The 120,059-nt window shown below is 47.1% G+C and overlaps 2 protein-coding genes across 5 annotated transcripts; both read left to right on the plus strand.

Moving 5' to 3' along the window:
• The first annotated feature begins 4,070 nt into the window (after nucleotides 1–4,070).
• Nucleotides 4,071–89,411, plus strand: SLC25A22 (solute carrier family 25 member 22). Of its 4 annotated transcripts, XR_012646040.1 has the most exons (11): nucleotides 4,071–4,173; nucleotides 44,556–44,685; nucleotides 51,427–51,552; nucleotides 53,045–53,100; nucleotides 59,646–59,736; nucleotides 70,125–70,243; nucleotides 75,020–75,191; nucleotides 76,323–76,477; nucleotides 79,900–79,975; nucleotides 80,534–81,086; nucleotides 82,623–89,411. XR_012646040.1 is itself a non-coding variant. In XM_074997866.1 (10 exons), exons 2-10 carry the CDS (start codon nucleotides 44,666–44,668, stop codon nucleotides 80,685–80,687), a joined length of 969 nt encoding a protein of 322 aa, XP_074853967.1. In that variant the 5' UTR covers nucleotides 4,071–4,173; nucleotides 44,556–44,665; the 3' UTR covers nucleotides 80,688–89,411. The 4 variants fall into 4 exon arrangements, 3 of the variants coding, with proteins under 3 accessions (XP_074853967.1, XP_074853968.1, XP_074853969.1); XM_074997866.1 differs by having other exon boundaries at nucleotides 80,534–89,411; XM_074997867.1 differs by lacking the exons at nucleotides 4,071–4,173; nucleotides 44,556–44,685; nucleotides 51,427–51,552; nucleotides 53,045–53,100; nucleotides 59,646–59,736 and adding an exon at nucleotides 66,629–66,694 and having other exon boundaries at nucleotides 80,534–89,411.
• A 19,522-nt stretch (nucleotides 89,412–108,933) lies between these two features.
• Nucleotides 108,934–109,329, plus strand: CEND1 (cell cycle exit and neuronal differentiation 1). Its single transcript, XM_074998551.1, has one exon. It carries the CDS (start codon nucleotides 108,934–108,936, stop codon nucleotides 109,327–109,329), a length of 396 nt encoding a protein of 131 aa, XP_074854652.1.
• Nucleotides 109,330–120,059: the final 10,730 nt, after the last annotated feature.

A 120,059-nucleotide genomic window follows, 5' to 3' on the forward strand; every position in this document is an offset into this window, starting at 1 on the left:
TTCAGGCATCTGACCCTCAATTTCTTCTAGTCTCTGTACTTGAACAGTGCACAGAACTAGACCCTGACTCCTCCTGTTTCCATTTCACGCCAACAGTAGCAGGATCAGCTAGGACATCATGGCTAGCCAGGGTGAAGTTTCCAGCAGCTGGCTGGCCATAAAGCATGCCAACCCGTGGAACTCCCTGCTGCAGGATACCAGGACAACTTCATGTCTGGCCAGCTTTAGGGTGGGATCCTAGTCCCATGCAGAGCTCTGTGGCACTTAGATTGGGCCCTTTGTTGCAAAAAGCATCTCTTGTCAAAGTTTTTCCTCAGCAAAGTCTGTGGCACGTTGCCTGGCAAGTTTTCCTTCTGCCTTAGAGATTTCCCTCCAGGGGAGGTCTGAGAAATAAGACCTCAACAAAGAAGCTGCAGAGAAGGTGGCCACAGCATTAGTCATATTACAGGAGCAGTGAGAGGTCTCAACTCCAGCCAGAGCCCTATAATGCCTGATGTTGTCCGTATATATAATGAAAGACAGTGCTGTACCCACAGAGCTCCTCATCTAAATAGAAGGGAAAGATGGAGGCTGGAAGAAAGCACCATCCATCCCATTTTGCAGAGAGGAAAGAGAGAGGCTCAAAGCCAGATTGCTGAGAGTAGTTCGACCATCTGGATTGGACTGATTTCTACAGGAGATAGGCACCTTTTGGAATTTGCTTGAGGTCACACCAGAAGCAGGTAGGAAAGCCAGGAATTTACCCTACCCCCATATCCCCTCATTGCTCTAGTCCATGGTTTCCCAAACTGAGGGGTGTGCCCCCAGGGTGCGTGTGAAGAAATTCTAGCAGGGGCCTGAGGCGACCCAGCCCCCCACATCATTCCCCCACCTGAAGAAAGATCCGACCTTTGCTTCTGGCTCTTAGCCCCTGCCATTTTATGTGGGTGACCCAGCACAGATGCTATGAAATGCAGGCAGCCGGCAAAGACCCATGTGGAGCTGGCTGCCTTCTGCATATGAGAGTGTGTGTGTGTTGAGAAGGAGGATGATGGGGTTAGCTGGGGGACTGGGGGCACACGGCTTTGTTGGAGGGCAGGGAAGGGGCTCAGGTGGGTGGCTCACAGGGCTTGTGGGGCTTTGATAGCTGGCCAGCTTGTGGGACTCATGGGACTCAGGCAGATGGCCTCGGCAAAGCAGGGCTTGGCCAGCTTGGGCTGGTGGGAAGGTGGCTGGCCTGGGCAGCATAGGGCTTGAGCAGCTTGGGATGACAGGTGAGCAGCTGGCTCTGACAGGGTGGGGCTTGGGTGGGCAGCTCAGGAGCCTAGCCCATGGCTACAGTGGGCTCCTGGTGGGCGGGCAGCTGGTCCTGGTAGCGCAGGGCTCAGGCAGGCAGCTCTAGCAGTGCAGGTCCCAGGCGGGCGGGCAGCAGTCCCAGGCAGCGCTGGAGGCTGGCATGGGGCTCAGGCAGCTGGCCAGCTGGGGCTGCACCAGGCACCCACAAGGGACCAAGAAAAACTTATTGTGCTTATTTTTAATTTTAAGTAACATTTTTGTATCAAGTTTTTTGTGTTTATTTTAAATTACAAATTGATTTTTTTGTTAAGGGGGGTTGGATGATGGTAAAGAAGAGGTGGGGGGCACGAGGGTTTCTCAAAAATCAAAAGGGGGATATGATGTCAAAAGTTTGGGAGCCACTGCTCTAGTCTGAGCCCACTTTTCCCTTCAGGCTGGCCCAGCTCCTACCTGGCTGGTGCTAAGAAACCATACTGGTTGGTACCCTAGAAATGGGTTGATTAAATTAGACATAGTACCCGGGAAATCTGGAAGAGAGGCGCTGAAAGCAGTGAGTTGATGCGCTGCAAAGCTGCTCATTTCACCCTTCCCCCCTCCCTCCCCTAATACTATCCAGGTGTCACCAGAACACAGCTGAAATCTGACCCTCGCATGGGACAGCGTTAAGTGCCTGGAGTCAGAGGCTACTTCCCCCAGCGGCTTCCGCTAACCACCTCTTCTGCGGAGGTGCCCCGGCCTCGGCAGCTGGAGCACTGGCTCGGCCGGGGCTGACGGCGTTCAGCCGCCAGGTGAATCACGCTCTCCCGGCCCATGCTCAGCGAGGCACCACCCTCTTTTGCAGCCAGCCAGGGCACCTTCTGGCAGGCGGGCAGGAGAGCGGCTCCCGGAGGGGAACAGCAGGTAAGTCCCACTCCGGCCACGTGCTCCCGGGGTGAGTGCGGCCCGCTCGGAAGCGGAACCCCCCCGGCCTGTGTCGGGGACAGCAAAGGCGGAGCTGGCAGGAGCCCCGCCCGACCGCCCTTCCTCCTCGTCTTCCCCCCGGCGGGATGCGGCCGCCGGCGTCCCCTCCTGGTGACGGGGAGAGGAGTTGAGTGGCTAGCGCGGTGCGGGTGTGTGCCCACGTGCTGCCGTGTGCGCCTGTCCCTTTAAGAGGATGCGCCCGCCCTGCGGCTGCTAGACGCTGCCTAGGGCTTGTGCGTGCGTGTGTGTGGCCCCCTGGGCTGGGCGGTGCCTCTGACCCACCCGGCGTTTAAAGGGCCAGCGCTTTGCCGGAGAACGCCTTTCAGTGCCTTTCCCCAGCCGTACTACGCTAACAGCCATCTGGTTCCGTCCCGCCCGGCTGCGCTGCTGCTGGGACAGGCGAGGGATCAGGGAGTCCCGGCCAGGGGCGTCCCGCAGGCAGAGCCCGACGTTGCCCGCCCGGCTCAGCCGAAGGACCCCACCAGATTGGCCTGGGAGGGGGATGATTGCGGGGGACGGGATGGGGAGGCATTGACAGCCTCCCCACTCCCCTCCCGGCCTGCTGAACCCCGCTTCTCCGTGGGCACCTGGGAGGCTTCCAGCCACCCTGGGGGGCTCAGCTGGGCTGGAGCACATGATGGAGCACCCTGGTGAGGGCCAGGGGAGCCCAGGCTACCATCAGCTGCCCACCCTCTGCCCGGTCATCCCCAGGCAGGCCAGTTGGGGAGGGGTCGTGGTCGGGGTGGAGTGGCCCATGTCGGGGGGTGCATTCACACCCCTCACATCCCCCCTTCTTATGGGCCTGTTCATCGGTTTGGGCATTGGGAGCAGTTTGGGGCAACATCAATCACCGCAGGGGTAGGCAGGGCTGAGCATGTGTGTGAGCTCTTGTTCCTCTAGCTCACTATCCTAGTGCATCTGGCCCCCAGGGGAAGGGTGATGCCAGGGCAGGCTCCTTTGTGCTGCCAGGGTTGAAGCCTGCTGAGTGATCCCCTGCCTCCCTGGGCCCAGCGGCCTGTGCTGCGCACTGTGCACTCCTTTCCCCCGTTGGTGCACTTGCCCTGCAGGGGCTGTGGTTATCGTGCCCAGTCAGAGAGATATGTAGCTCCAAAGACATCCAGCAATCCTGCGCTGGAAGGGTCACTGGAGCTACCCCAAATCCATTCCGGGGTGAACCTGATGACCCCCGTGGCCCCAAATGCAATTGCACCTAGAGCTGAGTGACAGAATTGGGTTGTTGCAAAAATGCCAAAATGATCCCAAAATGGTTTGTATGGAGGGCGCCGCGTTGCTTCCCATTGATTTCTGAGGCCAAAGGTGGTGTGTGGTTTGTTTGGTTTTTTTTGATAACCAAACAACTTGTGTTGAAACCTCACTTTTATTTTAAATAAACTACAAACACTGAAAACGGCCCAAACTGATAGGGAATGTTTTGTTGGCCCCAACGCACAATTCCTCTCCCTGAAATGAAAGAAACGCTCCCGTGCTCGGCCCCTATGAAATTCAGGCTCCCTGGCTTAGAACCAGTCTGCTGGGCCACGCCGTAGGCTGGCTTCTTTGCGTAGAAACACCCCGTCCTTTGCAATGAGGGGCAGGTCGATTTCTTCCCCTTCTCCGCACCCCAATCTTAGCAAGGACTTGAGCCTGGGAGGTGGAACCCAGCCGCTCTCAGCAGCAGCGGTGCGGGTGTGTGTATGTTAGTCATGGAGACGCTGGATTGACTTGGAGGCTTTCACGTGAAGCCTCTGGCTGGAGCGCGGGAGGGAGGCTGCAGTGCTGCCTTCGGTCGCAGGGGGCGGAAGCGAGCCGCCTGCGGGGCTGGGAAGGGAGCCGGGCAGACATCCTGCTTTGCGCCAGTCAAAAGGAGAGCCCGCGAGAGGCAGGCAGGCTGCGTCCCGCTTCCCCAGCCCAGGCAGAGGCAGAGCAGCAGCGAGCCAGGTGAGTGCTGTGGGATGTCCTTCCTCTGCAGCCGGCCCCGGGATGGCGCGGCCACTGCGGCGGGGGAGGCTCATCCCGATCCATTTCTAGCCTCCCAGCCGCCGGCGCTGGGACCCGCCTCCCGCTTTGCCTGGGGATCGCCGCTCTCCAGGCGGGGGAGACGCGGTGGGCCGGCGAGTCCCCTGGGGCTGTGGATTGGCCTGCAGCCGGGTGGGGATCAGACCGCCCCGGGGGTGTGGTCGGGGCTTCCTCCCACTGTAATGCAGAGGGAAACGGGGGGCTCAGCGCCGGTTGGCGGCAATCAACTCAGCCACGGCGAGGGGAGACACAATTTCCCCCAGCTCCACTCCAGATGCGCCCCCACCCCTCCGTGTGTTGCATCACGCCCTCCTTTTATAAACTGTTCACACTGAACTGCATCGCTACCTGATCGGAAATGCTGCTTCCCCAGAGCAGGGAGGAGGAGGCGTGCCTGGAGATCCCCCGCCCCACCCACTCCGGGGCTATGTGGGTCACTAGTGCTGTGCTGGAGAGAGGAGTGTAAATTCATGTTGCTGTTTCTTCCTCAACGCCCTCCCCTCTCCCAGGAGATGAGGCAGCCAGGGAGTTGAGCGTTTCATATTCCCAGACCTGATTTGTTGGAGATGTAGTACCAGGGGAGTGCAGGGTGGGGGCAGGAGGGCTGAAAAGCACCTTGTGGTTCTGGCAGGGACTGGGAGGTAAGACACTGGTTTTCTGTTCCTGGGTGTGACACCAACTTGCTTTGTGACTTTGGATGAATCTCTCAACTTTACTGGGCCTCAGGTTCCTGTCCAAGAGCAGAGAATGAGGAACTTGTGAGCTGATCTATCTCAGTGATCCATGGTGCTTGTAGCTTAATTCATGAATGTGTGTAAAGCTCTGATGGAAATATGATTATATGTAGGAGGGGGACATTGGTTTGTTTTTAAAGCCATGCATCTGTGATGCTTCCTGCCCATCTATCTCATCAGGTTCTCTTCTTTGCTGCGAGAAACCTTGACAGGTGCCCCTTGGACCACCTCATAAGACCCTTTGATTGTGGTGACCATTGTCCCTGCTTCAGTGTGTCCCTGCTCTCCTGGCCTTGCTCTCAAGCATGCTACTTTTCCTGTGGCACTCCACTCTTACAGCCCCATGAGGCACAGAAGTCTGCCCCTCTGCCTTCACACCAAGCTCTCATGCCAGCTTGGCTCTATGGCTGCCACTTTGCATAGGTTTTCAGGGAAAATAGGGCAAAAAAGGTGCCTTGTGGCTCATGCCAAGGTCCCCAGACACCCTTAGTATGACATTGTTTGTGACATGAAATCAGCTATAATAAAATTAGTTGGTAACCTGTGGGCATGATTCTCCTCTCAGTTGTGCTCCAGTTCGCCTGATGAATGGGTTTTGCCCTAACAGATGAGGTTTACCAGTTACGGTTAACCAACGGGCTGGAGCAGCCCCAAAGGACCACTGCAAGAGTGGGTGCCCCAGCCAGGCTACGGTAGCCCCTGTTTGTAGTGGCACTGGGAGGTGAGGAGCACAGCTGGAAAGCAGGGAGGGGTGGCTGGAAAGGCTGCTGTAGCTTAGCTGGGCTGGGGCCACCTCCCTGCCATGGACAGGGGCTGCTTCCGCCTGGCTGGAGCTCCCTTGCCTGCATCACTTCCATTGGGCCGGAGCAGCTCTAATCCCCAGCATGCCACAAGCAAGGGTGCTCCAGCCAGGGTGAAGCAGCCTCAGTCTGTGGCCGAGGGGCTGCTGTAGCCCAGCTGAGCTGCAGTGACCTCCACAGCTCTCCCCCACCCACTTAATCGATTACCCTGTAAACTCTTTAAAAGGGATTTTACATCTCTACTGGACTCCTTGTTGTTTTTTAATGGAGTTATTTCTCAAGTGCCCCAGTGTAAGAGAACAGAGATGGGGGATGTGTCTGCATATTTCACGAGTGAGCCCCGTGTATATCTGTAAACCTGTTCTGTACTTCTCTAGGTCTTTTAATCTGGGGATCTCAAAGCTCTTCATAAACTTTAGTTAAACCTGACCAACACCCCTTTGAGATAGGGTATAAGTAAACTGAACTGTTTCAGTTTGTAAAGCAGAAACACAGATGGGCTGTGCAACTTACTCAAGGTCATACTGGAAGTCATTGACGCAGATAGGAAAAGAATCCAGGTGTGCTTGTGTCATTGCTGTCCTCCAACTCCTGCAAAGTGCTGCCTTCTACTAGATGAAGACTAGTATCAGAGAGGTAGCCGTGTTAGTCTGTATCTTCAGAAACAGCAAGAAGTCCTGTGGCACCTTACAGACTAACAGATATTTTGGAGCATAAGCTTTCATGGGCCCATGAAAATATCTGTTAGTCTATAAGGTGCCACGTCTTGTTTTTGTAGATTAAGACTGTAGTTCTGTGTGCAGTTATATGAAACTGAACTTTCCAAAGCACCAGACCTTTCTCAATCATACACTTTTTAATTCACACACCTTGACAGTCTGCTGGAGTTTAGCAAACTTCTGGGCATGATGCAAGATACATTGATTGGGTTTGACTTTTATATTTGTTTAAATTTCCCAATGGATAGAAGCTTGGGACACTTGGGTTCTGTTTTCTGCTACTGACCTGCTGTGTGTCCTTGGGTGAGTGGCTTCACCTGCTTGTTTCCCATACTGTCCTTTTTCTACCTTGCCAATTTAGAGTGCATACTCTTTGGGGCAGGGGCTCTTTGGGACACAGTGTGTGTATATGTGCAGCACCTTGCACAAAGGTATATCAATCTCTGCGCCACTTTTGCATCAATCTAGCCCTATAGTAATACACATAACAGCATGCTGGGGGCTGCTATTTCAGGCTGCAACTGCAGTGATTCTGGTCAGTACTGAAGATAAAGCTATCAGCAAATAGATACTCAGTGGCTCATCAAAATTAAGTGAAAACAAAAAGCAGTCAAGTAGCACTTTAAAGACTAGCAAAATAATTTATTAGGTGAGCTTTCGTGGGACAGACCCACTTCTTCAGACAAAAGAGGGTCTGTCCCACGAAAGCTCACCTAATAAATTATTTTGCTAGTCTTTAAAGTGCTACTTGGCTGCTTTTTGTTTTGATAGTATATAGACTAGCACGGCTCCCTCTCTGTTACTATTCAAAATTAAGTGATACTGAAGAGAGACCTCAGAATCCCAAGTGAAAGGATTCTGAGATCAGCTAGCTGGTTTCTCTAGACTTGCTGCCTACCCAGTTATCTCAGTTGGGTCGCCTTGAAAGCAATACGCCAGCAGGCTCTTAAAAAAAGTTATTCTAACCTATGCCCCAGAGGGTAAGTATAAGTCTACAGCTGGGATTTATCTCCCTTGCCATTTGGCCCATGCTGAAGGTCTTTCCTGCAGAATTTCAGCTGCGCATTATTTTATTTACATTCCAATCCAACCCCGTAAGTGATGCCTGATTGTTGATTAGAATTTCAAGTTCAGAGAGTTCATTTTTAATCATCTTTTGTTTATTGTAAAGGATTTTGATCAAGTGGCTCTTCACTTTCTTAGAGAGCATGTGGCATAGATGCTCGCTGTAGTCAGTGTAGTATGTTCTAACATACTACACCGAATCCAGTAAGTGATGTTATCTTCTATCGCATATGTGTGGGCCAATTTGTTTTCCAATGGGACTTGGAGTAAGGTTTACTATGTGGAGAATCACAAAGATTCTATTATTTTCTGGGGGTGGTAAAATATGGATCAAATCCAGACTTTAAGAAGTACACCATCGGATCATTGTCAAGAAACATCAATGGTCAATATTCAGCTCTAACAACCTTAGTAATAGTTTACCAAGACGCCAGAAACCTACTCAGATTTCCCATTGCTGTTGTGTGAGGGAAATGTGCAGTCTTTGTTTAACTAAAGAACGCAGAGGACTGAGAATCTGTTAGGACATTTGCTTTCCTCACTGCTCTCCCATTCATTTAGGTCTTGGCAACAGGTAACATTTATAGGATTCCCTGGTCAGCCCAAAGAATTGGGAGCTTGTCCATGCAGAAACAGGCCCTCATACTTATATTGTGTATTATCCCATGTTTGGGACAAGGACATATCTCATAGAGGGGGAAGGGACCTCAAGAGGTCATCAAGTTCAGTGCCCTGCACTCACAGCAGTACCTATCACCATCCCTAACTGATTTTTTTTTAAATCTAGCTCACCACAGACCCTTGAAAGTCTTCCTCAAGGGCTGAGCTCTCAACCCTGGGTTTACAAGGCCAGTGCGCTAACCACTGCACTATCCCTCCCCCATGTTCTAGATTTCTACCTATGCAATGATCCCCTGGCATGTGTCGCAGCTAGAGAGGGGCTTGAATTAAATATTTGACATTCATATGTCCTCCAAGTTTGGGGGCTGCTTGGCTATGGGATTTTGCTTGCGGACCGTCTCTAAGGAACTGCACTAGTGTACAAGCCTTCTGTGTTCACAAGCATATACAGTCATGCTTGCATAATATCTGTCATGCTGAGTATTGTGGAATACTTCAAAGGGAGGCCAAGCAGAGGGAGAAGTTTCTGGGCTTGGGGCTGCAGAAGAGAAAGTAGAGAGGAAAACATTGGGCAGAGCTGAAGTGGAGTGAAAGATGAGCTGGCATCTGAGCGTAAGGCCTTATCTATGCTTGCTGGCACTGTCAGCCCACTTCAACTATGCACATACTGTGGCTGAAGTCGACATACTGCAGCAGCTTCTATGTAATAAGGTTGGTGGCGGCTGCTCTCCCTTCAAAGCTGGCGGTGCATTACCTTGACGGCGTATGGCTCTTCAGGGGCGTGTGCTCAGAGATTGTTTTATTATGTCTGCAGCAGATGTGATAAATCAACAGCCAGTGGATCAATTACTTTGGCATGGATCCAGTGGGTCGTGCATACAGGACCTGCATCACTGAGGTCTTGTTGATACTCCCAGTAGAGGTGCTTATGATGGGGCACACTGCTGATGACAGGGTGTGGTCTTGCTGGAGTGTGTTTGTGCTGGCTGCACGATGAAGTTAAAATTGATAATTAAAATAAACCCCAGAAGTAGCATGAGATCATCTATTCAGAGCACCCGGCTAACCCCAGTGAATGAGAGAGGTTGCACAGAGAGAAAGTAACAAATTACCCCCTCTTGGGAGGGTGCATCCAGGTGTTACACAACACTGCTCTGTGTATTTCCTTGCCCAGCCACAGGAGATAATACCATGCAAGTCTGGCTCTTCAGCTCAAGCGGTAAAGCCCAAAGCCTTTAGAACTCCGATTCAGTGCCTGTGTTGTCCCAGAGGGTGGCCATCTTGCAGGCTCAGGTGAATCTTCACTGAGCCAAGATCCCTGCCCAGACTTGATCCCCTTCAAGCTAGCTGAGAACTCCAGATCTCTCTCCTCTGGGGTTATTACCAAGCCCGTGGCAGCTGCAGAGAAGCGGCACATTTTGCTAAGGCAGCTATGACGAGGTCCATGGGTCTAAAGCCTTTGGCAAAGGGAAGATTGGGCCACGTCCATGCCACCTGAGAGTGGACTGTGCTCTCCTGGGCAGACAGGTGGGGAGGACTTCTGAGGAGGCCTGCCTGGCTGGTTCTCAATTTTGCTAACAGTACTTCCTTTTCTGGGCCTGCAAGTGGGCCTCACTCGGTGGCTCACCTTGGGAAAGACCAGAGTCAGGAGGTTCCACTTCAGCACCACTCCATCTTGTGCCTTCTGACAGGTCTCCACATCACATTACCCAACTCCCACATTTGGGCGTCACTCCGTTCATCTCTCTTCAGAGTGCCTTGGGCCCTGCTTAACCAGAAGGAAAGGAAGTTAGCTGTAATTGTTCCTTACTCCCTTTTATCACAAACTTTGAGTGTGTTCCCTTGCTTTCTCCACTTTCTTACAACAGCCGCATGGGAAGGGGATACAGTGGTTCCCACAGACGTTCCTTGAGCTCTGTATCTGCAGCAGGGACTATGATTTATAAGCTTCAAGACCTGCTAAGGTGCAATAATTGGGTAAATATTAAGGCCTCCTTTGTTGGTCAAAATTCAATTTTGGAGCCATTCAGGGACCTGCCTGACCACTGGTGTAAATGAGAGCAGCCCTCATGCTACTCCAGCATACAATCTGTTTCGCATGGCAGCTGAGAAATAGACTGTCCAGAGCACCATGTGCCCTGGCCATACCTCTGGCGTATTTCTGATTTTTGGTCCGTGTTAAAGGGGCCTAGGAACAGGTCTAGCCTAGAACCCTTCCACTAACTCCTCAGGGCCCTCTGCATGTGGGGCATTTTCAGTGGGCTTGTCTGCACCCACTCTATAGTTGCTCATGTATGCTGCCAGAGTGGCCTAAAAGCTCATTTGCAAAGCTGTGAGTCAGGCCCTTTGGGTGGGTAAAGCCAGGGGCCTATTACGTCTGTGAAGAGAGAGAGTCAAAATATTTTGCGAGGTTGTCGCAAGCTACGGAGATAACATGTAACAAGCTCTGGTTTGGAGTGTTCAGAGCTGGCCAAACTCTCTTGGGAGCAGACTAAATATGTTGTGTACATTTACAATAGAACATAGCAGTCTGTTCAGGATCACCTCCCTTTCTTCTCGTTCTCTGGACCATTTCATTACAGGCAGATGCCCTTGTCCCTTGAAATGGCTCTGCCCATGACTGGCGTTCCATGGCTGGGGGAAGGCTCCTTAGTTAGTATAAATATACATGATTCTGTGGAATTCAGTGGAGCAATTCCAAATTTGTACCACTGAGGTTCTGGTCTGTAATGTGAGAACTGTTAATCTACATTCAAGGACAAATAGAAATCCTAATAATATGCAGAATATATAACTTTAGCGAATGGGCACATCTGGATTTTGAGTGCCTGATGTTACAGTTGCTTTTATAATGTTTGTTCTACCCCCTTGAACATATCAATTCTGGCAGCCTTTAATTATTATTATTTGAGGAATTGCACATTGTATGTCAGATGACTTTCCTTCTGACTATAGATAAGATGCTATATATGTATGTGTAACTATTTTCATTTCTCTTGTAGTTGCATTAATATTGATTAATGCTCCATATCTATTAATTTAAGACATTTAACATATGTTCTATTTCCCCACCCCCAATATTAATTTTAATAACTCTGTTAGTGCCCATGCATTATACTAAGTAGTGGCAGGCCAGTTTTGTTAGGTGCAGTTCAGAGAATGGGGGCAACTAACTGCCAAACTAACTTAGCTGGCCACATATGAATAATGTATGTTTTCTTAGTATGTGAGCATCTGCATTTTACCTAAGATGTTTTGGACCATATGCAATAAACCCTTGAAATACGTGGCTCAAGTTGCAAGTAATTCACTTTAACGTGAGCTAAACGCAACTTGAAGCTGCTCTACAGCTGTCAGCCTGCCTAGCTGTGCTATGAGCTTCTTCTCCCTGCCTTCCCCCAGCAGTGCTGTTGTCAGACTGACAACCTCCTGGTGGGGGGAAGGCAGGGAGAAGCAGCCAGGAAACTGACCAGCCTTGAGCCGTGTCTACACGTGCACGCTACTTCGAAGTAGCGGCACTAACTTCGAAATAGCGCCCAACACGTGTAGCCGTGACGGGCGCTATTTCGATGTTAACATCGACGTTAGGCGGCGAGACGTCGAAGCCGCTAACCTCATGAGGGGATGGGAATAGCACCCTACTTCGACGTTGAACGTCGAAGTAGGGACCGTGTAGTCGTTGCGCGTCCCGCAACTTCGAAATAGCGGGGTCTGCCATGGCAGCCATCAGCTGAGGGGTTGAGAGACGCTCTCTCTTCAGCCCCTGCGGGGCTCTATGGTCACTGTGTGCAGCAGCCCTTAGCCCAGGGCTTCTGGCTGCTGCTGCTGCAGCTGGGGATCCATACTGCATGCACAGGGTCTGCAACCAGTTGTCGGCTCTGTGGATCTTGTGTTTAGTGCAACTGTGTCTGGGAGGGGCCCTTTAAGGGAGCGGCTTGCTGTTGAGTCCGCCCTGTGACCCTGTCTGCAGCTGTGCCTGGCACCCTTATTTCGATGTGTGCTACTTTGGCGTGTAGACGTTCCCTCGCAGCGCCTATTTCGATGTGGTGCTGCGCAACGTCGATGTTGAACGTCGACGTTGCCAGGCCTGGAGGACGTGTAGACATTATTCATCGAAATAGCCTATTTTGATGTCGCCACATCAAAATAGGCTACTTCGATGTAGGCTTCACGTGTAGACATAGCCTTGGTGAGCTGGTCAGTTTCCCCGGTCCTGCAAGCAGCAGGGAGCTGGGAACCAAGCTGCGGCCTGGTTCCTGGTTCCCCACCCTGACTTGTGCAAAAATTTGAGTTACATGGGGGTTGCAGAAATGCAACCCCCACGTAACCCAGGGTTTTACTGTACAAATCTAGATAGAGGTAGCTGGTACCAAGGTAGTTACCTGGCAAGCGAAATGAGGTGCAAATGGCAGCATATTTGTCACTATTACTTTGGGTTTTGTGCTTAATATATAGCATATTGGGTGTGAGTATGGTTTACTGTGTATTTTTCATGTCAACAGCTTTCAAGGCCTGTCTGGCCTTTCTGGTGTAAGACTGGTTGGAGCAAATAGCTAAAGACTGTCATCTCTGCAGTATAAGTTCAAATGTGATGTGGTACAGCTACAGTGATGGTTACAGTGAGGGTAAATACCCAGTGTAGACAAGGCCTAAACTTGTCTGCTCCCAAACTCTACTTTCTGCAGGATGGGATTTTCTTGTGATTGGGTCTGCCTGCATGGCTGTACCCAACAGAAGCCCTGAGGGAGGGAATTGGAGTGAGTAGGAGCAAAATCCACTGCTGCTGTCCTTGTCCAATCTGGTTGTGAGTTTTTGCAGGTACCAGACGGTAAAACTGTCATACCAAACCACGTGGTTAAGGGAAGGAAGAAGGCAGGCAGGGTTATGAGAGAGCCACACTTAGCCAATTCCACATCACTCTCTGTAAGGCTTTAAAGAGGCCATCAATAATTAGTAATCCCGTCTGGTTTCCTGGGGAACGTTAAGTAACAGAATAACTGGAGCTTCTCTTGTTTCGGTGGTGCCTGTAGCTCTGAAAACTCATTTACTGTACTCCCTGTGCATCTGAGATGAATGGTCTTTGTGTGGGGTGGGTTTTCTTCCCCTCACTCCTCCATCTGCTGGGTCATGTGCAGTACCACTCTCTGTGCCCTCAGCCTGTCCCAGTTCATTGTGGAGATACCCTTAAGTTTAGATTCTCAGTTGCTGCCAGGACAGCAGGGTGGGAGGGGTGTTTCATGGCTGGGGTGGAAGGAGGTAAGGGTTGCAGGCACAGTTCCTAGTTTTTGCTAATGGTAGTCAGTAGCTATCGTTTCTAGTCTGGGGAAAAAAACACATCTGAATGGTGGAGTTGATGCCTCAGGCATCTGGTAACAAGCTACTGACTTTTATCTCTGCGGTACGAGTTCAAATGCAGGCCAAGTCATTTGTGATCAAGAGTTGCTGTGGGTGTCTGATGTTGAAATGAGTTTGCTAGTCTCACTCCGCTTCACCTTACTGAAAGCATCATGGCCTTAGCTGGCTCTTAGTGGCCGCCTTCTCAAAGCGGAGGACTAAATGGACCAGGAGACAGACAGATCCCCTGTCTTTGTCGCAGGAAGGATACCTCCCGGTCGAGGCTGAGGCACTTTGGCAGGTGGTGTGCATTTCTTTGCAGTGCTGCTCCTGCTGCTGCATGTTCTGCTGCTGCTGTGTGGGTGAACAGGGTGGGGGGAGGAGGGGATCCACAACTGGATTCGGTGCAGCCCCTCTGTCATGCGAGGGGGTGGCCTTCCATGGTTTAGGTGGGCCCTTTCCACTACTCCAGTCATCAGATAGGCTGGGATCTTTTACCGGCACTGCACCCTAATAACAGTAACATGGAGAACATCAGAAATAACACAGCCTTGTGCAAACCCAGGGAGCCTAACTGCAAATAAGCAGCTTTGCTCTGCCCAGATCTCCTTTCACTCACCAGCATAGGCAGAGATAAAATTGAATTGCTTGGCTTGCCAGGTAGGAAAACTGTGTGGTACTTTGCTACATTGCTCAAAATCAGACAACACGGCCTCGGAAATATTTTTTTGGTAAAGCTCTCAAATCAGTGGCTCCGTTTTGCCTTTGGGCCACTTCCTTTTTATTTATCTGCAAATGTAAACTCTTGAAAGGCTTTCCTGTGACAGCTGGTTCTGCTGGGATTATTGCTTGGGAACGGTTGGGCACGCTGGAGTTCACATTTTATTCTTTTACTTTGTGTCTGCGGAGATTTGAATGATATTTTTAAGTGAGGTTACTGAGGTCTGAGATTAGAGCCACCCACTGAGGTGCTTGTGTTGGGGAGCAGCAGTGCAATTTGTTTTCAAATGCTTTGATATTATACTTCACTTCTGCCCCTGTTTTTCAGCACTTGGTGCTGTTTGTCTCTGAAATGCACTAGTGTGACCACATGCTTTCAGGCCTCCCTGTGCCACTGCACTGTCTGTCAGCCTGGGGGATATCATGATTTCCCTGACCCAACTTCTCTTTCCTAAGCCTGATCAATTTATCACATGCTTTCTAGACAGAGGCCTATGGGAAATAAGAGGGGTTGGTACCAAGCAGGTCTGAGGGGAATGCCTTCAGGGAAGCCCTTCTTCCTTTCCTCTAGCTGATGAGATTCTTGTTAGTGGTCTACATTAAACCAAACACTAAAGCATGTGCTTAAGTCCCATCAGAGTCTGCGCTTTGCTGGACAGATTCTAGAGTACTGGTCTCTTTGGATGTGATCTGGTCATTATTACATTTCGCGCCTGGCAGCTTCAGCTAAGAGCTGACCTCCATCGTGGGAGGGGCTGTACATGCTTAGTCCAGGACAGTTTCTCTGCCCCAAAGAGCTTATTGTGCGTCATCTATTTAGACAGAGGATGGGAGAAGGGAAGGGTTAGCCACTTTGTTTTGTAGTTGAAGAAACCACAGCACAGAGAAACTGGCCCAAGATCACATGGAAAGTTTGTATCAGAGCCAGGAATCGCGTTCAGGGCAGGTCTACACTAGACCTGAAAGTTGATCTGAACTACGCAGTTCCAGCTAGGACAACTGCGTAGATGGAATTGACATATCTGACTGTCCTCACTAAGGGAGGTCGAAGAGAGAAACTCACCTGTTGAGCTCCCTTACTCCTTGTGAGAATGAGGAGTACAGGGGTTGACTGTCAAGTCCTGATAGTTCAGTTTCTCACATCCCTACTAGGTGTGTGAAATCAAACTCCAGAAGATTGACTGTGACTGGTTTGATCTCCTGGCAGGTAGGTGTACCCTCAGATTTTCAATATCCTAGGCCACTGGCTTAATAGCAAGACTATCCCCTGCCTGAAAAAGAGGTGTCCAGTTAATTTAAGTCCTTGCTCCATGTCATCTGGCTGCTCTTGGAGGGGAGCAGCTTCCCATCACTCTCTGCACTGCATGAGCAAGAAGATACAATAGGGTCTCAATATTCACAAACCTAAGGTTCACAAATCCAATTATCCGCGAGCAGTCCCACCAGCCTCTTCCCCGGGACTCCAGGGCACAGAGCGCTGGCAGCTGCTGCTTCACCCAGGCAGGAACCCCAGCAGCCGGGGGCTGCCATATTCACGAAATTCAGCATTCACAAGGGTTCCCCCCATGGAACCCTCATGAATGTTGAGCCCCTACTGTACTTGCTGTTGAATGAAAGCTGTAATCTTGTACCCATTGACAAGGTAGGATCACCTGAGGGAGTTTCCTCCGTGTGACTAGTAGTGGGTGGATTTTTCAAGCCCTGGCTATGCGCTCTCTGGGAGATAGAGGCTGCCTCTCCCTCTCTCGTTTCATAAAAGGTGCCATGCTTGCTGCATGCAGCAGCAGTACAGTCTCTGCTTTTCCATCTGGGTGAGGCCACTTTTGCTTCAACTCCTTCCAGGCAGATTTATTAGCTGACTCTGAGGTACAGTCACCATGTAACTGTTACTGCTAGATCCAGCTCCCAGACAAGTTAAACTTTACCTGCATCCTAACGTGGAAAGGGGAGGTTCAAAAGCCTGAGGTTGGCAGAAGAAGATGGGATCCTGGGACTAACTCAGTCTGTTTCACCAGATGATGTTTCTACCATTGTAATGAAGGGAAGGGGAAAGTGAATTGAACAATGAGCTCTCCAAAAAAGTGTACATCTTTCATTTGCATAAGGGAGGGAAAAATGGAAGCACAAATGTATTAAGTGACTTGCCCAAGGTCACACAGGACGTATGTTCTAGAGAACTAGGAATTGTGCTTCCAGCTCCTGTGCATTGTTCCTCTTTGTGTTCAAAAAGGGGCTGCTGGTCAGCCATGCTCTATAGCAAGTGTTTCTTAAACTGTGTTCTGTCGAAGAACTCACAGGTGTGCCACAAGCATCTGACACTTTTTTGATATCCTGCGCTGATGGTGTATATTTGTGTTATTACAACCAGATACAATGTTACTACAGTAAAACCCCTCACTGCCCCTGTGTAACTCGAATTTGACTTAAGTTGGGGGAGGAGGACCCCTTCCTCCTCCTGAGCCCCTAGGAGCCTGGAGCCAGGCCTGGCAGTGCTTGGTCAGTTTCGTAGCTCCCTGCTGCTTTTGGGGCTGACGAAACTGCTCCCAGGGGCTGAGGGGCCTCCCCTGCTGCCTTCCTCCTCCCCCACCATTGTCCTCTGAGCCCCCAGGTGCAAGACAGAGGGAGGCCGGGAGAGGAAGCCCATCATCCCTAGGGAGGTAGGAACAGCATTGCCCGTTCAGTTTCCTGTCTACCTGCTGTTTGCAGGAGCTGGGAAATTGACAAGGCACTGCTGCACCTCCCAGCTCCATGGGGCTTAGGGGCTTTGCCCCTTTCCCACCTCCTCCCAGCAGCAGTGTCCCCCTGGTTTCCCCTATCTGGGGAGGGCTGGGGGAAGCTGTTTCTTCCCCTCCCCCAGGCTCCAGCCGCCCACTTCCTGCAGCTGGGGGAAGTGGGCAGCTGGAGACTGGGATTTTGTCATTCGCGTTGATACGATTAACGTGCATGTTGAACTTGCGTAAAGTGGGGGTTTACTGTACTTCATTGCTATGATACTTGACTAAATTACTTCAGTGTGTTTTTGTAGTATATGCTGCTGTTTGGTTTTTTGACTGAGAACACTTTTTTTTTTTTTTTTTTTTGCAGAAAATTTTCATAGGCGTTTCGCATTTAAAAAAAAAAATTGTTTGGTGTTCTGTGGCCTCAAAAAGTTTAAGTGCTATCTGTAGTAGTACCTGAAAAGCTAGTGGCCTGGTAGGACCCATGGTTTAGTTCAGCTTGTGTGACCTGCCCCAAGCCAGGTTAGAAATTGTTTTGGAGACAGTTTTTTTTCAGCATAGTTCTAGATTTTTGGGATTGGTCTGTATATGCTGGCCAAACAGTATCTAAAAGGTGGTTCAGTAAAGGTTGTGTTTGACCAGTGCTTTCACACATGACTTCTGTGTCAAGGGAGCTGGTGCCTTGGTGTGGTTTCTTTACCAAGGCTGCTGGGAGTGGGAGACAGAGCCTGCTCAAAGGCCACTGATGTCAGCGGAAAGATGTACATTGGTGGTCACATAGTTGCTCGGGTTCTCCTTTCATTTTGAGGTGTCTGGTTTCAATCCAGCTCAGGGCACTAATGACAGGAGTTGTCTACTGTGCCGCAGGGGCCTGGTGGCCTGCATGAAGTGAGCTGGCGTTCTACTGGGCTGGTGTGCACATCACAGCTCACACTTGTGTACACAGAATGCAATGCTTGAGAGGTGGGGACTAGAGCCCGAGCAACCCTCCTTCCCCAAGAGCTGGTGGTGTGTCCAGGTCCTGGCCAAGCCATTGCTGCTCTCCAGTGTTCCTGCTAATCTTTTCTATTCTTTGGGGGGTTTACTCCATCCAGGTGTGGAATAAATTTTATGTGCATCAGGCATGTGCAGAGACACACCACCGGTGGAAATAAAAAAAAAAAAATCTAGCTGTGGGCTCTTCTAATCATGTGGGCAGCACATGAATCTCTCCTGAGCGGCTGCACAAGTGTCCCGCTTACAGGGAACACTGCTGCAGTCTGGTGCCTACTTGTTCTGTGGGAAAAGCGATTTCAGACACCATTTTTGTTAATCCAACTCCTTTTGCTTACCTGATGGCCACTGCAACAGGTCTAATGCTGAGGGGGTCGTAACGTGCCAGATATGGAGACATCTGGAGAAATGCACTCTAAGAAGCGTGCTCCAGGGTTATTTGGTGTGTCACTACATGTGCCAAACCTGGTAGAATTTCTGGCAGTGTGTAAAATCAAGGTTCAAACCCTACTGAGCTGTGAAAGACACAGGCAAGGTGGTTGGCACCCTTGTGCCAGAGCAAGGAAAAAGTTAATCTTTCAGCCTTATGAAAGCACCTTTTTTTCAGAATATAAAACAGCAGCTAATCTGAAAAATGCCTTGTGTATGTCATTACCAAAGTCCCTGTGTCTTTCAGGTGCATGCTTTGCACTAGCTACAGTGGAAAACTAGTGTGCGCAGAGCTGTGGGAGCAGTGCTTTTCCAGAAGAGGAAGCAAGCCAGAAACGGAGGGAGGTCTGGCATGCTGCACAGGCAGGCCATTGAAGCACACTAGGACTAGGGTAGATGGCGTAGTCCCAACATGTGATGTAATGCTACCACTTTCCATCCTAGGCTTGGTCTACACTTGGCAGGTAAGTTGATTCTAGCTATGCAATTGCCTTAGCTACAATTGCATGTCTGCAATCGACTTACTTAGCTGTCTTCACAGAGGGAAGTTGACGGGAGAAAATCTCCCATCAACCTCCCTTACTCTTTGTCATATTGATGACTACAGGGGCTAACTGCCGATCCCATGTGGTTCGATGTCTCACATCTCTACCAGGTGTACAAAAATCGAACCCCAGAAGATTGACGCTGATGGGGTTGATAGTCCATGTAGTCTAGACGAACCCAGATGTACTGTACTTATGTGGCCTCCATCACTGTAATGGCTGAGCCCCTTGCAATGTATTTCTCCACCCAGCACGCTTGTAAGGTGGAGAACTGCTTTAGCCGCGTTGCATGGAAGGGTGGTGAAGACTCAGAGGTTTAGTGACTTGCCCAGGGTCATGCAGGAAATCATTCTCCAGGTCTTTAAAGTGCTACATTTCCGCTGCTTTGTTTTGTTGGAGTATAGCCTAACACGGCTACTTCTGTGTCACTGAGACAGAGCTTGTTCTGAGATCTCCAAAGTCCCAGGCTTGTGCTCTAATCACTGGCCTTTCTACCCTCCATGGTAGGTAGCCCGTTGGATTGACTCGATGTCAGCTGTGATGGGGGGGAGCTGGACTCCCAGCACATGCAGTTTCAGTGGTGTTGGTGCTTGTGCATTATTGCATGCACTCCCACCTGTGGCTGTGATAAGCTGTTTCTTACATTTTCCCACGGTTGCAGCTCCATTTGTGGTGGCTATTGCAGTTTCAGGGTAACTGCATCTCTACCCCTGCCCTGCTGTAGTCTGCTCCAGGAATACCCTGTCAGGGCTCCAGTCAGCCTCTCTGGGATCCCATCCCACTCCCTTCTGAGCGGAGGTTTAAAGCTGCTCAACCTGCTTTACACTGCGATAGCCCAAGCAAGCCAGTCTGCCTAGCTGCCAGCTCCGGTGTGTGCTTTGGTTCTCTCTGAGAGCTATGGATGGGGTATTGGCAATGGTTCCAATTACCACACCACTCTTTCTGTGCAAGCCCCTTTTATTCTTAAGGTAAAAGCATCACAGAGAAGGTGTAATAAATACAACAAGCTGATTTAAACTGACTGGGAGGAGGCTCCCTGTGCTGATGGCTGGCCCCACCTCAGGTAGGAGGTGTGCTGGATCAGAAAGAAGGCTCTGAGGTAGTTTCAAGGCAGATATCTTGTGCCCAAAGCCCTGTCTATATCTGTTGGTCTCTGGCAGCCCAGTCTGAAGTAATAGTGGTCTGTCACTGAAAGTATTTACAGTGTGACTTGTTTACCTTAATCACTTCCCCCCGTTTTTGACCACTGGAGGAGTTCTGGTGCCCCACCCCTCTGGAGTGTCATTCAATCCCCAGCCCATAGTGTTACATAAAATTAATGCAATATGGCCCGCAAAGACAAGGCCATAAGGACACCTGCAGCTCTGAGCGGTGTCCTCTGACCTTCCTCAGAGCAGAGCGAAATGCTACATTGGTGGGAATGGCAGTCCCTGCAGTCAGTGACTGTTCTCAGCAGTGCTGTTGCAGTTTATCCAGGTGCTCTCTGCTAGAGCATGTGGGCCCCTCACAATTATTATTAGATTTTCTCCTCACAGTGCCCCGTGCTGACAAATAGGGAGCTAAGACAAGGTGGATGAAACAACTGGGCCAGAGGCACACCGGGAGTCTTCGACTGGGAAGTGAATCCAGGCCTCCTGAGTGCTCGTCTTATGCACTACCAGTAACACCATCCTCCCTACCCCAGAGGTGGGAAAGCTTAAGAAAACTCTTTGTTTCAGTGTCTGAAGAGGAAGGACAGTGCTGTGCGAGGAAGGACAGCCAGCCGGTTGAGCTCAGGGTGAGGGTGGGACTTGGGACACCCAGGTTCAAGTATTTGCTCTACCACAGGGTCCTTGGGAGACTTGCACAAATCACTTTAGGTGCCTAACTCCCATCGGTGTCAGTGGGAGGTAGGTGCCTAAATACCTTTTGGAATCTTGGTGTCTCAGTATCTCAAGTCCCTATCTGTAAAACAGGGATAACACCATGGCCCTGCCTCACCGGGGTATTGTAATGCTGATGTATTAATAAGGGTGACGTGCTCTGATATACAGAAATGGGGGTAGGTAAGTACCTTAGACTTGTTTGCATTCAAGTCATGTGGTCTCCCTTTTTGGTTTTGTTTTGCTCCTCCAGAACAAATCTTCCGTCCGGCATGTCGAAGACACGGCAGGCGAAGTACAGGTTGCACCTCCTAAAACCACTGCACAAACTCGTCTGGTAACATCCTTTATTTGGCAGGCCCTGGGATGTTCCTAGACCACAGAACTAGGGCAGTGAGGCCAGGGCTGGAGGCAATATTCCCTGGCAGCCACGTGGGGGACTGGGACACCAGGGCTGGGGCCAGTTGAAGTAATGAGCCAGCCAGAAAGTCAGGGGGCCATGACGAGAGGGCCAACACAGAGCAGCCAGGGACTAGGGGCATTAACTTCTCTTGGTCTGGCAAAATCCCTCGTTCTCAACCACTGAGCTCTCGAGGGTGCCAGACCAGGGAGGTGCAACCTGTGATGACTTTTATTGGACCATCCATTGGTGGAAGGGACAATCTTTCAGGCAACACTGAGCTCTTCCTCAGATGCTTTGTGAAGCTCAAGATCTGGTTTCTTCCTCCAAGAGGAGTTGGCCTAACAAAAGGTATCAGCACACCTACTGCAACACTGCAGCTCTCTCTTATGTCAGCCATCTCAGCCCATTGGTGCAGAAGCTCTCAGGCTGTGTGTGTATGCAGTGACCATTGTTGTTAGCCTGTCTCATTCACTGGGCCTGATGGTTGTTTATGGGAGCATTTTACAGCAGTTAACCTGTGTTCATAGGAAATTACACTGCGCTGGCCTGACCTTTGCTGGCTGGATAAGCTATAGGAATAGTCATCTAATCACTCAGTTTGCAGGTGAAAGTTTGCTTGATCCAAGCAGGTTTTGCCTTTCTGCAGAAGTTTTTTGCAGACATCTTGGGAAGAGGGTCCACCAGCTCTCCCCTCTTGTTCTGCGAGTATAATTAGGACTGCAAAGGAAATGGCTGGGATCCTACAGTAACAAGCGCAGTAGATAAATAACCACATCCAGCCTCCAGCTCTTCCTGAAGGAAGAAGTGATTTGCAGAAATATTTCAACAGATGGTCTGAGTTTGGCTCTGGAAGAGAAGGTAGCATGGTGAATGCTGTGCCTCGCGTGTGGGCGTCTGCATGAGCCAAGCTCTGCTCACTGCTGGAGCTCCCTGTGCTGTATGAAGAATATGGCATTGGATGTGTGCCCAGGTTCACTGAGCATTGAGATGTGTGTGCTTATTCAATATTGGCAGCTGTGCAAATGCATCCTTGAGCTGCTCTTCCCAGGCAGATTGTGGTGACCCGTAATCCAGGATGACATTTCGCAAGTATGGACACATTGCTCAGATGGGCATAGTCAGGCACGTGCTCCGTGGTGTCATGAAACAGTCATCCTTCAACTCAGTACAGCTGTGACCCATCCTACGTGTGGATTTGCTGATCCCAAAGAATCATTAACCTAGACATGAGTGTTGTTACATTCTGATCTATTGGGAAAGCGTAACAATTTTATTAAGTATGTCTGTCTGTCTGTATCTGTGCAAGTTTTTTTTTTTTTTTTTCATGAGGTTGATGGATTTCCACTCATTGCAGCTAAATGTAGTGCCTTGCATGGTGACAAGTATCAGAGAGGTAGCCACGTTGGTCTGTAGCTTTGAGAACAAGAAGTCTTGTGGCACCTTGTAGACTAACAGATATTTTGGAGCATAAGCTTTGGTGGGCGAAGACCCACTCCGTCAGATGCATGACTCTTGTGTCTTCGCCCACCAAAGCTTATGCTCCAAAATATCTGTTAGTCTATAAGGTGCCACAAGACTTCTTGTTCTCAAAGCTACAGACTAACATGGCTACCTCTCTGATAATTTTATTAAAGTTTAACAACTTGTGTTTAATGTTATGTGCCAGTAGCGCCTGGAAGTCCCAGCTGAAGTCAGGGCCCCGTTGTGCCAGGTGCTGTACAAACACAGAGCAAGGCACAAAGCTCTGAAGAGTTTGCCATGTAAGTAGACAGGGAGTATCATTGTGTTAGTTTTCCAGATGGGAACTGAAGTACAGAGGCTAAGTGATTTGACTGAGGTCAGGAAGCCTGTGGCAGAGCACCTAGTTTATTTCCTTAATTGAGAGACCATCCTTATTCTATTGTTAACACAATCATTTTCTTAGAGTGTGTAATGGGGTGTGTCAAACAACCCACTTCTCCCTGCTGGATTTGAAGGGGTACACCTGGCTGAGGAAGCCACGCCCTCACAGCCGTGCTGGGCATGCTCCAGCTGGAGACGGGGTGTAAAGGCTTGTGGAGCTGCTCATTCAGGGCTGACTGCCTCAGGGGAAGGAGGTCCAGGGGAGGAAGCACTAATGAATCAAGCCATGGTGGCCTGTCGGCGAATGATGGCAGAAGCACCAGACCAAAGTGAAGGGATGGGGAGGACTACCTCTAGAGACTGGTAGAAAGTAGCCTACGTCAGGGAATTATAACCCCTGGGAGCTAGTAGTGGACCGTTCCTTTTCTGACAGGGCTCTGGGCTAGGACCCACTGAAGAGGGAGGGCCCAGGTCCTCTCCTCACCAACTCCATATGGGGATCTATGCGTGTTTGGTTGCTGGCCACTAGGCCATACTACCCTGACTGCAAGGAGGAATTGTGACTCTCTGGCCACTGGGCCATATTCCCTCACCACTGGGGAAATATGTTGACTCTTTAGCTGCTAGGCTGTACTACCCCGATCACAGGGGGAGTTACATTGGCTTTGACTGTTGGGCCACACTTTCCTGAGAGAGAGTCATGTAGCGTTGTACTTGGATTGTTGGGCCATACTGCCCTGCGAGAGAGAGGTGTAGATATGGCGTTCGGCTGTTAGGCCCCACTGCCTGAGAGAAAAGGATTGAATATGGTTCAAGGGTCCTCAGAGGGCTCACAAGGGGCGGGCGAGGTGCCCCTCGACAGAGCTATCATCAGATTTGATAAGGTTATGGTATGCTGCCTGAAGACTAGACCAGGTGGTTTAGAGCAATGTTTCTTGAAGAGTGGCCCAGAGATGGCCCATGCAAACTCCCTGACACAGCTGGCAACAAGCCGATCGCTGATATCAAGGTGATTGAGGCTGGGTTAGAGGCTAAAGCACAGAGTGGGGAAATGAGGAAGAGAGGCCCTTGCGCAAGCTTTGAATAATGGGATAGTTCAGTAAAAAGCTTTGAAGATGCTCAGTGATGTGTAAATGTGTTACTGTGTGTTGTTAGTGTTATGGTTGTTTATTATTTATGCAGAACCTATTTATTGAGGATTAGCAACCATGTCAGAGACAAATTACACTAGATGTTTCTGGGGGACAGGGGCATTGCCCAGTATGTATGCAACTTCACATACAATAAATGTCTTGTCACGTTTTTTTTTGGTTGGTGTGTACAATGTGAACAAACAGCTTGTCTGCTTTTTGCTTTGCTATTGCACAGCGCTGCATGTGACCGAGTGTTCGGACTATCATTTTATCCCAGAGAATCCAGAGTCAATTGGATTTGCTCTGGTGTAGTCTCCTTGGAAATACCGAAGGTTGGCATAGAGATGGTACCATAGGCTTCCCCAGAGTAAGTGCTAACCTCTTTAGGGAGCCAGTAACCAGCACATCACCAGGAGCCATTTTGTTGAGTTCCCAGGTGGTTGGAAGCAAGGAGTGGCAAGGGGAGAAGAGCACTGAGGTGTGATGCTGCAGAAGAGCAGGTGTGCTGTGGTAGCCATGAAACAGGACTGTTGGAGGTAGCTGTCATGCTCTGCTACCCCTGCAGCAGGAGATGCAGGGCAATGGGCTCGGTCCCTGGATTTCCATTTTATAAGGCCTTTTCGTTCATGGCCTAGAGTCCGAGCTCTGCTGCACAATACGGGAATTAGTGTTATGTCTTCAGCTGGCGTTACTCATAGCCTGTGGGAGCCAGCAGCATTGCTTTCTGTCTGGATGTTCTCATGCGTCTTCAAAGTACTTCCACTAAACGAGGGGTTCCCAAACTTTTTGGCATCACGTCCCCCTTTGTATTTTTGAAAGAAACCCTCATGCCCCCCCCACCTCTTCTTTACCATCATCCAACCCCCTTCTAACAAAAAGTTCAATTTGTAATTTAAAATAAACGCAAAAAAGTGATACAAAAATGTTATTTAAAATTAAAAATAAGCACAAAGAGTTCTTCTTGGCCCCTAGCAGGTGCCTGGTGCAGCCCCGGCTGGCCAGCTGCCTGAGCCCAGTGCCAGCTGCCAGAACTGCCCGCGTCAGCTGCCTGCTCACCTGAGACCTGTGATGCCACCCACCTGAGACCTGTGATGCCACCCACCTGAGCCCTGTGCCGCAGGGGCCAGCCACCTGCCCAAGCCCCACGCTGCTGGGACCAGTTGTCCATCCCAGCCGCGGGCCAGCCACCCGAGCCCCTGGCCCAAGCCCCCTGTTGCCAGGGCCAGCTGCCCACCCACCATCCCAAGCTGCCTGAGCCCCACACTGCTGGGGACAGCTGCCTGAACCCCATATTGCTGGGGCAAGCCGCCTACTTGTCAGCCCAAGCTGCCCAATCCCCACGCCGCTGAGGCCAGTCGCCTATCTGCCAGCCTGAGCCACCCGAATGATGGGGGGGGGGGGTCACCTCATGCCCCCCTGGAATTTCTTCACACCCCCCAGTTTGGGAAACCCTACCCTAAAACAAAAAATGTGCACTTTGTGGTTTTTATTTACATTAAAACAGTCCTTGATTGCATCAAATTTTTTTCCTTCTGTTTTCTTTGTTTCTCTCATCATGAGCCTCCTCGCCCCTAGAAGAAAAAGTCTCTCTCCTTCTGGGGGTGGAAAGCAGGTGCCTGGCCTGAAAGGCCTTCCTGCTTCATGGCTGCTCTGCACTTAAGATGCTGCTGTGATGCTATTCGAGTGAGTGAAGATGCTACCTCTGATGGGAAAAGATCGCTCATTCCAGTTTCCAAAGCTACGGAACCAGGGCCCAGGCATAATTTTTTTTTTCAGGCTCAGTACAAACTTGTAACCCCAACCCTCCGCCCTAAACCCGTACCACAATTTACAGCTGGGCCCGGTTTCCCCTCTCCGGACCTGGGTGTTTGTGTCCCCATTTCTCCCACTCCCCATGTAGGAGCCCTGAGCAGTACTCTAGGTCAGCGGGAGAATTCGCCTAGCACTATCTACACTAGGGTTTAGTCAGCTTAACCGCAGTGCCCAGGGTCTCTCGGAGCACTGGTCCACAAAAGGCTGTGCTGTTTTGTTTGGATGTGATGGGTTTCAGTGCAGTGGCTGTTGTGGATGTAAGTCAGGTTACATGCAACTCAAAAGGGCTGTTAGTTTTACCAATGGTCTCTTTCCAAAAGCCCCTCTCTACTGAAGACACTCTGTAGAATGAGGAGAGAGGACCACTATCTGCTTCCAAGTCTACGGCAGGGTCACGGGCTGGTGACTTGTGATGCAAAATGTCATAGGCCCTATATAAACAATGGCTACCTTCCTTTCACAACTCTTGGTAAAGATGACTTTTCAACTGCTACCAGATCTCAGCCGTGTTCAGACTGGTCAAAACCATGGGCTAATGTGCCCTTGAAATGATAAAGCAGGGCTTCAGTGTAGGCATTGCAATGGGAGAAGTTCTCCCATCTGCACAGGTGATCTACCTCCTCGAGAAAAATTCTTCTCTCCGCCCAACACTGCCTACACCAGAGATCATCAGCTTGTTGTGTAGCTCAGGGGTGTACATCCTGGCATGCAGCTGTGACCTGGCACGATGATATTAGGATTGTGCAAGGCCGGCCCTAGACATAAAGGTGGTTGCCCTCTATGGGTCTGGTCCCCTTTCTGGCTTTCCAGGAAAGATCAGTACTGACGCCACATGACATCACCTTTGTTCATGAATGAACTCTGCCATATGGATGCCCATGCACAGCCTTGGTGCTGTCATTATGTTAGTAAATGCCTGCTGGTGGCAGAGGAACAAAGTGTGGGGCTGTCTCACTCCATTCAGTCCCCCACGCCCTGCCCACAGGCACATGGGCCTGCATTAGGTTGTGCTCGGTGTATGCACACCCTTGGAGATGTGAAGAAACATGACCAACCTCCTCTGCTTTTCCTTCTTCCGCACCATTGCCTGCTCGTGCGTGTGTGTGTGTGTGTGTGAGAAACTGTGCGTAACGAATATAGCCATGGTGTGAACGGAGCTGACCGCACTCCTCCCTCATGGTGGTAGAGCTCAGGATCTGGTTACCTCTGTCTAAGAGAGATGAGAGGCTGCTGGGGCTTTTCCTTCCAGGGGAGGGGGCGCCAGGTCTGTGCTCAGGAAATCCTGGTAGGTAATTCCCCCCCAAGTCTAGGAGGCTAATGTAACAACTAACATCCTCCTGCCCACATACTCACACCCCCACGAACCAAGGTGAGAGATCCCTGTTTAAATAGTAGGGTTTTGTGTAAGGCGTTGGGAGTGTTGACCAAAGTCCACTACATGTTTCATCAGTGCCCTGCCCGTTGCAAGGTTTTGAGCCCCTGAGGCTCAGACAGGTGATGGTTAGCTGGCATCTCTGCAGGACTCCCAGGCCCGCCCAGAAGCAGTACTGGAGTGGGGGCAGGGTGATCACTTCCAATGGGTTCTTTTAAAAGTCTCTCTCTCCTTGTGCAGTTGCCATTTCTGTACTTGTCCTGGGGCCTCCTCCTTCCTCAGCTGATTGCATTACCCACTCCCTTGTCGCGTCCCTTCCCCACTCCTTTGTACAGCTTAAAGGTGAAAGCTGACATGCTTGTGGCACTTTGGGACTGTGTGCGCCCATCTAGCGTTGGGTCTGATGGCACCATGGCTGGGGAGTTGAGGGCCAAATATCTGGATTAACTCATTTAGTGAGTTGGAATTTTTGACTCCCCTCCCCCCACCCCCAGACCCTGCGCCCCACACAGTTTTGATGCTGAAAAGGGAGAACCACCAAACATCCATTAAGTGCACAAGGGAGTTGGCCCGCCCTGCTGACAGGAGGGGCAACAGGGGAGTTGTCCCCAGGCTGGGTATTTCAAAGGGGCCCAGAGCTCTGGCCACCATCGCCAAAGTAACAGTGGCCGGAGTTCTGGGCCCCTTGGAAACGCCATGAAGTGCTGTGCTGCCACTCTGCATTTGGCTCCAAGGGAGAGTGGCAGGGGCCCAGGGCTGACTGCCCTAGGACCTGCCCCTTCCAGGGACCAGGATCCAGGCCCCCCTCCCACCTTGCTTGTTGGGGCTGCTGGACTTGGCTGTTGCCATTGATTAGATACTGCAGCAGTATAAAACCCTAAGGTGGGTAGAAAACTGCTCTGAGCTCTGTAGTCAGAGCACGCTAGAGAAGTGGAAGCAGTTAGTGTTATTCTGAACATAGGCTTGGTTCTGTTGATTTGAAGACTAGGACCTGTCCCCAGATTTGTGGTGGTGATTAAAAAACCTAAATGCACCCTGGTGGCTGCTTCTAACCTGGGGATGGGATTTCCAATAGTGCCCAAATATTGAGGAGTGTGTGTCCCATTGTCTTTCAAATTGCTCGTGGGTAGACATCCAGGGTGGGGTTTCTGGGTTGGGTCCTGTTAGACTTTCCACATCTCTAGTTTGTCTAGGCATTGTGTAGGATTAAAAGATGGAAACGAAGAAGTTTAGCCAGTGCTGATGGTAGAATTGCTTTGTCTTGCCATGAGTTTTGGAAGGCCTTGTCTAAAGCGACTTAGGGAACTTGTTCTAATATCCTTTCGATCCTGATCTAGACAAGGCCATTTTGCTTTTGGGCAGTTCCTTATGGAAGAGCCTGGATACTGCTCACAAACTGGGTTTGTTCTGCCCTCTCCACTAGGGCAGACTGGGCTCATTTGAATTGGTATAATTATTACGTGTCTTATTAGGTCAGTGAAGCCCACAAGTTGTGTGTATTAGCAGTCAGGTTAGATGGACCCTATTAAGTAATAACAATATCCTCTTCTCTGCTTGGCAGCAGTGCACACCGGTAGTTCCTGCCAGACCTCTAGGTGGTGACTCAGGATCATCGAGTTTTGACATGACCTGGGCTGTGTGGATGTGTAAACAGAGCTCGTGATTCTGGTGAAAGTACAGAATAACAATTCACGAGGTATTTCTGAGATCACTTTTGGATATAGTAATAGACCTTCAAGCAAAGAAAAATATTGCTTTTAAAAACATTGAAATAAATAACTGAATCTTGTACTGGTTGGTAATGGGCTAGCGCTAGACTAGCTAATATGTTGCTTTTCTGTCTCTAATATATCTGAGTTTGTGTAAAGGATTATGGGGTTATTGGGCCCATAATGAGGCTGTTTCTATACTAAAATGTTACACCAACACAGATGCTGCACTGCAGCTGTGGTGCTGGAGCACAGGCGCTTGCTACAGTGCTAAGAGATTCTTCCATCCCCCTGTAGAAAATCAGCCTTTGAGTTCTCCTTCCAACTTACGCTGTGAACACTGGGGCTTAGGTTGGCTTTTTCACACCCCTGAGCAGTTGGTGGGTCTGTCTGGATTGCCCAACTTTTTAGTGTGGCCCAGGACTGAGCTGTAAAAGAGCCAAGCAGGTGAGCAGACTAGCAAAGGAATTGGCTCACCAGCATTTGATGGTGCAAGGTGAGGTGGGGTGGGGCAGAAGAAATGAAGACCCATCCCTTTGCCCCCCAAAGGGAGTGGATGTGTGCTCACTCGGGTCACATAAAGGAACATGGTTCACTTCCACAGCAGTGAAATTTCATCAGACTGTGTGTGTGTGTGTGTGTGTGTGTGTGTGAGAGAGAGAGAATGTCTGTCTGCTTTTAGGGATGGAGGGAAGTGCTGGGTTGGGAATAAGGCAGGGAAGGATGGATCCCAGAGGTGGCTGAAGTGTCCCATCTTTCCTTCCTGCTGGTGCAGTGCTGCAGCAGTAGCAGAGCACCAGAGCTCCTGCTGGCTGATTTGTAGCCCTGCAATATTTGTAGTGGTAGCAGAGGCTATTTCTGGCTTTGGATGCTGTGCTTCAGCATCTGCCAGAAGGGACAATGGAGGATGCAGAGGATTTTTTTTTTTTTTTTTTTTAAGCCTCATACCAGATGGTAGATATCACTGTGGGCAAATTTTAGTGTTTGTGTGGCCTGGCTCCGGCTAATGCAGGAGCTTCCTTTATCCAACTCTGCAGTGCTCCTAGTCCCCCACCAGCCCAGTCCTGGGCCCATCACACAGTTCTGTAGAAACACCCCAGTGCTGATCTAAGGCACCTGCAGCCTGCCCTGCCCTGCCCTGCCCTGCCCAGCCCCTCCCTCAGCAGTTCCAGTGCCCCCACAATCCTCACCATCAGGCACATACCCCCTGCTAGTCTAGTCTTAATCCTCTTGTGTCTGGGCTGCCAGCTGGGCCACAGTAGGGGTCTGACACTCCACGAAACCCCAGGCTAGCGAGATGAAAGGCTGGTGCATCTCTGCGGAAGCCTGTTTGAGACCATTTAGCCCCAAGAAGCCATTTTAAGGGCATTGGGCATTCTTCCTGAGGAGAGGATGCAGGAATCTCTGCCAGAAGAGAACCTCTGAATCCTTCTTTCGTAGGTTCCACAGCTGGCTCTGTACCAAGATCCTTGTTTTCTCAGTCCTGGGGAATGAATGGGGTCTTTCACTCCTAGAGCTCTCAGCTGGGTGGCAGGGCTCAATTCAGTATGTTCCCACTAAGTAATGAACTGATGTGAGACCCTCTTTTTACACCAGGCCTCTTGGGCTTTTAATGATTTGCTTTCACGTCCTGATTGTATTAGACCATTGAGGAAACGTTTTCTGGCGCTCATTCCCCTGCTCTTTGTATACCTCTTCCAGCAGCACCGTGTCTAGCTTTTGGCACCCACAAGCACCTGAATAAATGGCCTGAGCCATTCTCTTTGCATCTATTCCAAGGGCCCCCGTTAGCTGGTTTGTCTGTCCAATTTTGGGTTTTACTCTCCGGGGTCTGTCAGGCCTTCACAGAATATTGAAAAAGAAATGCCTTTTCCTGCCAGCTCTGTTTTTTTCTATTTAGCAAACTTCAGTTTCTCCATTCACCAGCCCCCATTTCTTCAAAGCTTGTCCTAAATCTCATACCACAATGGTTCTCTTTGGTCTAACTCCTGGCTTGCAAATTGGGACACCATTGGAAATGGGGAGGGTTGATTAATTTAACTTCTCCCTCTGCTGAATTATCTAGCGCAAAATATGTAGAACCGATATAAATTTTGGCTACCTTTTTAATTTATTGGTAAGAATAAATATTTATATTTTAAATCACCATCATTGCCAAGAAATATATTAGAATATGTTATTCAAAGGCCTTTCCTTACCTAATTGCTTTAAGGTTGGTTTAAAACAAAATGCAGGACTTCAGCTTCTGGTGTTACAGCTCTGATCTTGCATCACGGTGTAACTGAGGATTTTGCAAGAAGAGTCACATGTGAAATGTCCTGTTGGCCCTGTAACCCTGTAGTCACGTGTATAATTTCTAGCTTTCATGTAATCACATGGAGTCAATATTGGCACTGCCCTTTTAAAAAATTAATGGCACAACCCTGGTGTCTATAGTCATAATTTTTAACCTCAGAGACACCAAGCAATATCAGGGTCCCATTGTATTAGGTGCTTCACGTACATATACTAAGGGATCATCTGTGTTCTCAAGCACTCACAGCCTTAAATAGATGAGACGTTTTGTGAGGGGAGTACCAGAGAATTAGTCCGTATCTTCCAAAACAAGAAGACCTGTGGCAGATTATAGACTAACAGATAATTTGGAGCATAAGCTTTTGTGGACAAAGACCCACTTCATCAGATGCATGAGTTGGTGGGGGGTTTTCAAAGAAGGATATAAAGAAGTCTCAGTCAAGGGGAGGGCCAGAGTTGACAAGGTCATAGAGGAGGTGGCCCATTATCAGCAGTTCATGTGGAGTTGTGAACATCAAGAGAGGAGAAATCAAGTCAGTTCAGTCAGGGAGGATGTGGCCCCTTATCAGTAGCTAATGTGGAAGTGTGAACATCAAGAGTAAAGAAACTGCTTTTGCAATGGGCCAGCCACTCCCAGTCTCTGTTCAATGCTTGGTTGATGGAGTCAAATTTGCAAATGAATTGCAACTCTGAAGTCTCTCTTTGGAGTTTACTTTTGAAGTTTTTTTGTTGCAGGGCTGCTACTTTTAAATCTGTTAGTGAGTGTCCGGGGAGATTGAAGTGTTCTCCGACAGGCTGTTGGATCAAAACAAAAAGCAGTCAAGTAGCACTTCAAAGACTAGCAAAATGGTTTATTAGGTGAGCTTTCGTGGGACAGACCCACTTCTTCAGACCATAGCCAGACCGGAACAGACTCAATATTTAAGGCACAGAGAACCAAAAACAGTAAGCAAGGAGGACAAATCAGAAAAAGATAATCAAGGTGAGCAAATCAGAGGATGGAGGGGTGGGGGCGAAGGTTAAGAATTAGATTGAGCCAAGTATGCAGACAAGCCCCTATAGTGACTCAAAGTTCCCATCACGATTTAAACTGTGTTAATGTGCCGAATTTGAATATAAAAGCCAGCTCAGATGTTTCTCTTTCCAAAACGGTGCGATAATTCCTTTTCAGTAACACACATACCTTTAGGTCATTGACAGAATGCCCCATTCCATTAAAATGCTGACTGACTGGTTTGTGGATCTGGAGTGTTTTGATGTCTGTTTTGTGCCCATTGACCCTTTGTCTAAGGGAGTTAGACGTCTGTCCAATACACAAAGCATCTGGGCATTGTTGGCACATGATGGCATATATGATGTTAGTAGAGGAGCATGAGAAAGCGCCCGTGATTCTGTGAGTCACCTGGTTATCGCACCGTTTTGGAAAGAGAAACATCTGATCTGGCTTTTATATTCAAATTCGGCATCATTCTTATTCCCATTTTACAGATAGGGAAATGGAGGCGTAGAGACTAGGATTTTTAAAAGTGACTAATTTCTGGGGCACGTCAGTTTTTGAGGTCCCAACTTGAAATACCTTAAAGGGGACAAACTTTGTGTGTGTGTGTCTGTTGTGGATGGGAGATTTATTCAGCAAATCACAACTAGGTCTTTAAAATCTGGAGCAGGGAGAAAACGGGACTTGCTCAGGCCACATAATGAGTCAGTGGCAGAGCTGGGATTAGAATTCATGTGTTCCAGCTGCCAATCAGCTGCTCTAGCCACTCCAGCTTTACACATTTGGACATCCTGGCATGTTTGCAAAGCACAAACTCTGAGTGTGCACAACTGAATACATTTGTAACACCCAGGTTCTCAGCCTTGTAATTGACTTTCTCCCTCACCCCTGGGAGAACACGACCACACTTTTTTTTTTTCTTACCTTTATGGCTAGGTAGGATTGGTGCTACCTGAAAATTTTGGGTTGTGCTATGGGGTCAAGGCCTAGGAAAGGTTGAGGACCACTTAGATAAAAAGCCTGTGTGGAGAGCTCATGCAGAAAGCGATTGAAGGAGGCCTGGGCAAAGTGTGAGCTGATCTTTTGCAAGTATCCAGCAAATCTGCCCTGAGGACAGTTCTGGCTCGGGACTAAAGTGCAGCCGCCTCCCCCCCCACCCCAGGGTCAGCCAGCCTAAAGGGATGACCCATTTGCAAAACAGGAGAAAGGCCTTGAAAAGGGGGCAAGGGAGGGAGGGAGGGAGGGAGAGAGGCCTGGGTGCAGGCTTGGCCTGTGGGCAGATGCAGTAGGAATGCTGGCACCTGGGCCTGGCTAGGGAGCCTGTGGGCAGGTTGCTACTAAGCAGCAGGGGCCGTCTAGTGTCTTTGCTGCCCTTTCTTGCCCAGCAGCCAATCAGAACACTGCTTGGCCTGATGCCCTCCCCCTTCTGCCTTCAGGTGCTTGGGTCTGTCTCTGCCCAAGAGCAAAGTGGAGGAAAAGATTCGTTCCCTGGTCTCTGCACAGAGATGTCCAGACCAGAGCCTTTCTGCTCCTGATGGTAGGCAATGAGTTCAGATGCGCAACCGCCACACTGTGTCAGAAAACCAGCACTCTGTGTTTGCGATGTGGAACGGTGCAGCTCTGCAGCGCAAGGGGACGATGTTGACAAGTGGTTCGGGGAGCTATGATACTTTATTATTTAAGCAGCTGTGAGATGCCCAGTGCTGTGTGTGGCTCCGACGTTCCCTGCTCCACAGAGCCTCCAGTCTGAAAGGCAGAGGGAGGGCAGGAAGGAGATTCCAATGAGGCCACTTCCATTTTTTTTCTTTTTTGAGTATCCTAAGAGGGCAGAGCCTGATTCACCAGAGCCCTACGGGGAGATTTCTCAGGACCAATACATAGCAGTCTGTTTTATGGCAGGAGGCTGGAAGGTTTCTCCTTGAAAACATCTTCAGTTCATGACATCTTGTGAATATAAATGGCAGCAACTCTGCTGTTGCCTTACTTGTGAGTGAAGCTCGGCAGGGTGGAAACAAGTGTTTCAATGAGTAAAACAAATGAACGAATACAATGTGCTTGCAGCCATGTGGTTAGGATATGTAACCGCAGGCTTGGAGTGGATTGAGGGGCATCAAGTGGAGGGTAAAATGCCTCCTGCCCCCAGGCTTTATGTGGATTAACTCAGTACCTTGGACCTCATTGTTTGTTTGGCTAATGGTCTTAGAGGGGTGTGTGTGTTTGCTTGTGGGAGGGTGGGTGTGTCTAAATTAGTGTTGGTTAGAGGTGCTGGTCTGGTGGCCCTGGAGACTGAAGGCCTGTGTCTGACCATAGCAGGAGCATTAGCAAAATGAGAATCCCCATTCTCCCATGTGGTAATCCCCATGTGTGCTTGCAGGGATGAAGAATGCTATGGTAGTGCTGACCTTGAGTGGGGTTTGCCAGTAGTCAGAGCAGAGTTGGCCTCTCTGTGGCAGCTCATCAAAGTGCTGCAAACTGTGCTGAGCAGACCTGGCCTAGGAGCTAGACTCAAATCACTACCTCATTTCTCAAGAGCCGTTGCATCCTGCAAGCCCGAGCTACAGCCTTGTTCTGTGTAAAATCTTCCCACCTCATTGCTGATCCCTTATACCCACCCTGACTGTTCCTGTACTGGGTTCCAGCTCCTCTTCGCCGCAGTCACTCCCTGAGTCTGAACGCTGCTTCTTGGTATTGGCCTCTCCTCCTTTGGATGTAGGTTTGTCTTTGTTCTTGACGCTACAGTCCCATTGTTCCAGACCAGGTTTGGATTTGGTTCAGCCGTCTGGTTGCTAGCCTTGTCTACCTGCCCTTTCCTGGAATTCAGGTCAGTATCTGATTTTTGTTCAGTGCCCATTACCAGGCATCAACACCAATTGGAGATGCAACAGCTGAGTGTACTCCACTAGTCATCTCCTCCCAAGAACTAGCAGCAAAACTTGTGTAGCAGGGGGAAAATAAATCTGGTCTCCTCTAGTCCTGGGTCTTTGCACATCATACAACGTTTTCAAATAAAGTAGCAAGACTAACAATCTCTGCTCACCTGGCCCAAAGACTCAGGCAATGGCTAGCTGACAGCTTAAATCAATGTAAGTTTTGTCATCCGTGGGTGTGAATTTGCAACCAACCAACAGGCGACATAAAGGCTGGTTTTGCGTGCCAGTGGAGACAGTGGAAGAGCTTCTGAAAATGGGGCTCTGGGTAGACTCCTGTAGTGCTGGCAAAAGTTGTGCAGGAGGGCTGCCTCGGTTAAAAACTGGCTCTGTGGGTTAGTCACGTATTTAGAGTTGGCCGGGGCAGACGCTGCAGGAGAGTCTTTTGTGACCAGTGCAGACTCTGCCGCTCTGTTCTACTACACTAGCGGCATCTTGCCGGGTGAGAGCGCTGCCTCTGGAGAAAGGCACTCTGCTGCTTTCCTCCTAGTGTAAAGGTCGAGGAAGGCGACTCCACAAAATTGCGAAGTGTTGAACCAGTGAGAGTCTGGGGCTCTTTCCAAAACACCTGGACGTGAACACACTGTCATTTAGCAGAAGCAGCAAGTTGAGGCTAGTTCTGACCTGGGCCCTGCACTTCAAAAGGGGGTTGTACACATCTCAGAGAGCTGGCAGGGGCCTTGAGACATCATTGAGTCCAGTCCCTGTCCTCTTGGCAGGACCAAGCACCATCCCTCACAGATTTTTATTTTATTTTATTTTTTTTAACTTATTTGCCTCAGACCCCTGCATGGCCTCCTCAGGGATTGAACACACAACCCTGGATTTAAAAGGCCAATGCTCAAGCCACTGACCTATAAGAACATTTTTATTTATCTTTTTTCCACTGACCCACTGCAATAAAGTTGAGAGAGGTCTGCAGACCCCAGGTTGGGAACCCCTGTTCTAGATGAAGAAAAGGCCATAGGGCAGCAGCATGGAACTGGGGGGACGAAGAACCCCTGAATGCTAACTCAATACTGACACTGCCTCTGCTGCCTTGTGTGTGCCACTGAACTCCTTCAGCTCTTTCCAACTCACTTGTGCCTTTGTGGATTACAACTGAATACCAAATTCAGGGCAAACCACTGAGAAATAGGGCAGACACACCCAAAACGGGTGATTTTTCTCCCATAAGAGGTATCAAACCAGCAAGAGAAGTAGAAACAATGCTGGGTAAAAAAAGTCAGAGAAGTAGTTTCCTTTGGCCTTCCAGTCCCTGTATCACAATCAAAATCATTGAACTTGATGAGTGGTTATTTAAAACCAGTTTCATCAAACAAAGCGTTCTTCTGTTCCCAAAGGACAAGCTGCACACCCAGGTCAGTATATCTCTCAGCTCTTACCCAGTAATCATTCTGGTGCCAAACCTTTTCTATCTTAAAATCTAAATGTTTATTCACACAAAAAAGAAAAGGGCAATTGTTTGTATTTGAGTCCTTTAATTTTAACTCTTGCAACTTCTTGGTTCAGGCTTGTAGCAGTGGTGGAATAAACTGCTGACTTAAGTCAAGCCGCTGGTTTATTCCCATTTATTGGAAGCGCTACACTACCTTGGTTAGAATACTCCCATTTGCGTAAGTCCATAGAGGCTGAAGCACGACAGATGCAAAATGGAGGTGTTTCCAGCACCTTTTATAGCTTCTCCCTTGTGGAGGGAAGTCCCATTGCTTCAGGCAAAGCCCTCAGCACAGCTAGTGGAAAATTGTAGTTAAAGACGAATATGTAGTCACATGGGCAGGTCACATGTCCATGTCTGATTTCACTTAGTCGCTCTCCTGTGTAGATGGACATCATGGGAGCTAAGTGTTCTTCTGATGGGCCACTTAACTTGATTAGTGCAGGCTATAAATACCTTTTGGGCATTACCACAAGAGCCAACATATTTTGAAATACCAGTATAAAGCCAATACTTATAACTTCAGGTACAAAAATTATGTATGTGTACGCCTAGCCTAGTCATACTCAGCAAATCATAACTTTTCTATTGGATCACACTTTGAATAAGAGTTGTTGCAATTATGTCACAGTGGTAGCCACAGTGATCTACATGGTTCTATTTTAATTGGATAACATCTCACCCCAGCACCTCATTTTATCTACAGGGGCAATAATACTTCTTAACCTGTCTCCAAAGCCTGTGGTGAGAATCCACCGACTAGGATTTGCTTTGAGTGGGACTCATGCTACACAAATCTTAAGCGTCTCATCACCTAGTAAGGTCATCGAAAGTGTTTGAGGGTCCTGCAAACTCCTGCCATTTCCGATCCTCCCCATTCTGTCCAGCAGTCTGTTTGCACAAAGAGCATTTGCACCTATGCATGCACCCACAGAGTGGACTGTGATTCAGTGATAAAGCACTTTTCTTCACGTGATCAGGTGAAGGAAAACAAAGGTTAATAACCAGCCAGATGCACAGGGATATGCTTGAGCAAAGGGGTCAGAGGTACTATGGTTGCAGTCCCTAAATAAAACTGCTTGTCGGTAGAAAGGGGTAACCTTGATGGCAGGAGAACATAGACGTGGGCAGTATATCAGAGATCAAAGTACATATGGGCATGTGTGTGTACATGTGAAGGGAGAGATGACTGAGAGGAACATATTAAATTCTCTTGTGTGAAGATTGCCTCCTTTGCAGAACAAACCAGCAGTCCTGCAGCACTGTAAAGGCTAACAAAATAATTTATTAGGTGATGAGCTTCTGTGGGGCAGACCCACTTCCTCGGATCTGGAGCGTGCATGGAGGGTGCTGACGGCATTTGAACCTGACTGAATTTGTGGTGAAGAGCTGCCTGATGTAGCTGGGGTAGTGATGCCAATTTGATGGGGCTGTTTTGGGGAGACGGGTATTTAGAGAGGTAGGTGAAAGGTGAGTCTCTCAGTGCTAAGGAGCCCCTGGAAGTGGGTCTGAGGTATCAGGAGAGGACTGTGGGGGTAGGTTGGAGTGTCTTTTTTTTAAATTGGCTTGGTCTCTCTCTGGCAAAGAAATGCCAAAGAAACTCCACTTCCCCTGGGGTCAGAGTTTTACGCAGATAGGAATTTCCTTGGGAGGAAAAGAAGACAGTGCACTGGGCAGCTGTGGCTTCCCTTGCTGGACAGCCTGGCTGGAATGAGTGGGAATGGCTGCAGACAGTCAGAGAAGGTGTGGGGGAAAGGGACTGTGTGGAATATGATCCCTGTCTACACTGGGACTTTAGCCTGAGGTGCCGCCTCACCAGTGCAGATTCCATATGCATCTGTGATTTACACCAGTTCACTCCAACTCCTCACAGTGCAGTTTGCTCTGCTTTGAGGGGGGGTTAAAAAATATAAACCAGGTGTGTGCTGGGCCTTTGTCCTGGTACAGCGACATCTGTGGCTGACAAACCAGAGTGGCTCACAGCCATTTGGAAGTTGAGGGAACGGGATGAGCCACAGCCACAGAAGCGTTCAGGAGGGACCCAGCACTGCAGAAGTGAATAGCCCATGTCCTAAAGCAGGGGTCTGCAACCTGTGGCTCTGGAGCCACATGTGGCTCTTTAAGGACTTCTTTGTGGCTCCCAATGCTATAATTGCAAAGTGTTTTTTAAAAACAAAAAAAAAAAAGAAAAACCCCTCCTGGTTATTTTCGATAAATAGTGAACATCTAAAGGCCCAACAACAAACAACTCATATCTGCATAACAGACAGCGTGTGATCTCGAAATGTTGGATGACTCTGCCTTTAACGTGCAGTGCATTGTGGGATATGATACTGTATCTGTGTTGATCGTGTTATTAATAAGTTTTATTCACATGCACTGGGGCTCTTGAATTATTGAGGTTTTTTTACTGAATTAAAACAAAAAAAGGCTCTCCTTTCTATTTGTTTGCCGCCTCCTATCCTAGAGCATCTGAGCCTGGTGATCACTCACTCTTTCCCAAATGCTAACAGGGTGTGAGGCTGGCTGGCCTGAAAGGCAGCCTGGTAAGGTGGAGCCAGCACCTTGAGGAGGTTCTGGTTTAGAAAACATTGAGAACTACCAATGCAGACAAGTACTGGGCCAGCATAGCTACCATGGACTATAGCGTTAACTACGTACAGGTATTTGGGGAGTAGGCAGATGAAACTGGCCGTTGTCTATCGTCTGCAGTGTATATATACCCATTAATGTATGGCGTCCCATGGCCCTCCCCTAGGATTCACTGCCTAGCACTTCTGAGCTTCCTGGAGCAATGAAGGATGAATGTGTCATGTTGAAACTAATCTGCTCAATTGCCTGAATAAACATAAAAGGGAGATCTTGGTGCGTGAATAATGAGCCACTAACCCATGCCCAGCTGTGTTAACAACACGCGAGGCAACAATTAATACCCCATAATTCATCCCCTGTGCGGTTCTTCCTGCTTAATAAGATGGGGCTGGTAAGACTAGGAATGGCTGCTGTTTAGCCAGGGCCATCTGGCGGGTGGGGAGGGGGGCAGGGCCTGGGGCAACATGCTTCCCCCAACCCCAGGCTGCAAGCCCTCCTCCCTCCCAGCCAACGGGGCTGGGGATTACCTGGTGCAGGGTGTGCTGATGGGCAGTGGCAGTAGCAGTAGTAGGCGATCACCTCCCCTCAGTTCCCTCCCGCTGTACTCACCACATGGGAGATGTAAACAGCAGCCTGCTCCTCTGTGCTGCACCCTCCCAGCTTGCTGAGCCCCACTTCTCCATGGGGCACACGGGCTGCCTCCCACTGCTGCAGAGAAGTGGCGCTCAGTGGACTGAGAGGGCACACAGCACAGCAGAGCAGGCTGCTGCTTGTACCGCTGGCTTGGGAGGGTGGGGACGGGTGGGGGCAAGGGGAGATGACCCCTTGCTGCTGCTGCCAGGACTGCACCCTGTCCCAGGTAATTCCTCCTCCTCCTCCTATCCATAGGCCAGTTAGGGCAGCTACTGCAGGGTCTGGGGCGGCTGGCCCAGTTTGCCCTATGAATGGGACAGGTCTGTGTTCAGGGCTCATTGGCTCATCCAACTTAAAGGATGTAGAAAGTGTCTCTGCTTTCTGAATGATGCACTCCTCCTCCCTCTTTGAGGGGCAAGAGAGATGGTCTTCCCCTCTCTGTCTGGCAGTGCAGGTTAGGGGGTTCTTGGAGTTTCCTCAGTTTCTGTTCCTGCTCGGAGCCTGTCCTTTGCAAAATCCCCTTGTTACCTAGGTGGCAGAGAGATGCTTTGGCTCACATGGCTGGCCTGTGGCATTTTGGAGTGGCCGGGTAGTAGTTTTCAGGGAGATATTTGTACCTTCTGCTGCAGACACCATCCAGCTGCAGGGCAGGGATCTAGGGCTGGTCTGTACTGGAAAATTAGATAAACCCAGCTACGTCGCTCAGGGCGTTCAAAAATCCGTAGCCCTGAGCGAACCACTTAAGCTGACGTAAGTCCCCATACAGACAGCATGAGGTCACCTGGAAGAATTCTTCTGTTGACATAGCTACTGCCTTTTGGGGAGATGGATTACCTTCGCCAGCAGGAGGCGCCCACCTGTCAGGGCCTGCATGACAGCGGCATGGTAGCATTTCCACTGTAGAGGAATTCTGACTCTGAGGAGTTGTCTATACTGCATGGAAGATCAGCCTGGTCGGGGTCGATCTTCCAGAGTTCGATTTCAAGCATTTGGTAAAGACGCACTAAATCAAGCTCTGGGGTTAGCAGTCAATCCCTGTACCCCCTCGTTATTGCAACGAATAAGAGAGGCCTATGGGAGACGTGCTCCTGTCGACCTTCCTTAGTGAAGGCAGTGTAAGTTGATTTCCAGTGCGTCAATTCCAGCTATGCAGTTGCCATAGCTAAAATAGTGTATCTGAAATCGACTTATTTTCCTAGCACAGACCAAGACTAAAGGCTAGGCTGAATCTAGGAGTCTGGTGCTGGGCATGCCTAAGGAGTCTGGGTACTTTCTTGGCTTCAGTAGCATCATTAGTTTTTGGTGGGGTGTGTGAGGGTTTTGTTTTGTTTGGTTTTGGTTTTGCATTATTGATTATAAAACATCCTACACTTTATACAGGCACATCTTAGTTCTCTGTTTTATTCCTCTCTTTCCTTCTTGTGTTTTTTACCTCCTAAGAATTTCCCTGGGATGATATCCTCTCCCAGTGGCACCTTCTTGCACCCTGAACTCCCCATTGCTTTCGTATCCTGCTGAAAGAGGAATTGGAATCTGGCACACACAGTTCTTCCCAACCCGAGGGCATGGAACTTCATTTAATACCTTAATGAATTACTGGAGAGAACAGAGCCAAGTGGGCTGGTGGAATTGAAATTTGCATCAGCTGAAGCCCTTTCCAAACGAAGCTGGGACAAATCTGCCTTCTGTCAATCTACGGGTGTGCTTAGTCTTCCCTAACCCACCCTTGGGCTCTGGTGGTTGTGGAGGTGCAGGGCTCCACTGTGCTAGGTGCTGGACACACACGTAAGGAGAGAACCTGCCCTGAAGGAACAAGAAGTCCTGTGGCATCTTATAGAATGACTAACGGATATCTTGGAGCATAAGCTTTCATGGGCAAAGACCCGCTGCATCAGACGCATCTGACGAAGCGGGTCTTTGCCCATGAAAGCTTATGCTCCAAAATAGCTGTTAGTCTATAAGGTGCCAGAGGACTTCTTGTTGTTTTTGAAGATACAGACTAACTCGACTCCTCTCTGATACTTGCCCTGAAAAGCTGACAATCTCATGGTGGGTGGGAGAGGGAAGGAAATAGTATCTGCATCTCACAGACCAGGAATGGAGATGAATCAACTTGCCGTAAATCAAAGGAACACAACCTATAGCAAAGCTGGGATCTGAACCTTGGTTTTCTGATTCCTTGTCTAGTGCCTTAGCTGTAAAGCCATCTTTGCTCTGTACTGTCCCTTCTGTTCTGGTAGATCAAGAAGTTACAGGGTGAACTGTTTCCTGAGCATCCATTTTTTTTTTTTTTTCCCCTCTTGGCCAACCAAAACATAAATATTTAACATTACAAAACACTTTGGGCTCATCTACACTAGTCCCCTCCTTCAAAGGAGGCATGTAAAGGAGCCCAATCAGAGAATAGCAGCACCTCATGAGCATAAATCCCGCCATGTGATTTTTGAAGTTGCCAACTTTGAAGCAGCAGCAAGCTGTGTAGCTGTAAACACCGAAGTACCTGTGTTTTGGGGGTAAGGGAACTTTGAAGTAGCACAGGTACTTTGAAGTGTTTACAGCTACACGGCTTGCTGCCGCTTCAAAGTTGGCAACTTTGAGGTTCGCACGGTGGGAATTATGCTAATGAGGTGCTGCTGTTCCCAGATTGGGCTTGTTTACTTGCCTGCTTTGAAGGAGGGGCTAGTGCAGATGAGCCCTTAGTGAGATGAGTGCGCGTGTTATACGTACTATGCAGCACCTCTGAAATGCAGCTGCCTCTGGGGTGAAGGGTAGCAACTAACCAGTCCCCACAGCTGTGGAATCGTGTATTTTGGCAAAAACCCTGTTGTGAAAAGAATCTTGTGCATGCTCATGTCTCTGTGATGACAAGGGAGTGTGAGAACTGAGTGTGGAACTGGCCAGACCTCTTGTATCCATAAAAGGGAACACCCTGTTCATTGTAGTTGTTTCTGATGAGTTTTCGTGGCTTAGGGTTTCTTTACATGGCTTTGTACCAGTTGAATACAAGGTGTGAAGCAAAGCCATTGCAAACCCCGCTGAGTGCATGTGCATTCTTACTTTAGTTTAAGAGTGGCTTGTGTCAAATTAGCTTTAAATGACCTGAAAAATCAGTTCAAAGTAAATGAAAATAAGATGCTCTGAAATTGTCGTCTGCCAAGTAGGAGATGGCAATTGTTTTAATGCAGCAAGTTATATGTATAGTCAAGGTATTTGTTTATTGGGATTTTAGTGTTTTCTCACCTGTCCTTCCCTAATTTTTGAAGAAGAGCCTGGCTGGCTGAAAAGAATCCTCAGAAAAGATGCTGGTGAATGAGGTCAGAGCTGAGTATGGCTTTGGATGGATTTGCAGACTCCGCCTAATCAAGGTGGATGGCTGGACAGATAATACCACCAAGCCTGTCCTTGAAGCTAGACATCTCTGCCTGAGAGAGACCTCCAGCTAGAGGATGTGGGGGTTAGCTCAAGACTGAGGTATACTAGCAGAGCTGTGCCTGTGTGTGGAATCTAAGGCAGCAGCTGCCTGCCCTGGAGCTGGCTCCACGCAGCTCTCTGGTTTCCTCCGTGTCACAGACCCTAAGTCATGAAACTGTGCCCTGCTGTGAGAAGGCAACATTTCCCTCCTCCGGACTAGGGAGGGGTGTGTTTGCACGTGCCTAGGCAGGCACACGAGGTTTGAAAGGACTCCTGATGACCAGCCTCCTGGTACACTTCATGCTGAGCCAGAGAGGAAACAGTTTGTTCCCAGCCATGAGGCTGCTGCTGCCCAGGAGACCGAAAAGGAAGCTGACAATGGGAAGAAGGAAGTGGGGTGTTACCAGATGGAAGCTGCAGCCCAGCAGCTTTCAGGGAGGAGGAGGTGGCAAGAAAGGATTAATTAAGGAATATAAATGTTTAATATTCAAAACTTGCACCTTTTAGGGGGTTAAGTTCCTTCATGGGCTAGGTGCAGCAGCTTCCTGGTAACTAACTCCGCAGGGGCAGCATAATCGAGAAAACAGGCTCCTCCCTGTGAGACAGATGGTGTGGAAGTCTGATACCCCAGCCCCTCTCCCCTGCCCCCTTTTCTGCCTGGTCCCAGGAGCAGACAGCTGCAAAATAAGTTGCTGTCCCTTTAAGGCCTGCAAGGTGCTTGCAATGTCTAGCTGCACTCCTTATGTACTGGAGCATGGTGCTCTTGGCAGCTAGAGACCATGTCGTGGGTGTGATGATTTCACAACCTTGCAGCTTCTTAGTTGTTCCCTCTGTGCATGGCGGAGGCACAGTCTCTGGGAAAGTTCACTCTTAAAAATAAGAGTGAGAGACAGTATGACTAATCCTCCTTCCTCTCTGAATAATCCATATCCACAATCTGCCTGCAGGAGTCTCTGGGGTTAGCGTCAGTGATTTCTGCAGGGTTATGGCTGCAGGCAGCCCTCTGTCTCTGTATCAGAGTGCCTGGTGCTGTGTGTGGGAGGTGCTGGGGATGGCCCAAGAGACCAGTGCCCCACGATGGGGCAGGGAGGGAGCCTGCTGACAGTATACACTGCCTACTCAGGTTTGGTCCTTTGGGGGAATCAAATGTTTCCTGTTCTCAATCTTGTGTATTTGTCGTTTGTCTTTCTCCCCCTCCCAGGAGAGCCACTTACCAGGCTTGAGAGCCAGTGACTGAAAACGAGAAAAAAAGAAGTTAAGGGACATTTGAGAGGAACAAATCAATTTCTAACCGGATCAAGTCTGAATTAAATGGCTGATAAACAGATCAGGTAAAAGGTTTTGCTGTTCCTTTTGTCAGGAGTAGCTGGGTGAGATTCTCCGGCCACTGAGGTACAAGGTGTTAGACTAGATGATCTGATCCCTTCTGGCCTTAATCTGAGTTTTCTCTACTGCTGTGTTGGGTCTCAAGCTGCAATCCAGACCAGGAAGGGTTTGTCACTGCTTCCTCTGCAACCCTGGGTGCCTCTCCATGCTCTGCTCCTGCTATAGCTCCCAACCTGCAATAAGCTCAGTGAGCCTACAAGCACGCAGGGTATGGCCTAAGTGCCGGTATGTTGGATACCCCTTTCTCAGCAGCTCTGATCCCAGCAGCCTGTCTGCACTGTGGTCCCACTCTGGCTTCCAGCAGCCTCAGTACATAGACTCATAGACTTGGAAGGCATCACAATGGTCATCCAGCCTAAGCATCTGCCATGTTGCAGGAGCTGTTGTGTCTAAACCATCCAGGACAGCTGCCAGTGAAGGAGCTTCCACAACCTCCTGAGGCTCTCTGTGTCAGTGCCCCATTATTCTTAAAGTTAGGAAGACTTTCCTGAGATTTAATGGAAATTTGCTGTGCTGTAGTTTGAACCCATGGCCTCATGTCCTGCCTTCTGTGGTGAGAGAGAACAACTTTTCCCATCTTCTTTGTGACGACCTTTGAAGGATCTGAATGCTATCCATAAATCCCCACTCCCTTTAATTTCCTCTTTTTTCCAAACTAAACTTACCCAGTTCCTTCAGCATTAATAGGCTCATTTAATTTATGTTCCGTGCCTTTCATCACCTGTGTCGCTCATCTCTTGGTCCCTTCCAGATTTTACATCATGCCTATCATTGGACGTCCTACTATAGCTGAGGCCTAATCAGTGATGAATAGAGCAATACCATCACCTCCTGTGACTTGCCTGCTCTACCTCTTGTAACAAAACCTAAAATTACTGCTTGTAGAGTGATACCCAACACGCTCATAGTCCCAGGTTTTCCCCAAACCATGTGCTCTGTAATGTCTGGTCCTATCCTCCTGCACAATTCAGAGAAAAATAATGTTCAGTACTTCCTCTGTGACAACACACAAAGAGATCACGCCCTTCCCTTTAAACACAGCACTGAACTGGTTAATAGTAAAAAGAAAACAGATTTATTAATAACAAAACATGAGCTAAGCGATGCCAAGTGAAAGGCATAAAGTTAGAAATGGTTACAAGCAAGTAAAAGTGAGAACACATCTTGAAAACTTAATTGAGCAAGATGCAGACTTCATTGAAGATGGTTTCCACCTACATTCAGTTTCCAGAGACTTGAACCCTGCCATGGCTGAAGGATCCATCTTTGAGTGTGCTGCAACTTTTCCTTGTGTGTATGTCGCTAGAGAGAGAGAGAGAGTTGGCTTCTGCCTCTGCTTGTATCTTTCATAGGTCAATAACTTTGTTTCAAGACACAGGATCGCTTTGTCCTGTTCTTCCTTTCTGTGATCTTTCCCCCTCCCCCACCTGCATCCCCTGCCTTTTGTATGGAAATAGAGCTGCCGTTGTTATGAGTCCACAATGGGTGATTTACACAGGAGACAGGTAATAACTTTGTGACATTCCCTCCTGCGGAGGAGGGAACTGGCTTCTTCCTTTGTCTGGAAACAGTCTCTAAATCAGAGAGCAGGAAACTATGGCCCATGGGCCACATCTAGCATATCAGACCTTTTGAGTCTGGTCCCTCAGCTCCTGCCAGGGAGCAGGGTTGGGACAGTCTTGTCCAGGAGCCAGCCCAACTCTCTCTCACGTCTCATAGAGCTGGAAGGGACCTCAGAAGGTCATCAAGTCCAGTCTCCTGCCCTCTTGGCAGGACCATTCTCTCCACCCCCACTTTTTTTTTTTTTTTTTTAAATGTAAGTCTATTTGCCCCAGATCCCTAAATGATCTCCTCAAGGATTGAGCTTGCAACCCTGGGTTTAGCAGGCCCAAGCTTGAACCACTGAGATATCCCTCTTGGGCAGTATGGACATCAGATGCCAGTTGGGATGAGGAGCACGGGGAGTTGGATAGGTGGTGGGGGCTGGGGTAGGTCTGGATGTTTGCAAAGGCACAGCCTCCCCCAGCCTTCCTCACCTGGCTCTCTGTACAACATTGGTGCCAAATGTTGCTTTCAGGCCAAAAGATTTGCCCACCCCTACTCTAAATCCTAACATCATTAAGTATCTATATTTCCTTATGTAATGTTAGTACAAACTTTTCACAATGCTATTCATCACCAACGTGTCTGTCAGTAGGTATCAGAATAGACCTCATTCTAGGCACACACTATTACTGTCTTCTAATAGTTCAGTTGATGGATTCAGTTGCTTATGACTTGCATTTCAGACCCCTGGTCTTTATAGACCAGTGAACCTTTGCAATTGATTCTTCTCAAGGTTACCCCTCCAAACTAAAGTGTGTCTAAGCTGTGAGGGAAGTGACATGGAATCGGGTGAGGGAAGCTCCGTGCTCTTTCTCCTCCCACTTGTTAGCTCAAATGGAAATTATTCTGTTTTCCTGCCATCTCTTCCCACCTCTGTCTTGAGGGTCTTGTTTACTGCTTACGTGTCCATTGAGGTAGATATACATTGCTTTGTTTAGGATACATCTGTTTAACTCCTCCCGCTGCTGTACGTGCTTTACACACAATTATTCCAGCATATGTTCATAATTCTTAATACACATCATGTACCTACATCACTCAATATCGTATGATCTGCGAGTTATTGTTCTTCAGATGATCTCTCACAAGGCATATTTTGTATGAAGATTATGAGTCGTTTGTACTGTGCGAGTACAACAGCTCCCCTCTCTCCTTTTCTCCTTTATTGCATCCTCCTTCTGTTGTAACTTTTACTGCCTTTTCCTTTTATCCTGCCCTTCATCCCATATGCCTCCTCCTCACTTCACCTCTCCTTTCGAAGCCCTGCTCCTCAGCAAATATAAGTCTGGGTTGTTCTGCGCTATGCTGATGGATACCAGCAGAGGATCTGGCGCTTCCTATTTTGGAACAATACATAGCAGTACCTATTTCTTGCTTCTAAAAGCCTAGCCTCGCTGTCTAATCATAGGCACCTTGCTATCCAAGCACTGATGCTACCAGGTTTGGAACAAGCCATGTGATTTGAGGACACAGTGGATAGCTTGCCCCAGATGTGTCTTTTAGATGGGTAAATTGGAAATATGCACCTGACTGGTGTGGCTCATGCTATTGGCCTTCTGGGAACCATGTTGGCTGGACCAGGATGGGCCCACGCATGGTTTTAGTTTTCTGTTAGTATAGACAGGGTTTACACTCGCTGTTTGCAAAATTTTTCCTCCTAAAAGGCAACTGCTGTCTAGCTCTTCAACTTTCCTGTAGTCCCACTGTCAGAGTGGTTTTCTAATACCTGACCTCCCAAATGCTTGTCTCCCAAGAGCAGCTTTGTAACAAGGGGGAAGGATAGCCTGGGACAGACAATGTTATTTTATGACAAAGAGCTCAGAAGTTGGTTGCGTTGAGGGCTGCTCTTTTCTGAACTTGTCACAGTTGGACTATCTGTCTGCAAGATGGAGACAGCTGATGCAAAGTGGCCCCTGGAAGCACAAACAGCCACAAGAAAACACCATTAAAACAAAAAGCAGTCAAGTAGCACTTTAAAGACTAGCAAAATGGTTTATTAGGTGAGCTTTCGTGGGACAGACCCACTTCTTCAGACCGTAGCCAGACCAGAACAGACTCAATATTTAAGGCACGGAGAACCAAAAACAGTAAGCAAGGAGGACAAATCAGAAAAAGATAATCAAGGTGAGCAAATCAGAGAGTGGAGGGGTGAGGGGGGGAAGGTCCTGATAATCACCTTGATTATCTTTTTCTGATTTGTCCTCCTTGCTTACTGTTTTTGGTTCTCCGTGCCTTAAATATTGAGTCTGTTCTGGTATGGCTATGGTCTGAAGAAGTGGGTCTGTCCCACGAAAGCTCACCTAATAAGCCATTTTGCTAGTCTTTAAAGTGCTACTTGACTGCTTTTTGTTTTGATAGTGTATAGACTAGCACAGCTTCCTCTTTGTTACTAAGAAAACGCCATTGTGTGTTTAACCCCTGGACAGCATCTCTTGTCCATTAACTGATGTCTGGAGCACTTAATGTTTGCTTCTCAGTGGTCTTTCCTTTAGACTGAATTGCAAACCCAATGAGTGTAGCATGTCAGTATCTGCAGCCGAACAGGCTGCTGGTGGCTGCGTAGGATGCTGGAGTTCTGTGCCAGGCTGGTGGCATACTAACTAAGCCAAAGAAATTTTGAGTGACTTGCCCAAGATCACAGAAGAAAATCTGTGGCAGAGCTGGGAGATGAGACCTAGGTTTCTTTAGTTCCAATCCCCTGCCTTAACCAGAAGTCCTTCTCCTCAACTCTGTACCTCAGTTTTCCCATCTGTAAATTCGAGAACAGTAGTTATCTATCATGGGTGTTGTGAAGCTAGATCCATTTAGGTGTGTGAAGTGAGTTGAGGAACTCATCTGGGAGATGCGCAATCAAATATTCTGCAGCAAGTCTGTGTGCACGTTCTCTTCTAGGTGATGGCCCTGGAGGAGTCAGAACACGTGAATCCCCAGCAATAGATATATTGAACAATGCTTTCCCACCTTCAAACAGCCGAAGCAGAGAGAAGCTTTCCACAGCCTACACTTACATATGGTCTTGCAGGCTGCATATGTCAGCACGCCCAGGCCTTCTCATTTCTCCTCTTTGATTTTTGCATGGGGTCTGCACTGAAGTTTGTGAGCCTGTCATGCCTTCTGCAAAAGCGTTCTGCCAAGTATTGTGCTAGTGAGGTGGCTGTGTTCCTTGCTTCCAATGGATTTCTTCTTAATTATCATTTCTCCTTATTGCAGCAGATTGCAGAATTCTGGCACTGGGAACTGGAGCAGCTCCATCCTGACTCCTCTCTTTGCGAGACTGCAATTTACCAGCAACTGTTTTGAAATTGCATTTGAGTATCAGGCTCCCATCCTGTGTTATGTGCATAAATGGATCCCGGCAATAGTGGCTTTTGAGTCAGTTGAGCTCAGTTCACCTGGCTTTAAATTGCCCCCTTTTCCCCTTTATTGGTATCTTGGTCTTGCTTCACTAGTGCTATGCCCTGTAATGGTGACCTGTCCCTCTAGTGCAGGGGGTCTGCAACCTGCAGCTTTGGAGCTTCATGCAGCTCTTTGTGGCTCCCAATGCTATAATTGCAAAGTTAAAAAAACCCCTCCCTATTTGATAAACGGTGAATGTCTAAAAGCCAAACAACAAACCATTCATATCCTAAATATAGAACGATATGTGATCTTGAAACATTGGATAACTCCCCTTATAATATGTGCAGAGCAGCATGGGATATGATGCTGTGTCTGTGTTTTGATCATGTCACTTAGTAAAGTCCTTGATTTTTGAAAAGGAAAAGAAGGCTTGTGGCATTCCTGCTGTGAAGGGCAACATGTGTTTTCAAGAGAGGAAACTGAAATTAAATGTGAAGTAAAATTGGCGTAATTAATATAGGTTCGGGAGTGAAAGTCAAGAAGTCAGTGGTACAAACACACACGTAAAGTGTGAGGAAATAGAATATGTAAAAAGTTTGTGAACATCCTGCAGTAACCATGTATCGCATTACAAATCATTGTGTGCGCTCTGTTCTTAAAATACAGGTTACAAAAAGCACTGTTTGAAATTATTTATTAAGGACATCGGTGATTCGTTGGGGTTTTTAAATAGCAGAGGTTCTAAGTAATTGAACGAATGCTGGGCTGTTGCTAGCAGGGTGATAGGTCGGCTTTCAAACTGAGGTGCCTGGAGATACCAGTGAGAGCTGCTTACAGATGTAAAAAAAGCCAGGTGAACAAGCTCAGCTGTCAGACGCCCCTGCCCATATCTAGCCTGCTTTTGTCTGACTGAACGCTCTCCCCCAGAGCCAGGCATCCCAGCCTCCCTGTTCTAATTCAATGCCGGCGACTCACTGGAGCCACTGCCACCACATGCTTCTCCCACCAAGCAGTGGGGGCACACGCATGGAGAGGGGAGCTGGCATTCCCCATGTGCGGCTCTCAGGAGGAGCTGCATTTGAAGGCTCCAAAAGCTGCAAGCAGCTCGAGAGCTGTGATTTGATCGCCCCTGTATTCACCATAATGCAGTGTCCTATTTGCCACATGTGATGAGTGGCAAACATATCGGACACTGTAGTCCACACAGAGGAAAGGGACAAAATAGGAAGTGGGGATGGTAATCCTTCCTAGTGTAGAGATGGGGATCTGAAGCAGAGAGAGATTAAATGTCTTGACTAGGGCCATACAGGGAGGCTGTAGCAGAGCAAGGTATTGAACCCAAATCTCTGAAATCCTACTCTGGGTTACAGCCACAGGGCCAGCCTCCCTCTGTCAAGCTGGAAGGATCCAAGTATTGCAGGAACTGAGCACAGTAAGCCTGCTGAAAATGCCTTAAACTAGTCCCCTAATTCTTTTAGTGGCTAGACCATGGCAGTGTGCCTTGTGTGTGGGACTTGGCACGCTTGAGTCACTGTTTTCAGCTTGGGATCTGTGCCTCGGTTTCCCCATCTGTAAAGTGAGACTGATTCCGATAGAACGCTGGGAGTGCTTAGTATTGTGATTATTTGCTAGTGAGGGTCTTGGTTTATTTTATCTCCTGAGACTTCTGTTCAAGGTCCTGGTTCTTTATTCCTTTTTTCTCTTTGATAGCCTGTTGCCAATGTGTGTTTTTCCCCTTGCAGTTTACCTGCCAAGCTGATCAATGGAGGGATAGCTGGGCTGATTGGAGTCACCTGTGTCTTTCCCATTGACTTGGCGAAAACTCGCCTGCAGAACCAGCAAAATGGCCAGCGAATGTACACCAGCATGTAAGTACTGACTGGCTCAGCTGGGACCTCCTGATCTGATTGGGTGGGGCTCTCAAGTTTCCCTCCCCATCTCTTATGGTCTTGTCAGCACGTCCAGGAGTTAACTAGCCTAAAATCAGCCATCCAAAGGAGCTGTATTTTTTAAAAAATAGAGTTCTTTTGCCCAGGTTGAAACCCCACAGGTGAGTTCCCTGCTGGGAGTATCTTATTTCTGCATTCTGTGTTACATTAGGTTTAGCACCCTTTGCCACAGTGCTGTGAGGAAGAACAGGGTTATGGCTGACATTGGCCTGTGACTCAAGAGTTGGTTCAGTTCTCTGCTCTGCTGCAGACTCCTTTTGTGATGCTGCCATTTAATCTCTCCCTGCCTCAGGTTCCCAGCTGTCAAGCAGATTGCTTTACCTATTGGCATGGCAAGCTCTGTGACTGAAGCTGCCTGGTATTGTCCTTGCCTGCAGTGCCCAGCAGAGTGGGGCTCTGAATGCACAAAGGTTTCCTGTTTATTGGGCTTGGGAATAAATTTAAACTTTTAACCTCCAGCATTACCACAGTCACACCCTCCAGGTTCTGGAGCTTTGGGTATCCTTGTCAGCCTGACTTACCGGAAAGGGGTCATGAAGGTGTGGCTGGGATAGCATTGTCCCTTGATAATGTCACCTGGGTGTTTAGTTTATGGTTTTCCCAAGTTCTTTCAAGATGAACAGGGCCTCCTTGCACTATTATTCATGGGGGGAAAGTACCTTCTGCTCTGAGGGTGCCTCCAGAGGAGGAGGGGGGAATTGTAATGTGATAGTACCTGGTAAGAAATTTGTTACTGTCCTCCCTGGCAGGAGGAGACACTGTGGTGTTCTTACAGGAAGGCTATGAGGGGTTTAGATCTCTCTCTCTCTCTCTCTCTCTCTCTCTCTCTCACACACACACACACACACACACACACACACACACACACACACACACACACACACACACACACACACACACACACACACACACACACACGGACATACATACATACGTACGTACGTTTTTGCTTGGAAAGCCGGAAACTGAAATTAATAAATGCATGTGGGTCTGATCCAAAATCCACTGTAGACAATGGGATTTGTTCCACTGACTCCATTAGGCACTGGATTGGGCCCTCTGCAGTAATTTACCACTGATGTAAAAACATCTTCGCCTCCTGTGCATGAGTTACTTACAGTCCCCAGGCAGGGTAGGGTGCTGTGCAAAACTTCAGTTTTCAAACTCAGCTCTGTATTTCCCTTCCTGGAGCAGAGTGGGTCATTCACACACATCGTCCAAATGTTTCGTATACAGGATGAGCCAGTAATTCAAAGTCCCTGGGTGAGAGTTCTACTGGGGCTGTCAGAATGGTGCTGGTCTCCTTTCTGCTTGGACTTCAGCTGACAAACTGCAAACGAAAATGACTTTGATTAGATTCTTTGCTCTCAGCCTTTGAACTCCTGAGGTTTTATCACTGTCTCATTTGCAGGTCTGACTGCCTCATTAAGACAATCCGGTCAGAAGGTTACTTCGGCATGTACAGAGGTAAGAGGTAGAGGCAGAGCAGAAGTGCAGCATGTGACTCATTCATCCTAGCCTGAAACGCTGTGCTGACTGTCAGGGAAACGAAAACTAAGCTACTTTCCTCTGTCTGTGGAGAGATGGATTGGGGTGCCCTGAGCCAGTTAAAAACCTTGAACAAGCCTCACCTACAAACCGAGGGCTTAATACACAGAAAGATGGGTATTGCCAGGCTGGCTAGACCCCTGCTTCGTCCAGTTCAGTGCAAGGTGCATGGAGTTATGGGGTAACATACCCACTGGGAAAATTCCTTGTACCTCCCACAAACAGAGGTTGGTTCATGCTGAGAAACAGGTGGGTTGGTAGCCCTTCCTAAGCTCTTGTTTTTGTGTGCACCACCAATAGAAACAGATGATGCCCAGTGTGGGCGGCTGTGGGCACTCTATCGGGTTGCATTTGAGGAACACTGACTGTGGATTTCTTTTTTTTTAATTTTATTTTTTTTAACCATCCTCTGCAGCGTGACATGCAGGTCAGTTGCTGGGATTACCTGGATATCTCTGTCAGTTCTTGTCATTGCACATTGTCTTGGACGTGGGTGCACCTTGGCCCCTTCTGTTCTCTGGGATGGCATATAATAGCTTAGTCTACTGTATCTTGTTATACTTTATTCAAATGCTGGTTGTGATCTGAGCCACTGATCTAAGGGTGAAAAGCTCCATATCCTTTTACCAGTCTCTGTGTTGTGGGGGGGGCGGGTCTGTGATATACAGGATCTCGGATGAGATGACCTGGTTGTCCTGTCTGGCTTTAAATTTTTATCTGTTGTATCTAGCTGCAAGAATATGGTTCTGTATAAATACCTCCGAAACATTTGCAATCACGGTATCTGTTCACAGGTACAGATAAAGAAAAGGTACAGGGATTACTTGATTAAATGAATCCATACTCCCTTTTTTTACTGGGACTCCAGAGATTTGATTTTTGTGGCTTCTTTGTGCTGTATCTTGCCAGTTCTTTGTTAGGTTACCAGGGCAACAGGAGTACTGCGGTTTGGTATTATGGGGACTGCTGATTGGTTGCTGAGAGCAGCCATTGTCTGGACCAGGTTGTTGATGGGAGGAGAAGGGGGCAGTGGGTGGATTCTGGTTATGGATTGGCTGTTTGCAATGGTGACTTTGAAGCTGTTAATGTAACGGAATCTTAACAAGTTTGATCTTAAAGAAATAACTCAAAGCAAATGACATTCACATCTCCAAGTGCTGGTTTTTTAGGGTGGTTTTTGTCCTTGGCAGTAAATACATTGCAGCAAAGGGACGATGTCCGAGCTAACTGGATCCCCAGCTACCAAAGTTGTGTCTCTTATCAGATGTAAAAACATGCAGAAGTGCTCTCAATCCTGCCCAAAGCATGCGGAAACAGACTGATCCAAACTTGCCCCAAGGTCAAATCTTTATTCATCCACTGCTAGCCATGCTCTTGGTCCCCAGTGATGTTGTGAAGTGCGTGCAGCTTCCTCTGTGCTAGTGGTTTGAATGGGAGAAGTGTGGCCAAGAATGGAGCATGGTGATGCAGCTGGGACCTCGGCTCTGCTTCTGTTAGGGAGTGAATTCTGCCTGAGTGGAAACGACTGAAAGAGGGCTCTGACAAGTGGCTTAGTTAACTTAAACATTGCTTCAGTCCAGCTATACAAACAGGGCACATACTACAGCCATGTCAGGGCTGGGTCCCTGCTGCCCTCTTTGGGTCCCAGTAGAATTTCTGGAAGTTAGTCTGATCATCTTGTGGGTGCCAAGGAGCTAACGGTGTGAAACAGCCCCTTCCAGCCTGCTCTGTTCCTGAATCATTTTGTATTTTGAGCATGATGCTTTCACTGTACCAAGCTGTGTGCAGTCAAAGCATGACCATAGTGCTTTAGTCCTTGACATGCAAACTGGACAGCCGTGTGCTAAGAATCCCGTCCGTGTGGTCCCTGGGCTCACACGATACCTGCCAGAACTATTCCAGGCTGTTGAGGTCATGTCCAAAAACTTGGCCTTAATGAATGCTATTTATAGTCTGGGTGGCTGTTTTTATCTTGTGCACCCTCTGCCTTCCCAGGAAGAATGCAGCAAAGGTGTGCATGTGTGTCCAACACCCATTCTCTTCTGACTTCTTTGGTTCCCCAGCTCCACACCCTGTATTTGTTCTGCAGTACCATTTTGGTCTGAGTTTATCTTTTTATCCTTCATTCTCCTTTCTGGAAGTTCTCCAGATCTCTTACTGCACCCACAATCTCTCACCTTCTTTCATTCATATCACATCTGCAAACTGACTCCGAAGCAAGGCCTCTCCAGTGTAACATGCCTCCCCAGATGATATTGCTGGTGTGAAAGCTGAGCTGGATTTACAGAGCTCCTGCTCAATTTCATTTCTCTTCTCCGTGCTCCTAACGCAGGGGGTATATAACTACTGAGTCATGGTCATGTGGGCATTAAGAACAGTGGGGGAATCTCAGCTGTTCAATGATTTTATAGTACTAATTATTAACTCTGGCAGATACTCTTAGGGCTGACACACACATTTTTCAGGACTAGTATATTTCTGATTGATCTTTGATCAGGTTTTATTTAAAAAAAAAATCTTCAGTGACAATTTGATCCTTGTACCACTTTGCTGCAGATATAGAGAATTTTATTATAAACTATATTTTATAACAAGGTGTGGAGGATTTTGTAACTGGAAGGCCCACCCGAAAGATTTATTACTCGGGCAGTTACTCCTCATTGCCTCTTGCAGTTTACGAGATTCCCACCTCTTTTAAGACTTGTTTGTAACGGTTAGCAGTTTATCCTGCCTCCCAATCCTTTGCTCTCGAGTTGCTCCACACAACCCCATGAACTAATCCCTGGAGTGGCTTGTCTGTACACATGTCTGAGTCTGGGCATAGAAACTCAGTGTAGATGCTGAAAGGTGAGCTTGACAAGAATGGGTTTGCAATCACAGGTCACACAGACCCAGGCTCAGAGTACAGTGCAGGCATACTATTAGGGACCCTAGGTCTTTATTTATAGTCCATGGAGAGCTCTTACAAGAGAATTTAGATTAGAAAGAAATCATACACTGAAACATCTAGTGTTCAGGATGTGCAAAATATTTGGGGTAGGGGAAGGGAGGGGAGGGGAGGGTGTTACATTTAGGTGCTCTAGAAGTTACTGTGGGCATCAGTTTCTTCCCCATGGGGTGATTTGGGAGCTCTTGTGGATTACTGAGGACAGGGATTATCTATGCTCTGTTAAGCAGCTTTGCTGAAAATATCCAAGATTTAGCAGAAATCCCGGGTCTATCAACTCGTACATGTAGCAGGGGTTTCTTTTTCCAACTTATTTGAGATTGGGAGATCATGCTTCTCTGAAGTTTCCATCATTAGTTTGTTACTTCCACATTTATCAGTGCTCTTCCATTTCCCACCTTTTAGTGTGGTTGGATTTCTCCCAGCATGGGACCTGGAGCAGGAAATTTCCTAGATGCACAGCTCCAGGCCTTGTGAACTTGCTGCCTAACTACTCTGGGGAATGGCACTAAGGAAATCCAACAGAAAATGTTCGTGTGACAGTGATGGTGGGTGAGGTATGTGTCACCACAGACTTGAGTCTGTGGTTATTGACTACCCACTCACCCCAATGCATCTGATGAAGTGGGTATTTGTCCACAAAATCTTATGCTCCCAAAAAATCTGTTAATCTATGAGGCGCTGCAGGACTTCTCATTGTTTGTCCCTTAAGGAAGAACATAAGTCTTTTTATTAAGTGGAACCAAACCAAGCTCTGGGCTAGCTAGAATGTCACAAGAGTCCCAGTAAGAGAGTGTGACCCAGCAAAGGATCTACTGAATAATCCACTTGTATATGTTGCTGCCACCTAATGATGGCTCATTGATGTGAACAGATTGCTCTGTCAGTCTTTTATTAGAAAGCTGTGTAAGATTTTGCCGGTTAGCTTTGACGTATGGTAGCTAGAGAGAGAGCCTCATATGCCTGTCCTATCTGACAGGGACCAGGGAAGGCTCTCTGCTTACAGGGAAGTCTTTTCACAATGTGGAAAGAGGTGTTATCTGAGCAAAGAACATGATCCCACCTCTGACACTGATTCTCTGTCTCTCTGGCTTTGAGCAAGTCCTGTAGGGCCTCTGTGTTTCAAATTAGCAGGTGCTTTTGTGGTTCTGCAATATGTTGTTGGGTGCCTACCTTGAGAAACACGGGTCCCCACTTTTGGAGGTGCTGAGCACCAGCATCTCTTATTGACTCTGGCTGAGTTTCTGGTGCTCATTACCTATGAAAAGCAGGAGGCATGCCAGGTTAGGCTCCTGAGATCAGTGGATTCTTTTGAAAACGTAGGTCTTAACCTTTTCTGCCTGGATGCCTGCATCCCTAAAATGTAGGTAACACTTTCTCACAGGGACACAGGGCTTCACTGAGTAAAGTGCTTTGTGGATGACCAAGATATTTCCCATGCTCCATAGGAGCCAGGGCCAAATGGTCTAAACCAGATGCCCTCTCTTGTGGGAGCTTAGGGATTGATCCTGCCAGTGCAGGATGGGAGCAGACAACATGGCTGTTTGGAAGTCCCTTCTGACACAAAGGTCTCTAGAAAGTTCAGTGCTCTGAAGCAACATGGGAATGGCTACACTGCGTCAGACCAAAGGTCCGTCTCGCCCAGTATCCTGTCTTCCAACAGCGGCCAATGGAAGATGCCCCAGAGGAAGTCAACAGAACGTGTAATCATCAAAGCGGGGTCTCTCTCCTGTCATCCATTTCCAGCCTCTGACAAACAGACGGTAGGGACCCCATTCCTACTCATCCTGGCAAATAGCCATTGATGGACCCAACCTCCATGAATTTATCTAGCTCTTTTTGAACCCTGTTGAAGTTGTGGTCTTCACACCATCCTCTGGCAAGGAGTTCCACAGGCCTGCTGTGTACTGGTCGAAGAAAACGTCCTTTTACTAGTTTCAACCTGCTACCCATTAATTTCATTTGGTGACCCCTAGTTCTTGTTAACAAACCAAAAATGACAACTTTTTGCTCAGGCCAGGGAAGCAGCAACTATTATTTCCTCAGGGTGACTTAAGTCCTGTGAGGGTGCCCCTGTGTTTCTCTAACACTAGTTTGCAGGGCTGTCGGTCTGAGGGCAGAGTAGGGCAGGCCATTCATTGTGGCAGCCACAATACTGGGATTTGCCCTTTGTTACTCTCAATAATAGAGTACTTAAAAGCCTAGTGGGTGTGAAGCGCTGTTTACATGCCGGTGCAGAAGGCTGAAGTCCCCTTGCTCTGATTGGAACTGGGCTCAGGGCTCTGAAGTGATGTGTGACTGACAAGAAGTGAAGCACTATCCGAAGCAGCCGGTTGGGATGCTGCTGGAAGGATGACATTGAGGTCAATAAAAGAGCTGTGCCATCATCAGGTGGAGGGCCCCATCCAAAGCCACTGAAGTCTGCAAAGAGCCTCCTATTACTCCCGTGGGCTTTGGATCAGACCCTGAGCCTTTCACAGCCTCTTGCCTTTATGTTACCTGACCAAAAGGCAAATTCAGTGTGTCAGCCTTGTATGGGCAGCGTGAGGTGGGGATTTGATGCTTCCCAACTGGGAAGCAGCATTGGCAGGCTGCCTGCAGGAATAATAAAACTCCTCCTTCCTCTTTGGGGGCCTGATCCAAAGCCAGCTGAAATCAGTGGGGTCTTTCCTTTGACTTCAGTGGGGTTTGAATTAGAGTGTGAGAGGTGGGTGTACTAATGCAATGGGAATGATAAAAAAACTTGCTTCAAATGGAACTGAGACACTTCAGGGGAGGTTTTCAAAAGAGCCCAGTGTGTTAGACACTAAAATCCCACTCACCGACTTTCGTGGAATTTGTCTCAATTCCTTGGGCATTTTTGAAATATCGCCCCCCCACACACACACTTTTGTTGTTAGCCTGCTTTTGACATACACTAAAGCAGTGTTTCTCAACTGGGGGCACACTGAGGTCTTCCAGGGGGTACATCAGCTCATCTAGATATTTGCTAGTTTTACAACAGGCTACATAAAAAAACATTAGTGAAGTCCCTACAATCTATAAGTTCACTCAGGCAGTGACTTCTTTCTACTGCTTCATATGCCTCATGCTGAAATGTAAGTGCATTGTTTCTATTCCAATTCATTTATTTGATAATAAGATGGTAGAAAGTCAGCAAGTTCTCAGCAGTAGTCTTCAGTGATATTTTTTGCATGATTTTGTAGGAGAGTATTTTTAAGTGAGGTGTAACTGGGTCGTTTGCAAAACAAATCTGACTCCTGAAAAGGGTACCATAACCTGGAAAGGTTGAATGGCATTTGTTTCAAAACCTCAGATTACCTTTGGACCATGTTTCTCAACTGGTAGAATGCATAACCTTTTGGGTACATGTGAGAAGTCTGGGGATACTTTTTTTTTTTTTCTTCCAAACAGAAAGGGGTATTTTATTTAAAAAATGGCTGAGAAACTGCACTAAACTTATCCAGTGCACTTCTGATAACTTTCCTGCTGCTCCCATGTTTCCTTTCTTTCCTAGGGGCTGCAGTGAACCTGACCCTAGTGACCCCAGAAAAGGCCATCAAGCTAGCGGCCAATGACTTCTTCCGGTATCATCTCTCCAAAGATGGGTGAGTGGGTTGCTTGCCCCAGTGGCAGGGCTGGAACAGCTCTGAGCCAGGTCCTGGGTTCCCTAGGACTGGCTCAGCCTGCACAAGCATGCAGGCCAAAGATGCTGCGTATAGAAGTGAAAGCAAAGAGCACCTCCCTGGGGGACTTTATTGATGTTTCCAAAAATAGGACCATATCTCAGCCAGGGTTTATGTAGCCAGAATTTCCACAGTAAGCATCTGCACCAGCTACTGGAGTGGTCACCTAGCTGCTGGGATGGGCCCTCCTTCTCAGCCTCCTGTTGGACACTACTCTGCTCTGCCCACGCTCTTGATGATTGGGTGGCTCCAGACTCCAAGCTTAGCACCAGCCTGTGACTTTGCAATCCTGTGGGTTTTGAGTTGTTTGGAGATACTTGGCAATTGGGGTGTAGGAATGAGTTCTGGCATTTGCTACTTCACCTGCATATAAAGGTCATGAGTTAGTGAAACAGGCATCATTTCACAGTTTTGTGTGAATTCAGTGCCAGTGAAAGGTGCCAACTTAACAGCCACAAAGTCTGGAGTCCCATATCCATTCAGCCATTACAGCTTGTTTTGCTAAGGTTTCTGCTGCAACCCAGAGGATAGCTGTGCAGTTCTTGACCTCTCTGACGTGCTGAGAAGGAAGCCATTTATGGTAGGGATTTCCGCAGTGTGGACGTCTGTCTCCTGGGAATTGGATCCCTGTTTCACATGAGTCAGCACATGACTGTCATGTGTCAGGACACGGTGCTTAACTAACAATCTGAACTAGGGACCTACAGCTGAAAAGCTCCAAGGTCCCTTGACCAACTCTCTTTGATTCATCAGCTCCACGTGACATACAGGGTCTGATTAAACAGCACAGCTCATTGTCTTTAGTGGAGCCATGCTGATTTACTCCTGCCAAGGGTCTGGTCTATTTTTTTTATGTATATGACTTTTTAGTTCTGGTTATTTTAAGTTATTCTGAAGTAGTCATTAAATCCTGAATTAATGTACATATACAAAGAGCCATATAACTCACCAGCCAATAGTCCTGTAATTATTCATAAAGGATGTGATGGGTGCCACCTCATGTACTGAGGGCCCACTGAGCCCACCTGTTCCATCCACCTGGGCTCCCTCACCCTGTTCTTGCTGTGCCAGGCTCTCTCTACTGCATGCGGGTGTGTGCACACAGAGGTAGGGCCACACCCCACTGCAAAAGTACACAGATGCAGAGATCAGCTTTGTGTGGGGAGACGCAGGGTTTGGCCAGCCCTTAAGTGCACAAACCATCTGGAGCGTCACCCTAAAACTGCAATGCAGAGAAATCCTATACAGCATAAGCTCATGAAAATGGGCCTCCTCCCTCAATGTGGAGGAAGACATGCACTGCTTTCTGTCCACCAGTTTGGAGTAGCATGGACTGATGGATAGCAAACAAAATGAAGTTTATTAATTACAAAAAATGGGTTTTAAGGGATTATAAGCAGCAGTAGGCTACTGAGAAAATAAACCACACTCACAAACTAAAATTAATACACTAAAGACTGGGACCAATATTAATTTCTCACCCTAAATGTTGTCTGAAGCAGATTGCAGCGATTCCTGAGGACAAACTTCTTTTGCTCATAGACTAGAATCCCAGATACTCCTTTCAAAGGCCAGTCTCTTCTAGCCTGGGTCCTGTTCTTTCCCCGTTCAGTCTTCAGTGTTTCTAGCAGTCATCTTAAGTAGGGGTTCAGGGAAGAGCTGACCCTCACTAACTCAATCCCCACCCTTAAATAGGATTTATGTGGGGCAAGAATCCTTTGTTTCCCAGTTTGACCTTCATTCCCCGTTTAGTGGAAAAACACTAGAATTGCCCTCTGCCCTGCAAGCCAAGTCCGCAGGGAAGGGTTGGCGACCCAACCTGGGACTGAACTACTCTGCTTAATCACAGAACACAGCACCGCTGTGCCCGTGCCCATGTGAGCTGCATCCCCCCTGCCATGCTATCTCGGCTCCGCCCGTGACACCTGGTCTATGACTAAATCCAAGATTCCAGAGTTGTACGAGTGCTTGGTACCAGACCTCGCCACCAGCAACAATGTGCTGTTGTTGTGTAAAAAGGGAAGGTTGCAAACTGCAGGGCAGGTAGATGCACTTCTGCTGCTGCACGTGTCCTTAAAAGTTTGGTAACAGCCACGAGAGCTCTGCTGAGGCATTTGTTTAGGATGGTCTATTTTTGTCCAAGGCCCATTGTCTGGAGGTTAGTTTCACATGGCACAGGCATGCGGCCATGGAGTTTCGCATTAATCAGGCAGGTCATATTTGCAGGAAGAGTTAATAATTCTCTATGTATGCATCCAGAGCCCTTAAAATACACAGTGGCTTTGACTGAGGCCCAGCCTAGTGAAATGATTGCGGCTTCTCCCTTTTTTTTTTTTTCCCTGACTGTGTGGGAGCTCCAAAGCTGTTTTCTGGCAGTTAAAATTTGAATGTCTTAACTGCCATTCTGCCAGTGGCTGCCCAGCTGGAAGTATGCTCCGGATTTGCACGAGTCAGTGTTGCTTGTCTGATCAAAATCACATGCATATAGCTATAAGGTGTGTGTGTGTGTGTGTGTGTGTTATGGCAGAGGCCAAATGACCACAAACTCCCCTTGAGTTTAGGGATGTAAAATCCCAGTTAATTGGTTAAGCAGTAGGCCAACCTACTGGTGAATTGGTTAACCGATTAAAAGCAGAGGGAGCCGGAGAGGCTCCCCTGCCCCACCTGCAGCAGGCTGGGGACCAGGGCTGCTCTGGCTAGGCTGGAGAGCCCCCACCTGCTCCAGGGACCCAGGCAGCTCCAGCCCAGTTGGCACTTTCCTGCTTGTGGTACTGCTAAGGGTGGAGGTAGCACTCCAGGGCAGCTGCCCCATGGGGCTGGAGCAACCCCCTGCTGGCACTGAGTAGGGGGCCTCGTTCAGCCCCTACTGGATAACTGTAACCAGTAAAGGTCAACCATTAAGGATGAGGTTCACCAGTTTGCTGGTTCACCATTACCTACATCTACGTGAGTTGCACTAAAATCTTAAGAGCATGCAGGTATCTTTCATTTTCCACAGGAAAGGGCAGTCTTACAAGGAACCCGCCTTGAATGACCAGCAAAAATTAGCTGCTTCAGACACTTGGGTTGTGTCAGGAGTCCAGGTTTGCTGCAGAGCTGGTTTACAGACAGTCGAGTGAGCACAGGGGGCTTGTTGTAGACTGCCTGATCAGCTACACCTGACTGGGCCGAAGAGTCAAAGGACCTGCTCTTACTCCAGCTGCAGCAGCAGTTCAATGGCTGCAATAGGTCCTGCCACTGCCTGTTCCCAGCCGTGCCTTGCTGCAATGCAGGAAACCCAGTTCTGACCTTCAGCTCCAGCTGCTGATTTCTGACTTCCGTTAACCCAGGGCTCTGGTTTGTGGTTACTGCCTCCCATGTTAACCCTGGGGCTTGACTCCTGCTGTGACCCCTACACATGATTGTCCATCTCCCAGTCACAAAAGGTTGACTGAGACTGTACTTGAAATCCTGGGGGCACTTTAAGGTGGGATGGTCTCATGTTCAAGGACTGCTTATTGTTGGTATGCTTCTTCCCCCCTCTGCCCTCCCCGCCTGTGACTGTTATGCTGAAACAGTGAATAAACCACGTATGCATTTTATATATCCTTTGCTAGAAGTCAGGTATGCGTTTAATAGGAGGAGGTGACATTAAAACCTTGCTTGTGCCCATCCCTGCTCGGCAGTGAGATTGGTATTGCTGCATTTTCCCTGCACCTTTGTCTCTTTGTTTGGCTTTACAGACAAAAAGCTTCATTTTACCACTTCCTGTGTCCCCTTCATGGAGCCCACCATGGGCAGCCAAATGCAGCAGGCCTCATGCTTGCTGGAGGTCTTCGAAGTGAAAGCCAGCCAAGAGGAGGCTACAATATCCTCCAGGTTGTAGCCAACCTAGTTTTGTGCTGCTTAGAGCTTGTTGTGTATGTTACAGATGTGGGGTAGGGAAGGGGGACCCTGGAGGGAATTCTCTCTCTCTCTCCCGATTGTGTTTTTTTCCCCATCATTAGACCTGATGTCTTTCTCTGATCTTGGTGGCTCAGCTGGGAAATTCTGCAGCCCCAAGAACTATGTAGACAGACAAGCTACTCCTTCTGCTCCTCTTAGGCAGCTGTCCTGAAGCCCCCTACCCCTTGGGTCTAACAGTGCTTCACTCAGGGAGAAGCAGACTGGAATAGCAGCTGTGTTTGTCCACCAGAGCAAAGCAATATGTAAACAGAAGAGGAGTTGTGAGGGCTCTAAGATTGAGCAAAGCACTTTAGCTTGTGCATAAGAACCCTTGACATCAACTGGCCTCCAGTACGTACTTCATGTTTTATTTGTGGGGTACCCAACTTGGGACCCAGTTTTAAAGGACTGGAGTCTTCATTACTTGGGTGAGGAGCACTTTCTGGGACTTGGGCCCCTTTAAGGTGACTCTTGCTTTGTACTTACAATCAATAGTCACTTGGGAAAATCTTGGCCTAGAATCTCTGCTTGTACAAGGCATTTGCATGGAGAGCAGCCGTTAAGCTGCCCACAAGATTTCCTCCCATGTTTCCTAAACTCAGTGTGCTGTACGGTTGTGGTGGCAGTCAGGTGTCTCCCATTTAGACACTGCTCAGTATTTTGATCTCAGCAGGTGGAAAACTGGCTTGGTTTGTTGTCAAAGGGGTGATTTGCTTGCAGAATGTCCTGGTGTCTGGCTGGCTGGGTTGCTGACTGCTCCTCTCCAAGGCATGTTATTAATTTCCCTCCCCTCTGATGTGTTTTTTTTTTTTTTCCTTTTTTATCTCGACCTTCACTTTGTTTGCTGTTCTGACACAGGACTGGAAAGCTGCTGATTCAGTGATTTTGGTTCCTAGCAAGCCCAGCATAATTGTGTTAATTGCTTCTTTGCTGACAGAAAGGAATTCTTCAGGGAAATGGAGATTTTCTTCCTTTTTTTCCCCCCTCCTTGCGCTCTGTAGACAGGATTATCTTGCTTGGTAAACAGATATGTGAAACATTTTAGTTCCCAATACATGCCAGGGATTAAATGCTACCAGAGTGGCAATCACTGATGTTCTCTCTATTTTTCCATCCATGTGTGGAATAAATGTTATGTATCTGAGACATGTGCAGATGTGTACGACCAGTAGAAACATATTCTGCTGGATGTGGGCACTCTGATAGTCAGCTGGGCAACATCTGAATCATTCCTGAGTGCTGCCCAGGCAAACAGGATCACTGGCAGGCACCCCAGCCATTCTGCCAGCTCTTGCTCCTGAGGGGAATTTTTTTCCGCATCAGATCCCAAGTTTGATGCTAATTCTTCTCTTTGTTTTCTAATAAAGCCCTGTATGCTGGTATGTGCAGTTAGACAGCTGTTGTGCTCTACCCTGAGGTGACTGCTTCTGTCTGTGGAGCTGTTTTTGCATTTATAATCACACACCCCCGTCTTTTCTCCTGCCAGGGAAGCACCATCGCTGTTGAGCTAGAACATGACAGCTAGTTAACCGTGCCTGCTTTCTTGGGTTATGTCTCGCCTAGATCTCGCTGCTCTCCCCTTCACTCTGCCCTGCAGGAAGAGACTCCCCACGGGCCAGGGAACAATGCTATTTGGCGTGGCTGCCCCTCTCTTTGGACAGAGGCAGCTAGGCCATGTTTCAGTGGTGGTGCGACTACCCAGCCTGCACAAAACCTGCAGCAGACAGCCTGGTTTTGTGCAGGCCTGTTGCTTAAATGTTCAGACCATGGCTGCCCTGGATCTGCTGCCTCTGGATCTTTTAAGTAAGTGCAAAAAACCTCCCCTCTCCCCGGCCTCCCTAATTAGCACCCCGGCTCTGCAAGTTACATGAGAATTGTGGAGGTGCTGAGCGCCGTATTCTGTGCAATCACCAGTGAGAACTGAAGGGGGCAAAATACAATTACCTGGAGGAGCACTGGGCCAGCGTGCTGTGGCTAAGCCCAGCAGCCACACTCCTGGGGCTTTGGGCCACAGTAGTTGTGCTGACCACATGTGACGGGCTCTTCTGCTTTGCATATGACTTGGGAGATGATGCTCCGGTGTAGCTGAGTGGCACGCCACCGCTGGGGCTGCGACGTCGCTGCAGGAGGCCTCCTGACATGGTGCCATGTGTCTCAGCCTCCAGCTGCTGCCCTTGTGGGGAGCAAGAGATGGGACTGGAAACAGCCTCACTCAGCTGACCGGGAGCACACGGCACTCTCACAGGCTGATCATTGCTTTATAACAGGTGGGGCCGCCTGAGGGGTACCCGAGCATGAACTAACAAAGTGATCACCGAATAAATAATTTTCTTAGTCTCTAAAGTGCTACATTTCTGCTGCTTTGTTTTGTTGGGTCTTTTAAAACACCTCAGTGCATGGCAGCAAAGGTCCTTGTTGACCCAGACGCTGTGATAATTCAAAACAAAAAGCAGTCAAGTAGCACTTTAAAGACTAGCAAAACAATTTATTAGGTGAGCTTTTGAGGGACAGACCCGCTTCTTCAGACCATAGCCAGACCAGAACAGACTCATAACAGAACAGACTGGTATGGCTGTGGTCTGAAGAAGTGGGTCTGTCCCACGAAAGCTCACCTAATAAATTGTTTTGCTAGCCTTTAAAGTGCTATTTGACTGCTTTTTGTTTTGATAGTGTATAGACTAGCACGGCTCCTTCTCTGTTACTGTGATAATTCAGCGATTCATTTATCTTCCTCTGCCCAGGGGGCTTTGAGAATGAAACCTGGTGATAAATTCCTTCCTTCGTTGTCAAGAATCTATATTTAGCCACTGATAATCTGCACTGTAGCCTTATGCCCATGCTCCCCTCCTCTCAGCAGATGTGTGGTGGGGAAATCTCTGCACAGCTGATTTGCAGGCCCTGGGGGATTAGTTGCCAGCCACATCCTGAAGAAGGATCCTGTGATGTCACTCAAAAGGTGAACATGGCCTAGGGGGAGCTTTAGAGGGGTGGGGCAGGGGAAAGTATTGCTGAGAAGAGAGGTCAGGGAGAGGAGTGAGGATATTTTTCATGCCACCTGATTGGTTCCCTGTGGCGGGAGGTGCTGACAACTCGTGAGCTCTCTGAGCTGCTGCAAAGTGCCCTGCTTTTTGCTGGAGATGGGGGTAGGGGGGGGAACTGGGTGATATCACAGGCTGGGCTCAGAAAAGGACACTTTCAAGCCATTATTTGCTATTGTAAATCCAGCATGGCTCCGCTTAGGCCAGGGGAGTTGTGCTGAGTTTGCACCACGTGATGACCTGGTCCATTCAGTGGAGTGTGTGACAGACTTGTTAGTACAGTGTTAAGTATCGGAGGGGTAGCCGTGTTAGTCTGGATCTGTGACAGCAACGAAGGGTCCTGTGGCACCTTATTAGTCTATAAGGTGCCACAGGACCCTTCGTTGTTGTTAGCACAGGTTCCCCAGGTTCTTTGCAACCAGCTCTAACCTAAGGCTTGACAAACTCACTAACACAACTCACGGGCTGTTTATCCAGGAAGAGTAACACAAAGTATCTCGTAATCAGTGTGAGATGTACGTCCAGATACTTGCTAATTCCTACATTATTCCTTAACAATTAGTCACACGTGGCGATGTCTCTTTGATGATGGAGTCAAGCAAAAGGGTGTTGTTGTTGCTCCCTAATCAGGCAGGTTTCTCTTGGCTACCCTTGCCACAGTCATTGGAGACTGTGACTAACACCTGAAAGCCTAGAAAGGTAGGAAAGAAACTCTGCAGCTAGTAGGGGTTTGCCCTGCCTGTCAATAGAAATGGGTGTAACACAGGGAGGGGCGACACTTTTTGGAGGGTGGTCACTCCACAAATTTTGGTAAGTTCTTCCAGGCAGCACTTTTCTATTGTATTAATGGTAGGGATGTGGGGTCTGGAGGGAGTCTGGGGGCAGGAGGGGTTCTGACCTGGGGCAAGTGTGCCAGAGGGGGTGCAGAGTCTGGGAGGGAGTTTAGGTCCAGGTGGGGATCCTGACTGGGACAGGGAGTGCAAGGGGGTGCCAGGTACAGGCTCTGGTTCTGGCTGGCTGGCAGTTACCAGAGATGGCCCCCAGCTGGTGGCGCTGTGGGGTGCTCAGGCAGGTAGGCAGTCTGTGTGCTGTGATGGTCCCATGTTACGCAAAGCTTCCATACCACTAAGTGTGTGCTGGTGCCCTGGCAGGGAGGGATAGCAGGTCTCTACATGCTACCCTCATCCCACAGCTCCATCCTTTCAGCTCTGAGGATGGTGCTGGTGGCAGGTGAAGCATGAATAAGACCTGCTGCCCCCATCCCTCTCAGGGGCACACAGAGACACACTTGCTAATAGCAGCCAACCACTTGCAGGGGTGCCAGGGCTGCTGCAGGCAGGCAGACTGCTTGAGCACCCTGCTGGGCAGTGGGACACTTTTTTTCCTCTGGCTTGATCTAGGAGGGTCATGGCATGCCAGAGGAAAATACTTTGTGTGCTGAATCTGGCCCCTGGGCTGTATTTTGCCCATCCCTGGTGTAATACAGTGTAGGGAAAGCTGCTTTCTGTCCATTCACTGAAGGACACCTCTGGTGAGGGATATGTGGGGAGGAGCTTTTGTGGAAGTTTGGCATCTGGTTTTACAGACGTTAGCCTGTTCTGCAACAGACTGAGCATGGGGAGGAAATCTACTTTCCATAGCTAGGAAAGGTAACTGTTAAGTGTAGACCTGTGTGTGTGAGAATCATGTTTTTGTCGCTATCAGAGTGTGGTGGTATAAACGCAGCCGTACATCTTGATAACCCAGTTGGGTTTTGTCTCAGGGTCACCAGCAGCACCTTGGAGTAGTGTGTCCGTGAAACATTGCAACTATCAACACAGCCCCATTCACATATTAGCAAAACCATGACAACATCCCCTGCATTGGCCCCGAACACTTTCACACAGTTGTGTTTTTACCACTACTCTGGGCTGAGGGTTAATGCCCAGGTCTCTCTAGTCTGGGATTGGGCAATCAGGTTGATTTTGAAACCTCTAAGACAATCTTACAAGCAATAAGGTGTACAAACATTGCCTGACAGCCCTGAGTGCCCTGGGAACTAAGAGTTCCCTTGTTGCTACTCCCATCACTGAGGGAACCCTTTATTGGGCATCGCTGTCTCTTCCCTGGGCTATGCTAGCACTTCCTTCACTTTGCAGGTTAACAGTAGGTGCAGTCTGCTCCCCAAGTCCCTTTGAATTGTTCCCTCTTGGTATCCAGACCCTGACATTGGCAACTCACAGAAGTTTCAGACCCTGGTGCCCAAAGGTGCACTCTACTCAGTTTAACTTTAACCCCCCCACTCCTGTAAGCCCCACAGCACTGTTGGGCATTTGCACTAAAACTAAAGGTTTATTTATGAATTAATGATTTAGATAGAAACAAGAGGGAGTGGTGGAAACATTGCTTTAGCACAGTCCCTATTAAAGGACTGTGTTTTTCATCATGGCAAGTTTGATAGTAAATATCTGGGATACAGACATCTCTTGTTACTAGATTATTATATTTTCTATTTTTAATAAAGGGCAAAGTTGAGGTAACACCTCCACCCTGAGTCTTTCCAAGGTGTTGTCTACACTTACAAATGCTATACACATCAGTATAGATACTACCTGCGCTGGCAAGATGGAGTCTCTCGGCAGCGTGTGTGGCACAGCAGCCCAAGAACTGGTAGCTAGGTTGATGGAAGAAGTCTTCCAATGACTATTGCTGTGTACATGGGGACTTAAGTCATCCAGACAGTGCTGCTCAGGAAGTGGCTTTTTCTCACCTGTGAGCAATGTAGTTAAGCTACATTAAGGCATTGTTGGTGCCTTAAGGGGGCCTCATTTTGAAGAGGCAGGAGCATGGCCTATTCTGTAATGTAGGCCCCACTAAGGTCTCTTAAGTTCCTTTCTGCAGTTTTGATTCTTATTTTGTGGGGCTCTGGGTTTTTTGAGTGGGGTGAGGGATGGGCAGGTTTCTGGTTTGTTGACATTTGAAGCTTCAGGCCAGTAAAGGCTCATGGCCCTGTGGTAACTTACTTTCTGGGGAGTGCTCAGTGTATGGGGTGATGTGAACTCCTCTGCTCCAGAGCAGGTCATGCTGGGCCAAAACACCCAGCCTTTGTGACACCAACTGGCTCCTCATGCCCCCTAGACAACTTCTACTTGAGTCCCAGCTGATGGTACCTGTGCATCACTACTGCTGTCCAGGTCCCTCTGGTCAATAATTCCAGCACAGTGGGGATGGAGCCTTGTATGAGAGCAAGCAGGCATTCCTCTGAGGGACCCCCGCTGCCTCTGCTGTTCCAGAGGACACATTACTTGAAGCCAGATCCTCTGACCTGAATCTCTCTCTCTCTCTCTCTCTCTCTCTCTCACTGGGCAGGAAGAAGCTGACACTGTTGAGGGAGATGCTGGCTGGCTGCGGGGCAGGCACCTGCCAGGTGATTGTCACCACCCCCATGGAGATGCTCAAAATCCAGCTGCAGGATGCAGGCCGAATTGGTACCTCACACATCTCTTCTTTGCATGTACAGCAGGCGGGCAGTGGGGGGGATACCTCTGAGGGGACGATGTGCAGGTGGGGAGAGGGAGGCTGGGGGGAAGGAAACGCTTTCATTAGCTGTGCTTAAGCCATTGGAGGGGACAGGTGAGCAAATGAAGTGGCAGCAGCTGTGCATGCTGTAGAGATGATTGCATTGTGGTCCTGTATTATTAAAACTTATCAGTTATGCCACAGGAGAAAGGATTAACTTTCCCGTATGCTTTTCTCATGATACTTCCGCTCGGGGTGTTTCACCCCATCCCCAGCATGTCACACCTGTCTGGCACCTACAGAAGCCCTGTCCTGCAATTCATCCATTTTTCTTGTGAGGAAATGAGAGCGAGAGTCAATGAGCTTCTTTTGAACAGTGACCAAAGCTCCCCATGTGGGTCATGCTGCTGTGAGGGGCGAGGGAGGGACCGTTTCAGTCCTGCTTTTTCTGTGAGTCTCTTCATGCCATCGTCCCCTAGCCACATCATTTCTCTTGCCCCCGGCTTCCTCTCTGATCTCAGGGTGGAATTTCTTTCAGGAAGTTGAGAGGAAACTGCAGATTCTCTCATGAGTGAAACAAGGGCTCTGTCAGGTTCAAAGCTAGGGACAAACAAAGGCACATGTAGCCAGGGAGTGGAATTGGATCTAGGTTAGTCTTCAGGTCTATGTCAACACTACACAGTTACTTTGAAATAACTATGCGATTGCCTATGCTCTGCAGACTCTATTTTGAAATAAATTCAAAATAGTGGGTGCGTTATTTCAAAATTGGTAACCCTCAATGCAGGAGGAATAATGCCTATTTCAAAGTTAGATATTTTGAAATAGGTGCTATTAAGACATGGAATAGCGCTATTTCAAAATAAGCCATAATGGCACCGACGCCACTATTTCGAAATGGCACTATGTGCTGGGTGCTATTTTGAAATGCATTTTGTGTATAGCTGTGTTATTTCAAAATAAGATATTAGCTATTTCAAAAATAGCTGTTTTGAAATATCTGATTTCAAAATAACTCTGTGGTGTAGCTGTAGCCTAGGAGAGAACCATTGTTCAGTTTGGCAAAATCGGTGCTCTTTGCTTGGGAGAGACCTTGGGCTAGAATAGCAGAGGGTGCAGCAGATAAAGGTTGATAAGAAGAACTGTGCAAGAACCCAGGACTGGGGTAGGAAGTGGTGTTGCATGTCAAGATTATGTGCATTAGTAGAGTTTCAGGGAGTGGAAAGGGAGGCAATAGTGGGTAGACAATAGTGTGTCATGACAGCTCTGAGATTCATTTGGCACACTGGGGACAAGGAAGGGAGTTAGGCAAGGTAGAAGCCATGTTGCAGTCCACATGGGATGCGTTGATGGAGCAGACCACTATGCCATGTTCCAGGACTCGTGTTTTCACAAAAATATTTTAAATCGAATTCTAATAGAATTACTTGGCCCAAAAGAGCATGGGGAAAGGAGAAAGAGGTTGCTAAAACTTGAATTTATTCTGAAGCTGTACCTGGCATACCTCTTAGTTCCTAAAATCCCCTTGAGCAATGCCATCAAGTAGAGTATTAATGGTGGTGGCATAAACGCCTCTGCTAACAAGCAGCACATCCTTATTCTATTCAATGTTGCATTCTCTAATATTCAGGGTGTCTATCAAAACAAAACAGCAGTTCTATAGCACTTTAAAGATGAACAAAATAATTTATTGGGTGATGAGCTTTCATGGGACAGACCCACTTCTTCGGAGCTACAGCCCTACCAGAACAGGCTCAATATATAAAGCACAGAGGTCCAAAAATTGTTATCAAGGTTTGTGTATTTGGAGATTTTTGATGTGTGCTCTGTGTCCATTCAGTCTTTAGTGAAAAGTGTTTACAGTCTGTACTCTATACAAAGTATGTGGACATTGTTGGCACATGATGGAATATGTGACATTAGTTGAGAAACAGAAGAATGTGCCCCTGATTCTGTAATTTATGTGGTTAGGTCCAGCGATATCTTCAATAGGTCTGTGTACAAAGTTGGCAATGGGACTAGTTTCAAGGAAAAGTTCCAGGATTAGTATTACTGTGGTTGCTAGCGAGAATCCTCATGAGGTTAAGAGGTTGCCTATAGGAGAGAACAGCCCTGTCATCTAGGGCCTTCTGGAGTGCGGCATCATGATTTAGGATAGGTTTTAAGTCTTTAATGATGCGTTGCAGTGGTTCGACTTGAGGGCTGTAGGTAATAACAAGTGGTGTTTTGTTATTGGGTTTTTTGGGCCTATCTTGGAGTAGCTGGTTTCTGGGTGTTCATCTGGCCCTGTCGACTTGTTTTTTCACTTATTGCAGTGGGTCATTAAAGTTTATGAATGTTTGGTAGAGGTCTTGTAGTTTTCAGTCTCTGTCAATAGGATCAGACCAGATGCAATTGTATCTCAGGCTTAACTGCAAAACGAGGGATCGTGTGGTATGTGCAGGATGGAAGCTAGAAGCATGTAGGTAAATGTAGCAGTCAGTGGGTTTCCAGTAGAGAGTGGTATTGATCTGGCCATCAGTGATTTGTACTGTAGTGTCCAGTACATGTGTCTCTAGTGTGGAGTTGTCAAGGCTGAAGATGATGGTGGAGTGTAGATTGTTAAAGTCTCTGTGGAATTCTTCTAGCGTCTTTTTACCATGGGTCCGAATGATAAAGATGCCATTGATGTATTGTAAGTAAAGGAGGAATAATAGGGGATGAGAGCTGAAGAATCGTTATTCCAAGTCAGCCATAAATATATGAGCATATTGTGGGGCCATGCAGGTGCCCATAGCAGTGCCACTAATGTGGAGGTATAATTTATCCCCAAATTGTAAATAATTGTGGGTGAGAACAAAGTTACATAGGTCAGACACCAGACTGGCTGTGGTAATGTCAGGAATGGTGTTCCTGATGGCTTGTAGTCCAAAGAATGAATGGACATAGAGCAGACCTCAAAAATCTCCAAATATGCAAACCTGGCAGCCAGCACTTTAATGGAATGGGCCATTCTGTTAAAGACCTGAGAGTTTGTGTTCTGCAGAAGAGAGACTTTAACAACCATCTACAGAGTGAATGCTCAGAACTAACATTCATATTCAAATTCGACCCATTAACATGTGGTTTGAACAGGGACGGCAATTACAGCAATTACGTGACCCATTACAAGGACTCTTTTGCATACTTTGATGTTTGATCTAACACTTACTTCCCCATCCCTCACCCCTACCTCTTGCTCTTCTATCTGATTTGCCAACCATGATAACAATTTTTCTGATTTGTCAACCTTGATAACAATTTTTGGACCTCTGTGGTTTATATATTGAGTCTGATATGGCTGTGATCTGAAGAAGTTTTGATATGGCTGTGATCTGAAGAAGTGGGTCTGTCCCATGAAAGCTCATCACCTAATAAATTATTTTGTTAGTCTTTAAAGTGCTACATGACTCCTTTTTTGTTTTGATAGATGACCGACTAACACAGCTATCTTTTTACTACTATTCAGGTTTTCTGATTTCCATTTTTTTCCCCTGAGGTCTTCCGCTTACCTGTTTTAATGCAAACTTTTCCATGTGTGTCCGTGTGAGAAACTATTCAAAGGGATTAAAGGCTGGTTCAAGAGTTTGGGGAAAAAAAAAAAGATTACCGCTTCTGTGAACAGTCCAGGCCTGTTGTCTCAGTGTTGAGAGTGTGTATGTATGGCAGCTGCAGGACAGTCCAGGATTGACATGCCCCATCTACTGATCGAATGGTAGAAGTGCATTAGGGTTTCACAGGTATAACGGGAGAAATTGTATCAAAACCAAAAGCAGTCAAGTAGCACTTTAAAGACTAGCAAAATAGTTTATTAGGTGAGCTTTCGTGGGACAGACCCACTTCTTCAGACCATAGCCAGACCAGAACAGACTCAATATTTAAGACACAGAGAACCAAAAACAGTAAGCAAGGAGGACAAATCAGAAAAAGATGATGATCATCTTTTTCTGATTTGTCCTCCTTGCTTACTGTTTTTGGTTCTCTGTGTCTTAAATATTGAGTCTGTTCTGGTCTGGCTATGGTCTGAAGAAGTGGGTCTGTCCCACGAAAGCTCACCTAATAAACTATTTTGCTAGTCTTTAAAGTGCTACTTGACTGCTTTTGGTTTTGATAGTATATAGACTAGCATGGCTTACTCTGTTACTATTCAACATGGGAGAAATTGTAGTGCATGGATGTAGGGTATTTTATTTCAGGGCACTCTTCAGTTTTATGATGTATAAGGGAAGAAAGTCTCTGATCTCTTATTTTTAAGGGGGCTTTGGTGGCCTTTCCCTTCTGAAGACCTATGTCCCAATGGGATTTAAAATCCATGTATCATGAGGCTTAGAGCAAGAGATCAGTCTATAGTGGTCAGTTCTCTGCACCACACAAGCGTGGCACGATTGACCACGTCTGCTCAGAGAGACCCAGGAGTAGAATGCAGGGGTGATGTTTCAGATCAAGACTGAGGTGCGGTGGCAGAGCTGGCTTTGAGCCCAGGATTGAGGGAGGCATGCTGCAGGTCAGGATGGCTCTGCTGAGGTAGAAGAGCTTCCAGGATGCGTGGCTGGCTGTAGCCTGTACTGTTAGTTCCCCCTCTGATCATAATCTCTTCACACCACAAACCTCTTCCTTTCTGAAACACCCAAGCCCCTGTGCAGCCTTTGGTCTGGTGCTGTGTCATAATTGAAAGTTGGTTTTCATAGCACCTGTTTGTAAATAACACTTGGTTGCTACCCCCTCAGCGGCCCAGAAGAAGCTAATGGCAGCACAGGCCCAGCTCTCCTCCACCACCGGTGCTGGGGCAGCAGAGTCAGTAGTGGAGACACGGACCACGGCAACACAAATCACCAGGGAACTGCTTCGGAGCAAAGGCATCGCGGGGCTTTACAAGGGCCTCGGGGCCACGCTGCTAAGGTAGGTCTGTGCCTGCTGACACTCTGAGCAGCTTCATCTGTAAAAACTGAAGTAATCCTCCCAAACCCTGCCCCTTGCAATGGTGCTGCTGCTGCATTTGGGGGCTATTTACCAAGCACCTCCTATGAGCATCTGGGTTGCTAACAAAAATGTGCATGTCAGGTGTCTGGTTCTCCTCTTCCACAGAGCCATGGGATTCTGGAATGACAGAAATGGGGTACATGAGTGGAGAATAAGGCCCCCTAGGATTTTTGTGTTGGGTGGAGAGAAAGAGAATGAGAATTCCTGGTAACCCCCTCAAGTCTATATAGGTTCTTGTACTACACTGATCAGTGTGATAACTGAAGAGATGTGATTGATGATCTCTCATCCTCTGCTCTTGAGGGAAAACGTGTTCAGGAGGGTGCCTTGTTCAGGTAGGGCGTGTTTGTTTGGCTTTGTTCTGTCCAGACACATGTTGCTCTGTAGTCCTGTTAGAGAAGGCAGGAGGCTATAGAAATGCACGTTACCCTGCGTGTGGAAGGTGGTGCGGCTTCGGACCAGCCCATGGGAAAGTTCCCTTTTCCATGCAGACGAGCTCTACCGTTATGTTAGAGAGGTCCACTGTGCCACGTCTCTCTGCTCCATGCCCAGAGCCTCAGGCGATCTGTCAGCTATGGAGGGGAGCCTTGAAAATGAGGACCGAGTGCCCAAGCTTCATGGGATGTTGTGTAGGAAGCCAGCGTAGAGTGTCTCTTCCATAACTCGGATCTTCTCAGGTGACTGATCTGCTAATTAAGTGTTGGTAGTAACACCTAATGGGAGGGGTAGCCTTTGTGTTCTTTAATTAAAAAAGAAGAATTCTGGACATGCTGGGCTAGATCCTCGTCTGGAGTAAATAGGCAAAGCTCCCTTGGCTCTAGCAGAGCTGTGCCATATTACACAGGCTGAGGACCTGCCCCTCAACTCTGTCTGTGGGATGTAGAAGCTGCCCCCTCGCACATCATTCCAGTAGCTGGGAAAGTAGTCTGGCCAGGCCTTGTTGTCCTGTGAGGCTCTGAGCCCTTCCTGCTGGGACTCTCTGCTTGGTGTGGGGGTGTGGCTCTGCTGACCACTCTTCTCCTTTTCTCCTCTTGCCCCCCCTTCCCCTAGAGACGTTCCCTTTTCCATTGTTTACTTCCCATTGTTTGCCAACCTGAACAAGCTGGGCCAGAAGAGCCCTGATGTCAAGGCCCCGTTCTACGTGTCCTTCCTGTCCGGGTGTGTGGCGGGCAGCACGGCTGCGGTGGCTGTCAATCCGTGTGATGGTGAGTCCTGAGTGGGGAGATGCTGCCAGCCGGAGGGTGGTGAGGAGGAGTTTTACAGACATGTAGTGGTGGAACTCCTGACCTCTCAAGGGCAGTCGTTACGGTGGATCGAGTGAGCAGGAGGAGGACCTCACCACTTACAGTGGCTCTGTGTTGCCATGATGTTGGTATCCAATACTGACATGGCCTTGTGGTCCCTTGTAGGGTAATACGTGGCTTGGGGATGAGCATAGGGACAAAGGACTCAAAGGGAGTCTTTACCCCTGGGTTGCCAAGCACAGGGGGAGTTGGGGTAGAAGATGACTTGTGTGTATGGGGATATCCCTTATCCCCCTACCCCACCTAGGCTTCCCACTGTGTAGTACCAGGAGAAGAGAGGGCTCTGACAGGGCTCATCTGCCCAGGAGAGGGCAAGTGGCAGAGTCTCCCTTTCCTCCACACAGAGAAGTAGGGGAAAACTGGAGTCTCTCTGCCCCTCTGGCAGTTAGAAGGAACTACAGTAAATTCTTTCATATCTGGCAGCGTGGGACTGGGAGGCTGCCAGATATTTACATACTCTGGATGACAGAGTGATAACTACAGCAAAACAAGATTAGATATTAAGAAACAAACAAAAATTTATGCAGAGTACTTTATTTACCAACAGCAGTAGAATTTGTACACTGCACACCTATACTGGGTTTGCTGTATTTGTGTTTACTTCCACTGTGCTGTACCTATGGAAACCATAACTAAAACTTACTTATGGTTAAAATACCGGTTATCTGAGAGTTCCAGATGATAGAATGCCAGATAGGAAAGACTTTACTGTAGCAAAGAGATGGTGCAGTAAGCCTGTGAGCTGCCCAGTGAGACGCCATTCCTCCTTCTGTCCCCTCATCCCAGATTTGGGGCAGCCTCATGTCACCAGCCCGGAAAGAGGCCCAATAAGGAGATCTGTAAAGTTGCAGCATAGCCCCGGCTCAGGAGAAAGAGCTTGCCCACCGCTTTTGGCTGGGAAGGAGCTTTGCTTTCCTGTTACCTCAGCCCCTGCTCTTGGAGAGCTCGCAGCATCTATGGTGTGTGTTAGCCTGTCCCCTCCATCTTGTTTAATTCAGTGCTGAGGGCCAGCTGTGGCCATTTTCAAGAACTGTGATGGACACGTTGCTGTGCACAAACTATCGTGTGTGCGCGCATACCTTATATGGATTCAGGCTTATGTACATCCAGCATGAGCTCCTGGGACAATGCCTCAGAGTCTGTTAGACAGTGTGTGCCTTCCAGTAACACCACTTGGCCTCACCCCTGTCTCCAAAGCTAACCTGTTAAAAACAATAGGAAGTAGTTTTCCTTCCCATAATTGTCTATTGCCAAGGTTTTTTTTAAGAGTGACTGGTAGTTTTTTCTTTTTTTTAATTTATTTTATTTTATTTTAGTGTCTCAGGTTTTTTTGGGCTGCCCACCTGCAGACACTTTAACAGAGCTGACTTTCAGCCGGTCCTGGGCCTTTAAAAATCCCACTCTTTAAGAGGTCTGGACAGCCGTAAATCACACTTAGCTTGGAAAATCTCATTCTTGTTGTGCTTGTGGGAGGGCAGCCAACTGTGGGGAAGGAACAAGTTCTGAGCTATCTAGAAAAACTAGATGTACACAAATCCATGAATCTGGATTTAATGCACCCGAGGGTACTGAGGGAACTGGCAGATGTCATTGCTGAACCTTTGGCCATTATCTCTGAAGACTCTTGGAGATTGGGGGAGATACTGGATGACTGGAAAAAGGCAAATGTAGTGCCCATCTTTAAAAAAGGAAAGAAGGACAATCCAGGGAACTATAGACCGGTCAGCCTTATGTCAATCCCTGGGAAAATAATGGAGGGGACACTCAACTAATCCATTTTGGAGCACTTGGAAGAGGGGAAAGGGATCAAAAGTAGCCAACATGGATTCACCAGGGGCAAGTCATGCTTGACCAATCTGATTAGCTTCTATGATGAGGTAACAGGCCTCTGTTGAACATGGGGAAGTCAGTGGATGTGATATACTTTGACTTCAGCAAAGATTTTGATACGGTCTCCTACAATGTTCTAGTCCATAAGTTAAGGAAATATGGATTGGATCCTTGGACTATAAGATGGGTGGGAAGCTGGCTTGATGGTCAGGCCCAACAAGTAGTGGTCAATTGCTCAATATCTGGATGGCGGTCGGTTTCAAGTGGAGTACCGCAAGGCTCAGTTCTGGGGCTGGTGTTGTTCAACATCTTTTATTAATGACCTGGATGAGGGACTGGATTGCACCCTCAGCAAGTTTGCAGATGACACAAAACTAGGTGGAGAGGTAGATACGTTGGAGGGTGGAAAGAGAATCCAGAGTGACCTGGATAAATTGGAGGACTGGGCCAAAAGAAATCTGATGCGGCTCAACAAGGAGAAGTGTAGAGTCCTGCACCTGGGGTGGAAGAATCCCAGGCATTGTTATAGGCTGGGGACTGACTGGCTCAGCAGCAGTATGATGGAAAGGGACCTGGGTTATGGTGGATAAAAGGCTGGATATGAGTAAACAGTGTGCCCTTGTAGCCAAGAAGGCTAACAGCATACTAGGGTGCATTAGGAGGAGCATTTCGAGCAGATCTACAGAAGTAGTTATTCCCCTCTATTCAGCACTGATGAGGCCACATCTGGAATATTGTGTCCAGTTTTGGCCCCCCACCCACTATAAAAAGGTTGTGGATATGCTGGAGCAGGTTCAGCAGAGGGCAACAAAAATGATTAAGGGGCTGGCACACAAGACCTATGAGGATAGGCTGAGGGATTTGGGCTTGTTTGGTTTACAGAAGAGAAGACTTAGAAGTGATTTAATAGCAGCCTTCAACTTCCTGAAGGGCAGCTCCAAAGAGGAGGGTGAGAAACTGTTCTCAGTGGAGTCAGGTGGCAGAACAAGGAGTAATGGTCTGAAGTTGAAGAGGGAGAGGTTTAGGTTAGATATTAGGAAAAACTACTTCACCAGGAGGGTGGTGAAGCATTGGAATGCTTTGCCTAGAGAGGTGGTGGAGTCTCCATCCCTTGAGGTTTTTAAGTCCTGGCTTGACAAGGTCCTGGCTGGGATAACTTATTGGGGGTTGATCCTGCTTGAAGCAGGGGGCTGGACTAGATGACCTCCTGAGGTCCCTTCCAGCCCTATGATTCTGTGTGCTGACCTGACATCCATTTGCAAAAGAAGAGGTAAGGTTTTCCCTAGTTTTCTGAGACACTGATTAATCTCCTCTCTGGTCATAGTTCCAGCAATCTGTTTGGCTTTTCTAGTCTCTAAATGATCATTCTTGCCTACTAAAGAGCTATGCAGCAGCGTACAAAGCATCTGGCTGAAGTTTTGGGAAAAAGAAACAGAGGCAGCCCAGGCCTGATAGTAACAGGGTTTTTAAAACTTCTCCTTCTCTGTCCTCAGTAATCAAGACAAGGCTGCAGTCCTTGAAGAGGGGAGTGAATGAGGACACATACTCAGGAATCCTAGACTGCACCAGGTAAAATGTCTCCTCAGGGGCTAGCAGAAAATCCGGTTGCAATGCCTCTGTTCTAGGCATCTTCCATTGCTTGCTTCTTAGCAGGGAGTTGCAGTACCAAGGGCTTCTTTTTAACTGTTTTACCCTGCCCTTGAGGAAGCCAATGGAGCAGGTGATCCCTTCTGCCAGAGAACCCCAACTGCTCCTTCTTCCCCAGAGGAAAGCAATCACCTCTAAAACAAATACCCTGCCCCAAACAGAGGAACCAGGAACTGTGGAGTTGACCAGGAGTGTTGCTATTGCTCTTGGTTGTTCTGTGACAAAGTGCCCAGATACTGATACAAAATCTTAAAGTAGATGACGGTGAGATCTGCAGCAGCTGGCATCTGGGAATGGGCCCGCTGTCAGGAGGAGAGCGTGGGAGCTGGGTGGGAGGCCAGCAGGGGGAGCACCGACTTCCCCTGGTCCAGGACCACACAAGTCTCAAGGGTTTCAGACCAAGGAGGTGCAACTTGTATTACCGGCAGTGGGTGGGCTGAACGTATGCTGAGTCTAATGGGTTTATCTGTCTCTCTGCAGGAAGATCTGGCAGAAGGAAGGCCCTCTGGCCTTCCTGAAGGGGGCGTATTGCAGAGCCTTGGTCATCGCCCCGCTCTTCGGCATTGCACAAGTCGTCTACTTCATAGGCATCGCAGAATTCCTCCTAGACCTGCTTCCAAAGCGCCGGGATTAACCCTCGCGCACTCTCACTGCTGGTCAGAATTCCTCCTAACATTCATTGTTGTCCTCATCAATGGTGTCAGAGCAACAGCACAATGAGTTAAAGCAGCAACCTCGAGGGTGAAGGCTGTCTCCAAACAAAAGCCCCTTTCACCTCTCGATATGCCCCCGTCCCATCCAGGACAATACTTAATTATGCATAGCTGTTATTTTTACTTGTCATTGTTAAACATTGGTTAGCATGGACTGAGTTCATAGATCTTCTGAGCAACCAAACCATCCACACCCTCTGAATTACCAGGTAGCCGAGAAAAGAGCGAAAGAACCAGACTGTTCTCCCAGCCCCTCTCCTGGCATGCCAGGCCTCTGAGAAGAAAAGGCCCCCCCACACACCTTCTGAAGAGGGACCCAGGTCAGTAGAGGCGGCAAGTAGATGTCAGAAGCAAAAAAGTTTCTTTGTAAGGACTTGTCCTAAAGCCCATGTAAAATGAGATGGACTTGGATGAACTTCGTGGAGACCACAGGAGGAGAAATGGTTCTTAAATTTCCTTCAAAGAGAATTCCCTTCTACATAGGGGCTGTGGGGCCTTTATTGTGTGTGGGGTGGGGAGCATATGCTGCACCTGCTTGCATTGTGTCTGTTCAGTAAGCGTATGTCAGAGGGATCGTGTGAATGTCTTCAGGTGCATCAGCGTTCAGCTATGAGCTACAGGCGGGAGAGGGAGGATTTAATGACATGGGATCAAATTTTTAATGATGCAGGGGGGAAAAAAGCCCAATCCAGTTACATTCCTTACATCAGCCCAACTCTGATGTGTCAAGTGGTTGCTGTACTCAGAGCACTGGTTGTCTGTCTCTTTTGGCGTGTCTCAAAGAGGCCTTCCTCTCCTTGCTTGGGGTATTTGCTCTCAAAGACTGTTGAAAACCTGGTCTCAGATTCAGGCTTTTGTGGTTAAAGATCACGACAGGCCACATCCTCAGCTGGTGTAAATGGTTGTAGATCCATCAGCTGTCTTGAAATCAGTGGGACAATCATTTATACCCTTTGAGGATTTGGCTGAAAGTACTTGAAGGCTGAGTTGGCAAGTTCCTTGCCCAGACCAAAATTGAGATGTGGAAAAGAAATGAGGTGAAGGCATCTGCTTTACTTCCACAGGGACCTAATTCCATGTGCTGTACCTCTCCACGGCCAGGTCTGTTTTTGCTGTGATGTCTCTGTGAGGCTGAGAAGGAAGTACATACAGGGAGGCTGTATGACTGTACTTGGATTCATGCCGGCATGCATCCAGTTGTGGTGCTGAGGCTATCAGCCTGACTTGCTGCTCACTTTGAGGAGCTGGCCGTTGACTGGCAACTCTAGACACACAAGAATTCTGTGAAAGGGACACTGTCAAGCTAAAAGGTTTTAACAAGCCCCAAATCCTTTCTTTGCCTGTATTACCCGTATCACTTTGAATTGTCATAAGGGTGAGAACTAAAACCGTGCTTTATTGTTGCTCTTCGCTCTGCTTCAACATTTAAACTAAATTGGTCAGCATCACTTTTTATTTTGTCTGTCACTTTCTGCTTTCCCATCATTAGCATCATGGTGATGTTTACTTGTATTGCAGATGCAGGAGGTGAATATTTAATTTAAAAAAACCCACTGCTTCCATGTCAAATCTGTGTATTTTAACACTATATTCACATTTCGTTAAACTTTTTCTTTGTCAAACCCAAATTGGAGGTCACCTATCCTGATTTGTGTACCTTTTACTGTAAAGGTGGTTGTTACACAGCTAAGTTCTCGCTTTTGCCTATATGAAATATAAAAATGACTCTTTACCCTATAAAGGGAAGGGAATCTGACTTCTCTCTTTATAACAACCTGGTCTCATCAGTACTATGATGCTTTTGTCGCTCTGAATTTTTCTGAGCTGCATTTAATGTTTGCTGTTTTCTTCCATAGAGTAAAACTCTGGCTACTTTCTGATGGATGATGAAGGCTTGAAAGGTACAGAGGGATTGTAAGGAATTTTTTTTTCTGGTTGGTTTTTGCATGGAAAGTGCAGATCCCCATCTAGGCTGGAAAAGCGATAGTAGAAGAGCAAGTGAAGTGTGTGATGGCATAAGAGAATGAAAGTCGAGCCATTGATAGGGAAGGAATTTTTAGTCACAATTTTCTCTGTGTGTTAACTCCTATTTACTGTGAATGATTAACTTGTATTTCGAAGAAAGTAAGACTTTTACTCCATCAGTTACAGTGTAAGAGCTCAGAATAAACATCTTGCTAGACTCTAAGAGGCCCAATACTAGGGAAACCCAAGAGCTGAAATTACTGATCTTTAGACGGTAAAGAGAAAGTGACCTTCTCTTTATAAACAGGTCTTCTCAATGCATCATAAGGAATCGAAAAGGAACACCAGCCTAGGTTTTTAAACAGTCCTGTGCAGCTTACTTTGGTCCTTTTGCATTTCTTGGCAAAATTTTCATGTTCAGATGTTGGACCAAAAGAGGTGAGGGGAGAGCCAACATACAATGCGTGAGACTTAAAATAAAGGGTTAAAGATCATGGCCAGTAAATATATGTCAGAATGAAATGAGCTCAGTAGTAAGCACAGGTTTGAAGCAGCCCCTCCCTTTCAGATATATGCTGCTCTTACCAGGGATATCTGTGCTCCCAGCTGTTTGCTTTGCCCCCATTTGGTTTCAGAGTAATGTGGCTCAGCGGTGTTGTTTTGACATGATGATCGGGCATGGGAAAGGGCCCAGAAAATGCAACTTTATGGCCTCAGGCAAAGATCTGTGGAAAATATCCCTTCGTCTTCCATCCACCCCCAGGTTGTTTTTCCAATTTCAGTAGAGTCCTGTGTAATATGTCAGAGACAAGCCTCAGCAAGCTGAAGTGGTGGGTGCTGGCGAACCCGTCCTGTCCCATCCTAGGAGGCAGCCTTCTTTTGGGCTGAGACACTTAAGGATTGACCTGTACACTTCTGAAGTGGGGAGCAATTGCATCTGCCTGAGATCTGTCATTTCAAAGGGCGGCCCCTGGCGTTGCTGCAGGAGCTGCCTCTAACTGCTGACCCTGCAACCCATGAAGTCAGAAAATCTTGCATTAGCGTTTAACAGCTCCCTCCCTGCCTTAGGGCTAGACTCTGTACGTTCCTGGCAGGGCTGCACGGTGCCACCCATGAATGCTGCAGGCATCCCTATTGGTTCTGATCTTTCCAGCCATGGAATTGGCAGCCGTAGCTCGCTGATTACAGTGGGATCAGTGGCACTGGTGTAGAAAGTGCATACAGTAGCTGTGGGTGCCAGTGGCTAATAGCCTTGTGTGCACAAGGCCTTTGGGCAGCTTTAGGGACCAAACTGTGAAAGTTTCCATTTAACAGAAGCTCGACGCCCTGCCAGTGTTACTGCATAGAATCCAGTCTATTGCTTTTGCACAAAGTACCTGTTATTGTCCCCGTCTGATATGAAATGCACCTGGAGTTAGTTTTTGTTTTTGTGAGCTGCACTATGAATCCTCTTTAGCTTAATTCTGTCCATCTCAGAAACAGATTTATCTGAGCCAAATTGAAACCATTTAGCAAATCTGCCCAATGTAGACAGGCCTTTAATCGCAGGCTGTGTAATATCCTTGCAATTCAGTGAATCTTTGAAGGCCAGAATCCCACATGAGATGGGAAAATGAAACAGAGGTCACAGCATTTCAGAGGCTAAATGCTTCATTTTCCATACAGTGTGGGCACTGAACCAGTCACTGTAACTTCCTTGCCTACAGATTCTTTCCATGATATGCCCTGAGCACAGATTACAGTCTCCAGACTTTTTAGACTAGATGATAGACTCAGGAGAAGTTGTTTGTTACTGACCCTCAGGGAAGGGAGTAAGTGTTGCTGTGTAGAGGGTGGATCACAGGAATGGGAGCTGGGAATCCTAGGGTCACCTGGCTCTGCTGATAACTCCATGTCCAGGGAGATAAGGGGAAATCTACTTACCTAGCTCACAGAGTTTAATCTATTTGCATTTGTCTTTTGAGATCAGCAGCTGAAAGGTGCTACAGAATACAAACTGGAATGAGCATTCAGGCCCAATTAAATAATATGGATTGCAGTATCTTGGGGGAACCTGACCTGATGCGAGAATGATCATGTGAAAGGTAGAACAGGACCATGCTAATTTACATCAGCTGAGGATCTAGCCCTTACTTTGCAATTAACATGCCCAAGATAGAAAAAATACTGGAAAATCTGTATCCAGTAATACGTGGACCAGTATTTCTTCTGGATGTATTGATTTTTTGCAAGAGGTTCTCTAGGTCACTGTAATGAGACTGGATGTGATATTCCACTCTAGCCTAATGCTCACTTGTTCAAAGTCTCTTCTGTGCTTGAAATCTCTTGCATCCCTGTAAATGTCATGCAGAGCAGAGCAAGCTGTTGACTAGCCTGCCAATAGTGTGGATACTTTTGGGAACCTTACGTGCTCTATGGGCTTTTGTAGGATGTCTGCTGTTTGTCCTTAATGGACTTTGAGGCATGTGACACACTACATTTGTGTTTTTTGTTGTGCACTCACCAAAAAGGGAGCCATGGTCTGGATTTTTGTGTGTTTGTGTGTTGTTTTGTTTTTTAAAGCAGCCACATGAGTGCAGGTTAATAATGAATGGAGGCCATTGTATGAAGCATGTGGCCAGGAAGTGGAAGGGGCACAGAGAGGGGGGCAGTCATGGTGCTAGAGGCTGGTGGCGATAGAGAAGTTTGGTGGTGTTTTTCAGCGCGTAGGGTGTGGGGGGTGACTACCGCGTGCTAGGAGGGAAACATGGAGCATTCGGTACCTGCAGTTCCCATGAACTCTATGTGAGGGTGAAGGTTCACCACTGTAGCTGGTCAGAATGGGCTTTTTCAGAATGAAAAATTGACCAAATAATTTTGTTTGGAAATGTTGCTGTGGGCCTCCTGGGAGTCACAGTTTGAGAGCTTCGTGCTTCCGTGGTCCTGTATCCATTGGGCACCTTGGTCATACTACATCTCCTGTGATGTACAGGAGGCTCTCCTCATGGTGAAGAGGGTTGTGTGCATCCTAGGAGCCCTTGGCCACAGAATATTGTGGGCGATATAGTCTGGCTGAAGAGCTTGGCTCATAGAGAAGAGAAATATGGCACCATGAGGGCATATCCTAACTGAAATGTTTTCTTAGTGGGTTTTTTATTTATTTTGGAGGGTGGAGGTGTGTAGTAGTTAAGTTTGGGGGCTTTTTTTTTTTTTAACAAAACTATTAAACTTTCCATGGATATGTAATGGAAAGGTGTTTCTGTGAAAACGCAGGTTTCCATCAAAAACTGTGGGTACATTTCTTTTTTCCTCCTTTTTTTTTAAAGAATCCCTGAAAGTGAGCTCCATAGAAGCTGGGAAGTCTATGAAAGCCTCTGATTGAAAAAGGGAAGTAGTGAACACAAGGACACAGAGCAAGAAATAAAGGGGGAGGATGTTTGGAAGGGATCTGAGTGAGGGTTGGGGGTGAGAATGTGCCACACTGACAAGAGCTCTGTAGGCCAGCGGGAATGGAGTGGAGGCCCAATGCTGCTTAAATAAGTACAACGTCCACAAGAGGGGGATGTTGCTGGGAAGCTCTTCTTGGGTGCTGGTGATTCTAGGGACTGGAGCCTGATGGGAAACAGCAAAGGCAGGTACAAAAGCTTTCACCAAATGGACCCCACAAAGGGTAATCGGTCTTCTCCTTGTACATGTATGGGAGGAGTAGGCTGGCACAAGGGACAGGAATGTTCTGCTGGACACTTGTAGGATGGTGTGAGCTGTAATATCGAGGTAGCTTTGTGTACAGCAAAAGGTTTTCCTTGAATTACTCACACAGCATAATCTATGGTGAACATTTTGGGGTTCAGTGTCAGGAGGTCGTGCCCATCAGTGAGAGGGTCTGGGTTTCTACTTGGTGTATTTGCTAGCTTACACAGAGCTTTGTGTTCGGTTCTCCAACAAACTGTTATTACCTATGCTCAGCCCTGACTGACCCAGAGTCCACTGTTGGAACTCGCCATGCCATAGGGAGAATGGGAAAGGAATGACTTTTCTCTCCTTCAGCTAGATTCTCCCTGGCTCCTGCCTTGGTATGGAAGGGGGCCTGCTTTTCTCTCAGTCTCATACTTTTAAGAACCATGTTGAGCCTCAGGAGCAATTGGTTAGTGTGATACCTGGAGTCTGACACTGGGTTCTATGAGCTCTTGGGCCTACAGGCTTGGCCTCCCCTAAGGTGACAATAAAAATTGAGCTCCAAAGCTGCCTCTGAGGAATCCTGTTGATAAACAGGGCACTCCATTCCCCAGAGCTATCACCCACCACCTGGTCCCTGAAAAATTAATGAAGCCAGGTGTGTAAAATGCTTTCTGGTTCATAGTAGAATTGATAACAACAGCAGAGTCCTGTTTCCGTGGAAACAGGACTTCACTCCCTCCTATCCTACTATCTCTACCATGCACCAAGCTCTTTGAGGCAAGTCCATTTATCTTCTTAAGAATGAGGGACCATAACAAAATGTCCTGTACATGATTGTGCCTGGGGGACAAGGGTTTGCTGCCCTTGGTATGTGTAGCAAATATTTTAAATGAGGGTGTATGGAGCTGGTTGGGATACTTGGATGAGCTTCATGCTAAATGTGCTCCAGATCCCAGCTGGCTGTTCAGACCGTGCTCTCTGGACAGCTCAGTCTGTTGAGTGTCAGCCAGAAGCTGCTTTAGAATTGCAGTTCTGGAAGGGAAGCAAAGAGCCCTGAGATTTCTTAAAGGTGCAGCTGCATTACAGCCTTTTTCAGGAAACTAAGATCAGTGTCTTTAATTTCTTCAGAGAAAAAATTAACCTAGTTTTGGACGTGTCACACTCTTCTTTCCAGGAAACTACAAATGCTGGAAAATGTTCATTGATAAAGCTACAACCAGAGAAAACCACTGCCACACCACGCCAGGGTTTTCTGTGTCCATTTGTGGGTGGTCACCTTTTCTGAAAAGTGCTAGACATGGTGCCATTGCATCTTGGGAAGCAAGGGATAGTCTGAACTTTAGCCCAAGAGCTGGGAACTTATGAGTGCAATCTCCACTCTGATACTTCCCTCCTCCTGCGACCTTGGTCACGTCACTTCAATATGCTACCTTTCATTTTTCATCAGTAAAACAGATCACGTCTCCTATTGCACAACAGGTTGAGGCTGAATTAGTTTTTCTGTGTAAGTGCAGCCTACAAGTGCTAAATGTTAGTAGTCCTAGACTAGACTGACAAGAGGCAGGTGTAGGATTTACCGTAGTGGAATGACCCATAACAGGCTGGGAAAAACATGACTGTTCTTGACCATACCTAGGCACACAGCAAATTGGCAATAGGCCAGGCACCAACTTGGCCTCACAGCACAAATTGGGAGGCCTCATCCAAAGCCTGGGAAGTCTCCCACTGATTACAATGGGCTTTGGATCAGAAGTGTGGGAGAAAGGAGGAATATTTTCGCTACTGAAATAAAAGAATGACCTGAACAAATCCAAGGAGAGGATGCTTAGACACTTTTCCTTTTGCCCCTGCTTGTGCCTGGGAGGCTGTCCTGTCCTAAGCAATTCCCTTGCAGTGATCCAGACACAAGGCACACATCTGCTTCATGCACCCAGATGCGTGAACAGGAGGTGTGTGTATGTGCCAGCGCAAAATTGGGCAGTTTGTGTGTGGGTATATGTGCATGCGTGCTTTGTGCGGGTGTCTGTGCTGTATTTAATGTGTGTTTGGGGTCATCGTGCAGCTCTGTGCTGTATTTAATGCGTGTTTGGGGTCATCTTTTTTAAGACATTCTCTCCCCACCTGCCTAGGGAGGGAAAGCTAAATGCACGATCCTTCCAAAGCCCAGTGGAATCAACGGGACTCAGTCCTTCCGTTATCTGCAATGGGTATTGGACAACACCAAGGAGACCCAGCAGCATATGGTGGTCCTCTGTTTGCATCACCCATCTTTGCTCCCCAAATGTGGTCCTCTGTGTGGCATCCCCCGTCCTTCCAGTGTTGAAGTGAATGATCCCTGCTATAGAGTGCATTAGTATCTGTGGTTCGGTGCCTGAGAGTCTGTCGGCTGCTCCCCGGGCATTAAGGGAGCTGAGCTCAGATGTCAGGCTGCTTTGTCGTTCCCCAATTTTGCTAATATTTGCTGTTGTACACTAGGTACTTGTCAAGTTTAGCATCCCCAATGCTGGAATAATTTCCATGTTGTTCTAAGCACACACCGGGACCACCTACTCATGGAGAACTCATCTTCTCATTTCCAGTCCTCTTGATTTTCTTTGTGTAGTTCTTGAGCAGTACCTAATCAGGAACATGGAATAGATCAGTAGGTTCCCATGTAACCTATCCCATTCAGCAACACTAATCTCAGTTAGCCGTCTTTTGACAACTGGACTATTTTCTGTGTAGAGTTATTTATTTCTTAGTATTAAGAGACTCACATTCCATCCTTTAAAACCCAGCTTGTTCAGTTCCGTGTTCCTTGTTTTTAATGTTTGCCCATTGCCAGTGTGTTTAAACTTTTGCTGTTTTCTTCAAAGGGTACAGTCTTGGACTGTTAGTGGTTTTTCAGTAACACTGTATAACATTGTATCCCTTTGCTGTAGGATCCTGGGCAATACCTGTACTGTTTAAAAACTGCTGCTTTAAGGGGGAAAAATATTCTTTTTTCCTATTTGAAGGGTTTTTAACAATATTGTAATGTTTTGTGCGTGTATTGTCTTGTAAAATAAATATTCTAAATATGACTGGATTTCCTCTGTTGCTGGCAGGGGGGAAGTGGGCGATGTGCTATTTTTCTGCATATCTGGCCCCACTGTCGTCATCTCTGAGTGCTTTGGGTCAGTAACCGGCTTTGAGAGAGATCTGTGCAGTAAGAAAGGGTTCTGATTTACCAGACAGGGAAGCAAGGCATGGGGATGTCTGTGGAAGGAGTAGGAGCTGAGCCTACATCTCCTGAGTCCCAGCTCAGTGCCCTATTTTTTGGCCTATCTTTCCTATCCCTCCTGCTATTGATCTATAATTAGGTGGCTTTTTATTACTTCTTTTTATGCTGTTTCTTTTGTTACAAGGGGCGTTGTCTGAGTGTGTGCAGGAAGAGCAGCTGAGGGGTATAGGGATTTGAACAACGGTAGCTAATAGCACAGCACGTATGTTCCTAATGTTTCTGTGTGTGGGGTGTGTTCCTCTCTTTACAGAGGCTTGGCCATATCACAATCACTGCATGGATAGGCATGAGCTACAGCTGACATTAGGGAGGCGACTAGGTGACGACAGCACTGTCTAGTAGTCAGGACGCAAGACTAGGAGTTGAGAAACTACTCTGGTTCTAGTCTTGTCTCTGCGGCCGATCTAGGGATTGACCTGAGCAAGGTGTATTTGTGCTTCTGTTTTCCCTCAAATCTGTTGCCTGTCTGGTTTACGTGGATTGCGGACTTGCCAGAACTGAGGCCGTCTCTCACAAGAATAGCCCATAGAAGCCAGTGGGGCTACAGTAGCACGAGACCAGAGTCAGATCTCCCTCCCTCCTGAGTGATGCTCTCTGCGGAAGTAGCAAACCCACCCTGTATGTTCTCTGACAAAAATTCTCTGCTTCTCTCCATTGTTTTCTGCCACCTTCTGACCAATAGCAGGTTTGCAGTCCTAGCCCCCTGCAGGCAGTCACGCTTGACCAAACTACTTGAACTGGTGGGGATTTCAGGCCTCTCTAGCTGGTGAAGTAGCAGAACTATACCAATCTAATTATACAGCTCCAGGCATGCTGGTGTAGTGCCTTGTGTACACTTAGTAGTTACACCAGTGTAACTACACCCATTTAATTAGATGGCTACAATAAATGGCAAAATTGGCAACCCCGTCTAGTCAGTCCCTCACTTGTAATCATTGGGCACTTTACACATACGTAGCAAATTCCTCTCCTCATTTGGTTAGTTGCTCATCCCAGTTGCCCAGGCTTAAAAAGCAATTCTCATTAAGAAAAAGCTACAGTTACCCAAATGGCCAAATTCCCATTATCTTGGGTGAGGTAGGGTTAAGCTCTACCTAGCCTCATGCAGTTCATACCACTTTTCCCCATGGTGTTAGAAGGTCTGAAAATAGCCTTCCACTGCCCTGAATACCTGGAAAAATAGCTACACAGGTCACAGTGGAAATGCTTTCTTTCCTTTAAAAGCACATGGCATTCAGTCTGTGAGACCCACCCATGTAGCTATCGGTCAAGGTGGGACTGTTCCCCTCACCCAGAACCTCATGAAAAAAGGGTGTCCCTGTTAGTCACAGCAGGAGCTCTATGCAGCCAGGATGTAGGTACTTCTGCACTGGATTGACAAGCAATGGTCTGTGTGGGGGTGAGGGGGAGGTGTCACCATTCTGAAGATATTCCCGCATCTTAGTCTCCCCCCCCACCGCTTCACCTTGTTTCTGACCAATCGTCTCCCCTGAGATTGTGTACCTCATTCTGCCATGATTGTAGACTGCACACAGTAACTGAGATACCTTTTAAGCTCATGGGGCTGACCTGGAGGGGTGAACCAGTTTCACCTGACCCTTTCTGCAGTTGAATCAATACTCCTGGGCTCCAACATGCTATTTTGCTAGCACTTGCTCTTTGAATGCGCTGCATCAGCAAGGCCTGTCCTACTAATGGCTAGTCTCAGAGGAGCAGCAAATGAATCCAACGTATAGATGCTCTTCCATGCTTGATGGCATAATGAGGGATTTTCTAAATGCTAACCATGCAAATGCCATTCAAAATATTCTCCCTCTAGTGTTCAGTGCTCCGTCTTCCTCTTAAGTGTTTTAATAACAGTATTTATAACAAACTACAAAACCGAGTAAGCAAAGGCCAAGCCCAGTGAACGCCCTGCATGGATTTATGCTCATATGAAAGAGGTGAAGAAAATGAATAGAGGCCCTAAATACAATGGAGCCCTGAGCATGCAGGCCAAGTCGGGGTTTATCATGGGCCTTACTGGCTCTCAGGTATGCTAAGTTATGCTGCAGAGGAAGCTGGAAGGGGACAGACATGTACATCATTGCATCCCCCATGCCTCCATTGATACTCCCAAATGATGTAAAGTTGGTATAAGGTCCTGCTAGCAGAACTGGTAGAGAGTCATGGTCAACATGCCCAATTTCTGCTTCCTACCAGCCAAGGCTGGGGCCACTCTAACTTACCCTGGGAGCCAGGCAAGCCTGAGAACACAGGGCAATCGAATGACTTAAAGATACCTTCAGCCATTCCATATCTGGCCCAACACCATACAGCTAGATTCATCAATCACATTCTCCTTGTTGATGGCTGGTGTTTACAGCCAATGATGTTTTATGTTTCTGGTAGTTTATGGGAGTGTCCGTTCAGTAAACCATACCTCAGGAGTTGATGCACTCGGTCAGATCTTCTCTGGGTGTAATTCAGTGTAGCTTTACATAGAGGTCAATGGAGCAATGCTGCTGCTTTACACCAAATGAGGATCTGGGCCACCTCGTTCACTTTTGCTCACAACATGGGGCCTACTTCTCCTCACTATTCTGCTGCTCACCTGCCCTGTCGAAGAGAAGAAAACCATATGAACATGAAAGCAATGTTTGAAACAATCCCAGATGGGTTTGATTTCATGACTTGATTTTAATGCTGTTTGTGCCTGGGCTGAGTGTTTGTCTCTTGTGTGAGCACTGTGGAAAAAGAAGGAAACATTCCCTTATGCGTAACAGAGATGGCAGGCGCTATTCCTGCAGGAGCAACCCTATTGGCTGAGAGGGTGACATCAGTGAACAAGAAAGCTGTGTAGAACAAGCGTGCAGCAGAGTTTTCATTTCCCAGCTGCTGAGAGGGATCAGTTCTGTGCATTATGCAGCTGCAAAACCCCAACGCCCACCTTTCCCAATTGAGCTGCCTGTGGTTAATTGCCTAAATCCATCTGTATCTGTCTGCCGGTGGTGAGCTGACAGTCCAAGCTGCTGAGCTCTTGTGGTTCCTGTTGAAATGTTGGCCCAACTTGTTCTGAATCCCACCATGCTCCATGCGGTCCCATCACAGCAGGAATCCCATGCACACAATTTCACGCTTATTAAAGCAAACAACCACGCTATCCCTGCAATGCACAGCACTCTGTGCCAGAGCCCTGGGAACCTTAAAAATTAACACACTGAGAATTAATTATCAGGGTAAAAATAGGAACTAGCAGCCTTACTACAGCCCACCAGCCTGGCTGGAGGTCTAGGAAAGGTTTGACAAAAGGTTCAGCAGAATGTCTTGGGGTAGACCCAGTATTGGTTTGTTCGGGACTGTCTCTGCTTTTGCCAGGAAAGAGGGAGCAGGATATGCCCCCAAACCTTGCATTACTGCAAGTGGGTCAGGCTTGGGCTGCCTGGATGAAAGGAGGAGGGGAGGGAGCGTGACAAATCTTGAATAAGGGACCTAAACACAGAATAAATCCAGCATAAAGGATGCACTACAGCCCACCTTTCTCCTTCTTCCCAACACAAGGTAAACAAAAACACCTGCACCTGCACAGACTGCAACAGAGAGTTACATGCACATGCAGCTGGTGAGCTTTCTCCATCCTTCCTTAACAAACTGGTAGTCACACAGCCACTCCCTTGGGAATCTTTGTTCCCTTGAAAATCCAGATTGTCCACCCGCTATTCCCCCAAAACATGCACATGCTCTGTCCCATAGGAATCCAGTTTTATATGACAATCCATATTGCAATGCAGCCCCAGCCCCCAGCATGCATACATGGGAATCTGTTTTAAAGTGGGGATTCAATTCTGACAATCTGCATTAATCCTATCCTGTCCTCCCCACTCCCACTTGCACACGCGCACACTTAACATGCAAGATGCTGTTTTATTGAACAATCCAGTATGATGCATCCCATGTACTCCTCACCACCCCAAGCTGTATTGTTCACTGTGAAGTATTTAGTTTTCTGCAAGTACACCTAGGATTCTACACAGGGAGAGAGACTGCAGCAGCTGGCAGCAGCTCAGTGCTCTGCTGTGGGCAGAGCTCCTAGCCACAGACTCAGTCCCAGTTGGAGCAATCAGCAGGTCTGGGAGAGAAAAGGATTCCTGGGGCAGTGACTCAGACTCTAGTTTCTTGAAGGAATAATGAGGACCCAGGAGACTGAGATGCCCACTCAACTTCTCCATTGGCCCCTCTCTCTGCCAGTCCTCAGCTTCCCTTCTTCCCCCAGCATCCTGGACCCTTGTCGCCTGATTGGACCGCCCACTCTCCCTCCCATCAGCTTCATGCGGTCTGCAGTGATGCATTGTGGGAAATTCCTGAGGGTTTTTTTTTTTTCCCCTCTTCCTTCCTCCCTCCCTCCTCGCTGCGGAACAGACAGCTTTCTTGGTGTGACTTGTGCGAACCACAGTCTGGGGAAAGAAGGTAGGAGCTGCTGCTTTTCATACCTTGGCCTTCCACATGTGCCAGAGCAAAGGAGGGAGAGAAACACGCCAGCTTGAGTCTGTGGAAGTCTTTATCTGTGTGTGTCAGGGGCAGGATAGATGTTAGTGCATCCATGCAGGTGAAAGAGAGTGTGACATCGGGATCTGTCTGTTAGGGGTGTGTACATGCTCATTTCTGCAGCTGTGTGGGGAAAGTCATGGGATTGCTACGCCAAATGCAGTTGAACTGCTAGCTATTGTTTCTATTGATACATTTGTCTTTACCCACTCAGGCAGAGCAGCCTGGCCAAAACAACAGTGAATGCAAGGGGAGGGCTCACTCTGAATGCCTTCCATTACAAACCTAGCAAGCCTGTGGCATGCCTTGCTCTATGAAGGTCAGAGAGTTAGGGGAAACATTCACCCATGTGTGACTGCTGCATTGCCTAAAATCCAGATGGACAAACTGCGTGGCTCTGGGCCACTTGCTTATGGTTTTCAGCAGGTACTGCTATTGCATAATTACTGCTGTGATTGTTCCCAAGAAAGTCCGTTGTGATTGCTGGGGGAATGTGTTCTAAAGCAAGATTAGAAGTGGAGAGTAGCAGCGGCATGCTGGAAATGTATTTACTTAAATAAACCCACCGAGGACTAGAGTAGGAAATCCGTTTCTTTTTAAACCTGTAATAGCTACTAAAATATCTTCAACAGGGAGAAGAAAATGGAGACCTTTTAAAAACAAATCACCAGCTTTGTACAATTTTTTTTAAGTCTTAATTGGGTTATTTTGTTCGTTCCCATTTGCATTCTGCATGGAGGGTTTCATTTCTCTTTAATTAGTAATTTAATCTTGCAGGCAGGATGCTAAAGAAATAAAGGCACTTTGAAATTCCCATCTATTCAATTAGTTATTGACATTTTCCTGCTCAAAGGAGGAAAAAGAAAATCCTGAGGATTTCTGTACTGAATTGTGCTTGAAATAAGCATGTGTCAGATTGTACCAAAGAAAGGGAGGTGGACTAATGATGCTACCTAAAATAGAGCGTCCTTTAAGCTGTCAAAGCAGGTTAGAACAAATGAATGGGACGCAGCAAGGACACAGACAAAGTTGGAATTACATAGTCTACTGGCTGCATAGAGGCATGGATATACTGATCATTACAGGGGAATGTCACTCAATTTAAATACATATTAATCCTAATTCCTCCCATCTAGTTCCTAATGGATAGTTTCTAGAGTGTTTTAGGAGAGATGTTTATATCTAGTCAGACATTTTTACTTCCCCTTTTGGTCTGTGTATCTTCACCATAAGTGCGAAAATACCTGTTGATTTTAGTCTCTTTGCTTCTAATTAAACTGTACGTGCACATCTGTGTAATCCTGGTTCAGATGGAGCCCAGGAGTAGGTAGGGAATAGTTACTATCCATGAGTCAATGCCATTCTGCACAAATTTCTCCTGCATGGGGACAAAAGGGGGCAAAAGCTAGGGTGTGCTCACAGCTTTCCCATCAGAATGGAAGGGGTTGGTGTAGGGATGACGTAAGGAGAAAGGGGAGGGATTGAGACGACTTGGTCTATTTGGTGGATCTCACTCTTAGCCATCTAAAAGTTTGACCTTCATGGTTTTGACCTTCATGGTTTTCTTTCTTCTTTACCTGGTGAGGGGCCTGGGCCAGGTTATTCTTTTATCCCAGCTGCTTATTCTTCTACCTCAGTAGAGACATGCCAAAACCACAGTTCCACATCAAGGCACAATGGCCTGTATTCTGTTGGTCAAGCCTCTGGTTGAGAGTCAGAAAATCATTCCAGTCAAGACTGGGGCTACTTTATAGATAAGTGTTTGTTATCGTTAACACAGAGTGATGAGGCAATGGAGGCCAGTCCTGTGCTCTTCAGTAGATCCTTTGCTGGTATTAGCAATGGATGAGAGGGAGAGCAAGTCTTTTGTTGCTTAGCTAAGTAAATCACAGGTGTGCATTGCTGCGGCCCCTCCCAGGGGGATGTATGCTGTTCTCAGCAATCAGGCCCAGCGTCCATCTGAATCGATAGCTGCAGTGGCTTCATCAGCTTCAAAGGCAAAGTGACAGATTTAGGCCTGTGTCTGTAATTCACAGAATGTAAAATTTGGGATATTGTTTTGTGCATTCAAAAATCACCTGTCCAAGCTCTTTGTCTACCACAGCACAGCAAACAGGGGAATTGTTGGTGACACAGACAGAGCATTATATGGGCTATTAAGCAGAGAACAGAAGGGACTCAATATTATGAATGTTAATAAGGTAAATAGAGCTGTCAGAGGCATTTTTTATTATTATTTTGCAGTATCAGAGATTAGCCGTCCCCTTTCTCTTGTCTCTGCTTCACTGTACGTGAGAGGGAGAAGAGGCTGCTGTTTTACAATCAAGAAGCAGACCTGAGGGCTAGGAAGGACTTCATGAAGGGGGATAAAGTGTTGTCAATCCCCTATTCAGGGTTTAGCACATAGGGAAAATATCATGAGATCAGTCAGAGAAGTAGCACACAAGTGAATCTGCGTATAGCACACAATGCACTTGGCAGTTTATTCAACAAAGGAGCTGAATCCCATTTTTGCAGAGCTTTGCCACTGATTTCAAAGGGTGCAGGATCCCAATTTCTGGGGTACTCATTAGGGTGTGGGAACAATTTGTATTGTGGGAGTGCTGAACTTTGTAAATCCTCTTTCTGAGCAAAACCATTTCAAGGTGTGGAGGAGGGATTTGTCAGCACCCACAGTGCCAACACCTGTGAACACCCCACCATCTTGACTGATGCCCCAGAGATCTCCCAGAGCTAGCAAAAGGAGCAGCTGCAGCTGAAACTAGAGAGTCAGGTCCTGTAGCATGGAGCTGTAACACATTTGTATGCTCTATGAACAGAATGCTGAGCATAATGCTCAGCGATCCTTGGTAGGTTACAATTACATCAGCACTGCAAACCCATTATTGAGCAGAAAGTCTCCAGAGCCTGTCCCTTTCAGGCTCATGTACTGCCTGAGAGGATAGTTATTCCGTTTGGAAGCTGCCAAAGGAGACTATGGAGCAGGTGTCATAAATTCTGGAGAGCAGAGGTGAGCTTTGCCTGAGACTCTGAGCACCTCACTTTCCATGCTCAGCAAGAGGCCCTTGAGGGAAACAATGAGTGGAGTCAGATGCAACATGGCATGAGGCTAGAAACAGGAAGGTGGATCATAGGCAGCACAAAGGAGGATTTGCAACCTAGACTGATCTATTAAATCAAGACTGAGAGACCGTAAATGGCCTCTAATGGGCAATAGCAAAGGAAAGCTGGGAGGTGACTCAGAAATGGGCTTTGTGATATCGGTGGCTTCTCCATTCTCCCCGGTGAATTGCGCCCTCCTGCTGATCATTTGCAATCCAAGAGCACTTACATGCAATTTTTTCTCCAGGAGTACAAGCCTGAGATGCAGATGCCTGTCTGGCACTGGCGAGGACTGGGGGAATGGTTGGGTAAAGCGTGTGCGTCTGTTAAATAAGCAGGAGCAATCACTGTGCATCATCAATGATGCTGAAACTATTTTTGGAGTGGGGGTGCTCAGCTGCATCCCCCTCCCTCCCTTTAGATTGGTTGAGATCAGGTTGCCAACTCTCCTGAACCAGATTCCATTGCTGCAAAATGTCTGGTATGTCCAGTCCAGGAAAGTTGGCAACCCTCACGGCCACATGCTAGGGCAGAGCTGGTGGCAGCTGCGGAGCCTTGGGCTGGCTGTGGGACCCTGGGGCTGGTGAGACCAGTGGAGTCCATGGCAGGGCTGGAGGGACCCTGGAGAGGGAAGGCTGCCTGGAAGCTGGGAGCCAAGACTGGTGGAACCAGCAGCAGGGCTGGCCCCCAGGTGCGGGGACAGTGGGTGCAAACCTAGAGATGCTGTGGCAGCCCCAGCCCCCTTAGATCCTTTGCCTATGTGCATAACGGAGCCTGGCAGGTAACAGAAAAAGCTCTGTGGGATGAGACTATTGGCATAATGTGGGGGTGGCTCAGTGGTCTAAGTCTCAGGTTTGCATTACCCAGGCTGTGACCAGAGGTGCAAATTTTAACAGGGCCCATCCAATTCCTCTGGGGTCTCAGGTAGCTAAATGGAGCTCCAGGAGAGTAAAGCCTTTAAGATGAGATGGTGAAACATCCATCCATCTCTATCTTGACAATTAAGGTATTCATAGCAGTTTTCTTACCATTCAGAGCGTAATCTGGCCAGACCTTCTTGCTCCTTCTTGCCCATATGGCTGAGTAGCATGGTGGTAGCCTGGGCAACATTCGCCCTATAGAAGGAATCAGTTGCGTGTTTATGTGTAACTTGCCACATTTCTGGGGTTGATACTGATGTTGATAAAGATTCTTTGTCATGTGCCTTTGCCTGCCTCACCTGTACTCTGCCCCACTAAGCCATCTCCTCTGGGACTACTTCCAACATTTCACCTCTCTGCACTGCCTAAGGCAGCCTCCATTTTAAAACAAATCAACCTGGGCAACTGTTTCTTTCGCTCCTCCAAATTCTTAAACTATTATAGCACTTCAGGGTCCAGGATGAGCTATATTCAGACCTGATCCAAGGACAGGTTTAAGATCTAATATCTCATGACCCTGAATTTCTGGAGATTTTCCTTGGAAAAGTATATATGCAGCTTTCCAGGATGGGCTAAGGACATTGATTCTATCTGTGAGAGGCCCCAGGATATCTGATTTTAAGGTGATAACATGGAACTGGGATGTCAAAATCCACCATAAGTGAGTACCCAAGATGTGTGGCAGCAGTGAATTGGGTGCCTTCTGTAGAATTTGGTAAGTACTTAAAGATGCTACATAGGCTACGTCTACACTACAGAGATCTTTTGAAAAACAGCCTTCTGGAAGATCTCTTCCGAAAGAACTTCTTTCAAAAGAGAACATCCACACACAAAAAGAGCAGATCAAGAGTGATCTGCTCTTTCGAAAGAGAGCATCCACACAGCCCCTGTTCTTTTAAAAGAATGGGCCAGGGATTAAAAACTCAGGTGCTATGAGGACTGCTCTTTCAAAAACAAAGGACCCAGGGAGCATCTACATGTTTTCTTTCAAAAGAAGGCGCTCTTCCTGAAACAGGAGTGGAAGAACACTTTCACAAGGAGCACAGCATTCTTTCAACTTAATTTTGAAAGAACACTCTGTGTGTATCGACAGTCCGCTAGATATTTTGAAAGCTCTCCTTTTAAAAAATGTTATGAAAGAAGTTGTTAGTGTAGATGCGGCCATAGGGAATGGGTCTATAGAAATCTAAACTATTGGGTTGGTAATTTTGTTACATAGTCATTTTTCATAGTCTTAGGAAGGAAAGTAAGTTGAGCTGAGGCTGCTTTTTGGCATAATTATCTACATGGCAAATATACATTTCATGTCCCCGGGAGACCTGGAAGGATCATTTACTGCTGATACGATAGGAAATAGCCATCTTATGTTCCCTAATTTTGTCTTCCAAGTGACAGAGTACTTAAACAGTGGAACTCCAAATCTTCTCAGATTAGCAGAGCTAAACTAAGAGCTTCTTTGTGTCAAAAAGCAAGGTTATAACAAGATGATGAAGGTGGAATTCTGTTTCTGAGTACACCAAGAGCACCCAAATCTATCAGATAGAAGACACTATATTTTAGAATTTAAAACAAAAAACAAAAAAGAAAAGAACAAAAGTAAATTCTCCATGAGAATACAATGTGTGCTCCTCTTTTGTATAGACTGTAGCCATTCTGAAAATAAAATGGCGGCTCTCTCAATCTGCAGAGAGAGTGCTTGATCATTCGAAGCTGCAGTATGCGTAAGAACAGCCATACTAGATCAGACCATGGTCCATAACACCCAGTATTCTGGCTGGCAGGGGCCAATGCCAGAGGCTTCAAAGGGAATGAACAAAACAGGGCAATTATCAAGTGATCCAGCACCTGTCATCCAGTCCCAGCGTCTGGCAGTCAGAGGGTCAGGGGCACCCAGCACATGGGACTGCATTCCTGATCATCCTGGCTAATAGCCATTGAGGGATCTGTCCTCCAGGAACATATCTAAATTCATTTATGAGCCCATTTATACCATTGGTCTTTGCACTCTGCCCTGGCAATGAGTTCCACAGGTTGGCTGTGTTGTGCAAAGTAATACTTCCTTTAATTTGTTTCAAACCTGCTGCCTATTAATTTCATGGAGTGGCCCCGGTTTTGATTTTTGTGTGATTGAGTAAATAACACTTCCCTATTCCTTTTCTCCGTGCTGTATCATGATTTTATAGACTTCTGTCATATCCCACCCAAGTCCCAGTCTTTTTAATCTCTCCTCACACGCCAGCTGTTCCAGAATCTTAATCTTGTGTTGCCCAGTTCTGTACATTTTCACACCCCTGTGGCAGCAGGGATTATTAATCAGAACAATTAAGGAAATTAGGTTTGTGCAAACAGAATGCTTCAAGTATGATTAAGCAATTCTACTTTCTCTTGATGGAGCTGTGGCTTTAAAAGGACCTGGTTGTACAATATTCAAGTGTAAAAGCTGCTGTGAGGATGTCCAGGACCAAAAGCATGAACTATTCTGGCTTGAGCATATCGGACACATTACTCTGACTGGTAATTATGGTAACCCCTGTGGGCAAGTCGCTTTATGGGCACCGATCCCACCCTCTGGATAGTTGCGGGGGCCTCGGGGAGACGCTGGAATTGCCTGGGCAAATATATGGTGCAGCAGTGATAGTGCAACTGTGACATGGAGGCGTCTCTGGCGAATTTCCCTCTTTGGCTGTGACGTGAAGTAGTTGTCGCTTATTAAGGAAATTGCTAACATCTGATACTCAGCACGGCAAGGTGCAGAAATACTTGCGTGAGATGTCAAAGTAGGGGGTTTAAAGCAGGTGGCAGAATGGCAAAGGACTCCTAAATAGCTCCTCAGAGAAAACTGGCTCAGCAGCGTCAGCTGTCTCTGCTGTCCCGGTGCTGCTGTTGTGAGTCTCACCCAACCAGCTTGGGCGAGGGTGGCAAAGGTGCAGATGTAAATGTGTGCTGGATGGATGCGCTGCTGAGGCCTGTCAAGGAGAGCGGTGAACAGAGAAGGCTGATGTATGCTGTAGTTCACTTTATTACTTTTATTGTCCAAAACACAGGAGGTCATTAAATATAGACGGGTGGCATGTCATTAAATATAGATATCTTTTGGGTAAGATGGGCCTTTCGCCAGTGCATTACACAGAGACACTTTACATTAAGTTTTTTGTCACGTACACAATAATGTTACCAGACAAAGGGCGTAAGCCTCAGAACTACCCTCATAAGACAGGTAGGAGTTCATCTCTTAGGTTTATAGCTCTCTCCATAGCCCCCAACACTGTGGTATCTGAGCATGTGCCAACCTGCAATGTACAGTCACTGTTTATCCAGTATTTGATCAACCAGAGCTCTCAAATAACTGGCATAACTCTCACACCCCAAGCCATGACGTCACTTCCCCTTCTTACACTGGTGGAGAGCAGAACTGAGCACACCAGCAACGTCCCGTGCCTTGGGGTTGGCCTGCTCAGTTCTCCCCTCTCCTGCCCAGTGTCCACCACCCAAAGCAGCTCCCTGTGCAGTATGACCATATGCAAGCCCCCTGTCACCATCTTTGCGTGTCTCCATGGCTCCAGCAAGGTAGGGGCAGTGGCTGAGAGTGAGCCAGTGCTTGGGTGCAGCAGGAGCTGAATGTCGTTATGCGGGGGGGCAGGCTCTGACTCCCGCCTGTGCCTCCCCCCAGCTGCTCTCTATTAACTGGACTATTTGAACATCCAGCAACCTCCTGGTTCTGGCGTCTCGGGTAATGAAAGACTTTATTGTACTTTTTCCGACAAACAGCCCCATGGCGTAGGGAAGTGCCCAATCCTCTTTTGCAAATGGGGACCAGTGCCACAGAGCGACAAAGTGTCTTCCGGCCAGTGACACGGGAAGTCTGACACAGCAGGGTTATGAGCCCAATTGCAGGCTAGGACCTGGATCATTGGGCCATCCTTCCTCTCTCAGGAATGGCGATTTTAAGTGACTTACCATGAAGGCCAGACATACTGGAACCCATTTGTTCCTGGAGCCCTGTCCTCTGCTCAGTCCTCTCAGCCATTAGCCATGGGCTAAGGTAAGAACAATCAGAGCCCAAACTACGCCTATTGACCCAATGGCAAATTTCCCATTGATTTCAATGGGAGCAGAGGTAGGCCCTCTCTTGTCTTTGGTCATTTTCAGACATTTTAATTTCAAGCTCTCTTTATTTTGGGGACGATGCCCTGATTTCAGCAATCCACAGCCAGCAACTAGTCTAGCTGACTCAGTCAAGCCTCTCATTTAGCTCAGACAAACCAGGGTTTGTCAGAATGTCCAGTGGAGGTGATTTACAGCACAGTATAAATTGTGGCTTTCTGCGTTTAAGGGCGTGCACCTGTGCTCTACAGCCAAGGCTAATACCCAGTGCAAATGAAGCCTCTGAGAGGAGTTACAGTTGAGGCATAGTTGAGGTGAGGGAGTCCTAGCAAAGCAGAACAAAGGGCTATTTGTTTTGTGCATGGGTTGATGGACACAGTGGAGAATGAGGCCCTCTCTTTTTCCACCAAGCACAGTTACCATATAAGCTCAGCTCCTCCACAAACCGGTTACTGTCTGTTCATTTCTCCCCCATGCAACGTGCCCTCTACCATCTATCCCCTGCTCTGGAGATAGCCCCTCTGCTCTGAGGTCTCACCCTCCCTGCTCAATCTATGCAGGGCACAAAGTCTGAATACTTTTCCCTGATATTCTTTGTGTTGCATCTCCAAAGTGGTGCAAGTAAGTGGATTTTGGGATGCTAATTTTTCATGTGCAAATTGTGTCCTTAAAATGGAAAGAGGCTGTTGGAAAATGTGATGGTTTGTGCCTTAGAAAGTTAGCTCTGATATAAAGGAAGGCACAGATACTGCAAATGGTTTCAAGGCTCCCTTTGGGATTTGAGAAGCTATAGAAGATGAATGGGTGTTTTCAATGCTTAGATGGTACATAGGTCTCTGCCCAGGGCACTTTTAAGCCCATACTTCCCACTCCAAGTCTTCTGTAGCTAATGGTGAAGGTGCTGAAGAAGACACAGCTCGGTTTTAATTTTTGGGATTTCCTGGAAGTGTAGGGTCAGATCTTAGCAGCAATGATTCAGCAATTCATCCTGCCATAGAAGATAACTTGACTTTCTTGCATCTTAATGTAAAGAGGGAGGGGATTTTAGGGCTAGATCTGTGAAACTGAGGTCCTTCCAGGAGACTGACAAGCCTATGAGACTCTATAACAAGAGCAGGAGTTTGCTCTGCTGTGCTTAGACCAAGTCCCACACCCCCCCGCTCCCCATCTTCCAATGCCATGCAGCACACTGGGCTTTGTTCGCTGCTGTGTTTCAGCTGTGCTGTATTGACCTAGGCCCCAACCCTGGATCGTGCACCCATATGTCACCCAATGCAGAGTCAGGGCTGTAGCCATGCTCCTCTTTGGGAAGAAGGTCCTTCTAGTTTTAATGATACCAGTGATTTAGATTGTGCCTCTAGGTACAGCCCTGAGCAAAAGTTGCAGTAACCCAGGAACAGTCCTGAGGAACTGTGATTCAAAGACGTTGCTCGAAGGTACAATTCCTCTCTCACTCCCTCAGGGGTCATGATTTATTGCTGATCTCGACGGGAAGGAAATTATACTGCATCCTTCCAGAGCTGACTCAGCTGCTCCGGCCAGTAAATGGAGGTTCACCGAGGCTCCAGTCATTCCTGGCTCCCCTGCTCCAAAGAGTGAGGAAAAGCTTTTGTAGCTCCTAACTTCCATGTCTCTGAGCCTGAAGTCAGGGAAGCCCAATTAGACAGTAAAATGGTGGGGAAGGGGGAATGGGGGGTGGAGCTCTTAATCCCTTGTCCTGGTGCGTAATGCAAGTCAGTGTCTACCCCGTCACGTCCATGCTCTCCCATGCTGAAGTGAATGTGGCCTACTCTAATTTGAATTTGGGGCTATATGGAATTGTGGTGTATTGAAACTTGTAGGTACTCATTTCAGATGTTCCTAGACCTGTTGGCAGAGAGGGGGCTCTGTAGGGAAGCGTGTGATCCGGGCCTGCTCAGCAACCTTCTTTGCTTTCTGTGTGTTTTTCCTGAATCCTAAGGCCTGGTCTGCACTGAGTCAAGTCAATTATGACTCTCAGGGGCTGTGACAAATGTGTGCCTTGAACACCCTTAGGATGACCTCACCCCTGGTGTAGGCATGGCTGTGTTGATGGAAAGATTCTTCTACTGACCAAGTTACAGCCTCTCAGGGCATGTCTTCACTACTGGGAAGATCGACCCGGCTGCAGGTGATCTTCTGGAGTTTGATTTAACTCCCCTAGCAGGGACGCACTGAATCAAATTCTTGGGATGCCTGCAGTGGCACTGGTACTCCTGCCCCTCATTAGGAGTAAGTGAAGTCGATGGGAGCCCACGTTCCCGCCGACATCCCTTAGTGGAGATGGCACAGAAGTCCAAATTAAGGTAGGTTGACTCTAGTTACATGATTGACTTAGCTGGAATTGCGTACCTTAATTCAACCCTCTGCTGTAGTGTAGACCTGCCCTCAAAGAGGTGGATTAACTGTGTTGATGGAAAAACTCCTTCTACCATGGTAAGAAGCATCTACACCACACTGCTATGGTGCCAATTTAATCAAAGAAATATAGTAGTGTTATGCTGCAACCTTCCCCGAAGCAGATTTTATGTTTATCTCGCTTTCCTTTTGTGTGCTGTAACTACAGCAAGAATAGAAACAAAATCCATGCATTTGGCAATGTATGAGCAGTAGCCCATTCACCCAGCCCCCTCAGTGCATTGGAATGGAGATCCCCAGCTGAGGCTAAGCATGGTACGTATTGCAGTGTCTACTCTGCCCGGCAATTATGCCTGCTTTTATTTCTAGCCTAAAATTAGCACAGAGAGTATAATGAGGCTTGGAGGTAGAGGGGAGAAAACAGGCCTTTTATAATTCTGACACATTACGGTAAAGCCTACAGTGACTCATCCATTCTGTTTGCTGCAGGGTGGATGCATCTTTCATCTGCACAGACAGAGGAGGCAGGAACAGATTTAGTTTCTAATCGTCTGGGGGCTCAGGTGTAATTGTGTGAGCAGGTGGGGTGCTGGGGAAGAGTTTATTCCTTATACGAGCCCTGGTACATGGGCTGGAGTTAACTGTTACATCAGGAGCACTGCATAACTCCTACTGCACTGACCTTGAAGAAGCTGCAGCATCAAGGACTGGTGCTAAAGTCTTTCCGGAAAGGCAGAAATTTGGAAGGGGTTTCTTTTTTTCTTTGTCATCAGTGTCATTATCTCATCTCCCTCTTTACAGATCCTTTTCCCAAAGAAAGATGCTAGGAAGCTGCTTTCTTGACAGATCAGCCCCCTTGAAACAGCACTGGTTGTTAGACAAAGGAGTAATAAAGAGAAAAGCCTATGCGTTGCACAGGCTGTTCTCAAGCACAGTGAGCTGTGTAGGAGGCAGAGAAAGAGCTGGAAGGGGGAGAGATGGATGGAGAAGCAGAGCCAGAGAGCGAGCTGGATATAATAAGTGAAAAATTAAAAAAGAGGGCAGCTGAGGAGCAGGTAGCTAGAGAGAGATGAGCTAGGAGGCCGAGTGAGAAAGAAGAAAGCCAATGACAGCTTGAGAGAGGGAGGTTCTGAGCTTTTCTCTCTTAGGTACATGCTTCAATTTAAGCCCATTGACTTCAGCTGGACAGCACAGCTCCTTAAAGTGAAGCAGGAGCTGAAGTGTTTTGCTGGAGTAGGAACAAAAGAGGAGGAGCTAGAGGTAATGAAGTTCTCAGAAAGGCTATAAGCCAGCTCAGTGGACCTCAGGTAGCCTGCAACTCAGATGGTGGGAGAGCATTTAAAAAGGGGGGTTAAATTGTTTGCTTGTGAGAGAGGAACACAGCTCTCCAGCATGTCTGAGGGTGGTTGTTCTGAGCTGGGAGACAGAAGGGCAGCACATGAGCCTGTAAGCGGATACACAACTGACTCCTACAAATTACTGCTAGCTCTGCTGCAGGCCTCATGTAGGGTATCCGCTCTCTGAGGCAAAAAGGGCCTTTCAGTCTCCAGGCTGCCCTGTTCAGCTGGCTGAACCCAAGGTCTGAAATGACACAGGGCATTTCTTTGAGGTGGGCCACTTAGCACTTTGTGAAGACAGACTGAAAACTGCCTGCTGGTTGTGTTAGTCAAAGAAAGGGCAACGGGAATAACAGGAATGAATATATGTATTAATTATATTACAGTCTTACCTCCAAAGTCCATCTGAGAGCTGGGGCCCATTGTACTTGGTCCTGGTGAGATTCTGAGCTTGCCCCAGAGATCTTACAATATAACTAAACAATACAGAGCAAGGATAGGCACCAGGATAGATTAGGAACCGACAGAGATCAAATGATTTACCTCAGGTCACACAGGGAACTGAAGGCAGAGCTGAGGCCTGAATCCAGCTGTCCTGTGTCCGTCCAGTCAGCCTTGTGATACTTTTCAAACTGCGTCCAACTAAATAATCCTTTTATTTGGTAGAATTCAATCGCAGAGAGATTCCAGACTGCTCTAGCCAGGGTGTGTGTGTGTGTGACTGAAACCACTACCTAGCCTCATCCCATTCATGAGTCGTTCCACACAGGTTTGGTTTTCAGCAGGAGAGAAGTTTTGTCCTGAGGGCAGCTGATGCCAACCCAGGGATCTGTGTGCTCCATTTATCGCCCTGCTGCAGTCGGGCAATGCCCTTGTGGCAAACCGTCCACTACGTCCTGCACATGTTCTAGTCAGTCTTTCATAGCAGAAGAATATTGATTGTGTGGGGGCCCCACTGTGTACAAAGCATCAAGTGCAGCCAGTCTCTTCCCGTTCCTCCTCTCCAGTGTCTCACGTTTGTGTATGTCCGTGTCTGCCTCAGAGTCTTCATCTCTCTGATGGTTGCTTCGGTTCTGCACATACCACAGCACAATGCGTGAGGTGCTCACCATACTCGCCACAACAGTCTGAAGCAGTCTGAGCACTGTGCCAGCCTTGCAATGGCACCTGCGTGGTTATGAAACAAGGGTGTGAAAACATTTTTTGCCATTGTTTTCCAAAGGGAGGAGGAAAAGAGAAAGGCTGTCTGGCATGCTGATGACGCACACAACCACCCCCGGCACATTCTTGTTCCAGCAGACACTGGGACAGAAACCCTCCGTGCAATGGGGCAGCAGGAACTGTGGGATAAATACCCACAATGCATTGCTGACAAAGTCAAAGCTGGCAACCCGAATGGGGACACACACCGTTGACTTCATGTGCCAATGTGGACATGCACCCTTAACGTTACAAAATCGACCTTAACAAATTTGACCTAATTTCATCATGTAGACATACCCCATGTGGCTTTATTCCAGCCTGGCTCACTTTAGGGGTGGAGGAAAAGTGGTAACTGTTCCCCAGAAAGGGCGAAGTACATTGAACATTGCACATAAATGTCCCCACTTGCTGCTGCCCCTTAGAAACAGGAGAATGAAAGGATTTTAACTCCTGTCCCCACATCGTTTGATAAGATTTTAGAACTCAGAAGGTCGTCTCAGAACAGAAGTGCCACAAACGCAGCCATTGGACTGGGGAGGGTTCCATGCAAGCCTCTTCGAAGCAAGCTGTGTTAATAAGCTCATCTTTCACTGAGCTGGCAGAAAACTCTCCGCAGGAGCCTGGAGGTGCTGAAGGTCAGCAGGGAGATAATGAAGAGGCTGCTCTGAGCTGATGGCTGCCTCTCATTTTCTTATCTCCCAGGTGCATCACACTGTTGTGCAAAATTATATTTTAACCTTTTTGAATTTCTTTTATTGATTTACATTTTCATAATGGCAGGAAATTATGGCTGGGTCAGACAATGAGGGGGGAGGTCAGACAATTATTTAATGACTATAGATGCAGCGAGTCTAACGGTTAAAATTTTGCAACATTAAAACAAAAATTATCAATCACACATATGAAAGCATATAAAAATTTTCTTTAATCACTCTCTAATAATCATAGACTCATAGGACAGGAAGGACAGAGAAATCACTAGTCCAGTCCCTGGTACTCCTGGCAGGACTAACTATTCTAGATTATTCCTGGCAGCTTTTTGTCTAAGGTGCTCTTAAAAATTTCCAGTGATGGAGATTTCACAAGGCAATTTGTCCCAGTGCTCAACTATCAAGACAGGAAGTTTTTCCCAACGTCCAATGTAAGCCCTCAGCTTATGCCCACTTGTCCTGTCCTCAGAGATTAAGGAGAGCAATTTTTCTCACTCCTCCATGAGAGCAATAAATTCTCTCAATAAGTTGTGTTTTTCTTACTTCGCTTATTTGTAAATTTTGAGTATTACTGATGGATTTATTTTTGTAGTCTGTTTTTCTGTATGTGATGAAATCAATGGTTACTACCCTTTACTGATAAAACTCTACTCCTTCAAAGCACACATATAATGAAAGGACAGTCACTGCCCCAATCCATACAGTTTGTCTACAGTTTTACCACATCCAACAAGTAGAGTGGCTCTGACTGTAAAACAGCTGATCTGTCTATCATGCCGTGCATCCTCTTCACCCACTTCTCATTTCCTGTTTGTTCTTCCAGGTTCCGTGTCATGTCCTGGTGAAATATTGGCTACGTGAGAAGGTTCCTGGGACGACAGCTGCAAGAGGATCCATTTGAGGTCAATCCATCAGCCTGTCTAAGTGAAAGCAACGTGGGTACACACAGCTTGTAGCAATATTCTGTGAAGGTCAGGTCAGTCCCACCCCTGACAGCACTCATCGGGATGGAATCTAAAGGAAGCACCCGAAGTGGAAGCAAACCTGATGCCAAGACCTCCAGTTCAGGAAAGCCAGAGAAGCCCAACCCTGGACCTGCTATTAACACAGACAAGAAGGAAACACCCTCCAAGGAGCAGCCTGCCCCTGTGGCCACAACAAAGAAGACAGCCAGTGACGCCACTGCACTGAATAACCACAGCAATCTGAAACCCAGCCCTGCGGGCCCAGAGGCACAAGAGTCCACCGGCCAGTCCCCTGACTCTGAGCATAAGGGAGATGGTGCAGAGGAATCGTCAGGGAGTGTCTTCAACAACGTGAAGCCTTTGGTCATTGTTGGAGGCATGGTGGTGGCAGCCATTGCTGTAATTCTTGGAGTGGCCTTCCTAGCCCGGAAAAAATGAAGACTGAAAAAGGGCTGGGAGAGAGAAATATAATCAACTGTACAGTTCCTTTTGAAACAAATGCATGCAGTAAATTCTATACATAGGTATACATATATCTAGAAAGAGCTAGCTAGGGTAACTACAGCACCAACAACTACTCCAGAAGTCTTGTTCCATGGGAGCCGTGCCAGTTTGACCCAGCAAGGGTACTTCATGCACTCAGTGTGTTCTTTTATGTAATATAACTTGGCTTGTACAACTGTGTATAGCTTACAGCTTCTCCTGATCAGTGTAAATGACGGTGTCCCCTCCCCGCCCCCATGCTGTACTCCAGGAGACTCCACACTTGGCCATAGTCCCAGCATTTCCAAGCAGAGGTGTTCAACATCCCATCCAGAGTCCTTGCTTTATTTACTTTGATGTTCTTCATTGGGTTGTGGTAGAAAAGATGAAAGGGAATTGTACTAAGACTCAGTTAATCAGTTATGGTGGTTTATTATTAATATAGTACCCCAACTTGTTTGGGTGCTTTGCAGACATGTAGAAAGGCAGCTCTGAGCTTACTGCCTAACATGTACATGATGCTCCTAATGCTGATCACCTAACCTCTACGAACAAACAGACAAGACAGGACTAATCCACAGCTGGAGGTGAGATGCCATGTGATCCACACTCTTCTATATCACACTGTCAGCGTAGAGCCTTTTCTCTGTTGGAGATGCAAACCAGCAGCCTGGGTAGCTGCAGTGAAGATCAAGGGACAAATATGTCTCTTTGAGATCTACAGTGCAGTTTGCAGCCAATGGAGACAACATACACGGCTTAGATTCCACCCCATCTTTAGTCATGCAGAGGACAAGTTTCAGTCTGTTCCATTTCATGTGTATAGGGGGCAACCCCAGGCACACAGCCATTTGCCAATGCAGATAAGGCCATTGGGACACAGTTTGGACACTTGTCCTAGTGGGTGTTAGAGATACTGTTTTGGACATAATATAGTACTTGGTCATCTTAAACTGGCCTTAGTAGAGCACTTTGGGCTCAATTCAAACTGCACTGATGTCCACTGGAGTATTTCCATTGATTTCAGTGAACTTTGGATCAGGCCTGTAATCCTGGTGCTTTTCCATAATAGGCTGATTTCTCCTTGTGTGTGGCAAAGGTAGAAGAAAAGACAGACAAGAAATGTGCTTTATGGGCATGCAGCACGTGAAGCATTACAGGAATGACATACATTATCCCTTTTATGCTGGCATAACCATGTGCAACAGTGAGGAAAGCAGACAGAAATCTTCTCCCTGCTAATTTGAATCTACTGGAGAAAATGTGAAACACCCATGTCTTATTTTCCAAAGCTTGGAAACAGCCTGGTTTCCTTGCTGGGGTTGGGGCTAAGAACTAAAACCACACTGTGGGTAAGTAGGGGGAAGTAAGGAAGGGGCTTGATGGAGGCTCTGTTTACTGCATTCACTGGAGCATGGGACACACTACTCTTCTGAGGGTCATGTGACATTTCCAGATTATGAACTCCCATTCTGACTCTAGTAAGGAAACAGTTCTTTAGTAGTGTTTTATTTTAAATGGGGCCAGAATTGAAATATCATAACTCAGAGTCCTTGGCACTAACCTGTGAGTGATATACTAGAGTGTCACAGTTGTACAGTGATGCTTGGTAGAGATACTGTGCAACAGCTGGTCCAAATTCAGAGGGGATACAAGTTACGTGTTGGGAAGGGAGCCAGAGCACATGGGCGCATAAACCAATGTAAAGGCTGGATGAAGTGTATTATACCAAATCTCTCAGTTTCTTACACCAATTTTCTTATTTCTTCCTCTGACACATCTACTGTTTCCCGCTGTTGGTTGATAAGATACTAGACTGGAGGGACCACATATCTGATCCATTCTGGCAATTCTTACATTTCTGACTCAGGGTCCTTTATGAATGGGCCCAGCTTCCTTACTAACTTCCTTCTATTCCTGCTGTTAGATATTTCTTGCCTGTTTTCTACAAGGCTCTTAAAATATTTCCAGAAGAATGTGGCCTTTTGGGGTATAAAATTCTCTCTCCTGGCTTCCAAACTGTTGTGTGTTTGAGTTTTAACCCGCAGATTTTCTTCTTCATTGCACAGACTGATGCAAAAGGATCAGGTTTGCCCCACTGTTGAAACAAGTGCTAACAGTCACCGTGTTAAAACTTGATAGATGCTAGCACTGTTGAACCCTGTATCATGGGCAGGACACATAACATGACCTAGTAGTACTATCCCTCTTATACTGCTATTTGAGAATGGTATGAAAAACCTTAAGAGGAGAATAGCCACATGGTGGGGGGATACCTTGTTATTATATAGTCAGCGGGCTGTTTAGCTGGTTGTTTCTTTAATTACCGTCCCTTGCTGGGGAGCTTATTTGTGCCCATGATGTTTTGCAGATGCTGAGATGTTAATTTATTATTGTAACCTGAGATGAGAATAGGTGAAAAGAGGAAGGTGAAAAGAATAGACAACTGATACGGAGAAGAGATCATGATAATTGTCTATTCTGATGCTTACCAGTGCAGGGCTGGTGGCTCCTGAAACTTATGAAGGCAGAGGTATGATTTCTACTTTCAAATGTAAGTTATTTCTTCAAGAGATGTTTCCCTATTTGTCAGCCGATGTGGTTGCCAGTAGAGTGTATGACAAAAATCACAGATCTAGCTGCTTTCTGCTATGACCTAACCTGCACTGATAGAAATTCAAGGAGGAAAAGGAAATGTCGGATGCTTCGCAAGAACCTCTCTCTCTTTTCAAAAGTATTTTAATATGATTGCATTAATCTTTGGAAAATCGAGAAAAATAGTTGTGATTTGAGAGAGGCCTCAGCAGGAAAACTTCCATCCATATCTGAGCCTGTTCTCCTAAAGAATTAAGACATGATCTGGCTATTGGCCCATCTTTCATTCTAAGCAAATAATTTCTTTCTGAAATATGACAGAGAAGTTATTGAGATATGGAAGATGGTGACGATAGTAGGAGTAGAACTCATCTTGAAAAATAACCTCTTCTCAATCATATTTCTGACAGTGAAAAGAGAGATTGGGATAGGGGAATCATTCACTTACTGTAATTGCCTTGCGTTGTTGTCCATGTCAAAACTCATTCTCCAGAATTCACCTCATTTGCTGGTCTGAAAAGACCCATTTGTGTGTAGCTGTATACAACCCCACTGCGTTCTTGAAGATGAATATGTGTATAGATTACAGTTTACTGCAGGTTTTATAAGACCACACAACCCATGTTTTTTGGAAAAATACTGACACAACACTTTATTTGTGCGCTTGCATTCATACAAAGTGTCCATGTTTTCTTTTATTTTGTATCATTCACATTCTGCCATGTGGTGCCCAAAGCAACGACTTGGGTCATGGTTTCTCACCACTAAGAGAATTCTGGATAGGAAACCACTGAATGTATAGCATCCTAAAAATTAGTGTCTTCCCCACCTTCTCCAAAGTCACTTGGGCTACTTGCTTTTAAAAAGTAACTTCTTTTAAAATATTTTGGATTGTATAATATAGTAGTATGTTATACTGGAACTAGTTCTGTTTTGAGTCTAATATATCACAAGTAGGTGCCACGCAAACTTCCTAAACACACAGGGTTTCATTGCCCTTCAGTCCTAACTTGCCACTACCACTGCCACTGTGTGGTGGTTTCTTGCTGAGGACAAAAGGCCCAGTGAGAGCTATACTGAGAAGAACAAATTGCCTCAATCTGTTGGAACCTATGACAGAGTGAAGCCCAATTTGTCAGGTGGCGTAAGGCTAATGAATGACCTTACAGTGCTAATTAAATAGTTGTCCTGCTTTATGGCCATACTGAGCATGTGGCTTTATTTGCTTGATGTTTTGTGTTGTGTTTGTTGAAGTAAGAGTTTTTTTAGTGACATATCCACAGTGAGAACAAATTAAAGCTTGAAAGTGATACAGTTCAGGTTTGGGGTTTTGTAAGGAAGGATCTAGATTGCTAGTTTACTCTTACTGATGCTGTTTATAAATTAGAAATTTGATAGATTAGCTATACAGCACAGCAACAAAATAAACACAGCTTATCATTAAAACAATAGATTCAATTATATTTGTCCTGTTTTGAAAATGCCACTCTTTGGCCTAATGCATGATGTCACTTTTATCTCTTAGATACTTAAGCACAGGATTTTCCCTGTCCTTAGCTCTGTAAAACTGGAATCAATCACATTTCCTCTCCTGGGACCAGATGCAAAGCCCTCCAAAGTCAATGAAAAAGACTTCTGTTGACTTTAATGGCCTCTGGATCAGGTGCATGTCTCTTCATAATTTTGCTGTGAGGTAGAATCAAATCTGAGCATGGGGGTGCTCTGACAACATTTTGGCATGGTAAGAAAGTATTCTGCCAGCTTCTTTTTAGCTTGTTTAGGCCTTGATTCACCAAAAGCACTTAAGCACATGCTTAACTTTAACAGTGAAGTCAGTAGATCTACTTAAACACATGATTATAAGTGATTAGAAGTTCTTTGCTGAATCAAGCCTTTGGGGGATGATCTAAAAATACCAACGTGAATCTTTCCACCAATTTCAATAGGCTGTGTATCAGGCTTCTACTTTCCCATTTCCTGTTGTGCATTATTTGTATTGTGGTAGTGCCTGGCATGGGCTATCTTGATTAAATTCACTCATGGGGAATGGAGAGTACAGCCATTAGATCTGATCCTTAAAGGGTTCCATGTGTGGAACACTCACATACTACTGATTCTACTCATCGATTTCACGGAGCTCCAGAGAAGCCATAAACAGAGAATATGGAGACTGTCCCTCCAGCACAGAACTGTTCTGTTCACTCCCCCTGAGGCATCCGGCATTGGCTACTGTTGGAAAACAGAATATTGGGCTAGCTGGACCTTTGGGCTGACCCAGTATGGCCGTTTTTGTGTTCAGTCAATTACTTTGCTCAAAAATATATTTTATTTTAAAACAACCTTTAAATAGTCTAGGGACTTGAATAATCAAGAAATTACTTTTCTTGCCCCTCTCTATTTTAAAAGCACTTCCAACCTATCTTGATTCTAGTTTAATCCTTTACCAAATTTTATCTGATGCAATGCTATTAAAAGTGAAAAGTACAGTACTGCCATTTGATTAGTTCAGTTCAAGCATCACCTCATCTTCTGCCATAAACTAAACCTAATAGCTAAGATTTTTCAGCCTACACTCACCTATTACGTTTAGTTTATGGCAGAAGATGAGGTGATACCTAAACTAAACTAACCAAATGGCATAAATTATATGTAATATTCCTCTCATTGGTCTAGACTGTTATACCATTTATTGTGCTAATTAACACCTTATTTCCCATTGACTTCAGGGGGACTAGTCATGAGGTAAGGTATTATGTAGCCTAGGGATATTGCAATTTGGCCCATAGATAGTAGACTCATTAAAGGCCACATGTCATTCAGTCCAGTTTCTCCACAGTACTACTCACTATGTCATTCCATGATAATGGTGCTTTGTTCATGTGCCACTGAAAAGATCATTTCATTGAACAACTATCTCACACAGTTAAGAATTTTGCCTCTTCAACAGGAGGTTATTGCTCTTTTTCTAGCCATCATCGGAGAATAAGTTATGCACTTCCATTAGCTATTAGGTATTCAGTGATCAAGATTGCTCCATTACTCCAGATCTCATTTCTAGTTTATAGGGGCCAGATTCTCAGCTGGTATAAATTGGCATAGCCCCACTGATGTGAGTAGTGTTACACAGATTAATAGCAGCTGAGCATCTGGTACGTTTGTTTCCTCATACTTCATGGTTTATTCTCCAATTTTGGTATTATACTTGCTTCCTGTCTTTGCATTTTATTTAGTGTTCCAAGTGTGCTCTCACCAAGGCTATGCTGTCACCAGATTTCTACTCATGTATTTGTGACAGGCACAGATGTTTAATAGCCCACCCAAAGAATGGATGGAATGTTCTGGGGCTAGATGTCATGGGCCGGGGGAGTGGGCAGAGGCTACATAAACCTTTAATCTGCTATAGTTATTCAAGTCTCAAGTAAAGATTAATGTCGAAGTCTGAAAGGTGATGATGAGTTTCCTCAATTCTAACTTAAGTCAGTGGAAGTTGGGGCACATTCAGCACCTTCCAGTATTAGAACCTTAATTTGCTCATCTCATTCTAATCCTCAGTATTGCAAATCAGTGACTCACTACCTGATTGGCCCGCTGTCCAAGGGTGACCTCTGACTGAAGCACTGACAAATGATTGCAAGTCAGGACTGAGCTGCACTGGCAAAGCTGTGAGGGGAGCTAGCACAGTATTTGCAGGCACAGTGCATATCTCAAACCAGTTTTGTAGGTTCCCTCAGTCATCTGAGTGCAGAGACGAAAGACATTTAAATATAATTGGTTGGACAAAGAGACTTGAGGCCTGATTGTGATCTAAGTCCTTGGCATCAATCATAGTGGGCCTGGGAAATCAGCTAATATGCCTAACACATGCTGTGTTTTCCCTGCTACCAGAGAATACATTTGAAGTCAGTGTATCAGCTGGGCACACAAGAGTTTGCAAACTTCGCTTCCATTTTGGTGTTCTGTTCAGATTATGTTGATCCACTGGGATAGGTTAGTGTGGAGATTCACTCATCTCATGGCAAGTTCACATTGCTTTGGAACAATAGCTTTCCCAGTCAGATGAATCTCAGAGCAGGCAAACACTACAGAAGACCGCAATCACTGGACTTAGATACTCACACATATGACTGTATCCAACACTACTGCTTTGCCCCATATTAAAATCTCCATTCTATGAAAATACTGTCAGTGACTCACCTGATACGTAGCGATGGGACCAGCTTGCCAGGAGCAGTGGAAGCAGAATCTGCCGCTCTGCTCTATTTTTCACTGATAAAATACACCTCAACTTGTTGACATACAGAATTTGGGTAAAATGAGGCTAGGGTTGACATCATATTCACATGCCACCCCAGTACCTCCTTCCACCATGTAGAATAGCTCCCAGGACCTGACTCACTTAGGGATCTGGGTCATGATCCCTAGAATCAAAGTTCCTGCATTGACCTGCCCTTGCACTTTGACACTACAGTGCAGGGATGCCCAGCAGTGTGAGGGAAACTTCAAGTTCTGCCTCTCTCCAACAAGCCTTGCAGTATGTGCCAGACTCTATTGCTGTGGCTGCAAATGGGCCAAAGTTTCTAGGATAAGTCAACAAGAACAAGGACAGCATAAGATTTCCTTACCTCCTTTATTTTTTTAATTAAAAAAGAAAGTTATTTGACTTTTTAGAGTTTTGAGCAGCCCCTCTTAATCCTGGTGCCTCTTTCTGAACCACTGGGTAGGAATCTTTCTAAAGACATCTTTAAAACATGCTATCCAAAGATACTCCACCATCTGCTAAGACATGTTCAGGTTTTTTACAAGGTACCAGAGAAACTAAAGGTATATAGAGGACACTTGATGGTTTGTTTAAAGGGAATTTTTTTCTAACTCTAATTTTAATAGCCTGATCCAAACCCTATTGACAGTAATGGAAAGAGACCAGCACATTAGTGAGCGAAGCTAGTTTGCAATTATGTTTGAAATCAGTGGGAGTCCATTGGCTTTGGATCAAGGCCTAAAAGATTTCCAAATAACGGTAATTGTCAGAGTGACACCTTGACGTTTTTCCCTAAACAGACCTACTGGTCACACATATTAAACACCTGTGTTTAATATACAGGTTTGATTTTTTTTTTCTTTCAGAGACAATATGCTGCTGGGTACATTTCCCAGGGAAAATGGACACCTACCTACCCACAAAAGATATATAGCTAATTTATACCTAGTTGAATTTATAATCTTGTCTATGCTTCTATGGACACTTTGTATGGGCTGCAGCTCAAATCCTAAAATAGTAAAGATTTTTTCCTTTCCCATATAGTATTCTCTTTACTTTAACTTAAAAAAAAAAGCGTATAAATGCAATAATGCAGGTAGACTAGAAATACTAGATTGAAAATTAAAGTAGTTTAGCTTGTCCCATTGTGACTTACAGTGTTGTATGACATCCAACGCTGTATCCTAGCATTCTCAAGGCTTCCTATGTAGCTGAATCTAGTATTAGCTTTGAAACCCATTGTGTGAATGGTGGGTGGGTGGATTGGAAATGTGTACTTACTCTCTACACACTGTATGTTACTCACATCAGAAGCTGTATGGCCACTCCATATGCTGTGAAACTGTACATCATTCCAAATACACCTGTAACTCTTATCAGGATTGTGTGAAATAAATTATATGTATATATATATATATACATACTGTATAATTCTGAACAAGACCATCTTTGTGTATGTGGGTGTGTGAGTGAAACTAGCCATTCCTTCTCTGGCCCCTAAGTGAAAAACACACAGCTGTAGGATTATTACAGTTAGGAATGCTCAGAGACCTCAGCGACTCACAGTCCTAGGTGTTAATACATATTCCACAAGACTGTCACTGCCTTGAAGTACTTACAATCTACATAAGCTAGATGGAAAGAGGAAGCATTATTTATCCAATTTTATGTTAGGACCTAAGGTGCAGATTCCAAAGTCCCAACGGAAATTCATAAACCCAAGTCTCCAGATCAATCTGTCGCCTTAACTACAAGGCCATCTTTCCCCTTTTGCTTGTTAAAACATGACATTTCACTTGTTGAAGGACTACCCCAAGGTGGGGAAAATTTTTCACTGCTGTGGGCTGGTTAGCTAGTGGGTGGTGCTACTAACACCAGGATCATGGGTTCAAGCCCAATGTTGGCTAGCTGCAAATCCCTGTGCTTATGGTCTTGACAGTACTTGGTCCTGCTATGATAGCAGGGGGCTGGACTCCAGGACCTCTTGAGATTCCTTCCAGTCCTAGTATTCTATGATTCTAGGTGTGGTGCAACAGCCCCCATTCAGTCCCTGGAAAAGCTGGGAAACTTCTGTATCCAGGCAATTTCCAGCTGCAGTAGCTTATGCTACTCCAAGTTGCACCTTGGGGCCTTGCACTCAGTGCCTAGTAGCCATGGAATTGGGATGGGAGATAAAGATGCCTTAAAAAGCACCTTCATGCTCCTTTCCAGGCCTTTGTCAGTTGCTGCCACATTCATCCTAAATGTTTGACCATATCTGTTATTTAAAGGACATTCAGGGCAAACTGCAAGAAACCTCTGTTTTGCCAAGCTTTTGTCTAATAGGTTGGTTGCTTGGAGGAACTGTGGCCAGTTTTGTTTTAGGAGCTGGGTGGGTGGTCCATTTAAAAGTGACATTTAGCCACAAATTGCATGTTCTGCTTCTAAGTAAAATGCAAGGACTAGGAGCAGTTAGAAACCGCTTGGAAAATCAAGTGTTTCAACAGGCATAGTCTGTAGCTGAAGGACGACACTGTATTCCATAGTCTTGTTAAGATCATATCTGTTCTCAGTGCTACCTACAGACAAAGGTTAGCAAGCAGGAGCCAAATGAGATCCAACTTGGACAGCTGCGCCACCTGCCTTTGACGTCAGGCAATTTCTTCTTTGTACCTCAAGTCTTATCTATACGTGAATTTCAGCAACTACTGGCCAGCAGTCAGTGGAACCAGACTGGTGCAAACTGAAAGTATGGCCAAGAAAAGCCACCTTACACCAGATACCCAGCCTGAAACTAGGATGGGCTGTAGAAGTTGTGACTTTTCTTGTCTATGGGTGTGGTTTACACCTGAGCAGGGTGCTGACTACCAGCTACTCAATCAGGGCTCATCCTAAATACAGCCCTAACCACAGACAGGTGCTTAGTGGAAAGCTGAGTAGAAAGCAAGGGCTCACTGGCAAATCGAATTCTGCAGCTGATCTACTCTGATAAGAATCTTTTTCTAAATGTACTTTCCACAGCTGTTTCTCCTAAAAGATCCATAAGGGGCAGAGAACACTTGTCTCTCAATTCAATCTGTTTCTGTTTTCTCCATCTACTGACTCTCCTCAGTGTACCATGCTTCTGTGTCGCTGAATGTAATTGTTCATATATATGATTGAAAAGGTCTCTGTAGTTCTCCAGAGTATATGACTGGCTATTGTGCACTGATGGAGGGACCGAGTTAGTGCAAAAACATGGACACTGGGATGGGTTGAGGGCAATGTTCCCTCTGATTTTTTCCCTTATCTGTATAGAGTGAATTTTGTATGTGGATGAATACGGCAGTGATGTGTGGTGGAGCTCCAGAGAAAGAATTCAGAGTAGAAGATTGGCTCTGAACTGGGGCAGAGGTTTTAGCTACAGTGGTATTGCGAGGAAGAGGCTCCAGCAAGGGGTGCAGGCTCTGAGATGGAGCCAGGGATGAGCGTTTCATAGAATCATAGTGTTGGAAGAGACCTCAGGAGGTGACTGAGTCCAACACTCTGCTCAAAGCAGAACCAATCCCAACAAATTCATCCCAGCCAGGGCTTAACTTAAATACCTTTAGGGATGGAGATTCTACTTCCAATGTAGGTAACCCATTTCAGTGCTTCACCAGCTTCCTAATGGAATAGTTTTTTCTAGTATCCAAATTAGACCTCCTGCACTACAACTTGAAAACATTGTTCCTTGTTCTGTCATCTGTCATCAATGAGAAGAGCACCATCTCTTTGCATCCTTGCTTCAGGTAGTTGAAGGCTGCTATCAACTCCTCTTTCAGCCTTCTCTTCTGTAGACTAAATAAGCCCTAAACCTGTTTTCATAAGTCAT

Source organism: Carettochelys insculpta, chromosome 6 (genome assembly GCF_033958435.1).
Source record: "Carettochelys insculpta isolate YL-2023 chromosome 6, ASM3395843v1, whole genome shotgun sequence".
Taxonomy (NCBI): domain Eukaryota; kingdom Metazoa; phylum Chordata; order Testudines; family Carettochelyidae; genus Carettochelys; species Carettochelys insculpta.

Coding starts and splice junctions, on each gene's coding strand:
- CEND1 (XM_074998551.1), top strand. CDS start 108,934: ATGGAATCTAAAGGAAGCACCCGAAGTGGAAGCAAACCTGATGCCAAG.
- SLC25A22 (XM_074997866.1), top strand. CDS start 44,666: ATGGCTGATAAACAGATCAG. Junction 76,478..79,899: donor GGCTGTCAATCCGTGTGATG/GTGAGTCCTGAG, acceptor CTCTGTCCTCAG/TAATCAAGACAAGGCTGCAG. Junction 79,976..80,533: donor GGAATCCTAGACTGCACCAG/GTAAAATGTCTC, acceptor GTCTCTCTGCAG/GAAGATCTGGCAGAAGGAAG.